Source organism: Pseudophryne corroboree, chromosome 1 (genome assembly GCF_028390025.1).
Source record: "Pseudophryne corroboree isolate aPseCor3 chromosome 1, aPseCor3.hap2, whole genome shotgun sequence".
Lineage (NCBI taxonomy): Eukaryota > Metazoa > Chordata > Amphibia > Anura > Myobatrachidae > Pseudophryne > Pseudophryne corroboree.
The window spans coordinates 39,221,678-39,343,573 of record NC_086444.1 but is presented as its reverse complement, the minus strand read 5'-3'; the positions used below and the strand labels follow the sequence as shown (position 1 = coordinate 39,343,573).

The window sequence follows — 121,896 nt, the reverse complement described above, 5'->3', positions numbered from 1 at the left end:
GGATTGTTGAATAAGGATACATCATTTATAAGAAGTCGAATGACACATAGAAGATACCCTGAGATACCGGTGACCAAAGATACCTTTATGGGAGTGTACTCACTATTGATTATGTGAGTACGGTACATCACAATATTTGAGATCATTGGTGGAAGGAGTTTGTGCGACTGATTCACTCATGTTGTCTGAGATTGGTGGCCAAAGATACCTTTTTGGGAGTCACTTCCTTTAAACGAGTGTGAGTTTTGGTACGCAGAATTATATCATCATCCTTGTCTGCACATGGGTGTCACCATTTTCATATAAACATACTACACCATATCATTTCCATTTGGTTTGTTCTGAGGTACATCCATCACTGGAAGAAATCTTATGGACTGATGATTAAGGATTGACACATCTTCTACAAGAGGTTCGGTGACCTGTAGAAGATACTTCTTCCGAAAAAGGTTTTTTTTGCATGGGACATTTATGTTGATACAGGACTGAGCGCTCAGATACATTCTTTTCTTTGCATTATTGTCTCCATTTCAGGGCATTGGTGGTCCCTTTGTTTGTATTTAGCTGTATAAGTTTGTTTTGCGCCTTGGGACAGTTCATTTTCTGTATTTTTGGTATTGGCCAATCTGGTGAGCTCCGTATGTTTGGTGGCTGTTGCTTCTGCATAGGTGGGGCATGTGATGGGCTATACTCCTTACAGCTTGTGTGTTTTTTTGCAGACTTTCAGCGGTGTGGCCGAGCTATGTGGCCCAGGTGGTCCAAAATGCCTGGTCTGAAGACTGCGTCGTGGCTATGCTTGGCCTTATGTCTTGCTCAGGTGTTTGTGGTTATGTTTGGGTTGGTAAATCTGTGGGTGTTGCGTATGGTGGTGGTATTGATGTAAGTTGAAGGGTAAATGTGTCCTCAGTTTGTTGCTGTTGTGTGTCACTTTCATGTTGACTGGTGTCTGCTGAAAATATAAAGCAGTGATTTTTTTGTTAGATATTGTGAAGTACATTTTTGATGGGTTTTTTTTGTATTTTTTAGGAACTAAACTATAATTGGACACAGTAGCGCAATATGAGCTTGTTTGCATTTGGATTTACGCATTGCATTTTTGGCGTTTTGCTTTCCGTAATTTTGTATGTGTTGGTTATGCTAATATATGCATTGTGCACATATTGTGATGATGCAATGTCTTTATGTGTTTATCTGTGCTATTATTATGTGGATAACTTGACAACTGCAGTTTAACATCTACATTTCGGAGCATTCACACTACTTAGATAATTTACTAAATTACTCCTAAACTTATAAATGATGGATTACACACATCAACTCACCTGGCAAATGTGGTGATTGTGGGGGCATGCGTGGGGGACTGTACAGCAGTTGTTGTGGGGGCACGGGTGAAACCAACGATATGCGGCGTGGGGGTGATGCCTGAAGTGGTGGCCTGCTAGTCACACCTAGGCTTTGCCTCCGCAGGGGCACAACGGCTGAGGATGTTCCTGTTGAGAGAAGTGTTTGCATAAATTAGGATGAAACATAGGGGTAAATTTACAAAGATAGGAGTTCCATTTAAAATGGTTTGTTGCCCATAGCAAACATACATATTCGAATTCTCATGTATCTAGCACCTTCTAGAACACAGGTACTCAAACTCGGTCCACAGGACCCCACACAGTGCATGTTTTGCAGGTAACCAAGCAGGTGCACAGGTGTATTAATTACTCACTGACACATTTTAAAAGGTCCACAGGTGGAGTTAATTATTTCACTTGCGATTCTGTGAGGAGACCTGCAAAACATGCACTGTGTGGGGTCCTGAGGACCGAGTTTGAGAACCTATGTTCTAGAAGAAAGAACCTGGAATCTTATTGGTTACTATGAGCAACAGACTATCTATAATAGAACTTCCATCTTAGTAAATTTACCCCATAGAGTGTGAAACATAACAAAGGGTAATGAATTTACCTCCATCAGCATCATCCTCTGCTTCAGACAATGGGGGTCATTCCGAGTTGTTCGCTCGGTAAAAATCTTCGCATCGCAGCGATTTTCCGCTTAATGCGCATGCGCAATGTCCGCACTGCGACTGCGCCAAGTAAATTTGCTATGCACTTAGGAATTTTACTCACTGCATTTTCATCGTTCTGGCGATCGTAATGTGATTGACAGGAAATGGGTGTTACTGGGCGGAAACAGGCCGTTTTATGGGCGTGTGGGAAAAAACGCTACCGTTTCCGGAAAAAACGCAGGAGTGGCCGGAGAAACGGGGGAGTGTCTGGGCGAACGCTGGGTGTGTTTGTGACGTCAAACCAGGAACGACAAGCAGTGAAATGATCGCAGATGCCGAGTAAGTCTGAAGCTACTCAGAAACTGCTACGAGGTGTGTAATCGCAATATTGCGAATACATCGTTCGCAATTTTAAGATGCTAAGATTCACTCCCAGTAGGCGGCGGCTTAGCATGAGCAAATCTGCTAAAATCCACTTGCGAGCGAACAACTCGGAATGACCCCCAATGTGCTAGCATGGCCAGAAGGTGTATGTCTTTTTTTTGTCACTGCAAACATAAAGGATTTCACATGTTACTCTTATGGGCCCTACACACTGGCCGACATCACTGCACGATATGAACAATCTCGTTCATTAATGAACGAGATAACGTTCATATCTTTCAGTGTGGAGGCACCAGCGATGAACGATGCGCGGCCCCGCGCTCGTTCATCGCTGGTGCCATGTCGACTGTGCATGCAGGCCAATATGGACAAGATCGTCCATATTTGCCTGCAAGTCTACCGAGCCGGGTGATGGGGGGAGTGAAGAAACTTCACTCCCCCTGTCACTGCCCCCCCCGCCGCCGGGTCGCCCGTCAGCCGTATTGGCGGTCGGGCAGCTCGGCGGCACATCGCCGAGTGTGTAGGACCTATAATTCTGTATTTTGTTTTGAAATGTTTTGTCAGTAAAAATCACCATTTATATTAGTTTAAATATTGTGCATGGCCAAAGTATTTATCCCGAAAAACACCTTTAGTAAAGTTTTACAGAATATATAAAAAACCATGTCTAAACTCTATTCCAGCATGCAAAAGAAAATGTCTTGACAAACTCATCCTACAAACACTACTTGATCCAATATTAAACACTCTCATAATACAAAACATACTTTAATATATATAATGATCACCTTTAGGACTGAAATATGTTTTACACTACACATCCAAATAACATACAATAGAAGTAAATACATAACTACAAGATGGGCAAAGTCCATTTTGCACACATACATCAGCATATGTGGCCTTAACAGGCCAAAAAATAACAAAAAACTATTTTTAAATTAAAAAAAAAACCCAACCCCCCCCCCATCTTATTAAAACACCGGTGGGCCCATCATGTCCCACACCGAAACTGACTAAGGATAAGGGCAAAGAATCAAGTTTAAACAAAACCGCAATTTCAATAGATAACTAATTTAACATTTAGGACAACAGAGCATACACAATTTGAGAGTTAATTGAGAGACTAGACAACACATAGGGGTATATTTACTAAGCTCCCGATTTTGACCGAGATGCCGTTTTTTCATCAAAGTGTCATCTCGGTCAATCTCGGTCATTTACTAAACACTAATCACGGCAGTGATGAGGGCATTCGTAATTTTTTGCTAGTTCAGGTAAAAAATTACGAATGAATACACCATCGGTCAAATTACGCCTGTTTAGATACGAATCTCGGTCATTTACTAAGCAAAAAAACACAAAACACTGCCGTGAAAAATTACAATTCGCAAAAAAGTCCTAAAAAAAAACAGACCTGCTTTTTTTATTCGTGATTTGAGATGCATGCAGGGATCCATGAGATCCGTGCATGTATATCAATGGGAAGGGGTGGGAAAGTGTTTTTTGTTGTTAAAAAAAATTGCGTGGGGTCCCCCCTCCTAAGCATAACCAGCCTCGGGCTCTTTGAGCCGATCCTGGTTGCAGAAATATGGGGAAAAAAATGACAGGGGTTCCCCCATATTTAAGCAACCAGCATCGGGCTCTGCGCCTGGTCCTGGTCCCAAAAATACGGGGGACAAAAAGAGTAGGGGTCCCCCGTATTTTTAAAACCAGCACCGGGCTCCACTAGCTGGACAGATAATGCCACAGCCGGGGGTCACTTTTATACTGCGCCCTGCGGCCGTGGCATCAAAAATCCAACTAGTCACCCCTGGCCGGGGTACCCTGGGGGAGTGAGGACCCCTTCAATCAAGGGGTCCCCCCCCCCCCAGCCACCCAAGGGCCAGGGGTGAAGCCCGAGGCTGTCCCCCCCAATCCAATGGGCTGCGGATGGGAGGGCTGATAGCCTTTGTTGAAAAATAAAAGATATTGTTTTTAGTAGCAGTACTACAAGTCCCAGCAAGCCTCCCCCGCATGCTGGTACATGGAGAACCACAAGTACCAGCATGCGGCGGAAAAACTGGCCCGCTGGTACCTGTAGTACTATTACTAAAAAAATACCCAAAAAAACACAAGACACACACACCGTGAAAGTATAATTTTATTACATACATACACACATACATACATACTTACCTTAAGTTCCCACGCAGGTCGGTCCTCTTCTCCAGTAGAATCCAAGGGGTACCTGTTGAAAAAATTATACTCACGAGATCCAGTGGTCCAGGCTCCTCGGCAAATCCAGGGTTAATCCACGTACTTGAATAAAATAAAAAAACGCTGTCACGACCACGAACTGAAAGGTGACCCATGTTTGCACATGGGTCACCTTCCCACGAATGCCAGAAACCCACTTTGCCTTCTGGCTAAGTGGGTTTCTTCAGCCAATCAGGGAGTGCCACGTTGTAGCACCCTCCTGATCAGCTGTGTGCTCCTGTCCTCACTGACAGGCAGCACACGGCAGTGTTACAATGTAGCGCCTATGCGCTACATTGTAACCAATGATGGGAACTTTCTGCTCAGCGGTGACGTCACTTTAGGTCAACCGCAGGGCAGAAAGTTCCCATCATTGGTTACAATGTAGCGCATAGGCGCTACATTGTAACACTGCCGTGTGCTGCCTGTCAGGGAGGACAGCAGCACACAGCTGATCAGGAGAGTGCTACAACGTGGCACTCCCTGATTGGCTGAAGAAACCCACTTAGCCAGAAGGCAAAGTGGGTTTCTGGCATTCGTGGAAAGGTGACCCATGTGCAAACATGGGTCACCTTTCAGTTCGTGGTCGGGACACCGTTTTTTTGTTTTATTCAAGTACGTGGATTATCCCTGGATTTGCCGAGGAGCCTGGACCACTGGATCTCGTGAGTATAATTTATTCAACAGGTACCCCTTGGATTCTACTGGAGAAGAGGACCGACCTGCGTGGGAACATAAGGTAAGTATGTATGTATGTATGTGTGTATGTATGTAATAAAATTATACTTTCACGGTGTGTGTGTCTTGTGTTTTTTTGGGTATTTTTTTAGTGGTAGTACTACAGGTACCAGCGGGCCCGTTTTTCCGCCGCATGCTGGTACTTGTGGTTCTCCAAGTACCAGCATGCGGGGGAGGCTTGCTGGGACTTGTAGTACTGCTACTAAAAACAATATCTTTTATTTTACAACAAAGGCTATCAGCCCTCCCATCCGCAGCCCATTGGATGGGGGGGGACAGCCTCGGGCTTCACCCCTGGCCCTTGGGTGGCTGGGGGGGGGGGGACCCCTTGATTGAAGGGGTTCCCACTCCCCCAGGGTACCCCGGCCAGGGGTGACTAGTTGGATTTTTGATGCCACGGCCGCAGGGCGCTGTATAAAAGTGACCCCCGGCTGTGGCATTATCTGTCCAGCTAGTGGAGCCCGGTGCTGGTTTTAAAAATACGGGGGACCCCTACTCTTTTTGTCCCCCGTATTTTTGGGACCAGGACCAGGCGCAGAGCCCGATGCTGGTTGCTTAAATATGGGGGAACCCCTGTCATTTTTTTCCACATATTTCTGCAACCAGGATCGGCTCAAAGAGCCCGAGGCTGGTTATGCTTAGGAGGGGGGACCCCACGCATTTTTTTTAAAAAAATTACATTGTTTACTTTAAAAAAAAAAAAAAAAAAAACCCCAGCACGGATCACACAAATCCGGCCGAGATTGATTGTAAAAAAAAACGGCAGTGTTTTGCTAATCACTGCCGTTAAATTAGGTAAAAAAACACGAATGACATCGACATCGGAAGAAAAGAAAAACACGAATACGACAGCTTAGTAAATTAGTCGTAATCCATTCAAAAAGTTGCAGTTTTACACTGCCGATGTCATTCGTGATTGAACTTTGACCTATTTTCGGAAATTACGAATCTTAGTAAATATACCCCATACTGTTTGTTTACAAAAATAAGAACACACAAAAAAAACCTTACCAGACACCCTGGGGCGATCAGAGACCCGCACATATGTGGCCCGCACTACCTCGGGGGGAATCAGCCTCTGCAGCGGCTCCTCATATTCCAAATAGGTAGCTACAAATGGGGGTCCACCTCCTGTTTTGCGTGCAGACTTGGCCTCCTTCGACATTTTGGCTTTCACACGCCGTTTAATATCATAATAGCGCTTTCTGCAGGTCTCCTCTGTTCTCCTCACAACCCCCTCACTATTCACAGCGACTACCACCTTCTGCCACATTACAGCTTTTTTCCTAGCTGACACCTTACCAGCATCCTGACCAAACAACTGACGATGATACTTCATTATCTCCCTCACCAGGGCAACATTCTCTGCATACGTAAATTTAACATTACGCCCAGACTTGGTCCTCACATGTGGCTGCGGAGCAACATCGCTCTCACTAGAGGACTCAGGCGCCTCCTCTGCCACCTCCTCCGCCTCACTTACCTCACTAACCTCCTCAACCTCACTATCCTCCTGCACCTCCCCAACCTCACTCACCTCAGACATGCTGAGAAGAAACACAGAACAGATAATAAATATAAAACACTAAACAAATACCTCCTCTACCTCCACACACACACACACACACACACACACACACACACACACACACACACACACACACACACACACCGACAAGAGACTCTAAAAAAAAAAACACAGACAGTAAATAAGACAGACTAATAGTAATAAGTAACAATACAACCACAAAAACAAGACAACTTTCAATGCACAACACTCAGAGATCACAATACAAAAACCACAACAACTCACCAAGCTCCTCTCAACACTACCTCTCTCCTCACCACCAGGCTTGGACTGGCCCACAGGGGTACAGGGGAAACCATCAGTGGGCCCCACTGCCTGGGGGCCCACCCCCTCCTCTAAGGATCAGGTTCCAGATTGAGCACTTGAGTTATACACTATACATGTGTTACATTATACTGCACAGGACTATGGTGTATTCACTACAGTACATTGCTGTTATGAATCTGGTACATTATATTGATTTATGGAATCATATTTATGAATATTAATATTTAATATATCATATATGGTATTTAATATATGGATATATTTCAATTAATATGCATTTATCATATATATCTGCAAATATATTATGTCAGGCTTACAAACTAATTGGCTGATACATATATGCAGTCCTTATACATATGACTTATGAAGTTATTAAGTTAAGATTCCTTAAAGAGAGTTCAAGCTTGAATATTACCGCTCTTTTTATATGATTCTTTATTTACAGGCAGATCAAATCGTACAGAATAAGATATACACAGTAGTGATATATATACTAATTATAATTATATATGCTTCCTTCGTTACATAACATAAAACAACATGACATAAGTTTCACAAACAGTTTCAATTGCTAACATAAAATGTATACTTGCAAGTTAAAGATTGCCATCCCAAGAATCATTCCTTCTGCATGTTCTCCATGACTTCTCCTCCTGACTGACTTCCTTCCTTCTCCTTCTTCTTCTCCCTCTCCCTCTTCCTTCTAACTCCTAACTACAAGTCTGGTCCTTTTATCTCATATTTTACCAATTCAAACTATCATATTCTCATAGTTTCCAATGGAATAGGTAATTATAGGTTTGTCAGATTCCAAGGTGTAATAAAACAAACATTGAACTGGGCTGTCGTGTCCTGTTCACGGAGGCATGGTGTCATAAAAGTGTGGTGTCCACACTGCCTTAAGCAAGTATAGTATTGTAAAATCTGGAATGTCTTTTCATCCAAAGTTCTGTTGTATTGACAAGTTTTCCTGGGGTCGGTTACACAATGTTTTATCAATGGATGTGATCTCTTTTCATAGTAGTTAATTTATACTCCCTAGCTTTTAACCTTCACTGGACAATAGACAAACCAGTAGATTCTGATCTACTGTAAGCACACCTGTGAATTCCAATGACCAACAGAGCTCTGTCACATACCTATTATCATTTATGGCCTAATACCTTTTCTCTACAATGACTCTTGATCTTACTGTAACCTCTCTGGCCTTATTTATGACTAGAGCAGAATAAACCTGTTCCCTACACTATTTTTTACCATCTTGCTGTAAAACACAAATATACAGTATATCTATATAAACACATACACAAACCTAATCTCTTAAATCAGCTAAACATTACCTCATACATTCAAACTTATTTCATATCTATTCCTTACTATATATATCCAGTATACTGTCCACTATGGTAACATCGCCTATTTATAATGAATTATATTTTGATTCAGACAATATCCATTGCCCTAATATTATACTAAGTGCAGACAATTACCTATAAGGCAACAGTCGCCCCCTTGTGGCCATGAGAAATTCTTTTGATTGGCCACACATTAAACTAGCGTAATTGCTTCCAAATACATTTCAAAATATTCCTTCAAACATAACTTTCGTTGTAACCATAATATATACCATAAGTGTAATAATAATAACCATTATGATTTTAAAAATCTCTAAAAATTCTTAGCTTACCTAACCTTATTCTACTTTTAACTAAAGCAGACAAAACTGAGGTTTTTATTCAGTATTCATGAGGAAAACTAATTTCTACAGACATTTGGAATACCATAGCCCAATTGTAGACCTTTTTTCTGTATCTGGATCAGTACGTTTGGACATTTTTGCTGTTCTTGTATGTAGCAATTTACTGGGATAAGACTGTCATCTGCGTGGTTTGCTTGCAATTGGAGATGCCTTGCGTTTGCATTATGGCCTTGCGTTTGCAACATTTGCACCATTACTAGAAGTAGAATTCTTCGTAGCAGCTGCTCCTTTGCTTGCCATTTCGCTGTTTGAGGCAGAGGGCTGTGTACGTCGAGTGCTGTGTCTTGAACATTCAGTACTTGTGACGACCCTCAGTAATAGTAATAGTCTTTATACAGTCTTTAGCAGTTCTGTTTCCTTTGCGTTTATCCAATGCCGCAGTTGTGACCAGTGTCCATATTGCTTTTGCACAAACAGGTTGTGATTTTGAATAGAACAGGCATATATGAAACAGTCTTTTTTTTTTTCTTTCTTTCTTTCTTTCCTTGCTTGTTAATAGTAGGTCTTAATTGTCTTCGGGCAATAGTACCACAAATGGCTGTGAGTAGTACACCTACTCTGTTCTGTATTTCCTCACTGAATAAATTACCATGCAGTCTTAAATCTCCTTATTCTACCTTGTACCTATTTATACATCTCAATCTTACATAAACTTATACCAGTTTAACCCATATAAAGGCGTTTTCTATCCTACCTATATTTTGACTAATAATTATTTAAAATGCTTTTGATGTGTATATAGTAACATCCTATCAATACAATAAATGAATATAATTTTGCTTCAAACAGATATTAAATATCATTTAGGAATGGCTTTAAATATATCTAATTCCATCCAATATTATTTTATATGCAGCCATGTGCATATACAGTGACCCTGTTATGCTACAAATAATTATCTTAGACTTGTGACAGTCTTTATTAAGAGAATTATTCATCCCACTTAATAATCTCGGCCCAATTTGTTATAACGCGGTATACCATCCTGTATTAGATATTTAATTACTTTTGAAGCTTTTACGAAGGAAGCATAGGTAGTATCTACTGTGTAATATTAAAAAAACATAAAATATTTACAAGGTATATAATACAATTACATAATATATATATATATATCAGACAAATGTTTACATATATGTGATTAAGGTATATGAAGGGATGAGACAGTTCTGTATAATCACAGTGATGAGATGTGCTGTACACTGTTTTGGGAGTGTACATGTAGTTTGAAAGACAAGTAATGATTACTTGTGATGAAAAGGTTAATGAAAACATTCCCCTTTCTTGTGAAACTAGAAAACTCCTTGAGGATTTGTCCATATATCAGTCTTTAGGGATGCTATGTAGATTTTGCTGGATAGCAGCGATGAAAGGGTTAATGAAGACCTTTTCCCTTGTAAATTGGAGTCTTTTTGGAGTCTTGCACCATTCTGTATACAGGTTGCCAGGATTACTATGAATCAAACAAAAATACATACAATGACTATCACAGATATTTATACAGTGATTTAACATAGCTTGCTATGCATTCTGTCCTATCTGCTGCATGTTATCAGGTACAGAATTTACAAATGTGTCTTTAAAGATTGAAGAACAAACAAACAAACAATTGTTTCTGGCCTGTGCCAATCTTTCCTGTCACATTGTGTGTCAATGACAGCACAATTGTCGCTGCAGATATGATGCTGGTTTAATTTGGAAACTGTGGCTGTTTGAACATCAAAGCAAACAATGGCTACATTGGATCTAACAAGTAAAGGAATGATACTACCGTATTCACTTGTGACCATACTCCCTTGTGATGCAGCCTGGTCCCAGACTGTCTTTAACCATAGCGTTTGCTGCTTGGTGTGGCTCCTTAGTTTGGAAGAATCTTGGAGCTTCTGAAAAAACCTACTTTTGTGGGGAGAGAAACTTGTTAAACTTTGCCAAATATGTATTGCAGGTCCCAGGGCTTTCTGTCTTTCCACACCTGTAATAAAATGGTTATGGCACCAGGGCATAAAAACATTTTCATCCTGGTGATCCTTTTTGTCATTGTTAATTGGTGTGTGGTTTGCAGAATGACACTCTGCATGTGGTCTCTCTGAGAGCATGCAAACATTTGCACCATCACTAGAAGTCTCTGAGTGCTCTGTGGGGGTTACATAAGTTTGGGAACTTTGTTTGTAAACATGCATTCCTGAATTAATTTCATGGATTTTCCCTTTAAACATGTTTCCAGGTGAATACATTTCAAGGTTTGCAACTCTGGTTGCCATGGGAGTTTTCACCATGGGGAACTTCCCCACCCCTGTGTGCACTGTACTGCTGCTATCAGTGTTTAAATCTGCTGACAATTCACCTTTGCCTAAGGGCATAACAAATTCTTCATTTACATTGGGAACTCTGAGAGTGTATTCAGCAGAATACTCATAATCTGAGTTACAATGATCTTCCCCCTTACTAGACACAGTATAGGGGACATCTCCTATTGCTGCTACCTCCTTTACATTAATGTGCTGTCTGATGATAGACACATCCGGCACATTGCTACTTTCTTCCTTTACCACAGAGGCTGTTCTGCTGGTGGTCTGTGTGACCATAGCAGACTCCATGCGCTGCACATTGATGCAGTCCTGCAACATGTAACTTTCCTTAATTTTAGGATCTTGACTGATTAAGTCATTTCTGACTCCTGTAGACTCTGTGTACAGAGTTTCACATACCTCAACACTATTCCTGTTTGGTGTTTCTATCTCAGCTTGCTTGCTGGATGTTATCTCTTCATCAGAGATCTTGACAATTTGATTACAAACTGTCAGGCTTTTCGCTTCTGCCCCAAACTTTTTCTGTTTATTTTTCTGTTTAAGGGACTTAAATAACGAATGCATTTTTGCATTAATGGTCAGGCACGCCTTACGAAGACGTGAACCTGATTCTTCTTTACATTTCTGTTTGGCTTCTAGAGCCGCAGTTCTGCGCATTTTTCTAAATGCTACAGAAAACTTTTGCATTTTTAACATTTCAATGCTAAATTTATATATTCTTTGTTTTTAGTACTGAAGGTATCCTCTCCTTAAGATTGACCGGTGTCTTAAGGTTAAACTCTAATACCTGGTACATTTATACATTTATTTGGAAATACTCTTTTCCACTGTGCACATTTTCTATTCTAGGCCTTTAAATTCTTTATTCTCATTTGTAACCTATTCCACTGTGATCTTGTATTTTGCCAGCAGGCTTATAGCCTTTGGTGCTGCTTCCTAATAGATATTATGTTAGTTAAAATAACGTATATTGCACTAACACATTTATCCTAGGTTATACAGAATACAAAATTGACATTACACAATGGTAATAAATTTTCATAGATACATCCCCACCGTGATTCTGCAGATTTGGTAGCCAGCTTATAGCATCTGCTACTCCTCATAAATATTATAGATCAGATAATCAGATTCAGTAATAACAAGTCCAATTCGTGGTCGCCAATATTGATTTATGGAATCATATTTATGAATATTAATATTTAATATATCATATATGGTATTTAATATATGGATATATTTCAATTAATATGCATTTATCATATATATCTGCAAATATATTATGTCAGGCTTACAAACTAATTGGCTGATACATATATGCAGTCCTTATACATATGACTTATGAAGTTATTAAGTTAAGATTCCTTAAAGAGAGTTCAAGCTTGAATATTACCGCTCTTTTTATATGATTCTTTATTTACAGGCAGATCAAATCGTACAGAATAAGATATACACAGTAGTGATATATATACTAATTATAATTATATATGCTTCCTTCGTTACATAACATAAAACAACATGACATAAGTTTCACAAACAGTTTCAATTGCTAACATAAAATGTATACTTGCAAGTTAAAGATTGCCATCCCAAGAATCATTCCTTCTGCATGTTCTCCATGACTTCTCCTCCTGACTGACTTCCTTCCTTCTCCTTCTTCTTCTCCCTCTCCCTCTTCCTTCTAACTCCTAACTACAAGTCTGGTCCTTTTATCTCATATTTTACCAATTCAAACTATCATATTCTCATAGTTTCCAATGGAATAGGTAATTATAGGTTTGTCAGATTCCAAGGTGTAATAAAACAAACATTGAACTGGGCTGTCGTGTCCTGTTCACGGAGGCATGGTGTCATAAAAGTGTGGTGTCCACACTGCCTTAAGCAAGTATAGTATTGTAAAATCTGGAATGTCTTTTCATCCAAAGTTCTGTTGTATTGACAAGTTTTCCTGGGGTCGGTTACACAATGTTTTATCAATGGATGTGATCTCTTTTCATAGTAGTTAATTTATACTCCCTAGCTTTTAACCTTCACTGGACAATAGACAAACCAGTAGATTCTGATCTACTGTAAGCACACCTGTGAATTCCAATGACCAACAGAGCTCTGTCACATACCTATTATCATTTATGGCCTAATACCTTTTCTCTACAATGACTCTTGATCTTACTGTAACCTCTCTGGCCTTATTTATGACTAGAGCAGAATAAACCTGTTCCCTACACTATTTTTTACCATCTTGCTGTAAAACACAAATATACAGTATATCTATATAAACACATACACAAACCTAATCTCTTAAATCAGCTAAACATTACCTCATACATTCAAACTTATTTCATATCTATTCCTTACTATATATATCCAGTATACTGTCCACTATGGTAACATCGCCTATTTATAATGAATTATATTTTGATTCAGACAATATCCATTGCCCTAATATTATACTAAGTGCAGACAATTACCTATAAGGCAACAGTTATCATGTATTCACTAGCAGTATTAACTATATATATTTATCAAGGGTCCCAGACCATACATCAGCGGTGGCCAAACAGTCGATCGCGACTGGCACATGGCACTGTGGGGGCATATCTGGCACTGTGGGGGCATATCTGTAATCTGGCACTGTGGGGGCATATCTGGCACTGTGGGGGCATATCTGGCACTGTGGGGGCATATCCGTAATCTGGCACTGTGGGGGCATATCTGGCACTGTGGGGGCATATCTGTAATCTGGCACTGTGGGGGCATATCTGGCACTGTGGGGGCAAATCTGGCACTGTGGGGGCATATCTGTAATCTGGCACTGTGGGGGCATATCTGGCACTGTGGGGGCATATCTGTAATCTGGCACTGTGGGGGCATATCTGGCACTGTGGGGGCATATCTGGCACTGTGGGCACATGGCACTGTGGGGGCATATCTGTAATCTGGCACTGTGGGGGCATATCTGGCACTGTGGGCACATGGCACTGTGGGGGCATATCTGCAGGAGTGGTGGGTTAGGCACTAGTGGCAGGTATAGGCTGCAGGAGGGGTGGGTTAGGGTTAGGCACTAGTGGCAGGGATAGGATGCAGGAGGAGAGGGTTAGGGTTAGGCACTAGTGGCAGGTATAGGCTGCAGGAGGGGTGGGTTAGGGTTAGGCACTAGTGGCAGGTATAGGCTGCAGGAGGGGTGGGTTAGGGGGTTAGGCACTAATGGCAGGGATAGGCTGCAGGAGGGGTGGGTTAGGGTTAGGCACTAATGGCAGGGATAGACTGCAGGAGGGGAGGGTTAGGCACTAGTGGCAGGGACTGGTCGATCGCGGACATGCGACCAGTCGATCGCGATCCGCCGCCCAGCCACCCGAAGCTGCACCTCTCCTGCCTGCCGCTCTGCCTCCTCAGTCTGGTCTGCGGCAGTGACGGGCGAGTGTATAGCTCAAATCAGGTGCCGGTTCGTTAGCCAATGAGAGCTCGCGGACGGGCGCCTGATTTGAGCTATACACGCTGCCGGAGATTAGACTGAGAAGCAGGGCGGCAGGCAGGAGAAGCGCACGCTGCGCTCTCCACACAGCAACAGTGAGCTCTTCTATGGGGGCATATCTGGCATTGTGGGCACATGGCTCAGTGGGGGCATATCTGGCAATGTGGGGCATATCTGGCACTGGGGGCATATCTGGCTCTGCGGGCACATGGCACTGTGGGGGCATATCTGGCACTGTGGGGGCATATCTGTAATCTGGCGCTGTGGGGGCATATCTGGCACTGTGGGCACATGGCACTGTGGGGGCATATCTGGCACTGTGGGGGCATATCTGTAATCTGGCACTGTGGGGGCATATCTGGCACTATGGGCACATGGCACTGTGGGGGCATATCTGGCACTGTGGGCACATGGCACTGTGGGGGCATATCTGTATCTGGCACTGTGGGGGCATATCTGGCACTGTGGGGGCATATCTGGCACTGTGGGCACATGGCACTGTGAGGGCATATCTGGCACTGTGGGCACATGGCACTGTGGGGGCATATCTGGCACTGTGGGGGCATATCTGGCACTGTGGGCACATGGCACTGTGGGGGCATATCTGGCACTGTGGGGGCATATCTGGCACTGTGGGCACATGGCACTGTGAGGGCATATCTGGCACTGTGGGCACATGGCACTATGGGGGCATATCTGTATCTGGCACTGTGGGGGCATATCTGCAGGAGTGGTGGGTTAGGGTTAGGCACTAGTGGCAGGGATAGGATGCAGGAGGAGAGGGTTAGGGTTAGGCACTAGTGGCAGGTATAGGCTGCAGGAGGGGTGAGTTAGGGTTAGGCACTAATGGCAGGGATAGACTGCAGGAGGGGAGGGTTAGGCACTAGTGGCAGGGATAGACTGCAGGAGGGGTGGGTTAGGCACTAGTGGCAGGGATAGACTGCAGGAGGGGTGGGTTAGGCACTAGTGGCAGGGATAGACTGCAGGAGGGGTGGGTTAGGCACTAGTGGCAGGGATAGGCTGCAGGAGAAGAGGGTTAGGCACTGGTGGCAGGGATAGGCTGCAGGAGGGGAGGGTTAGGGTTAGGCACTGGTGGCAGGGATAGGCTGCAGGAGGGGTGGGTTAGGGTTAGGCACTAGTGGCAGGGATAGATTGCAGGATGGGTGGGTTAGGGTTAGGCACTCGTGGCAGGGATAAGCTGCAGGAGGGGAGGGTTAGGGTTAGGCTCTAGTGGCAGGGATAGGCTGCAGGAGAAGAGGGTTAGGGTTAGGCACTGGTGGCAGGGATAGGCTGCAGGAGGAGAGGGTTAGGGTTAGGCACTGGTGGCAGGGATAGGCTGCAGGAGGGGTGGGTTAGGCACTAATGGCAGGGATAGGCTGCAGGAAGGGAGAGTTAGGGTTAGGCACTAGTGGCAGAGATAGGCTGCAGGAGAGGAGGGTTAGGCACTAGTGGCAGGGATAGGCTGCAGGAGGGGAGGGTTAGGCACTAGTGGCAAGGTTAGACTGCAGGAGGGGTGGGTTAGGATTAGGCACTAGTGGCAGGGATAGGCTGCAGGATGGGTGGGTTAGGGTTAGGCACTAGTGGCAGGGATAGGCTGCAGGAGGGGAGTGATAGGGTTAGGCACTAGTGGCAGGGATAGGCTGCAGGAGGGGAGGGTTAGGCACTAGTGGCAGGGATAGGCTGCAGGGTAGGTGGGTTAGGCACTCGTGGCAGGGATAGGCTGCAGGAGGGGAGGGTTAGGCTCTACTGGCAGGGATAGGCTGCAGGAGAAGAGGGTTAGGGTTAGGCACTGGTGGCAGGGATAGGCTGCAGGAGGGGAGGGTTAGAGTTAGGCACTGGTGGCAGGGATAGGCTGCAGGAGGGGTGGGTTAGGGTTAGGCACTAATGGCAGGGATAGACTGCAGGAGGGGAGAGTTAGGGTTAGGCACTAGTGGCAGAGATAGGCTGCAGGAGAGGAGGGTTAGGCACTAGTGGCAGGGATAGGCTGCAGGAGGGGAGGGTTAGGCACTAGTGGCAAGGTTAGACTGCAGGAGGGGTGGTTTAGGATTAGGCACTAGTGGCAGGGATAGGCTGCAGGATGGGTGGGTTAGGCACTAGTGGCAGGGATAGGCTGCAGGAGGGGAGTGATAGGGTTAGGCACTAGTGGCAGGGATAGGCTGCAGGAGGGGAGGGTTAGGCACTAGTGGCAGGGATAGGCTGCAGGAGTGGTGGGTTAGGCACTAGTGGCAGGGATAGGATGCAGGAGGAGAGGGTTAGGGTTAGGCACTAGTGGCAGGGATAGGCTGCAGGAGGAGAGGGTTAGGGTTAGGCACTAGTGGCAGGGATAGGCTGCAGGAGGGGTGGGTTAGGCACTAGTGGCAGGGATAGGATGCAGGATGGGTGGGTTAGGGTTAGTCACTAGTAGCAGGGATAGGCTGCAGGATGGGTGGGTTAGGGTTAGGCACTAGTGGCAGGGATAGGCTGCAGGAGGGGAGGGTTAGGGCTAGGCACTAGTGGCAGGGATAGGCTGCAGGAGTGGTAGGTTAGGGCTAGGCACTAGTGGCAGGGATAGGCTGCAGGAGGGGAGGGTTAGGGCTAGGCACTAGTGGCAGGGATAGGCTGCAGGAGGGGTGGGTTAGGGCTAGGCACTAGTGGCAGGGATAGGCTGCAGGAGTGGTAGGTTAGGGCTAGGCACTAGTGGCAGGGATAGGCTGCAGGAGGGGAGGGTTACCACTAGTGGCAGGGATAGGCTGCACGATGGGTGGGTTAGGATTAGGCACTAGTGGCAGGGATAGGCTGCAGGAGGGGAGGGTTAGGGCTAGGCACTAGTGGCAGGGATAGGCTGCAGGAGGGGTGGGTTAGGGCTAGGCACTAGTGGCAGGGATAAGGCTGCAGGAGTGGTAGGTTAGGGCTAGGCACTAGTGGCAGGGATAGGCTGCAGGAGGGGAGGGTTACCACTAGTGCCAGGGATAGGCTGCACGATGGGTGGGTTAGGATTAGGCACTAGTGGCAGGGATAGGCTGCAGGAGGGGTGGGTTAGGGTTAGGCACTAGTGGCAGGGATAGACTGCAGGAGGGGAGGGTTAGGCACTAGTGGCAGGGATAGGCTGCAGGAGGGGAGGGTTAGGGCTAGGCACTAGTGGCAGGGATAGACTGCAGGAGGGGAGAGTTAGGGTTAGGCACTAGTGGCAGGGCTAGGCTGCAGGAGGGGAGGGTTAGGCACTAGTGGCAGGGATAGATTGCAGGATGGGAGGGTTAGGGTTAGGCACTAGTGCAGGGATAGGCTGCAGGAGGGGTGGGTTAGGGTTAGGCACTAGTGGCAGGGCTAGGCTGCAGGAGGGGAGGGTTAGGCACTAGTGGCAGGGATAGATTGCAGGATGGGTGGGTTAGGGTTAGGCACTAGTGTCTGATGTAAGCATACATGTGAGCATCTTCCTGTTTCATGTACTGATATTAAGTGTTGGGAAAAGAAACCTTAATGAGAATTCTCTCCGAGTGCTTTATGTAAGAATATTGTGAGCGCACATTTGATTGCTCTCCACAAGGGTGACCCTATAAGAACTTTAAAGCGTGCACCACCCATACGGAGGAAGATTGAGGATCCTCTTCATGATAAATATACCCCATTGAGCCACAGAATAGAAACTGAGATCTTCCTTTCTTTTCTTCTTATCCTTTCTCATGATTTGAACCTACGGAGACGGCCATAGAACCTTTCCCCGGTAGAATACTTCAGGAGAACCATCCAGAATCATATGAGAACTTAATATTTATATTATCTACTGCATTGTTTATGTATGGAGCGCCACTGAAAGTGTGTACTAAAACCCTTTTTGTATGTCTTATCTCTTGGAGTGTAACTGGTGATACACTCTTGTCCACACTTACTATAGCTGCTCCTAGGGCGCAGGAATTTCCTCCATTCCCATTTTAATTTATTACATGAGGGGAGAGTTATGGTTATGCACTAGGGCGAGGGAATGCCGTGTGTGTGTGTGTGTGTGTGTATGGGGGGGGGGGGGGGCATCTGTACCCATAGAGATCAGGTTCTCGACTGTGCACTTGAATTATACATTATACATATGTTACACTATACTGCATAGGACTATGGTGTGTTTTCTACAATGCAATGTTATCAATCTGGTACATTATCATGCATGCAATAGCAATATTTACTACATTTATTTTTCAAGGGGCTCAGACCATGCACTCTTTAATGGCTAGGTAAACCAATGTGGTGGCTGGCCACACCCCTTCTGGAGACTGACCACACCCCTAAACATGGGCCTCTACCACTGCATTCTTCTGGTGGGCCATTCATACCCTAGTCCGACACTGGTTAGGGTCATGCTGCAGATGGGGAAGGTTAGGGTAAGACACTAGTGGCAGCGATAGGCTGCAGGTGGGGCAGGTTAGGGTAAGGCACTAGGGGGAGGGTTGTGCACTAGGGGGAGAGTGCATTATGTATTTAGAAGCATCAGAAGCCCCACCTGGAAGCCATCAGCAGCAGAGCTTGGGGAATCACTATGTGGCATACTGGGGGCATTGTATTAATACTGAAGATGGCACTGTGGGGCATAGTATTTATACTGGGGCACTATTAACCTGACCACTGGATCCAGAAGACTCTGCCAGAGCCCAGCTAGCAGGTAAGTGATCACTGCACCTTCAGGACTGTTTTTTCAACACTCTAATTGTGTTGACATGATGATCGTTGAAGTGGTCAAGGTCAACATGGGGTGGGGGGGCACCCGATTTTCGTGAGCCTCCCGGCCATTCCGACAGAGTAGCCAAGTATGTGCTGCACCAATGGTAGTTCTGCTTCTGAGACAAACTGATTATCTGAACAACCCCCAGTCCCAATTTATTTGAATACATGAATCCCTACTGAACGTATTTAATCAGACACAAGATACATTCTCCATTGATCTATGACCCTCCTATGACTCTCCCTCAATGCTTCGTACCCAGAGTTTATGGGTACGATGTCTTAGTAGGAATGGACATCGTTAGCCGATGCTTAGCAACCACTGATGTTCCTGATCCTATGCAAGTACTTTTTCTATCGAATTGCAGGTATTGGATGATTGCCAGTCGTCAGGTTTAGCTTTCTGATGCCCATCCGATGGCTGGCTGCTTCTGTGCAACTGCGGACCCCCCGAAGTAGTGTCCGCAGCTAAAATAATATGCGCACATGCAAAGCTCTGACTGATTCTGCACATACGCACAGTGTAACCATCGATGGTGATACCATTGAATGGTTTCTATGTGATGGCTAGTAGCAATTGCATTGTGTGATTTGATGTTGGGAGCCCATCAACCATTCAAATCCGGGCTTCCAATGTCCATACTGACTTCTTAGGAGCGGACCACATCCTTGGTTAGTTGCTGATCTTACAACACAAGCAAGGAGGTCCATTGTTACCTCTGTCTGTCTCAAGTTGATTTTTGGGGTTGTGCTTTGGGGTATCGGGGTATCAGGGTCTTCTAACAGCAAAAGACAGATTTGAGCTTTTATTATTTATTAACAGTTTCTTATATAGCGCAGCAAATTCCGTTGCGCTTTACAATTAGAAATAACAATGATATAACAAAACTGGGTAATAGAGTCATAGAGGTAGGAAGGCCCTGCTCGCAAGCTTACACTCTATAGGGAAACAGGCATGGATACACAAGGATAGGTGCTATCTATTGCATAGTTATCCACCAGATTGCAAAGGTTCTTGGTGGGCTGTATGATACGGTCACACAGCAATGATGAACCGGGGTCATGAGGAAGGGAAAGTGAAGAATGAGAAGACGTGAGGTATGTGTGGACTCTGCAGAGTGGATGCAATTTGATAGGAACATTTATGAAAGTTATGTTCTGGAATTTATGAAAGTTATGTGGGCGGTTCAGGAATTTGATACGCTTGCCTGAAGAGATGAGTTTTCAGGGAACGCTTGAAGGTTTGGAGACTAGAGGAGAGTCTTATTGTGCGTGGTAGGGCATTCCACAGAGTGGGGGCAGCCAGAAGAAAGTCCTGCAATCGTGAGTGGGAGCGAGTAATGAGTCTGGATGAGAGACGCAAGTCTTGTGAAGAGCGAAGAGGTCTTCTTTTTAACAACAAGAAAAATTAATAATAGGACGACTCTTACTAGCAAGTAAAGAAACAGGAAAATCATCTTTTAGAAAGCCTCTTCCCTGCAAGATAAACTAGATCACAAATATTTACTGCTACTGTGTCTTTAAGCAACCACACATACTGTACATGCATAGAGAAAAATAGGTTTTAGACTTTTTTTCCGGGGTATTTGAGACAGGCTCACTTTAACAAATACATACCTGAAGAATTTGTTTATGAGTGAGCCGATCAAGAAGAGCGCTCGCTGGAGGAAAAGAATGTTAATCTTTAGCTGGACAGAAAGAGGAAAGTCATGAATTCCAGTCTGATTCCCATCTCAGCTCCCTGCCCTGCCAATATCAGGTCACAGGATCCCTAGTCCAGTTATTACAGAAGACTGCAAGGTGAACCTGAGCCAAAGCACACAACACTGCCACCAAGTGGTCAATGTAGATAATACATTATCAAGCAGGAGCAGTGGCAAAGGACACAAACAGGGCAGTTCTGTGGGTACACTGATTTGCAGCTTCCTTTCCCTACCCCCCTTATTCTATTGCACATTAGCAGCTCTGAAGTAGCAATGCTCAATATCCATGTCTAAATCATCATCGTTTCTACTCACATTTCCAAACGAAACAGGCAAAGCATTGTGGGAGGAGGCTGCTGTATAATTGCAGGGTTGATGCTAGATCCAAGTGGGCTAATGGACCTTTTCCATCAGGGGGAGGAGCCACGGCACAAGGTGGAGGAGCTAGGCCAGCGGGATAGTTCCTCTACTATCCACGCCACTAACTATTACCTTTAGTAATCAGGTGGCGAGCGAAGTGAGCCCGCAAGGGTACTGTTCGGGTACCCTGTTCGGCCATAGCTCCTCCCCATGGTGATGTGTCTCCTCCCCTAGGTACGTCAGAAGGTCCCTTCTCCCACTCCGATATAGAATCAACCATAATTGCAGTGTCAGTGTGAAGTGTCAGATTCACACATTGTGCTCATGTGCATCCTAAGGGGCAGAGGCAATTAGCTGTGGCCTTTACTGCAGCATTTGCTCCCGGGTTAGGTGACTGGAGCTATTCAATTACTGTATGTTGTAGTCTACATTCCCAGATATGTAATGGGGAGCCAACTGCCATGTTGCAGCACCAACATCTATCCAGAAGCCCAGGAAACATCTTGGTGAGGGTAAGGGACATCTGTACCAACATGACAGAACCTTGAGTTATGTCTCGATTACAGAATAACTTACAGAACTAATAAACGTATTTTGAAAGAATCTTGTCCAATCACCGTCCTTCAGGTCAAGCTGTAAGTCTCGCTCCCAGTCTCTTGCATATTTAGGGGATGCAGAGGGCACAAGGGGCAGGGTCAGACTGGCCCACAGAGGTACAGGGGAAACCACCGGTGGGCCCCACTGTCTGGGGACCCACTCCTTCCTCTAGGGATCAGGTTCCAGACTGTGAAATTGTATTATACATGGTAGATATGTTGCATTACACTGCACAAGACTATTGTGTATTTTAAGCCTCTGTGGGGGTTGGCCACACCCCCTTTGTAGGCTGACCACACCCCTAAGTATGGGCCCCTATCACTGCATTCCCTCGGTGGGCCCTTCATACCCCATTCCGACACTTGGTGGCAGGGACATACAGAAGAGCGCCAGCGCAGTGACATGCATAATGATGGCAATACAGCATGGACCACAGGGACTGGACACAGTGATGGGGTAAAAGGAGGGAGGAGGGATTAGGGGGCCTGGTAATTGTACTCCTACTTAAATTGAGCAGTTGGAGCATATTTGTGTGCCTGATCCTTGGGGCCCCCCTGAACCTCGTGGCCTGCACAAGTGTCCCCTTGTCCCCCCCTGTCGCCGGGCCTGGTAGCACCTGCAGTGATTGGCTTAGGACAGACTACAATGATTTTGTGCCGACATACATGTGTAAGATCTGCATTTATTCTCGTCATTTTAAGTGAACGTACGCAATGTTACGTTTGTAGCCATGTGCGCAATAGGAGTGGCCTATATTTGTGATGGGGTTGTAGTATCTACTGTACGACATGAAGAGATCGCTCTTCCTCCACAGAACACAGCACAACGCTGGGATCACAGTGTTCAGATCTTAGTGGAATTCTGACCCCACCTGATGCTGACAGGAAGGCTTTAGGGGGCTATTCAGCGTCGGTCCCAGATTCCGCTTTCACAGTAAAATCTCTGACTGTATACTCACATGCTGAGGACCACCCAGCACAGTGCAAGCATCTCACTGGGGGGGAAGGTGTGGTGGTGAGGAGGTGTAACTGATCATACTTTCCAACTGTCCCGATTTCAGTGGGACAGTCCCGCTATTCGGACACTGTCCCACTGTCCCTCCCGCGGATCGTAGTGTCATGCGGGGGGGCAGTTGGGGGAGGCTTTGATCACCCGCTGCTCTGCAAAGCAGCCGGTGATAACTGAATAGATGCTGTGTGCACGCGCACGGCATCTATTCAATGCTGGGAGGGGAACAGGGGGCTGCCCAGCTGCTCCCAAAATGCCACCAAAATACCGAACACGGGTCCATGGCACTCAGTCACGCCCACTCGGCAGATGCCATGCCCCTTCAATGGCAAGCCACGCCCCCTTTTCAGGTCCCTCTTCCTCCCCCTTCAAAGTTGGGAGGAATGATCTGATTGCAGCGCTGCGCAATATATATACTGTAGCCAGCGTCATAGGGCCTAACACAGATCTGATGGCAGCAGCACATTTGTTAGCTGATGGGCAAAACCATGGCCCTCATTCCGAGTTGATCGGTCGCAAGGCGAATTTAGCAGAGTTACACACGCTAAGCCGCCGCCTACTGGGAGTGAATCTTCGCTTCTTAAAATTGCGACCGATGTATTCGCAATAATGCGATTACTAACTACTTAGCAGTTTCAGAGTAGCTCCAGACTTACTCTGCCTGTGCGATCATTTCAGTGCTTGTCGTTCCTGGTTGACGTCACAAACACACCCAGCGTTCGCCCAGGCACTCCCACCGTTTCCCCGGCCACTCCTGCGTTTTTTCCGGAAACGGTAGCGTTTTCAGCCACACGCCCCTGAAACGCCGTGTTTCCGCCCAGTAACACCCATTTCCTGTCAATCACATTACGATCGCCGGAGCGAAGAAAAAGCCGTGAGTAAAAATACTTTCTTCATAGTAAAGTTACTTGGCGCAGTCGCAGTGCGAACATTGCGCATGCGTACTAAGCGGATTTTCACTGCGATGCGATGAAAAATACCGAGCGAACAACTCGGAATGAGGGCCCATGTGCACTGCAGGGGGGGCAGCTGTAACATGTGCAGAGAGAGTTAAGGCCCATATACACTGGACGATTGCAGTGGCGTAAGTTCGTCCCAGTTGCCCGGAGGCAAGATAAATATTGGTGCCCCCCCTATTTCCTGTATTAAGATAAATAAATATGTGTGTGTGTGTGTATGTGTGTATATATATATATATATATATATATATATATGTGTGTGTGTGTGTTCTGAAAAAAATGTATATACTGTATTTATACATTTAATTGTCTTTTATTTTAAATGACACATTTCTTAGCAGTCATACCCAGGATTAGAACCCATGACCTGTTATGCTGACAGCAGACACTTTACTGATGGAGCAATTTGCTCCTGTAGAGGAAGCATGAGAATTCTAACTATATGAAGTTACGTGTAATTGTCAGAGAAGTAGCTTCATATAGTTAGAATTCTCATATTTCCTATACAGGAGCAACAGCTTCATCAGTAAGGTGTCTGCTTCCAGTGTAATGGGACGTAGTTTCTAATCCTGGGTGTGACACTTGTAAAATGTGTATATGCAGTATAATACAGAGGGTGTGATGTGTAAGGTGCAGGGACAAGTGAGGAAGTCGGCCACTGAAAAGACAACGGCAGCTATCAATTAACTTAATTCAATAGTGTCGCAGAATGGGAGGAGAGGTGCCCCCTTCAGAGCAGGAGCCCGGCGGCAGATGACTCCGTCGTCTCCCAGAGTTCTGCCTCTGGACGATTGTGAGCTGCTTTCACCCACCACAGGCGCAAAAAACTGAAATCCTCTCTCTTTAAAATGGGGCATATTTTGTCCAATTATTAAAAAACTGTAACGCTCTCCCACTCATCTTAGCCAAGCGGTGGCATGGTTCGCCTCCACGCAGTCCATTCGTTGGCTCCAGTTGGAAATGGCGCTTAGCTATACTCCATCTTTGTCGTCCTTACTCTTATCCCCTTCCAGTGCTAGATCTCCTCATTTGCAACGGCACCCTGTGCTGGAATTTACTTGCCAGCTCTGGGACTATTGCACTCGTCACTTTCACCTGCTGTCATCCCCCTCTGTGCTTTCCCCCTTGTGGGATAACTCTTCTTTCGCTCCGGGTCATTCTCTGGCCCGCTCCCGCCCATGGTTGGAGAGGAATATCCGCTTTGTTCTGGACGTGCTACACGAGGGTACCTGTGCACCTTTACCGGAGATCATATCAAAATATAACTTCCCGGAAGCGAATCCTTTTACCTATCTCCAATTAAGACATTTTGTCTCTTCTTTATCGAACTCGGCCCCGTTCCAACCTTTATCCACCCTGGAGTCCTATTGCTATCACAAACCGCTTGTCCGAGGGATCATTTCCCTACTGTACTCCCTTCTCCAGACATGGGCCCAGTCGGCGACCCCGGCCTTTGTGCTCCAGTGGGAACGAGATCTAGGACCGCTGCCTGATGACTATGACTGGTCGGATGTCTTCACTGCGGCCGCAAAATCCTCCATTTCAACCCCAGTAAAGGAAAACGCCTACAAAATATTATATAGGTGGTACTTTGTCCCCTCTAGACTCCACAAAATGTTTCCCTCCTCTTCGCCCATGTGCTGGAGAGGGTGCGGCGGTCATGGCTCTTTCCTCCACATCTGGTGGACGTGCCCTAAGATCATGCTATTCTGGGACTCAGTCGCACGCCTGATGAGTACAGTGCTCCAGACCCAAATATGCAAAGATCCTTGGTCTTTTCTTTAAGGCCTCCCCATTGTGATTGTCCCTCCACAAGCCGGTAAATTACTGACACAGATCTTAAACGCGGCCAGGTGCTCAATTGCCCTCCATTGGAAACAGAGAGAGCCCCCCCCCTATCAAACAGGTTATCGATAAAGTATGGTTCTTCGCAAGCATGGAAAAGATCACTGCATACCTTCATAATAGATCTTTCCAGTTTCTTCTGAACTGGGAACTATGGTTCCACTCTCAGGCTCCCGCAAATAGAATACGCTCCCCTGGGGGCTCGGAGGCTCTCCTACTATGATTTCTGTAGTCTCCTGACCTGCCGAGTAGATTGGGGTTTTACTCCTAGTGTTCCCTTTCTGTGTTCCTCAAAGGTTATCTTCCATTTTACACTAGCGCTCTGAACGGGGGTTGTGGCATCTAGGGACGCACCGGCGGTTCCCTCTGACCCTGTCTTTTCTCCCCCCACTCTATTCCTCCCCCCGTCTTTCCCTTCTTTTCCTCTCTTTCTTCTTGCTCTATATTTAGTCTTCTCTTCTCTACTGATATAGTCACGAGCTTAATGTTTGGTTCCCATTTGATTGTACTGTTTTTGTAACTCCAAATGTATATTTCACCGCTGTTTCCCGTGGTTACATTTCTGCTCTTAAGTATTATCTTGTTTAACAAAATGGCCTACCCCACGTGTGGTGGGGGGTCGTTGTAACCCTTTATAACCTGTAAAATTAAATAAACAATAAAAAAAAAAAAAACTGTAACGCTCTCAATTCCCTGAACCCCAAAGGCCCTAAACTGGTACAAGAGCTACCCCAAGGGGTAAATTTACTAAAGCTTCTAAAACAGAGAATTGGTGATGTTACTTGTAGCCAGGGCTGGATAAGGCAGGTGATGGCCCCTGGCAACAAACGTGTGGAGACCCCCACTACAAAAATTGCTGGGAGATACTCCCAACTACTAAAATTGCTGGAGGGAAATCCCCCCGTGGGTAAATGCAATGCCCCCCTGCCAGCGTGTATATACACACACACACACACACACACACACACACACACACACACATCCTGGACGCGCTTCAGCCTGGCCGGTGACAGCAGCACATGCCGGCGACTCAGTCAGTGTCTCGCGGGATAGTGAAGGGAAATCCCTGAGACACTGATTGAGCCGCCGGCGTGTGCTGAGCTCCTCAGCAGCTGCTGCCGGCGTGTGCTGTATAGCTCCTCGGCGGCTGCGGGAGACTGTTTCAATTTAGAAAGCAGGGGTCTGTTGGGGCCCTGAATGTGTGGGAGCCCCAGGACGGCCACCCATGTCGCCCCTCCCATAATCTGGCTCTGCCCGTAACAACCAATCAGATGATGTCTATCATTTCTCTATTGCCTTTTAGAAAAATGATAGACAGCATCTGATTGGTTGCTATGGGCAACCTCATCAATTTTCTGTTTTAGAAGCATTAGTAAATTTCCCCCCAAGTCATAATTAATCCTCTACCCTGTGTTATACCTTCCCACACATCCCTCATAGACTGCAGCAGGAAAGGGTCAGTTTGACCAAAGAGCAAGTGGAAGGAAAACGCTGTCATTGTCATCTTTAGATGGTTCCCAATGACTCATTTTTTATTTATGTGCCCTCAAATTCGGCATGCCGCACCAAGTGACGGGTCTCCACATTCATGCCGGATTTCATCTCAGTACGTCCAATAACTTTTGTTGCAGCCCCTCAAACACCATGACCCCTCTCAGGAATTCCCTATGGGATAATTCCATTTATTCGATTCAGCCTTAACATAGGGCATCACCGTGACTTTATAATCTCTCTCTGTCAGGTAGGTGGTGCGGCAGGTAAGTCCATCTGCCCCTGAGGGGGTGACATCCAGCTATTTACAGGAGCAAAAATTAAATTATATCTTCATATTATTCCTACGCATTATATACTGTTTGTTCCCATTGTGAAGGGCAACAGAATATACTGATGCTTTATAATTAACTGATAATAATTATAATTTATTAATCTGTGTAAAAATAAGTCTGCAGGCTTTATTTGGTTCAATAACAAATATAGGAAATTAATAAGATGTGAGCGGACCAGGCACAATATCCGTTCAATATATGGTGGCTGGGGGGAGTGTCCAGGATCGGCGATCTAATGGACTTGCGGGGCTCGAGGCCGTTCACGTTCCAGGAGGCCACTACTAAATAGCCAACTTTGCTGGCCTACTCTGTGGCCTTTCTATTGGCTCAACATTATGTTTCATCCACTATTAGATGTTTTTCACCTGGGGATTGGGACAATCCATTGGATAAAATGCTGAAACAAACCCCTAAGGTTCGGAAGGCAATTTTGACTGCATATGGGTATTTTAGAATCGTCCTAGACTACTCACAGGGACTGGGAGGTATTATGTCTTGGAAAGATTGTCTCCCAGACATTGAAATTAAAGACTTACTGGCGGCGCACGTTAAAGCCTGCAAATTATTTCCCTCTTCTAGATATAAAGAAATGTCCCTCAATATTTTACATAGGACTTATTTATCGCCCCATAGAAAACACCTAATAGGACTTGCTGACACACATGCATGTTGGAAATGTGGCACTCTTCAGGCAGATCTATTTCACTGCCTGTGGACATGTCCTATGGTCAGACAGTTTTGGACCCAGATAAGAAACTACCTGACGGACAATCTGGTGAACTATTGGAGGTTGTCTCCGGAGTGGGCGCTCTTTGGTATCCTACCACTGAATCAACGCCTCTCTTTGGACAGTAAAAAACTGCTGCTGGCAGTTAGTTTAGCGGCTAGAAAAGCCATTCTGCAGGTATGGATAGCGAGAGATCCACCTACTCTATCATTATTTAAAGCCAAACTATTCTATCTCTTTAGGATGGAATGGATAAGCGTCTTGCTGGAAAAAGACACTAAGATACATAATTTTTTTGAAGTTTGGGAGAGTTATATAACGACTTTGTCGATAACGGCTAGTAAACAGCTCCATGACTCGTTGTCAAACACAGAATGGTTTCTGACTAGATTGGCTGCTGGAGATCCGCCGATTGTGCTTTAAAGTTGACTGACAGTCAGGGTTTTGTGGGCTGATGGGTGGGGAAATCAGGTACGGCTACGGGCACTTTTTTTTCTTTTTTTTTTTTCTTTTTCTCTCATCTTCGAATGTATAAGTTTGGGTCAATCAACTGAACTGCACTTTAGATCGGTGGAGCAAATGGTCTCCGGGGACTTGTTTCATGCAGATGCGATGCTGTTGATTGCTTATAATGGAAGTGTCCCTTTATTAAAGACTCAACTGTATTCTTCCTTGCTCTATTTTCATATGACACATTTCTACCGATGTTTTGAAATATAGTGAATGTTCATGTATGTATTGCATATATTGCTTCAATAAAAAATTATGTTCAAAGATGTGAGCGGACGTTTTTCCTTAGTATTCACTATCACCTGACTCTACTAGGGAAAAAGAAACACAAAAATTGCCCCCAAAATTCTCATCCTAAAGCACCAAGTGTGTCAGGGACTTTTCTTACATAAAACCTGGTTATATTATAGGAACAGCAGGTAGCAGGCAGTGACACTGGACCTACAGCAGCTGATGATGATGTCACAATGATACTTTGTGATGTCACAAAGCTTTGTGATGTCACTGGCTGCTGGCTCAGTGGCTCATGAACATAATTTCCATTAGTGTATCTTCACCTATTCCAGTGTGAAGCTGCATTTCTTTGCCCTTGGCAAATTTGTTTATATTGTTTCTACAATATGGATCCAAAAAAGAGAAAGCGACCAAATAACAACGGGTCCGCTACAAAGGAGCTAGCGGCTCCTAGCAAGAGGAAGAAGGAGGAGGATGTATGTGAGGAGAGAGGCGATGTTTCCAAAATTGAATTGGCAGGAGACATCCAGGTGCGTGAGGAGAACCAGTCAACTGAGATAGCATCAAAGACTCTTCAAAAGAAGAGAACAAGAGAGTCATCAGATGAGTCCCCAACTATGAGGAAGATGAGAAAGACCAGCAGTGGCAGAACTGAGGTCATGCTTAAGAGAATGGCCTCTAAAAGACCCTCAGACAGGACAGGGGACAGTGGAACGTGTAAGAAAAAGAAAGAGGAGGAACATCATGATAGTCCAGGCGAGGGACCCAGCATGCCCATCATACCCCAGGCATCAGGACGGAGGGGCATAAAGAGAACTCACACAAGTGAGGAAACTGGCAACAAAAGGAGGAGATCGGCAGATGCAAGTGGGATATCCGTAGCCAGCACCCCAGAAACTACAGCTGCGTCTCACCTTCTAGCCAGTTTGACCTTCCACAGAATGCTTGGAGAGGGCGGCTTTGGGAAGGTGTTCCTAGCTTCCCATTCCATCAGCAAACAGCGTCTGGCAGTGAAAGTAATAGAAAAGAGTCAAGAAGTGAAGAGCATTAAGAAATACTCCATGTGTGTAGAGAAAGAGGTGCTGAAAATAACTGGGGAGAGTGCATTCTTCCCGCACACATATGCAGCGTTCCACACACCGGGCCATATATTCTTTGTAATGGAGTACCTGAGTGGGGGAGACCTCTTCCAATTAATACAGCGCAGAGGCCCATTTGATGTTCCTACCATCAGATTTTTTGCAGCAGAAATACTCTGTGGGCTGCAGTTCCTGCACACAAGAGGCATTGTCCACAGGGACATTAAGACAGACAATATACTTCTGGATGCAGCTGGCCATGTCAAAATCGCAGATTTTGGCCTCTCTGTGATGAATGTCCATGGTGATAAGAAAATCTCAGGACAAACTGGGACTCTGTATTACATGGCCCCAGAGATTACCTCTAACATCCCATATAACACCACGGTAGACCTCTTTTCATTCGGGGTAGTATTATTTGAAATGGCTACCGGAGTATACCCCTTTCATGCTGGCGATGATTCTGACGAGGTTATGCTGTCTATCAGGCAAGATGCTCCATGCTATCCGAGCAATCTCCATCCAGAGATTAGGGACATCCTTGAAAGACTCTTATGCAAAGACCCAGAGGAAAGGCAGAAACTCTGTAGTAACATCAAATGTCATCCATTCTTCAAGTCCATAAACTGGAAGCAACTAGAGGCCGGCAGGATAACTCCCCCATTTACCATGTATCCTACCCCAGAGACAATGGCTGAAGCTATACCGTTGGATGACCTGCTCTCACCTACAGAATCTGCAATATCTTCAGAGGATGAGCGCCTGTTCACAGGATTCTCCTTTACCAGTGACATGTGGACAACAATGACCTGCGCAAGGCAAACTACCAGCTGGTGTATCCTCCTCTAGGCAGTAGCACCACCAGCTGCCTCCTCCTCAAGGCACAAGCACCACCAGCTGCCTCCTCCTCCTGGCACAAGCACCACCAGCTGCCTCCTCATCCCGGCAGCAGCACCACCAGCTGCCTCCTGCTCCCGGTAGAAGCACCATCTGCTGCCTGCTCATCTCGGCAGTAGCACCACCAGCTGCCTCCTGCTCCCGGTAGAAGCACCACCTGCTGCCTAAATGCATATAGGCCAGGTGAGGGACTTGCAGAATATTGGGGTCCCTTGACGTGGGCTGCAAGCTTAAATGTTTTGATCAAAACATGATAAAACCCCCTCTATTTTATTTGCTACACACAGATTTGCAGTATATTATTGTTAGAGCTGACAGCAAATGTCTTTCTCTTTTATTTAAATATATGGCATTAATAGTGCCACGCAGCTGGTACCATGTACAATATGGGTAACACCAAGTGCGGGCATATTTCTTTTCTGTTATAGCACGGCATCTTACAATTAAGGCTATGACAGGCCTAGTTGGGTGCGGCTCACACGCCAGCTCTGTATAGATGTTCCCCTCTGTAGCTGGGAGTACATGTAACTGCAATGTAATGGTGTGCTGGGCATATATGTTAGATTAGGGACTAGAAGAATGTAGGGGTCCCCTGACGTGGGCTGCAACCTTATATGTTTTGATCAAAATATGACAAAATCCCCAATGTTTTATTTGCTACGTTTACACGGGTTTACAGTAGATTATTGTTAGAGCTCAAAGTAAATGTTTTTCTATCTCCTTCTAATGGCAGTAACACCACACATAGTACAGCAGCTGACACACACACACACACACACACACACACACACACACACACACACACACACACACACACACACACACACATGCACAGTCACCTGACACCCACACACACACAGCAGTTTACATACACACACACATAAACATATTGGCCTGACACCCACACACACAGCAGCTGACATATACACACGGCAGCCTGACATGCACATGGACATATGCACAGTGGCCTGACACACACACAAACAAACACACACACGCACAGCAGCCTGACACACAGGGCCGGTGCTAGGGTGTTCAGCGCCCTCCTGCAAACTCTAAATTTTGCGGCCTCCTACCCACAAGCAGCCACATTGCGCTTGCGACTAGCTGCATCCAGTTAGTGGGAGTGCACACACCATACGATCGTATGGATCACGGGTGTGTGAGAGAGAGGATAGCAGGAGAGAAAGCGTGACGGGTAGAGGGTGAGAGTAAGTGGGTAACAGGAATGTCAGTGGGTGACAGGGAGAGGGTAGCTACAGTGAGAGATAGTGGGAGACGGGCACAGAGTGAAGCTAGGGAGAGGCAATGGGCAACAGTGAGAACTGGAAGGTGACGATGAGATGGTGACAAGCAGAGGGTGACAAAAGAGAATGACGGGGAGAGGGTGAGCGTCAGTGGGTGACAGGAGAGAGAGGTGATGGGGAAAGGGTGAGAATCAGTGGGTGACAGGGATAGTTCGACAGGAGAGAGAGGTGATGCAGAGAGGGGTGGGTGACAGGGAGAGGGTGACAGGAGAGAGGGTTGGATGACAGGGAGAGAGTGACAGGAAAGAGAGGTGACGTTAAGAGGGTTGGATGACAGGGAGAGGGTGGCAGGAGATAGAGGTGACGAGGAGAGGCTTGGATGACAGGGAGAGGGTGATAGGAGAGAGAGGTGATGGGGAAGGGTTGTGACGGAGAGAGTGACTGGAGAGAGAGGTGACGGGGAGAGGATGAGAGTGAGTGGGTGACAGGAGAGAGAGGTGACGGCTGTGGAGAGGCAGCAGGTGGCAGGCAGTGGAGAAACTGCATTTAACAAAAATTGAAACATTACAAGTCCGGACTTACAGTACCATGAAGACAGAGCCGGCCCTAACCAATATGATGCCCTAGGCAAGATTTTGGCTGGTGCCCCCTAGCACCGCCGCTAGTTCTGCAGGAGATGCCTGGCATGAGTCAGCTGACAGCTCGGCTAACGTTTGGCACCTTTTGTTTATGAAAATGCATTTTATTTGCATTACTATGTGACTAGGACTCACAAGCAGCTGCTGCTGATTAAAATGATATGCAGCATGCCTATATTCTGTGTGCAACTGCGACTGTATCTGCATACGAAATGCTACATTACAGTGATTTCCAGGAATACACTGCAATGTAGCATTTCGTATGCAGATACAGCCGCAGTCACACACAGAATATAGGCATTCCGCATATCATTTTAATCCGCAGAAGCTGCTGGTGCCCCTAAGCATACCAAATGCCCTAGGCATTTGCCTAGTTTGCTTATGCCTAAGGCCGGCTCTGCATGAAGAGAAACACTTCCTATGGTACAGTAAGTCACTGCCACGGCTAGGCAGTCCCTGCAGGTGACAGATTTTACTGGGGGGATGCAGCCCTGTAGTCCATAAGTAAAATCTGTTACTCCTAGTGACCTTTACACAACATATGGAGGTATTCTATCACCCACGGTCATTGATCGCGGGTAATTGTGTCTCCGGGGGGCTATTCAATTAGCCCTGATAAGGCTGTGCGAGACATGGCTTATAAGAGATTTTTTTTTCATCTACCTCCCCACAATGACTAATTAAGCAATTAATCCCCCCTCCCCACACGCTACACCACAGCTACCCTACAGCCCACTCCCCTCTGGCGGGAAAGGGAACGCCATTAGTAACTTCTTAGAGATTACCAATCTTTTATCAGGGAAAGCCCACGCTTCTTCACACACTTCATTTAATTCTTCTGATGGGGGAAAAACCACGGGTAGTTTTTTCTCCCCAAACATAATACCCTTTTTAGTGGTACCTGGGTTTATATCAGAAATTTGTAACACCTCTTTCATTGCTTCAATCATGCAACGAATGGCCTTAGTGGACATTAGACTAGACTCATCGTCGTCGACACTGGTGTCAGTATCCGTGTCGACATCTGCATCTGCCATCTGAGGTAGCGGGCGTTTTAGAGCCCCCGATGGCCTTTGAGACGCCTGGACAGGCACGAGCTGAGAAGCCGGCTGTCCCATATTTGGCATGTCGTCAAATTTTTTGTGTAAGGAGTCGACACGTGCACGCAATTCCTTCCATAAGTCCATCCACTCAGGTGTCTGCCCCGCAGGGGGTGACATCCCTTCTATAGGCATCTGTTCCGCCTCCACATCATTATCCTCATCAAACATGTCGACACAGCCGTACCGACACACCGCACACACACAGGGAATGCTCTAACAGAGGACAGGACCTACAAAAGCCCTTTGGGGAGACAGAGTGAGAGTATGCCAGCACACACCAGAGCGCTATATAATGCAGGGACTAACTGAATTATGTCCCCTATAGCTGCTGTTATATATACTGCGCCTAAATTTAGTGCCCCCCCCCTCTCTTTTTTACCCTTTTCTGTAGTGTAGACTGCAGGGGAGAGCCAGGGAGCTTCCTTCCAGTGGAGCTGTGAGGGAAAAATGGCGCCAGTGTGCTGAAGGAGATAGCTCCGCCCCTTTTTCGCGGACTATTCTCCCGCTATTTTATGGACTCTGGCAGGGGTAATTATCACATATATAGCCTCAGGGGCTATATATTGTGATATTTTTGCCAGCCAAGGTGTTTTTATTGCTGCTCAGGGCGCCCCCCCCCCCCTAGCGCCCTGCACCTTCAGTGACCGGAGTGTGAAGTGTGTATGAGGAGCAATGGCGCACAGCTGCAGTGCTGTGCGCTACCTTGGTGAAGACTGATGTCTTCTGCCGCCGATTTTCCGGACCTCTTCTTGCTTCTGGCTCTGTAAGGGGGACGGCGGCGCGGCTCCGGGAACGAACACCAAGGCCAGTTCCATGCGGTCGATCCCTCTGGAGCTAATGGTGTCCAGTAGCCTAAGAAGCCCAAGCTAGCTGCAAGCAGGTAGGTTCGCTTCTTCTCCCCTTAGTCCCTCGCTGCAGTGAGCCTGTTGCCAGCAGGTCTCACTGAAAATAAAAAACCTAATTCTATACTTTCTTTTTAGAAGCTCAGGAGAGCCCCCTAGTGTGCATCCAACCTCGGCCGGGCACAAAATCTAACTGAGGCTTGGAGGAGGGTCATAGTGGGAGGAGCCAGTGCACACCAGGTGACCTAAAGCTTTCTTTAGTTGTGCCCAGTCTCCTGCGGAGCCGCTATTCCCCATGGTCCTTTCGGAGTTCCCAGCATCCACTAGGACGTCAGAGAAATATATTTATAACAGACTCTGTGTTATAAATATCTTCTTTTTATTATTTTAATCATTATGACAGGGGAGGCACTGCCTCCCCTGCCTCCACGTCCCTGGAAGGTACTCCTGTCATGTTGGTTTCTCCTCACAGACATTGCCAGATGCCTTCCCTCCTGTGCTAGGCAGATCAGCCTGGCTGCCAGTGCCATCTCTCAGTTGCTGAGGGAAGGATAGGAGTGATTGGGCGGGGCTTCATGCAACTCAGTGGGCAGAGCTTCGGGTGTCAGTCCTGGGCTGTACAGTGGGAGGAGCCTCATCTGACATGGGGCGGAGCTACAGACGGCACTGGGAGTAGGCTGGGCTTAGGAGAGATCGGGACCCGCTGAAGGTGTGAATGGGTAATGTTTCATCTGGGAGGAGGTGAGTGAGCTCATCTGTTGGTGGTGACAGGAAAATTATTTTTTTCCTATCACCACTGCAGTGGAGCCTGTGGGCCTATTTTCATGGGTGGCCTGGAGCTGCAGCTCCACCCGCCCCATTGTTAATCCGGCCCTGACCCCAGGGAGCCACAGCACAGTTTGAGAACCACTGGTCTAGTGTGTACCGAGCGTAATGATTGCAGCTGGTTTGTGATTACAGCTCCCAGCTCCACTTCTGCAACAATGTATTGTGAGTGACAAACTGCAGAGATTAACCCTTTCTGTGACTGCTGCACAGGGATCACACAACCTTTATTCATAGGGCGGAGTTCAATTAGGGGAGAAGTTCTCGCCCCGGCAACGAAGTGCAAGTATATACCACACTTACGGCACGCCCCCAAAATGCCGAAAACGGGTCCGTGGCGCTCGGCCACGCCCACTCGGCGGCCACACCCCATCCATGACAAGCCACTCCCCCTTTTCGGGTTGTTAACTGCTTTGCCACGCAGGGGTCCCTCTTCCTCCCCCTTCAAAGTTGGGAGGTATGATCTGATTGCAGCGCTGCACAATGTATATAGGAGGTCATTCCGAGTTGTTCGCTCGCAAGGCGATTTTAGCAGAGTTGCTCACGCTAAGCCGCCGCCTACTGGGAGTGAATCTTAGCTTCTTAAAATTGCGAACGATGTATTCGCAATATTGCGATTACAAACTTCTTAGCAGTTTCAGAGTAGCTCCAGACTTACTCGGCATCTGCGATCAGTTCAGTGCTTGTCGTTCCTGGTTTGACGTCACAAACACACCCAGCGTTCGCCCAGACACTCCCCCGTTTCTCCAGCCACTCCCGCGTTTTTTCTGGAAACGGTAGCGTTTTTTCCCACACGCCCATAAAACGGCCTGTTTCCGCCCAGTAACACCCATTTCCTGTCAATCACATTACGATCGCCGGAGCGAGGAAAAAGCAGTGAGTAAAAATACTACCTTCATAGCAAATTTACTTGGCGCAGTCGCAGTGCGAACATTGCGCATGCGCACTAAGCAGAAAAACGCTGCGATGCGAAGAAATTTACCGAGCGAACGACTCGGAATGAGGGCCATACTGTAGCCAGCGTCAAGGGACTAACTCAGATCTGATGGCAGCAGCACATTTGTTAGCTAATGGGCAAAACCATGTGCACTGAGGGGGGGCAGATGTAACATATGCAGAGAGAGTTAAGGCCCATATACACTGGACGATTTTGAGCTGATTGCAGCTCACGTTCTGTGTTTTGAGCTGCTTTCACCCACCGCAGGCGCAACAAACTGAAATCCCCTCTCTTTAGAATGGGGCATATTTTGTTTAATTGTTAAAAAACTGTAACGCTCTCAATTCCCTGAACCCCAAAGGCCCTAAACTGGTACAAGAGCTGCCCCAAATTTACTAAAGCTTCTAAAACAGAGAATTGGTGATGTTACCTGTAGCCAGGGCTGGATTAAGGCAGGTGGGGGCCCCTGGCAACAAACGTGTGGGGGCCCCCACTACTAAAATTGCTGGGAGATACCCCCCCCCACTACTAAAATTACTGGAGGCAGACCCCCCATGGGTAAATGCAATGCCCCCAGCCAGCGTGTATACACACACACATCAATTGCTGCCACAGATTACCGCCCCCCACAACACACACTCACTCTCTGTCAAAGTCAGAAAAATATCTCTATGCACACTACCATATTTGCACCTCACACAGGTCCGTGCTGCGCATGCGTACGCTCTCCCGTACGTGCGCATACTCACAGTCGCGGGCACCCGCAGGCGCACGGTATGCGTATTTACGGTAGAGTTTATGTGATCGTAGCGTGCGACTCAATCGTTACATATTTTCACTATATAATGTATTTTGTAGATCATGGTCCCTTTGATAGATTCTGAAAGTTTGGTTAATATAGAATGTTCGTGAACAGAGAAATCCCTCTTTGTTTGATACGAAGGGTCAGACAGGAGTAATACAGTGGTGTTTAGTACCCATCGGAAGAGTATTTAATTAACAATATTCCGGTGTTGGTTTGAAGCGGATTAATCGCTCGTGCGAATAGTTATGGACATAAGAAGTTTATGAACATTTACTGTATTTGCACTTACTTATCCATGCGGCGGGAAACCCAGTTTCCCTCCCACCTGAGCTGTTGGAAATAGTCACGGCCCACCTGTATGAATCAACCTATGACCTTTTGTTATAATGCGAGGAGGAATTCCTGTGTCCAATGAACAATGAGATTGTAGGGACCATTGAATTGCATTGTGTGTGGGGCATAAATAGACAGGCCGATCACATCCAGCTCTCACTCTTCAACGGTTATCATTGCTGAAAATCGGGAGCTGGATGTCCAGAGGCGCATGCGATCGTTTCCCCTTGTGCGTAAGTGTTTCTCCGCAACTATATTGATCTTCTTGTTATTGTGGGCCAATCTCTCTCTCTCTTCTCCTCTTTCTCTCTTATTTTTCTTTAAATAGTAATTGTATTATATTTCATGTGTAGTTATCTGGTTAGGTAGTCTATGTTATATTGTAGTGTATGACTTGTATTGTATTAATTCTTTTGCAAGTATAGCATTCATAATATATATATTAGGCGTTGGACCCTAAGCACGGTATCTGTGTATTTCTTATAGTGTTAAGTATTCTCAGAGCGTCGGTGACGCTCAAAGAGCTTTTAAGTTAACAAGGTTACACTGTGTTGCATCTACACCCTATCTCTACACTAAGGTTTTACAGCATATTTCATTGTTTATGGTTTAGATATAAAGGTTTAACATTGTGAGCGTCTGCGCCGCTCGTGATCTCCTCGTGGTCTCGAGCGTCCGCTACGCTGATAACGTAGCATTACGGTAGTCGCTCACCTATAAGTGTGCCCGATACCAACAGCGTATTCTCGTGAGCGTCTGTATCGCTCGAGCAGCCCGCTCCCGATACAGCGCCCGTTACGCTATAGTGAACCATTACGTTAGTCAGCAGCCAATAGCGTGCCTGCCTGTGATCTCTTGGCCGTGAGCGAACGTGACGCTTGAGCGTCTCGACCACGGCAAAGCGATTGTTACGCAACGAGCGTACCCTTACGGTACTTCATACGTAAATAGCGTACAGTGTTTTTAGACCTCATAAAGGGTTTTATATAAGATAAATATTTAGCTTTATCAATTGGCGGCTCGCCCGTCCTTCACATATCTGCACTAGGTAATTTCAGCAGACATTATCCAGCAGCAAAGGGCGGGAGGTCATATTCCTCGTAGTGCTGTTTGGATAAGCGTCTGCTTCGCTTGGTAAAGGGTGCTGAAGGAATCTGGGACCGGAGGTAAGAACAAAACAATAATGTCTTTTTAAAACTGTTTATTTCTGTCTTGCGTACACATGCACGCATATCTGCATTTCTTTTCATTTCATACGTGTATTTTCATATATCACTCTCCTGTTTGCCATTGTATAATTGAGAAACGTACTAAGAGAGATTTGCCGCTATTTCATAGTTTAAGAGTAAAGGTAATACAGTTAAAGTATAGACAAACACACAGCTCTGCCTGAGAGACAAGGCGAAGTCAGTGTGGTGCGCGGTAGATGATAAAGGATCATCTACATTGATAAAACGTGTTAGTTGTGTTGCGGTGGACAGTGGTTTGGTGTACACGTGTCTCTAACAAAGGGAGAGACTCGCGTACGCAAAGGCCGACGCACGCAGCGTAAATTACGCAACGGAGCATCTGGGTACGCCCACGTAACTCAAGTCACACGATAGTGTTGATTTTTAAGTAGCGCAACAAGCGATAAGTAGCGCAACAAGCGATAAGTAGCGCATCAGGCGATAAATAGCGAAAAATTTATTTTACATTCGAAATTTAAATTAACAGATCCTTCTCCTAATTTGTAACACATCTGGTCTAAAGAGAAATTTCTGCGCAGAAATAGAAATAGAAACAAAAGTGTATATGTGGTGAGTGAGTGTGTTTTTACAATTTTGAGGATTGAACCAAAAGAAATCACCGAGTTCTCGTGAGGTACATACGTGTAAGTGACATGCACGGTGGCTAGGGAGGCATCCTTGGTTAAACATAAAATTTGAGCATTTAGAGTATAGCGGACTAGGAGGTATAGCAGACCAGGAGGTCATACCAGGAGGTATAGAGGTCATACCAGGAGGTATAGCAGACCAGGAGGTCATACCAGGAGGTCATACCAGGAGGTCATATAACAGACCAGGAGGTCTAGGTACAAAGAAGTCCGCTATAGAGTCCACAGGCACTACACCGAAAAAAAGGTTGGTGCACACACCCATATAGGCCATACAAGCTCGCTGAAGGAATTCGCAGCCGCAATTTTCGATTCCACTGGTCGCTCCGTACATAAGATTAGTTGCTTATGTGCTGAACGATTGTACCGCACGTAATTGTGTGCATTAGTAAACCTGACCGGTACTATTTGTGTACGAAGGTCATAAACGCTATTTGTACATTCTAACGTGATTTGTGTAATTTTTTATTTTTAAAAAGGGAAGTTCGCTGGTCACTCAGGAACTATCTAACGACCACACCTTTACTGGAAAGGGTTAATGCTCTTCGGATCACACTCGCATTTTCCAGTAAACAAAGGTTAATAGGGGCCCTGGGTCGAGTACGCCAGCACCATATCGGTGTGATCAGGTCGTATTGGTTGGCGTGGGCGAGTGAGTGAGGTGCTCGGTAAACTTCACCGCCAACCTATCGTGAATATTTTGGTTTTTTGTAAGGTACCGTAACACCTGCAAATTATGGGGGCCAGTTGTTCAGGAAGGGGGCGATCAACCTCGGTTCGGGTTGATTCTATAAACCGACCAGTCGGGTCGGCAAGGTACGTAATGTGTGAAAAGTACGGAAGTCACACAGAAGCTTTATGTGATGAATGGGAGAGAATGACAGTACATGACGGGGAGAAATTCCCAAGAGTAGGTAGCTTCAGCACAGAAGTGTTAACGAATTTAAGGAGAAGGATATGTCTCATTAAATCAGCAAAGAGACGAATCAAGCATTATGATTATTTGCAGTTGTGGCAACAGGAGGGTGACATACAGAGAGGATTGGCTCAGGCGGCGGGATCTGGCTCGATCAGGAAACTGATAGCCACGGCCCCACCGCCACCATACATAACGGGAGAGAAATTGGTTGCGGAGAATGACGCACTAAGGTGTAACAAACAAACACTTAGCAACTGTGTAAATGTTAAAGATAATGTTAACCAATTAACCAATGCAAGTATTAACCCGTGCAAGTTGTACCCTGTTTTGAACTTTCCCCAGGAGTGTGATCAAGAGGACGAATCGGCAACAATATCAGCGCTCTCTCTAGCAGCCACCATATCAGAAACAACAGTAGGCACGGCCCAACCCATAAGATTAGTAACAAAGACCCCTAGCGGAGGGACAGGTGAGGTCGTATCAACGGGTAAGTACGGCACCATACACTACGCTGAAACTGTTTTACCACAAACTGCAGAATCTACACAGAATGATGTTGTTAGAATTAATCCTGTTAAGGTAATAGTAGTGCCAAATGGGAAAACGGACACTTCAGGAGTCACTCCTGTTAGGAACATCGCCATGTATAGCCCGTTTACCCGAATGGAATTAAGGACCATAGTGTCTGAATTCCCTGACCCTAGAAAAGATTTAGTTGCTAGCCAAAAATACATCAGAGACCTAGGAAACACTTTAGAGCCCAATAATAAAGATTGGCAGGTACTGCTAAGAGCTTGTTTACCCTCCAATGTCGACGCAACTCAATTTTTAGTTGACTGTGGATTAGATCAGGATGTACCTCTTACAGATGTGTACAACAAAGACAATGTAAAAAGAATAAGCTTACAGTTAAAGGAGTATTTCCCAGCGGTAGTTAAATGGAACAAGATATTCTCCATTAAACAAAAGGAGTCAGAAACAGCTGCAGAGTATTTTCACAGAGCATTATCAGAGATGGCAAAATACACAGGCATAGAGGACATTAAAACAAACTTAAACCATCGAGAAGTAGCAGTATCGGTACTGATGGATGGTTTAAAAGAGTCATTAAAGACTAGGGTACAGACCACACAACTATGTTGGCGAGGTCTGTCTGTGGCTACTTTGAGAGAGGCTGCTATTGATCACGACCGGAATAACACAGGGAGTCACAAGGTGATAAGTTAATGTCAGTAAGTATACAGGCCCTGACCACAAAACAGCCTGTGTTAACATCACCAAACCCTGTGGGTAAGTCAAATGTGGTAACATGTTATTTTTGTCACAAACAGGGACACTTTGCACGAGACTGTAGATCGAGAAATGTACAAAAATCTTATCAACCCCCTAGACAACGACACGACACACGACATTGGGAGCAGGGTCCACAGAAACGGAGTTATGAGCCACATGCAGGGGAAACAAAAAGATACCCCCCGAACAGAGACTGGCAAGCCTCTGGTAGTTCCCAGCTAACTCTCTCACAAGTAGTTGCTGCCAGCGGGATTCAGGGAGGTCACCATACCCAATAGGGGTGTGGCCATACCTGTAATCTGCAGCCAGTAAAATTGATTGCAAGCCTTGGAAGTGAACCTGAAATTGCAATCAATGTAGCTGGTAAATCATTAAACTTTCTTGTAGACACAGGGGCGGCCAAATCAGTGATAAATTCGACAGTGGGCATGAGAACCACTGGTAGGACAATTCCAGCCATGGGAGTAACAGGAGTAGTCCAGCACTACCCTGTTAGCAAACCAGCCGAGATTACAGTAGGGCCGTTACATACCAAGCATTCCTTTTTGCTGGCTGCATCGGCACCGACCAATCTCCTGGGAAGAGACTTACTGTGTAAAATGGGGTGCGTCATTTATTGTACTCCTGAAGGTGTATTCTTGGACATACCTGAGAATCACGCTCAGGAAGTGCGAGACATGTTAGACTCCCCGTCAAAATTAATGTCACATACCATTATGACAAATAGGACTCCATCCCAAGTAGAAGAAATGACATCTCAGATACCAGAGTCACTTTGGACAAAAGATGGACAGGACACTGGATTAATGGCAAACGTAGCTCCGGTAGTTGTACAAGTAAAAGATGGTAGGATAGCTCCAAAAATCCCACAGTACCCTCTGAAGCCAGAGGTGGAGTTAGGAGTTTACCCAGTAATAGAGCGCTTGCTACAACAGGGCATTCTGGTAAGAACGTCCAGCACTGCCAATAGTCCCATCTTCCCTGTTAAAAAGAGTGGGGGGAGGGGTTACAGGCTAGTGCAGGATCTAAGGGGGATTAACAAAATAGTTGAGAGTCAGTTCCCCGTAGTGCCAAATCCAGCTGTCATCCTAATGCAAATCCCTCCCACTGCGAAATTTTTCACTGTTATTGACCTCTGCTCCGCTTTCTTTTCGGTACCTCTGCACCCTGACAGCCAATATTTGTTCGCATTTACATACAGAGGAGTCCAATACACATGGACTCGATTACCACAAGGATTCATAGATAGTCCAAGTATATTTTCTCAGGCTTTGCATGATTGTTTACAGTCTGTCACGATCCGGGTATCTGGACGCCATTACTTACCCTTCAGATGCCTCCTAAGGCGGGCTCAGCGTTCCAGGACCAGATTCCGCTGTTCCTGAGTTTCCACATGCAGAGTGTCAGAGTGGTGTTTTCATCAGCCGCGGCCTCCGCTGTGCCCGCGTGGTTAAATGTGCATCTATCAGCCTGGCGTCTCCTGTCTCCGGTGGCCGGCGCCGCCATTACTGTTTCCCAGACCACATGGATTACAAACCAAACTTCCCTCCAAGTGTCTGCATGGGCGCAGCCATCTTGGATTCTGTCATCTGATCATTTCCACCAATCTGCTGTTTGTATTGTTGATTTGCATAATTGCCTAGCCAACCCCTTCCTTGCTGCAGGTATAAGTAAGCTGTGCCTGAGCAAGGAAGACGTCAGTGCTTTGGTTGTCAAACCTAGTTCCTGTTTGTCTCTCTTCTATGATTGTCTTCCAGGTTCCAGCTCCTGTCTCAAGACTTCCACCATAGAGACCCGCACCAGCATTCCACCTGCGGTGTAGCCTGACTCTCCAATCCAATGTGGATTCATCTGTTTCCAGCTACAACACTACCTGCTTCCAGCCTCAGCTTCCAGCAGAATACAGCTTCCCTTAAAGGGCCGGTGTCCTTTCTACACTTTACCACTCTCCACCGGAATTATTATTTCTCCGCTCTCAAGTTCTACATTTCAGTTCACATTTCATCGCTCCCAAAGTTCATTTATTATTTAACTGGTTCCAGCCAGTATCCACTCCGTGCTAACAACAGTCTGGTTCCAGCCAGTATCCACAGCAGCTGTTTTACCTTCAGCAACCCAGCTCTTCCTGGAACACCAGCTGGTACAATCCTGGGTTATCTCCATTGCTACAGCCGGGCCTGGTAAGGACTTTCCATCTAGAAGATCATAAGAACTATCTCACACTACCAGTGCTCTGTGGCTCCTGCCATGCTGTAGTACTCAGGAACTGTATTTATTCTTTGCTGACTTTTACGTTTTCTTTTATTTCTGCTGTGATGCGGAGTTGTCATAATAAACATCATTGACTTTTATCTAAGTTGTCGTGGTCACGCCTTCGGGCAGTTATTATTCATGTTACTTACATGTCCAGGGGTCTGATACAACCTCCCAGGTTCCGGTACATCTCAGCCCCTACAACTGAGGCTGCCTCCCGTCAGCTCAGGCCCTCAGTTGTGACAGTAAGCACTGACCTAATGAATCCAGCCGGAGGCCAGGATCAAGCGGCCAGGCCGATGCAAGAACTGGCAGCCCGACTAGAACATCAGGAGGCTGCACAGGGCCACATCATCCGCTGTCTCCAGGATCTCTCTACTCGGCTGGATGGGATTCAGACCACTCTCCGTGGATCAGGCGCGTCTGGTGCGTCAACCACAGTGACTCCAGCTATAACCCCACCCACCTTACCCATTCCTGCTCCACGTCTTCATCTTCCAACGCCAGCAAAATTTGACGGATCTCCAAGATTCTGCAGGGGATTTCTCAACCAGTGTGAGATTCAGTTTGAGCTACAACCTGGCAATTTCCCCAGTGACCGTACAAAAATTGCCTACATTATTTCTCTTCTCAGTGGCTCAGCCCTCGATTGGGCATCACCGTTATGGGAGAGGTCCGACACCCTGCTATCTTCTTACACTGCATTCGTGTCAACATTCAGGCGCATCTTCGACGAGCCAGGCCGGGTAACTTCAGCTTCGTCTGAGATTCTCCGTTTACGCCAGGGATCACGTACTGTAGGACAATATCTTATACAGTTCCAGATCCTGGCATCCGAACTGGCATGGAACGACGAGGCCCTGTATGCTGCATTCTGGCATGGTTTATCCGAGCGTATTAAAGATGAGTTAGCTACCAGAGACTTACCCTCCAAGTTAGATGAGTTAATCTCACTTTGTACGAAAGTTGACTTACGTTTCAGAGAGAGAGCAACTGAGCGTGGAAGATCATCTGCTCCAAAATCTTCTGCTCCTCCTCCTCGCCAACTGTCACCAACTAAAGATGAACCCATGCAAATTGGCCGTTCCCGTTTAACTCCTGCTGAGCGCCGAAGACGTCTCTCCGAGTTTCTCTGTTTGTACTGTGCAGCTCCGTCTCACACCATTAATGCCTGTCCCAAACGTCCGGGAAACTCCAAATCCTAGCTCGCCAAGGAGAGGGTCGGCTAGGAGTAATGATCTCCTCTCCATCTCCTCAAGATTGTAACCTCCCAGTCTCGCTTCAAGTTGCTCAACGTTATCAGAACGTCATTGCCCTCCTGGATTCCGGAGCAGCTGGGAACTTCATTACCGAAGCCTATGTTAAACGGTGGTCCCTACCCACCGAGAGACTTCCTTCGTCCTTTTCCTTAACTGCTGTGGATGGCAGTAAAATTTTTGATACAGTTATTTCTCTAAGGACTCTACCAGTTCGTCTGAGAGTGGGAGTTCTTCATTCCGAACTTATTTCACTTTTAGTGATTCCAAGAGCCACACATCCTGTGGTCCTGGGCCTTCCATGGCTCCGTCTTCACAATCCTACAATTGATTGGACGACTACGCAAATCCTGGCATGGGGTTCCTCCTGTACTAAGACATGTTTGTTTAAAGTGTTGCCTGTCTGTTCCTCCTCCCCCAGGTCGTCTGATGTTCCACCTCCTCCATATCAAGATTTCACGGATGTGTTCAGTAAAGCTTCTGCTGATATCCTTCCCCCTCATAGAGAATGGGACTGCCCGATTGATCTCGTTCCAGGGAAGGTTCCACCTCGAGGCCGAACTTATCCGTTGTCTCTCCCCGAGACGCATTCTATGGAGGAATACATAAAAGAGAACCTAGCAAAGGGGTTCATTCGACCTTCTTCTTCTCCAGCCGGCGCAGGCTTCTTTTTTGTAAAGAAGAAAGATGGTGGTCTGCGGCCGTGCATCGACTACAGAGGTTTGAACGACATTACCATCAAGAACCGTTATCCTTTACCCCTGATTACTGAGCTCTTTGACAGAGTTAGCGGAGCTACCATCTTTACAAAGCTGGACCTGAGAGGTGCATACAATCTCATCCGGATCCGTGAGGGTGACGAGTGGAAGACCGCATTTAACACCCGTGACGGACATTATGAGTACCTCGTCATGCCCTTCGGATTGAGCAATGCTCCAGCTGTCTTCCAGCATTTCGTCAATGAGATCTTCAGAGACATTCTATACCGTCATGTCGTGGTCTATCTAGATGATATCCTCATTTTTGCCAACAATTTAGAGGAACATCGTTTCTGGGTAAAGGAGGTTCTGTCCCGTCTCCGTGTCAATCGTCTCTACTGCAAATTAGAGAAATGCGTCTTTGAAGTCAAGTCCATTCCGTTTCTAGGGTACATTGTGTCCGGTTCCGGACTAGAGATGGATCCTGAAAAACTACAAGCAATCCAGAATTGGCCAGTACCCTTAACCCTCAAAGGGGTCCAGAGGTTCTTAGGGTTCGCCAATTATTACCGAAAGTTTATACGAGACTTTTCCACCATTGTGGCGCCTATTACTGCTTTCACCAAGAAGGGTGCTAACCCGTCCAAGTGGTCTGAAGAAGCCATGCAAGCTTTTCATCTTTTAAAACAGAGGTTCATCTCTGCACCTGTCCTGAAACAGCCTGACGTCGACTCTCCTTTCATCTTAGAGGTGGATGCCTCCTCCGTTGGAGTAGGAGCGGTGTTATCTCAGAGGGCTAAAGATGGTCATTTACATCCTTGCAGTTTCTTCTCACGGAAGTTCTCCCCAGCGGAGCGCAACTATGCCATTGGCGACCAGGAGTTGCTAGCCATCAAGCTCGCTCTAGAGGAGTGGAGATATCTGTTGGAGGGAGCTTCTCATTCAATCACCATCCTTACAGACCACAAGAACCTTCTATATCTAAAAGGCGCACAATGTCTCAACCCTCGTCAGGCCAGATGGGCACTTTTCTTTTCCAGGTTCGACTTTAAACTCCAGTTCTGTCCGGGCTCTCAGAATCGCAAGGCCGATGCCCTTTCCCGCTCATGGGAGCAAGAAAATGAGTCAGAGTCTTCACACAAGCATCCTATTATAAATCCGTTGGCATTCTCCACGGTAGGGATGGACTCTACGCCCCCATCAGGGAAAAGTTTTGTGAAGCCGACACTAAGGAAGAAGCTCATGCATTGGGCCCATGCTTCCCGTTTTGCCGGACATACAGGTATCCAAAAAACCCTGGAGTTTATCTCTAGGTCCTATTGGTGGCCAACTCTGAAAAAGGACGTTTTGGAGTTTATTGCATCTTGCCCAAAGTGTGCTCAACATAAAGTATCCCGCCAGTCGCCTGCGGGGCAACTGGTTCCACTATCTGTTCCCCGTCGACCATGGACCCATTTGTCGATGGATTTTATTACAGATTTGCCCATGTGCAACAAGTTCAATACCATCTGGGTGGTAGTTGACCGGTTCACCAAGATGGCACACTTCATTCCTCTCACCGGTCTTCCGTCAGCTTCCAAGTTGGCTCAAGTATTCATACAAGAGATCTTCCGACTCCACGGTCTTCCAGAAGAAATTATCTCAGATCGAGGAGTTCAATTCACAGCCAAATTCTGGCGAAGTTTATGTCAAGTCCTCCAAGTCAAGTTAAAGTTTTCCACGGCTTACCATCCTCAGACCAATGGTCAAACTGAGAGGGTGAATCAGGACTTGGAGGCCTTCCTCCGCATCTATGTGTCCTCCTCTCAAGATGACTGGGTTCAATTACTTCCCTGGGCCGAGTTCTGTCATAACAACCAGTATCATTCTTCATCTTCTTCAACACCATTCTTCACCAACTTTGGATTCCACCCTAAAGTCCCTGAGTTCCAACCGCTTCCAGCAACTTCTGTTCCCGCAGTGGATATCACCTTGCATCAGTTTGCCAATATCTGGAAGAGCGTACGATCAGCTCTGCTCAAGGCATCGTTCAGGTACAAGAAGTTTGCGGATAAGAAGCGTCGAGCAGTTCCTGCTCTCAAGGTGGGTGATCGGGTATGGTTATCCACAAAGAATTTGAGGTTAAGAGTTCCCAGTATGAAATTTGCACCTCGCTACATCGGTCCTTTTAAAATTGATCAAGTCATCAATCCTGTTGCTTACAGACTCCAGTTACCTCCCTTCTTAAAAATACCCAGGACATTCCATGTTTCCCTGTTGAAACCGCTAATCTTGAATCGGTTTCATTCCTCACTTCCACCAACTCCGAAAGTCCAAACTCAACGAGGCGTTGAGTATGAAGTGGCCAAGATCCTGGACTCACGTCACCGTTACGGTCAACTTCAGTATCTCATTGACTGGAAGGGCTATGGTCCTGAAGAACGCTCTTGGACCAATGCCTCTGACGTCCATGCTCCTGCCTTGGTCCGAAATTTCCACGCAAAGTTTCCTTTAAAGCCTAAGAAGTGTCCTGGGGCCACTCCTAAAGGGGGGGGTGCTGTCACGATCCGGGTATCTGGACGCCATTACTTACCCTTCAGATGCCTCCTAAGGCGGGCTCAGCGTTCCAGGACCAGATTCCGCTGTTCCTGAGTTTCCACATGCAGAGTGTCAGAGTGGTGTTTTCATCAGCCGCGGCCTCCGCTGTGCCCGCGTGGTTAAATGTGCATCTATCAGCCTGGCGTCTCCTGTCTCCGGTGGCCGGCGCCGCCATTACTGTTTCCCAGACCACATGGATTACAAACCAAACTTCCCTCCAAGTGTCTGCATGGGCGCAGCCATCTTGGATTCTGTCATCTGATCATTTCCACCAATCTGCTGTTTGTATTGTTGATTTGCATAATTGCCTAGCCAACCCCTTCCTTGCTGCAGGTATAAGTAAGCTGTGCCTGAGCAAGGAAGATGTCAGTGCTTTGGTTGTCAAACCTAGTTCCTGTTTGTCTCTCTTCTATGATTGTCTTCCAGGTTCCAGCTCCTGTCTCAAGACTTCCACCATAGAGACCCGCACCAGCATTCCACCTGCGGTGTAGCCTGACTCTCCAATCCAATGTGGATTCATCTGTTTCCAGCTACAACACTACCTGCTTCCAGCCTCAGCTTCCAGCAGAATACAGCTTCCCTTAAAGGGCCGGTGTCCTTTCTACACTTTACCACTCTCCACCGGAATTATTATTTCTCCGCTCTCAAGTTCTACATTTCAGTTCACATTTCATCGCTCCCAAAGTTCATTTATTATTTAACTGGTTCCAGCCAGTATCCACTCCGTGCTAACAACAGTCTGGTTCCAGCCAGTATCCACAGCAGCTGTTTTACCTTCAGCAACCCAGCTCTTCCTGGAACACCAGCTGGTACAATCCTGGGTTATCTCCATTGCTACAGCCGGGCCTGGTAAGGACTTTCCATCTAGAAGATCATAAGAACTATCTCACACTACCAGTGCTCTGTGGCTCCTGCCATGCTGTAGTACTCAGGAACTGTATTTATTCTTTGCTGACTTTTACGTTTTCTTTTATTTCTGCTGTGATGCGGAGTTGTCATAATAAACATCATTGACTTTTATCTAAGTTGTCGTGGTCACGCCTTCGGGCAGTTATTATTCATGTTACTTACATGTCCAGGGGTCTGATACAACCTCCCAGGTTCCGGTACATCTCAGCCCCTACAACTGAGGCTGCCTCCCGTCAGCTCAGGCCCTCAGTTGTGACACAGTCTTTCCAACCAGTGAGTGGATCAGTATTAATACAGTACGTGGATGATCTACTACTGTGTTCTGATTCATTGGAAGCATCCCTGAAGGATACGAAACAGCTCCTGTTTCATCTTTCAGACACAGGACACAAGGTTTCCAAAGACAAGTTGCAATTATGCCAAACTAAGGTAAAATATTTGGGACACTGTCTAACACAAGGACTGAGACACCTGACCGCTGATAGAATTCAAGCAATTAGAGACATGACTCTGCCACAAACCCAGCAACAGATCAGAACATTTTTAGGAATGTGTGGGTATTGCCGTAATTGGATCCCAGGGTTTTCCATGTTAGCGTTACCCTTGCAGGAGATGGTCTCCTCAAAAAACCTGATCGGATTTCGCATACAGACGAGTCTGAGACAGCATTTGAGAGACTTAAACAGTGCCTAACGCAGGCACCAGCATTAGGTATGCCAGACTATGGGAAACCCTTTGAACTATACAGAACAGAAAGTGCTGGTTGCGCGGCAGGCGTACTAACCCAAAAGCACGGTGATGCCAGCAGGCCAGTAGCATATTACAGCGCTCAGCTAGATACGGTAGCGCGATCCCTCCCCACATGCTTGCGAAGCGTTGCTGCGATAGCATTGCTAGTAACGAAAAGCGAAGACGTCGTGCTAGGTCACAACCTCACAATTCATACACCACATGCAGTGTCAGCCTTGTTAAATTCTGCCCAAACCAGACATGTCTCATCAGCGCGGTTTACAAGATGGGAATTGGCACTAATGGCCCCCGTAAACATCACCATAAGGAGATGCAGTGCATTAAATCCTGCAACATATCTCCCAGGTGTGCCTGGACAGGCACAAAGGGTGGAGGATGAGAGTGGTGGGGAAGGAGGATTTAATACAAAGGAAGACACACATGATTGTATGGAATATTTGACCCAAAATTTTACCGCAAGGCCTGACATCAGTGACAACCCACTGGAAGATGTAGAACTTACGTTCTACACGGACGGTAGTTGTCATAGACAGTCAGACTCGGGAGACTTGTGTACTGGATACGCAGTCGTAGATGACCAAGGCACCATAGAAGCGGAACCGCTAGGCCCACCTCACTCAGCCCAGGTTGCTGAACTGGTCGCCCTAACCAGAGCATGTGAATTGGCTAAGTGCAAATCAACCAATATCTACACCGATTCTAGATACGCATTCGGGGTAGTCCATGATTTCGGAGCCCTATGGCGCCTCAGAAATTTCATGACGGCAGCTGGTACACCGGTAGCGCATGCAGCTCACATAAAAAGGCTTCTAACAGCGATACAGGAACCCGACAGAGTGGCTGTTATCAAATGTAAAGCACACACATATAGCCAAGACCCAGTATCACTTGGTAACAGCCGAGCAGACGAAGCTGCTAAGTTAGCAGCCGGTACCCCCAGACAGACAGACACCACACAACTGATGGTATTTAATACCATCAACACACAGAAGTTGTGTGAGATGCAAAATTTGTGTTCCACACAGGAAAAGGCAGTCTGGAAGGCAAAAGGATATGGCCAGGAGTCCTCAGGACTCTGGATGGATGGACACGGTAAACCAGTGGCCCCCAGAGCATACCTTCCATGTTTAGCTGAGGCAGCTCACGGGCTGACTCATCTGGGCAAGGAAGGGATGTGCAAGTTGGTAAGAGCATATTGGTGTGCCCCAGGATTTTCACCTCATGCGAGTAAAAGAGCAATGTCATGCCTTACCTGTTTGAGAAAGAACATCGGAAAGGCAATACCTACAGAACCATCTCATATCCCACCTGCCGGCGGCCCTTTCCAGGTAATACAGATTGACTTTATTCAATTACCCCCTTGTCGAAATTTGAAATATGTACTTGTTTGTATAGATGTTTTTTCAAATTGGGTCGAAGCATTTCCTGCGGCCACAAATACCGCTATGTTTACTGCTAAGAAAATTGTGCAGGAATTTGTATGTAGATATGGTATCCCTAGAATTATCGAAAGTGATAGGGGTACCCATTTTACAGGTGATGTCTTACAAGGAATGTGTAAATTGATGGGAATTGATAGCAAGCTGCACACTCCATACCGTCCACAGGCGAGTGCGAAAGTGGAAAGAGTGAACAGCACTATTAAAAATAAACTGAGTAAAGTGATGGCAGAGACAGGATTGACATGGCCAGAAGCTTTACCCATTGTACTATACAGCATCAGAACCACTCCCAGGTCCCCTCTTAATCTGTCTCCCTTTGAAATCTTGTTTGGTCGACAACCGCATGTTATGATTAACCCTCAGGATGATTTGAAGTGTAACAATGAAGTGACTGTAAAATACTTGATTAACATGAGTAAACAGTTAAGGAATCAAAATGATAATCTGAAGTTAGTGATTCCTGATTTACCAGATAGTAATTGTCATGACATTGAACCTGGGGATTATGTAATGATACGGAATTTTCTACGCTCAGGTTGCCTTATTGACAGATGGGAAGGACCATACCAGGTCTTATTGACTAGCACTACAGCATTGAAGGTTGCTGAGAGAGAGACTTGGGTTCATTCGTCCCACTGTAAGAAGGTTGCTGATCCAGAGAGGTCCCGTGATAAGGAACAGACGGTAGAGGTTGTATCACTGGAGTGTCTGTTCCAGGAGGATTGAGGCGGCACCTGAGCATTGAAAATCACAAGACCAAAAGCAGTTGCCGATCCCCTGTTCCCTTTTATTGTTTTTCTCCAACTTCCCATCCCCTCTCCCTCAAATTATTTTTTTCCCCCTTCTCATTCTTCTCCGTTTCCTCCTACAAGATGGACTTGCCCCAAGAGACTGTGATCCGGATTTTCCTGTTGACCATGATGTTGACCAGAGCAGTCTGTTCCGGCGAGAGTATCATGGAGGTCGAGAGAGGTTCTGGAATGGGTTCTGATGACAGAGATGGAGGCGTAGTTTTCCAAGAACAACTTAACCAACAAGTAAAGGCGAGTATCAGAAAACGATCCGATAGCATTGACCATAGAAGGAATTGTGAAGGATTGTTAGCTGAAGAAAACTGTATCTGTCGGCTCTGTAACAATGTCATTGAGGATGGGTGCATAAAGAAATGCCAATCCAGTTTTAATATCCATATGGACCGGCATCCATTGAGTGACTATCACTCCTTAGTGGGTAGTGTGTTAAAAAAAACAGATTGTTGGGTATGCTCTCAAGTACCTCAAGGTCATAGCAAATCAGGGCTAGTACCATTTCCTTTAACGTTAGGGGAGGTACTTGAGTTAAGTGGTGGGAGACCGGTGGACAGGAGATTTAATATCTCCAGCCCTCCTAGTTTGAAGCTCCACCAATACCATGTGGATAGGTCCCTATTATGTTTTAACATCTCCAATCCCCGAAAGCCGGGAAATTGGGAAGTGTCATGGAGTAATCAAACCATGACCTTTTCGCATAGAGCAGATAGAATGCCTACAGATACAGAGCTTATACGCCACATAGCCAGTAGAGGAAAATCTTTCCGGTATAGGTATACCTTAGGAAATAGGATTACGAGAGTTGGAGAGGTATCACCAGGATACTGTGCACATATCGTACAACCTGATACGTGTACTAAGCAGATGGAAGAATTAGGGTTAGGAGATTTCACATGGAAGGTGTGTAATATGGTCATGTCCTACTCCGTCCCATATGTTCTCCCCGATGATGCATATTTAATATGCGGGAGAAAGGCGTATAAGTGGCTTGCCCCAAACTCTGAAGGATTGTGTTATATTGGAAAAGTACTGCCTGAAGTGATGACTGTATCACATGACAAAATGAAAGACATACACCGCGTTGCCCAAACTCCTTATACTCACACCCATTACGAGCACATAGTTAAACGGCACCTGATAGAAAGAACAGAGCATCCGGCCTCTGACATGATCCATGAATCCACCGGGATTCAGTTTCTAATCGCGTTAGACATCACTCGCACTGCCAGAGGAGTGTTGAATTATAAATACATATCTGCGCTCGCCAATTTGTTAGATAATATCACTGAAATGTATGATGACACGTTTAGGTATACTGGAAGAGAACTTCAAGCTTATAAAACAGAACTGGTACAGCATAGAATGGTTCTTAATTACCTCACAGCAGTGACAGGCGGATATTGTGTCACACTAGCAACACAATACGGCGTGAAATGTTGCACATATATTACGAATAGCACCGAGGACCCGGTCGAGGTCATAGACCAAAAGATGGACGATATTCTCCAACTGAAGTGGGAATTTCGCAGGAGACACAATCTCACTCTTGCTGCTGTAGGTAATGAGCTGACTGGTTGGGTGTCATGGTTGAACCCGCGAAATTGGTTCTCTGGTTTAGGAGACTGGGCTCAAGGAGTCATAATGGATGTTGGGAAGTTTCTCCTATGTATCTTAGGTGTTATCATAACGATTGGCTTGATATTTAGATGCGGTCAGGCTTTAATGAAGTGCAATCGTCGTACTAGGGTAATGAGTTTAAGGAGTGAGGAAACTGTAATTCCAATGGACTTGATTTATGACCCAAATGTAGAAAATAGGATTTTGGTACCTACCAGGTAAATCCTTTTCTTTGAATCCATAGGGGGCACTGGAGTACTCTTGGGATATGGACGGCTTCCACCGGAAGAAGGCACTGAATAAATTAATTTTTGAGACTACTCCTCCCCTCCATATCCTGCAGCACTTCAGTGTTTTTTACTGAGCCGAACAGGATCGATAGAGAGATTGACAAAAGGAGAATTACATATAGTCTCACAGACAACAATAAAGTTGACACAACGTAACAGACAACTAAACAGTTGACACCATAACTGATTAACCCTTGTTAAATTTAAACCAGTCGTGAAAGTGTGTTACCCTAAGAACCACTGGACTCCTAAAACAGGTAAACTGCTCTGGGTGGGCGTCCAGTGCCCCCTATGGATTCAAAGAAAAGGATTTACCTGGTAGGTACCAAAATCCTATTTTCTTTTTCATCCACTAGGGGTCACTGGAGTACTCTTGGGATGTACCAAAGTCTCCTCCGTGGCGGGAGAGCTGTTTGGCACCTGTAACACTAAACGGCCAAAGCTAGATGCTGCTGCCGCGAACGTATCAAACTTGTAAAAGCGCACAAACGTGTGCACTGACGACAAAGTAGCCGCACGGCAAAGCTGTGTCGTAGAAGCCCCACGACTCGCTGCCCATGACGTCCCCACAGAACGTGTGGAATGAGCTGTTACTGAAGTAGGTGGCTGTAACTTAGCATAAAGGTAAGCCTGACGTATAGTCAGTTTGATCCATCTGGATAAGGTCTGCTTAGAGGCTGGCCAACCCCTCTTAGCTGCGTCATAGAGAACAAACAACGTATCTGTCTTACGCACAGTAGACGTTCGGGAAACATAGATACGCAATGCGCGAACCACATCCAACGTTCCAGAGTCTCCTGTTAACACAGGAACTACTATTGGTTGATTGATGTGAAAAGACGACACTACCTTTGGTAGAAAAGCGGGATTCGTCCGAAGTTCCGCTCTGTCATCATGAAAAATTAAATACGGTGACTTGCATGACAAGGCACCCAAATCTGAAACACGCTTAGCCGAAGCTAAGGCTAAAAGAAAAATCGTTTTCCAAGTGAGAAATTTAATATCCACTTGTTGTAAGGGTTCAAAGTAATCGGACTGTAAGAAATCTAAAACCAGATTCAAGTCCCATGGTGCTGTAGGTGGAATGAAAGGAGGCTGTATCCTCTTTACACCCTGTAGAAACGTATGTATTGACTGCAACGAGGCCAATTTCCTTTGAAAATAAATTGACAACGCAGATACCTGCACCTTTAATGTGGAAAGACGTAGTCCTCCATCTAACCCCATTTGTAAAAATAACAAAAGACGGGATAATTTAAAAGACGATGTCGGAAATTTCCGAGCTTCACACCAACCTATATAAGTACGCCAAATTCTATAATAATGAGCTGCCGTAACCGGCTTCCTAGCTCGTACCATGGTTGGTATAACAGACTCAGGAATGCCCTCTTTCCTTAAGATGGCCTTTTCAACAGCCACCCCGTCAAACGCAGCCGCGCTAAATCGGGGTAAAGGAACGGACCCTGTTGTAACAGGTCCGGACGTAGTGGGAGTGGCCACGGATCGTCTGCGAGTAACCCGAGGAGATCCGAGAACCAAGCCCTCCGAGGCCAATGAGGCGCTATTAGAATGACTGTGACGAACCCTCTCTTGATCCGTTTTAGCACCAACGGGAGCAGCGGAAACGGTGGAAACAGATACACAAGGCTGTATGGCCACGTGGCTGTGAGAGCATCCACCGCCACTGCCCCTGGATCTCTTGTTCTGGACACATATCTTGACACCTGATGATTGTGGCGGGATGCCATTAGATCCACCTGAGGGTAACCCCACTTCTGGATCAACATCTGAAATACTTCTGGATTCAATGCCCACTCTCCTGGATGAAAATCCCGACGACTGAGAAAATCTGCCTCCCAGTTGTCCACTCCAGGAATGAACACTGCCGATAATATCACCTGGTGATATTCGGCCCATCTGAGGATCCGAGCTACTTCCCGCATAGCCATGCGGCTTCTCGTTCCTCCTTGTTTGTTTATATATGCGACTGCCGTCGCGTTGTCTGACTGCACCTGAACAGTCTGAAAACGAAACATGTACACCGCTTGTCTTAGAGCATTGTAAATCGCCCTGAGTTCCAGAACATTTATGGATAGCGATCTTTCGTGATCCGCCCAGAGGCCCTGGAGCCGATAACTCTGAACTACAGCTCCCCAACCTCTGAGACTTGCGTCTGTTGTCAGAATTATCCAATTCGCGACGCCGAATCGTCTCCCTGCAGATAGATTGTGTATTTTTAACCACCAGAGAAGAGACACCCTGACTTGTGGTGACAACCTCACCCTGTGGTGCAGCTGCAGATGTGATCCCGACCACTGTGCTAACACCTCCAGTTGAAACGGACGTGAGTGAAATCTTCCGAACTGAAGTGCTTCGAAAGCCGCCACCATTGTGCCTAGAAGGCGAATGCACAAATGTACTGAGACTGTGCGTGGCTTGAGCACTAATTGCACCAGATGACGAATGCCCTGTACTTTCTGTTGTGGCAGGTAAACCCTTTGTTTTACTGTATCGAGAATCATCCCTAGGAATTGAAGTCGTTGACACGGAATTAGATGTGATTTCTTTAAACTGACTATCCAACCGTGCTGAACTAGTACATTGTACGTTAGTAAGGCATGTTGGAGAAGCAATTGTTGAGACGGAGCCTTTATGAGTAGATCGTCTAAATACGGAACAATTATTACCCCTAGGGACCTGAGATGAGCTGTCATCACGGACATTACCTTGGTGAATACCCGAGGCGCTGATGAGAGGCCAAACGGTAGAGCCTGAAATTGGTAATGGTCTCGTCTTATCGCAAACCTTAAGAAACTCTGGTGAGGTGGCCAAATCGGAATGTGCAAATACGCATCCTTGAGATCTAGTGCAATCATGAATTCCTGTGGCTCTAACCCTGCAATTACTGACCTGAGAGATTCCATCTTGAATCTGTGGTAAGTGACGTAATGATTGAGACCTTTTAGGTTCAATATTGGCCTGACTGAGCCATCTGGTTTTGGTACCAGAAACAGACTGGAATAATAACCCTGCCCCTGTTCCTGCACAGGGACCGGAATTATCACTGCAGCATTCAGCAGAGACTGAATGGCAACCTGCAGAACTGCTTTCTTGTCGTCCGACACAGGCAGTCCTGTCGTGAAAAATCTTCCTGTCGGAAGATAATCGAACTCTATTTTGTAACCCTCTAATACTAAATTGCGGATCCACCCATCTGTGGACGTCTGCAGCCACGCCCCCTGAAAGCTCTGAAGGCGTGCTCCCACAATTGGAGATCCGAGATGGGCTGGGAGCCCGTCATGCCACTGGTTTGTTAGTGGTCTTGGTGTCTTGACGACGTGCATTGGATTGTCGGGCACTACGTCCCCGACCTCTTCTGCCCGGCGTGACTGCTCCTCCCTGCCCACGAAAGGGCTGAGTTCTAAAGGATTTGAACGCCGGACCAGAATATTTCCGTTTAGGTATAGTTGTAGGCGATGGAAGAAAAACAGACTTCCCTCCAGTAGCCTCAGAAATCCATTTGTCCAATTCAGGACCAAAAAGTTTCTCGCCATCATAAGGCAATGCCTCTATACCTTTTTTAACCTCCGTCTCCGCCTGCCACGAACGCAGCCAAAGTGCTCGTCGTACTGTGACTAGCGATGAGGACAGGCGAGAAGTAAGCTGACAGACGTCAGTAGAAGCTGTACATAGATATTCAGCAGCTTCCCAGATTTGATCCGCGAGAAGTATAAGATGATCATCTTGCAGAGCCGACTTGAGCTCTTTTATCCATACCATTAAAGCTTTAGTAACCCAAATGCCAACCAACCCAGGTCTTAACAGCACTCCAGTTGCTGTGTACATGGACCTTAGCCTCTGGAAACGGGTAACTCGATTTAAATCTACGAGGAATAGAAAACCGTTTGTCCGGATTTTTCCGTGACTCCAGTAACATTTTATTAAGAGATTCCGAGATAGGGAAACACATCGGAGATCTCTGTCGTTTAGTAAAGACTACCTCATCATTCGTCAGTGGCTCCTCAGTTTCCGTAAACTCCAGCGACTGACGAACTGCTCTGATGAGATTGTCAATACCTGGGCTGTCAAAGTCGTCACCTTCTGACTGTTGTTCTATTTCGCCCTCCTCGTACTCCTGTTCAGTGAGGTCTAGTATCCCAGAGACAGGAAAATTAGTAGGAAAAGGAAACTTATCTTTTCCACTCAAGGTGGACTTATGACCAGTTTGAGACTCCCCAGGTAACTCAAATGGTCTCATCTTAAACTCAGATCTTGCCGCCTCTCTTTCTTCACGAGAGGCGGCCAGTTCTGATTGTAAACCAACTAATACATCTGCAAGTAAAGCCCATGGCGGGTCCTGAGATGCCTTTACTTCTGGAATGGAAATCGTATTTATGGCTGTATTAACAACACATGCTGTACATGTGGTGGATCCATCAGGCAACACACTCTTACAGACATGACATGACAAATGTTTCTTAGATTTTGCTGGTGTCTTACTCATTATGAAGACAGACAATACAAACTCCACACAGACAGACTGCACGACTCAGTAATAACACCAAAGTTCCTGGTATATATCTAGGCAAGTGCAGTGCCTGCCAGAAATACGAAAACTGACCCCAAAATTCCTCTAGTACCACTCTTAGCCGAGATGTAAAAATAGGAAACCTGGAACAGACAGGAGAACATTTAAACATATTAAGCATTTCTTGCACTGCCAAATACTGTTAAAGTCTCCCCCCCCCCCACTCCCACGACCTCCGTGTACAGCACCGGGTCTGGGCCTGTGGAAGTTTTGCAAAGGGCCGTGTGAGCGGCCTGACTGTAGACCCCGGACAACGGAACTCCTCGGCTGCTGCGGGCGGATGGCGGAAGCAGAGAGCGTGCTGCATGGAGCCGTGGAGCGGCCCATGCACACGTGCTCCCGCCCGCCACACACAGCATAACGGCGTGTCTGTGTAGCCAAGCAGCGCTGCTGCTGCGCAGGGAGCAGCGGTCTTTTAGGATGCTGGGAGCCGGAGAGTGAGAGCGCGCCGCATGGACCGTGAAGCGGCCCATGTACACGTGCTCCGGGCAGCGGTGAGTACCCCCCCAACAGTGGAGCGGCAGCAAGCGCTGACCGCCCCAACCCAACATACCTGGACCGTGACAAAAGTCTATGACGGGGCCTTCATCCAAGCTCCGTCCAGCTTTCCTGCAGGCAGCCTGCAAGTGGAGTGAGGGAGCTCTTTACAGAGAGGTCCGACACTCACGGCTACTCAGCCGCTTCCACTGTCCCTGACCCACGCCTGTTAGAAGGGGGGAAAGGACGTGGAAATTGAAGAAAAAAAAAAAACTTAGAAAAAAATTCCAATACTTTGTGGATGAGCTCCACTATGCCTTCTAACTGTGTCGAGCACAGAAAAAACACTGAAGTGCTGCAGGATATGGAGGGGAGGAGTAGTCTCAAAAATTAATTTATTCAGTGCCTTCTTCCGGTGGAAGCCGTCCATATCCCAAGAGTACTCCAGTGACCCCTAGTGGATGAAAAAGAAACAATGATGTGATGAAAATGCGATTTCTACGGTCCGTTTCTTTCACCTGTTTTTCCGTTTTCTCCAAGGTAAAAAGACCCACTTGGACGAGGAATTTCATGAGCCGATATACAGACAACAGATGGATTAAAGAAGAAGTTTTGACAACCTGATACACAGATTTTTGATGAACTATGCCATGGATCCCCAGTTTCCCTAGAAATTTTAAAATTACGCTAGCCCAACACTTTTGTAAATCTATGGACATTGACAGCTTTTGCTCGCACCTTATGGGCAAAAGCACAAAGAAGACTGCATTCAACAGACACCAAACAAGACCTCAATCGACGAATGTACATTTACCTGACATAGAATACCACCGCATTTACCGTAATTATGTCTTTTCTTCATTTCTACAACCCTCAGGTAATGACACACATAGTCGATAGGGAATATAGGCACAGATATCAGCAATCACATATCTCCCCCATTCATGTATCATCAACTAAAATGTGCTCCCCCATTTTGTTACAACCAAAGCCGAAAAGAGCTCGGTAAAGTTTGACAGCCCATCCACAGACCCGTACCACGGGATAAGAAGGAATTCGAATGTATACTTCGCAATACCTCGAAGCTTGATTTAAAACACGTACGGCACGATGATACATGACCCCCAAGCACGGATTCATACACACATGCTTCTGCTATCTCACTAGGTCATACCCTTTTCCTACCTTCTCCTCTCCTCCCCTACCCAACCATGTAAATGTATTAACCCCTGACATATATTTTTCTCTTTTTGAAATGTTTTAGAAGGTGGCAGTTATTGTTGACTGCCAAAGGGTGGACTGTCAAAGTCAGAAAAATATCTCTATGCACACTACCATATTTGCACCTCACACAGGTCCGTGCTGCGCATGCGTACGCTCTCCCGTACGTGCGCATACTCACAGTCGCGGGCACCCGCAGGCGCACGGTATGCGTATTTACGGTAGAGTTTATGTGATCGTAGCGTGCGACTCAATCGTTACATATTTTCACTATATAATGTATTTTGTAGATCATGGTCCCTTTGATAGATTCTGAAAGTTTGGTTAATATAGAATGTTCGTGAACAGAGAAATCCCTCTTTGTTTGATACGAAGGGTCAGACAGGAGTAATACAGTGGTGTTTAGTACCCATCGGAAGAGTATTTAATTAGCAATATTCCGGTGTTGGTTTGAAGCGGATTAATCGCTCGTGCGAATAGTTATGGACATAAGAAGTTTATGAACATTTACTGTATTTGCACTTACTTATCCATGCGGCGGGAAACCCAGTTTCCCTCCCACCTGAGCTGTTGGAAATAGTCACGGCCCACCTGTATGAATCAACCTATGACCTTTTGTTATAATGCGAGGAGGAATTCCTGTGTCCAATGAACAATGAGATTGTAGGGACCATTGAATTGCATTGTGTGTGGGGCATAAATAGACAGGCCGATCACATCCAGCTCTCACTCTTCAACGGTTATCATTGCTGAAAATCGGGAGCTGGATGTCCAGAGGCGCATGCGATCGTTTCCCCTTGTGCGTAAGTGTTTCTCCGCAACTATATTGATCTTCTTGTTATTGTGGGCCAATCTCTCTCTCTCTCTCTCTTCTCCTCTTTCTCTCTTATTTTTCTTTAAATAGTAATTGTATTATATTTCCTGTGTAGTTATCTGGTTAGGTAGTCTATGTTATATTGTAGTGTATGACTTGTATTGTATTAATTCTTTTGCAAGTATAGCATTCATAATATATATATTAGACGTTGGACCCTAAGCACAGTATCTGTGTATTTCTTATAGTGTTAAGTATTCTCAGAGCGTCGGTGACGCTCAAACAGCTTTTAAGTTAACAAGGTTACACTGTGTTGCATCTACACCCTATCTCTACACTAAGGTTTTACAGCATATTTCATTGTTTATGGTTTAGATATAAAGGTTTAACATTGTGAGCGTCTGCGCCGCTCGTGATCTCCTCGTGGTCTCGAGCGTCCGCTACGCTGATAACGTAGCATTACGGTAGTCGCTCACCTATAAGTGTGCCCGATACCAACAGCGTATTCTCGTGAGCGTCTGTATCGCTCGAGCAGCCCGCTCCCGATACAGCGCCCGTTACGCTATAGTGAACCATTACGTTAGTCAGCAGCCAATAGCGTGCCTGCCTGTGATCTCTTGGCCGTGAGCGAACGTGACGCTTGAGCGTCTCGACCACGGCAAAGCGATTGTTACGCAACGAGCGTACCCTTACGGTACTTCATACGTAAATAGCGTACAGTGGCCCTCATTCCGAGTTGTTCGCTCGTTCTTTTTCATCGCATCGCAGTGAAAATCCGCTTAGTACGCATGCGCAATGTTCGCACTGCGACTGCGCCAAGTAACTTTACTATGAAGAAAGTATTTTTACTCACGGCTTTTTCTTCGCTCCGGCGATCGTAATGTGATTGACAGGAAATGGGTGTTACTGGGCGGAAACACGGCGTTTCAGGGGCGTGTGGCTGAAAACGCTACCGTTTCCGGAAAAAACGCAGGAGTGGCCGGAGAAACGGTGGGAGTGCCTGGGCGAACGCTGGGTGTGTTTGTGACGTCAACCAGGAACGACAAGCACTGAAATGATCGCACAGGCAGAGTAAGTCTGGAGCTACTCTGAAACTGCTAAGTAGTTAGTAATCGCATTATTGCGAATACATCGGTCGCAATTTTAAGAAGCTAAGATTCACTCCCAGTAGGCGGCGGCTTAGCGTGTGTAACTCTGCTAAATTCGCCTTGCGACCGATCAACTCGGAATGAGGGCCAGTGTTCTTAGACCTCATAAAGGGTTTTATATAAGATAAATATTTAGCTTTATCATCTCCATGGACGCGCCTCAGCCTGGCCGGTAACAGCAGCACACGCCGGCGACTCAGTCAGTGTCTCGCGGGATAGCGAAGGGAAATCCCCGAGACACTGATTGAGCCGCCGGCATGTGCTGAAATTAGAGCTCCTCAGCGGCCGCTGCCGGCGTGTGCTGTATAGCTCCTCGGCGGCTGCGGGAGACTGTTTCAATTTAGAAAGCAGGGGTCTTGGGGGCCCTTAATGTGTGGGAGCCCCAGGATGGCCGCCGATGTCGCCCCTCTCATAATCCGGCTCTGCTCGAGACAACCAATCAGATGCTATCATTTCTCTATTGCCTTTTAGAAAAATTATAGACAGCATCTGATTGGTTGCTATGGGCAACCTCACCAATTTTCTGTTTTAGAAGCGTTAGTAAATTTCCCCCCAAGTCATAATTCATCCTCTACCCTGAGTTATACCTTCCCAAATATCCCTCATAGACTGCAGCAGGAAAGGGTCAGTTTGACCAAAGAGGAAGTGGAAGGAAAACGCTGTCATTGTCATCTTTAGATGGTTCCCAATGACTCATTTTGTATTTATGTGCCCTCAAATTTGGCATGCCGCACCAAGTGACGGGTCTCCACATTCATGCCGGATTTCATCTCAGTACGTCCAATAACTTTAGTTGCAGCCCCTCAAACACCATGACCCCTCTCAGGAATTCCCTATGGAATAATTCCATTTTATTCTATTCAGCCTTAACATAAGGGCATCACCGTGACCTTATAATCTCTCTCTGTCAGGTAGGTGGTGCGGCAGGTAAGTCCATCTGCCCCTGAGGTGACATCCAGCTATTTACAGGAGCAAAAATGAAATTATATCTTGGCACTCCCAACCTAAAAACATATTATTCCTACATATTATATACTGTTTGTTCCCATTGTGAAGGGCAACAGAATATATTGATGCTTTATAATTAACTGATAATAATTATAATTTATTAATCTGTGTAAAAATAAGTCTGCAGACCTTATTTGGTTCAATAACAAATATAGGAAAGTAATAAGATGTGTGCGGAAGTTTTTCCTTAGTATTTACTATCACCTGACTCTACTAGGGAAAAAGAAACACAAAAATTGCCCCCAAAATTCTCATCCTAGAGCACCAAGTGTGTCAGGGACTTTTCTTACATAAAACCTGGTTATATTATAGGGACAGCAGGTAGCAGGCAGTGACACTGGACCTACAGCAGCTGCTGATGATGTCACAATGCTGCTTTGTGATGTCACCAAGCTTTGTGATGTCACTGGCTGCTGGCTCAGTGGCTCATGAACATAATTTCCATTAGTGTATCTTCACCTATTCCAGTGTGAAGCTGCTTTTCTTTGCCCTTGGCAAATTTGTTTATATTGTTTCTACAATATGGATCCAAAAAAGAGAAAGCGACCAAATAACAACGGGTCTGCTATAAAGGAGCTAGCGGCTCCTAGCAAGAGGAAGAAGGAGGAGGATATATGTGAGGAGAGAGGCGATGTTTCCAAAATTGAATTGGCAGGAGACATCCAGGTGCGTGAGGAGAACCAGTCAACTGAGATAGCATCAAAGACTCTTCAAAAGAAGAGAACAAGAGAGTCATCAGATGAGTCCCCAACTATGAGGAAGATGAGAAAGACCAGCAGTGGCAGAACTGAGGTCATGCTTAAGAGAATGGCCTCTAAAAGACCCTCAGACAGGACAGGGGACAGTGGAACGTGTAAGAAAAAGAAAGAGGAGGAACATCATGATAGTCCAGGCGAGGGACCCAGCATGCCCATCATACCCCAGGCATCAGGACGGAGGGGCATAAAGAGAACTCACATAAGTGAGGAAACTGGCAACAAAAGGAGGAGATCGGCAGATGCAAGTGGGATATCCGTAGCCAGCACCCCAGAAACTACAGCTGCGTCTCACCTTCTAGACAGTTTGACCTTCCACAGAATGCTTGGAGAGGGCGGCTTTGGGAAGGTGTTCCTAGCTTCCCATTCCATCAGCAAACAGCGTCTGGCAGTGAAAGTAATAGAAAAGAGTCAAGAAGTGAAGAGCATTAAGAAATACTCCATGTGTGTAGAGAAAGAGGTGCTGAAAATAACTGGGGAGAGTGCATTCTTCCCGCACACATATGCAGCGTTCCACACACCGGGCCATATATTCTTTGTAATGGAGTACCTGAGTGGGGGAAACCTCTTCCAATTAATACAGCGCAGAGGCCCATTTGATGTTCCTACCATCAGATTTTTTGCAGCAGAAATACTCTGTGGGCTGCAGTTCCTGCACACAAGAGGCATTGTCCACAGGGACATTAAGACAGACAATATACTTCTGGATGCAGCTGGCCATGTCAAAATCGCAGATTTTGGCCTCTCTGTGATGAATGTCCATGGTGATAAGAAAATCTCAGGACAAACTGGGACTCTGTATTACATGGCCCCAGAGATTACCTCTAACATCCCATATAACACCACGGTAGACCTCTTTTCATTCGGGGTAGTATTATTTGAAATGGCTACCGGAGTATACCCCTTTCATGCTGGCGATGATTCTGACGAGGTTATGCTGTCTATTAGGCAAGATGCTCCACGCTATCCGAGCAATCTCCATCCAGAGATTAGGGACATCCTTGAAAGACTCTTATGCAAAGACCCAGAGGAAAGGCAGAAACTCTGTAGTAACATCAAATGTCATCCATTCTTCAAGTCCATAAACTGGAAGCAACTAGAGGCCGGCAGGATAACTCCCCCATTTACCATGTATCCTACCCCAGAGACAATGGCTGAAGCTATACCGTTGGATGACCTGCTCTCACCTACAGAATCTGCAATATCTTCAGAGGATGAGCGCCTGTTCACAGGATTCTCCTTTACCAGTGACATGTGGACAACAATGACCTGCGCAAGGCAAACTACCAGCTGGTGTATCCTCCTCTAGGCAGTAGCACCACCAGCTGCCTCCTCCTCAAGGCACAAGCACCACCAGCTGCCTCCTCCTCCTGGCACAAGCACCACCAGCTGCCTCCTCATCCCGGCAGCAGCACCACCAGCTGCCTCCTGCTCCCGGTAGAAGCACCATCTGCTGCCTGCTCATCCCGGCAGTAGCACCACCAGCTGCCTCCTGCTCCCGGTAGAAGCACCACCTGCTGCCTAAATGCATATAGACCAGGTGAGGGACTTGCAGAATATTGGGGTCCCTTGACGTGGGCTGCAAGCTTAAATGTTTTGATCAAAACATGATAAAACCCCATTTTATTTGCTACACACAGATTTGCAGTATATTATTGTTAGAGCTGACAGCAAATGTCTTTCTCTTTTATATAAATATATGGCATGAATAGTGCCACACAGCTGGTACCATGTACAATATGGGTAACACCGAGTGCGGGCATATTTATTTTCTGTTATAGCACGGCATCTTACAATTAAGGCTATGACAGGCCTAGTTGGGTGCGGCTCACACGCCAGCTCTGTATAGATGTTCCCCTCTGTAGCTGGGAGTACATGTAACTGCAATGTAATGGTGTGCTGGGCATACAGTATATGTTAGATTAGGGACTAGAAGAATGTAGGGGTCCCCTGACGTGGGCTGCAACCTTATATGTTTTGATCAAAATATGACAAAATCCCCAATGTTTTAGTGGTACGTTTACACAGGTTTACAGTAGATTATTGTTAGAGCTCAAAGTAAATGTTTTTCTATCTCCTACTAATGGCAGTAACACCACACATAGTACAGCAGCTGACACACACACACACACACACACACACACACACACACACACACACACACACACACACACACACACGCACAGCAGCCTGACACACACACACACACACACACACACACACACACACACACACACACACACACATATATGCACAGTCACCTGACACCCACACACACACACAGCAGTTTACATACACACACACATAAACATATTGGCCTGACACCCACACACACACACACACACATATATATGCACAGTCACCTGACACACACACACACACACACACACACACACACACACACACACACACACACACACAGCAGTTGACATACACACACATAAACACATTGGCCTGACACCCACACACACAGCAGCTGACATATACACACGGCAGCCTGACATGCACATGGACATATGCACAGTGGCCTGACACACACACAAACAAACACACACACGCACAGCAGCCTGACACACAGGGCCGGTGCTAGGGTGTTCAGCGCCCACCTGCAAACTCTAAATTTTGCGGCCTCCTACCCACAAGCAGCCACATTGCGCTTGCGACTAGCTGCATCCAGTTAGTGGGAGTGCACACACCATACGATCGTATGGATCACGGGTGTGTGAGAGAGAGGATAGCAGGAGAGAAAGGGTGACGGGTAGAGGGTGAGAGTAAGTGGGTAACAGGAATGTCAGTGGGTGACAGGGAGAGGGTAGCTACAGTGAGAGATAGTGGGAGACGGGCACAGAGTGAAGCTAGGGAGAGGCAATGGGCAACAGTGAGAACTGGAAGGTGACGATGAGATGGTGACAAGCAGAGGGTGACAAAAGAGAATGATGGGGAGAGGGTGAGCGTCAGTGGGTGACAGGAGAGAGAGGTGATGGGGAAAGGGTGAGAATCAGTGGGTGACAGGGATAGTTCGACAGGAGAGAGAGGTGATGCAGAGAGGGGTGGGTGACAGGGAGAGGGTGACAGGAGAGAGGGTTGGATGACTGGGAGAGAGTGACAGGAAAGAGAGGTGACGTTAAGAGGGTTGGATGACAGGGAGAGGGTGGCAGGAGATAGAGGTGACAAGGAGAGGGTTGGATGACAGGGAGAGGGTGATAGGAGAGAGAGGTGATGGGGAAGGGTTGTGACGGAGAGAGTGACTGGAGAGAGAGGTGACGGGGAGAGGATGAGAGTGAGTGGGTGACAGGAGAGAGAGGTGACGGCTGTGGAGAGGCAGCAGGTGGCAGGCAGTGGAGAAACTGCATTTAACAAAAATTGAAACATTACAAGTCCGGACTTACAGTACCATGAAGACAGAGCCGGCCCTAACCAATATGATGCCCTAGGCAAGATTTTGGCAGGTGCCCCCTAGCACCGCCGCTAGTTCTGCAGGAGATGTCTGGCATGAGTCAGCTGACAGCTCGGCTAACGTTTGGCACCTTTTGTTTATGAAAATGCATTTTATTTGCATTACTATGTGACTAGGACTCACAAGCAGCTGCTGCTGATTAAAATGATATGCAGCATGCCTATATTCTGTGTGCAACTGCGACTGTATCTGCATACGAAATGCTACATTACAGTGATTTCCAGGAATACACTGCAATGTAGCATTTCGTATGCAGATACAGCCGCAGTCACACACAGAATATAGGCATTCCGCATATCATTTTAATCCGCAGAAGCTGCTGGTGCCCCTAAGCATACCAAATGCCCTAGGCATTTGCCTAGTTTGCTTATGCCTAAGGCCGGCTCTGCATGAAGAGAAACACTTCCTATGGTACAGTAAGTCACTGCCACTGCTAGGCAGTCCCTGCGGGTGACAGATTTTACTGGGGGGATGCAGCCCTGTAGTCCATAAGTAAAATCTGTCACTCCTAGTGACCTTTACACAACATATGGAGGTATTCTATTACCCACGGTCATTGATCGCGGGTAATTGTGTCTCCGGGGGGCTATTCAATTAGCCCTGATAAGGCTGTGCGAGACATGGCTTATAAGAGATTTTTTTTTCATCTACCTCGCCACAATGACTAATTAAGCAATTAATCCCCCCTCCCCACACGCTACACCACAGCTACCCTGCAGCCCACTCCCCGCACACACTACACTATCACCACCATCCATTATATGACACTTTATCCACCCCCCACCCCAGCACACACTAATATTCCACTTTATCCCCCCAACCCAGCACACAGTAACATACCAGTTTATCCCCCCAACCCCAGTGCATAGTAATATTCCACTTTATACCCCCCACCCCAGCACACAGTAACATACCAGTTTATCCCCCCCCCGACCCCTGTACACAGTAATATTTCAGTTTATCCCCCCTACCCTAGCACACAGTAACATACCAGACCCAACCTCCCCATCCCCAGTATACAGTAATATTTCACTGTATCTCCCCCCCACCCCAGCACACAGTAACATACCAGTTCTCCCCCCCCCCACCCCATTACACAGTAATATTTTACTTTTTCTCCCCCCCGACCCCAGCACATAGTAACATACCAGTCCCCCCAGCACACAGTAACATACCAGTTCTCCCCCCCCCACCCCAGTACACAGTAACATTTCACTTTATCTCCCCCCCACCCCAGCACACAGTAACATACCAGCCCCCCCCAGTACACAGTAACATACCAGTATATCCCCCCTGACCCCAGTACACAGTAACATACCAGCCCCCCCAGTACACAGTAACATACCAGTATATCCCCCCCGACCCCAGTACACAATAACATACCAGCCCCCCCAGTACACAGTAATATTTCACTTTATCTCCCCCCACCCCAGCACACAGTAACATACCAGTATATCCCTCTCCGACCCCAGTACACAGTAACATACCAGCCCCCCCAGCACACAGTCACACAGTAACATACCAGTATATCCCCCCCGACCCCAGTACACAATAACATACCAGCCCCCCCCCCCCAGTACACAGTAACATACCAGTCCCCCCCGACCCCAGTACACAGTAATATTTCACTTTATCTCCCCCCCACCCCAGCACACAGTAACATACCAGTATATCCTCCCCCGACCCCAGTATACAGTAACATTTCACTTTATCTTCCCCCCACCCCAGAACACAGTAACATACCAGCCCCCCAGTACACAGTTATATTTCACTTTATCTCCCCCCCCACCCCAGCACACAGTAACATACCAGCCCCCCAGTACACAGTTATATTTCACTATCTTCCCCCCCACCCCAGCACACAGTAACATACCAGCCCCCCAGTACAGTTATATTTCACTTTATCTCCCCACCAGCACACAGTAACATACCAGCCCCCCCCCCAGTACACAGTAACATACCAGTCCCCCCCCGACCCCAGTACACAGTAATATTTCACTTTATCTCCCCCCCACCCCAGCACACAGTAACATACCAGTATATCCTCCCCCGACCCCAGTATACAGTAACATTTCACTTTATCTTCCCCACACCCCAGAACACAGTAACATACCAGCCCCCCAGTACACAGTTATATTTCACTTTATCTTCCCCCCCACCCCAGCACACAGTAACATACCAGCCCCCCAGTACACAGTTATATTTCACTTTATCTCCCCCCCACCCCAGCACACAGTAACATACCAGCCCCCCAGTACACAGTTATATTTCACTTTATCTTCCCCCCCCCCACCCCAGAACACAGTAACATACCAGCCCCCCAGTACACAGTTATATTTCACTTTATCTCCCCCCCACCCCAGCACACAGTAACATACCAGCCCCCCAGTACACAGTTATATTTCACTTTATCTCCCCACCAGCACACAGTAACATACCAGCCCCCCCCCCCCAGTACACAGTAACATACCAGTCCCCCCCGACCCCAGTACACAGTAATATTTCACTTTATCTCCCCCCCACCCCAGCACACAGTAACATACCAGTATATCCTCCCCCGACCCCAGTATACAGTAACATTTCACTTTATCTTCCCCCCCCCACCCCAGCACACAGTAACATACCAGCCCCCCAGTACAGTTATATTTCACTTTATCTCCCCCCCCACCCCAGCACACAGTAACATACCAGCCCCCCAGTACACAGTTATATTTCACTTTATCTCCCCACCAGCACACAGTAACATACCAGTGTCCCCCCCCCACCCCAGCACACAGTAACATACCAGCCCCCCAGTACACAGTTATATTTCACTTTATCTCCCCACCAGCACACAGTAACATACCAGTGTCCCCCCACCCCAGCACACAGTAACATACCAGTGTCCCCCCCCCACCCCAGCACACAGTAACATACCAGCCCCCCAGTACAGTTATATTTCACTTTATCTCCCCACCAGCACACAGTAACATACCAGTGTCCCCCCCCCACCCCAGCACACAGTAACATACCAGCCCCCCAGTACACAGTTATATTTCACTTTATCTCCCCACCAGCACACAGTAACATACCAGTGTCCCCCCACCCCAGTACACAGTAACATACCAGTGTCCCCCCCACCACACAGTAACATACCAGTCCCCACCCCAGTACACAGTAACATACCAGTCCCCACCCCAGTACACAGTAACATACCAGTGTCACCCTTCCCCTCCCCCACCCCCCCCCCCCCCCCCACCACCACCACCACCACCTACCCCAGTACACAGTAACATACCACTTTACACACACACTAGTATGCCCTTTCTCCCTACCTGGTCTTGAATCCAGCATTGATGAGAGGGGACTCAGGGGAGGGGCGGTGCTGAAGACTGCTGTGAGAGGGGAGGGAAGAGAGGAGGTGGGGACGATGCTGCTGCCTCCCAGCTTGACATGTGCAGCGGGGAGAAGCAAGACGGACAGGGAAGGGGGAGGGCTCTGACACAGGAGGAGACCGAGGATCCTGTGTTCATGCTGCCGGCACCGCTTCTGCTGGTCACACGGTGTGACAGGTGAAGGCTGCGGCAGCTGGCACCAACACTGCGCATCAGCAAGGTACGGTAGCAGAGCAGGGAGAGCGCCTTTAGTGCCAGATGCCTCCCTGCTTTGCAGACCTTGCTGAGCGGCTAGCGCCGGCACTGCTGACACACACACGACCTGTAAAAGGCAGCACCAGGCTCTCTCACCTCTATAATTCTGTCCTCCTGTTGCCGGACTATGGGGTCATTGCTCCTACGGGCTCTTTAAATGTCTGTGGAGGGAGTCTGCTCGTGAAAGTGCCCCTGCCCTGAGCCGCCAGCCTCTCCGCTGCATGGGACTGGAGGAGGGGAGGATTAGACCAGAGAGAGACAGGAGGAGGCGGGGATTAGACTAGAGAGGGACGGGAGGAGGGGGAGATTAGACCAGAGAGAGACAGGAGGAGGCGGGGATTAGACCAGAGAGAGACAGGAAGAGACGGAGATTAGACAATAGAGAGACAGGAGGAGGCGGGGATTAGACCAGAGAGGGACGGGAGGAGGGGGAGATTAGACCAGAGAGAGACAGGAGGAGGCGGGGATTAGACCAGAGAGAGACAGGAAGAGGGGGAGATTAGACAATAGAGAAACAGGAGGAGGCGGGGATTAGACCAGAGAGGGACGGGAGGAGGGGGAAATTAGGCCAGAGAGGGACGGGAGGAGGCGGGGATTAGACCAGAGAGGGACGGGAGGAGGGGGAGATTAGGGCAGAGAGAGATGAGAGAAGGGGGGATTAGGCCAGAGCTGGGAGGAGAACGGGGGCATTAGGCCTGACAGAGATAGGTGGGGGGATTAGGCGAGAGAGAGACGGGAGGAGGGGTGAGCAGCGGCTGGTGAAGGATAACAGAGCATGGGCTGGCAGATCTGATTGGGAAGGGGCAGGAGGAGCTGGTCGGGGGAGACTGGCAAAGGTGATTAGAGCAGGGACTAGCAGATCTGATCAGGGTGGGAGTGGGGCAGTGCCAGATTAAGGGGGGGGGGGCCTCCGGGGGTAAGTAACCTTGGGCCCCCCTGTTTAAAAGGCCCCCCCGCAACCCACCACAGTGGCACAGATTGGATCTCTTCTAGATCTGATCTGCGGTGCACTGCTGCGCTCCCGTGTCCGGCTCCTCACTGCACACTGGCAGTACGGCGCCAAAGCTGTAAATCCGTATAGGGCAGCTGAGCGACGGCTCAGCTATCCAACAACATTTGAAGCAGCAGCAGCCTGTGGAGAGGGAGGATGAAGGATCCCTGGCAGCAGCGTCAGCACGTGGAGCCGCCCGGCACCCAGAGGATGTGTGCTGCTAGTTGGAGCTCTCCTGCTGTGTCTGTGGTCACAGCTCCCTGTCTGCTAGCCAGCCACAGAGCATAAAGTAAGGCTGGCTGTATTGCAACTTACCATCCAACTGCTATAAATTACATTAGATGTTAGGCTGTTAGGTATATATATATATATATATATATACACAGTATATATATATATTTCTCTTACGTCCTAGAGGATGCTGGGGACTCTTTCTTAATGTGCCCTATCTCCTGCGGAGCCCATCTATTCCCCATGGTCCTTACGGAGTCCCCAGCATCCTCTAGGACGTTAGAGAAAACTGTATTTAATCTGCCAGCCAACACCTTAGCCAAAATTTTAATATCAGTGGGTAAGAGGGATATAAGGCGATAGGACTCAACTTTCCTAAGATCCTTGTCAGGTTTAGGGAGAACTACAATCATTGCCTCCGCCATAGACGGGGGGAGAGACTCCTGTGCAAAGATCTGGCCATACAACTCAAGTAGGCGCGGGACAAAGAAATCCAGATGTTGCTTATAGACCTCAGAAGGTATGCCAGCCAAGCCCGAGGCTTTGCCACTAGGGGAGGCCCTAACAGCTGCCATAATTTCATCGGAGGAAATAGGCGCCTCCAAAAGGTCACAAGCCTCACTGGATAAGGTGGGGAAAGAAACACCGTCTAAATAATCGTTCAGTTGCGACGAGGTGCAATCTAGTTTGGATTCATACAAGTGGCTATAATAGGGTACAAATTCAGCCGCCATTTGTGGAGTCTGAGTCAGGGGAACACCATCAGAGTTCACAATCTCAACCAAAACAGTAGTAGGTCTATCACCCCAGGCCAAAGAGGCCAGGTACGTCCCCGGCCTATCACCAGTAGCGTAAAAGGTATGGGATGAGAAAAGGATTCTATGCTGAGTCTTTTCCATTAGGTAATCTCTCCATTCCCTCTGAGCCGATAACCAGGCTAGCCTAGAACTGTTCAAAGAATCTTGTAAGTATTGTAATTCTGCAGCGACACTCTGGGCCTCCAACTCAGCCTCCCGTCGCCTATAGAAGGACTTCAAACTAGACACCCGTTTAATCAAACTCCCCCGCAGAAAGGCCTAAAAAACGTGTCCCATAAATTAGAGATAGCTTGGTCGGCACTATTCAATTCAAAGAACTCCCGCCATGCAGCCACCAGGTCAGAGCCGTCCTCCATGTGAACAAGCCAAAAATAAGAATTTACTTACCGATAATTCTATTTCTCATAGTCCGTAGTGGATGCTGGGGACTCCGTAAGGACCATGGGGAATAGCGGCTCCGCAGGAGTCTGGGCACATCTAAAGAAAGCTTTAGGATCACCTGGTGTGCACTGGCTCCTCCCCCTATGACCCTCCTCCAAGCCTCAGTTAGGATACTGTGCCCGGACGAGCGTACACAATAAGGAAGGATTTTGAATCCCGGGTAAGACTCATACCAGCCACACCAATCACACCGTATAACCTGTGATCTGAACCCAGTTAACAGCATGATAACAGAGGAGCCTCTGAAAGATGGCTCACAACAATAATAACCCGATTTTTGTAACAATAACTATGTACAAGTATTGCAGACAATCCGCACTTGGGATGGGCGCCCAGCATCCACTACGGACTATGAGAAATAGAATTATCGGTAAGTAAATTCTTATTTTCTCTAACGTCCTAAGTGGATGCTGGGGACTCCGTAAGGACCATGGGGATTATACCAAAGCTCCCAAACGGGCGGGAGAGTGCGGATGACTCTGCAGCACCAAATGAGAGAACTCCAGGTCCTCCTCAGCCAGGATATCAATTTTGTAGAATTTTACAAACGTATTTGCTCCTGACCAAGTAGCTGCTCGGCAAAGTTGTAAAGCCGAGACCCCTCGGGCAGCCACCCAAGATGAGCCCACCTTCCTTGTGGAGTGGGCATTTACAGATTTTTGGCTGTGGCAGGCCTGCCACAGAATGTGCAAGCTGAATTGTACTACAAATCCAACGAGCAATAGTCTGCTTAGAAGCAGGAGCACCCAGCTTGTTGGGTGCACACAGGATAAACAGCGAGTCAGATTTCCTGACTCCAGCCGTCCTGGAAACATATATTTTCAGGGCACTGACAACGTCTAGCAACTTGGAGGCCTCCAAGTCCCTAGTAGCCGCAGGCACCACCAATAGGTTGGTTCAGGTGAGACGCTGAAACCACCTTGGGGAGAAACTGAGGACGAGTCCTCAATTCCGCCCTGTCCAAATGGAAAATCAGATAAGGGCTTTTTGAGGATAAAACCGCCAATTCTGACACGCGCCTGGCCCAGGCCAGGGCCAACAGCATGACCACTTTCCATGTGAGATATTTTAACTCCACAGATTTAAGTGGTTCAAACCAATGTGACTTTTGGAACCCAAAACTACATTGAGATCCCAAAGTGCCACTGGAGGCACAAAAGGAGGCTGTATATGCAGTACCCCTTTTACAAACGTCTGAACTTCAGGTACTGAAGCTAGTTCTTTTTGGAAGAAAATTGACAGGGCCGAAATTTGAACCTTAATGGACCCCAATTTCAGGCCCATAGACAGTCCTGTTTGCAGGAAATGTAGGAATCGACCCAGTTGAATTTCCTCCGTCGGGCCTTACTGGCCTCGCACCACGCAACATATTTTCGCCAATTGCGGTGATAATGTTTTTGCGGTTACATCCTTCCTGGCTTTGATCAGGATAGGGATGACTTCATCCGGAATGCCTTTTTTTTCTTCAGGATCCGGCGTTCAACCGCCATGCCGTCAAACGCAGCCGCGGTAAGTCTTGGAACAGACAGGGTCCTTGCTGGAGCAGGTCCCTTCTTAGAGGTAGAGGCCACGGATCCTCCGTGAGCATCTCTTGAAGTTCCGGTTACCAAGTCCTTCTTGGCCAATCCGGAACCACGAATATAGTGCTTACTCCTCTCCATCTTATCAATCTCAGTACCTTGGGTATGAGAGGCAGAGGAGGGAACACATACCCTGACTGGTACACCCACGGTGTTACCAGAGCGTCTACAGCTTATTGCCTGAGGGTCCCTGGACCTGGCGCAATACCTGTCGAGTTTTAATCATGTGGAAGACTTCTGGGTGAAGTCCCCACTCTCCCGGGTGGAGGTCGTGCTGAGGAAGTCTGCTTCCCAGTTGTCCACTCCCGGAATGAATACTGCTGACAGTGCTATCACATGATTTTCCGCCCAGCGAAGAATCCTTGCAGCTTCTGCCATTGCCCTCCTGCTTCTTGTGTCACCCTGTCTGTTTACGTGGGTGACTGCCGTGATGTTGTCCGACTGGATCAACACCGGCTGACCTTGAAGCAGAGGTCTTGCTAAGCTTAGAGCATTGTAAATGTCCCTTAGCTTCAGGATATTTATGTGAAGTGATGTCTCCAGGCTTGACCATAAGCCCTGGATATTCCTTCCCTGTGTGACTGCTCCCCAGCCTCGCAGGCTGGCATCCGTGGTCACCAGGACCCAGTCCTGAATGCCTAATCTGCGGCCCTCTAGAAGATGAGCACTCTGCAACCACCACAGGAGGGACACCCTTGTCCTTGGTGACAGGGTTATCCGCTGATGCATCTGAAGATGCGATCCGGACCATTTGTCCAGCAGGTCCCACTGGAAAGTTCTTGCGTGGAATCTGCCGAATGGGATTGCTTCGTAGGAAGCCACCATTTTACCCAGAACCCTTGTGCATTGATGCACTGAGACTTGGCTCGGTTTTAGGAGGTTCCTGACTAGCTCGGATAACTCCCTGGCTTTCTCCTCCGGGAGAAACACCTTTTTCTGGACTGTGTCCAGGATCATCCCTAGGAACAGAAGACACGTCGTCGGAACCAGGTGCGATTTTGGAATATTGAGAATCCAATCGTGCTGCCGCAACACTACCTGAGATAGTGCTACACCGACCTCCAACTGTTCCCTGGATCTTACCCTTATCAGGGAATCGTCCAAGTAAGGGATAACTAAAATTTCCTTCCTTCGAAGGAATATCATCATTTCGGCCAATACCTTGGTAAAGACCCGGGGTGCCGTGGACCATCCCTACGGCAGCGTCTTAACTGATAGTGACAGTTCTGTACCATAACCTGAGGTACCCTTGGTGAGAAGGGTAAATTTTGACCTGAAGGTAAGCATCCTTGATGTCCCGAGACATCATGTAGTCCCCTTCTTCCAGGTTCGCAATCACTGCTCTGAGTGACTCAATCTTGAATTTGAACCTCTGTATGTAAGTGTTCAAAGATTTTAGATTTTAGATTTAGAAACGGTCTCACCGAGCCGTCTGGCTTCGGTACCACAATAGTGTGGGATAATACCCCGTTCCCTGTTGCAGGAGGGGTACCTTGATTATCACCTGCTGGGAATACAGCTTGTGAATGGCTTCCAAAACTGCCTCCCTGTCAGAGGGAGACGTCGGTAAAACCGACTTTTGGAAACGGCGAGGGGGAGACGTCTCGAATTCCAATTTGTACCCCTGAGATATTACCTGAAGGATCCAGGGGTCTACTTGCGAGTGAGCCCACTGCGCACTGAAATTTATTGAGAACGGGCCTCCACCGTGCCTGAGCTTGTAAAGCCCTAGCGTCATACTGAGGGCTTGGCAGAGGCGGGAAAGGGTTTCTGTTCCTGTGAACTGGCTGATCTCAGCAGCCTTTTTCCTCTCCCTCTGTCACGAGCAGAAAAGAGGCACCTTTTGTCCGCTTGCCAACAAAGGACTGCGCCTGATAATACGGCGTCTTATTTTGAGAGGCGACCTGGGGTACAAACGTGGATATCCCAGCTGTTGCCGTGGCCACCAGGTCTGAAAGACCAACCCCAAATGTCCCCTTTTTAAGGCAATACTTCCAAATGCCGTTTGGAGTCTGCATCACCTGACCACTTTACTGGTGGAATTGGACAACGCCCTTATACTTGATGCCAGTCGGCAAATATTCCGCTGTGCATCATGCATATATAGAAATGCATCTTTTAAATGCTCTATAGGCAATAATATACTGTCCTTTTCTAGGATATCAATATTTCCAGTCAGGGAATCCGACCACGCCAACCCAGCACTGCACATCCAGGCTGAGGCGATTGCTGGTCGCAGTATAACACCATTATGTGTGTAAATACATTTTAGGATACCCTCCTGCTTTTATCAGCAGGATCCTTAAGGGCGGCCATCTCAGGAGAGGGTAGAGCCCTTGTTCTTACAAGCGTGTGAGCGCCTTAACCCCCCTAGGGGGTGTTTCCCAACGCACCCTAACCTCTGGCGGGAAAAGGTATACTGCCAATAACTTTTTAGAAATTATTATCGGGGGAAACCCACGCATCATCATCACACACCTCATTTTATTTCTCAGATTCAGGAAAACTACAGGTAGTTTTTCCTCACCAAACATAATACCCCTTTTTGGTGGTACTCATATTATCAGAAATGTGTAAACATTTTCCATTACCTCAATCAAGTAACGTGTGGCCCTATTGGAAATCACGGTTGTCTCTTCACCGTCGACACAGGAGTCAGTATCCGTGTCGGCGTCTGTATCTGCCATCTGAGGTAACGGGCGCTTTAGAGCCCCTGACGGCCTATGAGACGTCTGGACATGCACAAGCTGAGTAGCCGGCTGTCTCATGTCAACCACTGTCTTTTATACAGAGCTGACACTGTCACGTAATTTTCAACAGTACATTCACTCAGGTGTCGACCCCCTAGGGGGTGACATCACTATTACAGACAATCTGCTCCGTCTCCACATCATTTTTCTCCTCATACATGTCGACACAAACGTACCGACACACACACACACACAGGGAATGCTCTGATAGAGGACAGGACCCCACTAGCCCTTTGGGGAGACAGAGGGAGAGTTTGCCAGCACACACCAGAGCGCTATATATATATACAGGGATAACCTTATATAAGTGTTTTTCCCTTTATAGCTGCTGTATGTTTTAATACTGCGCCTAATTAGTGCCCCCCTCTCTTTTTTTAACCCTTTCTGTAGTGTAGTGACTGCAGGGGAGAGCCAGGGAGCTTCCCTCCAACTGAGCTGTGAGGGAAAATGGCGCCAGTGTGCTGAGGAGATAGGCTCCGCCCCTTTTCCGGCGGCCTTATCTCCCGTTTTTCTGTATATTCTGGCAGGGGTTAAATGCATCCATATAGCCCAGGAGCTATATGTGATGTATTTTTTTTGCCATGTAAGGTATTTTTATTGTGTTTTATTGCGTCTCAGGGCGCCCCCCCCAGCGCCCTGCACCCTCAGTGACCGGAGTATGAAGTGTGCTGAGAGCAATGGCGCACAGCTGCGGTGCTGTGCGCTACCTTATTGAAGACAGGAACGTCTTCTGCCGCCGATTTTTCCGGACCTCTTCGCTCTTCTGGCTCTGTAAGGGGGCCGGCGGCGCGGCTCCGGTACCCATCCAGGCTGAACCTGTGATCGTCCCTCTGGAGCTAATGTCCAGTAGCCAAGAAGCCCAATCCACTCTGCACGCAGGTGAGTTCGCTTTTTCTCCCCTTAGTCCCTCGATGCAGTGAGCCTGTTGCCAGCAGGTCTCACTGAAAATAACAAACCTAATCTAAAACTTTCACCAAGAAGCTCAGGAGAGCCCCTAGTGTGCACCCTTCTCGTTCGGGCACAGAGATCTAACTGAGGCTTGGAGGAGGGTCATAGGGGGAGGAGCCAGTGCACACCAGGTGATCCTAAAGCTTTCTTTAGATGTGCCCAGACTCCTGCGGAGCCGCTATTCCCCATGGTCCTTACGGAGTCCCCAGCATCCACTTAGGACGTTAGAGAAATGGGTTAAATTTCCATACAGCTTGGCCCCTAGAACAGTTAAAGTCTAAAGTAAAGGTCAAAGGGGAGTGACGCGTGGAGCTGCCCGGCACCCAGAGGATGTGTGCTGCTAGTTGGAGCTCTCCTGCTGTGTCTGTGGTCACAGCTCCCTGTCTGCTAGCCAGCCAGAGAGCATAAAGTAAGGCTGGCTGTATTGCAAGTTACCATCCAACTGCTATAAATTACATTAGATGTTAGGCTGTTAGGTATATATATATATATATATATATATATATATACAGTATATATATATTTCTCTTACGTCCTAGAGGATGCTGGGGACTCTTTCTTAATGTGCCCTATCTCCTGCGGAGCCCATCTATTCCCCATGGTCCTTACGGAGTCCCCAGCATCCTCTAGGACGTTAGAGAAAACTGTATTTAATCTGCCAGCCAACACCTTAGCCAAAATTTTAATATCAGTGGGTAAGAGGGATATAAGGCGATAGGACTCAACTTTCCTAAGATCCTTGTCAGGTTTAGGGAGAACTACAATCATTGCCTCCGCCATAGACGGGGGGAGAGACTCCTGTGCAAAGATCTGGCCATACAACTCAAGTAGGCGCGGGACAAAGAAATCCAGGTGTTGCTTATAGACCTCAGAAGGTACGCCAGCCAAGCCCGAGGCTTTGCCACTAGGGGAGGCCCTAACAGCTGCCAAAATTTCATCGGAGGAAATAGGCGCCTCCAAAAGGTCACAAGCCTCACTGGATAAGGTGGGGAAAGAAACACCGTCTAAATAATCGTTCAGTTGCGACGAGGTGCAATCTAGTTTGGATTCATACAAGTGGCTATAATAGGGTACAAATTCAGCCGCCATTTGTGGAGTCTGAGTCAGGGGAACACCATCAGAGTTCACAATCTCAACCAAAACAGTAGTAGGTCTATCACCCCAGGCCAAAGAGGCCAGGTACGTCCCCGGCCTATCACCAGTAGCGTAAAAGGTATGGGATGAGAAAAGGATTCTATGCTGAGTCTTTTCCATTAGGTAATCTCTCCATTCCCTCTGAGCCGATAACCAGGCTAGCCTAGAACTGTTCAAAGAATCTTGTAAGTATTGTAATTCTGCAGCGACACTCTGGGCCTCCAACTCAGCCTCCCGTCGCCTATAGAAGGACTTCAAACTAGACACCCGTTTAATCAAACTCCCCCGCAGAAAGGCCTAAAAAACGTGTCCCATAAATTAGAGATAGCTTGGTCGGCACTATTCAATTCAAAGAACTCCCGCCATGCAGCCACCAGGTCAGAGCCGTCCTCCATGTGAACAAGCCAAAATGGGTTAAATTTCCATACAGCTTGGCCCCTAGAACAGTTAAAGTCTAAAGTAAAGGTCAAAGGGGAGTGATCTGGTCTCATATCTGATACTACCATCCCGGTGAACCATGTCGCTCGAGAGGAGGGCCAGCTCAATCCTGGAGAACGAAGAATGAGAGTGAGAGAAACAGGAGTATTGTTTAAGAGACGTGTGTCTCAATCTCCAAGGATCGACCAGGCCCAACCCCGACACCACATTTGCAAAAGTGGATCTCCCAGGACACGCAGCAGATGAAGATATAGAGAGCCTGTCCTTCGCCACATCTAGCACATTATTGAAATCCCCGAGGCAAATAACAGATATCCCGGGATATGAGGCCATGAACCCAGCAACCTTCTTAAGAACATCAGGAGAATAGGGAGGGGGCACGTAAACAGCTAGAAGTAGGACAGGGACATAAAATAGTCTACATTTCAAAAACACATATCTCCCCCAGGGATCCATTTGTATAGATTCCAGCACGAAGGGGATGGTCCACCTAATAAGGACTGAAACTCCACGGGAGGCAGAAGTATGCATGGAGTGGTACGCCCATCCCACCCAGGGTCTTTTCAATGAGAGAATCTTACTCCCCACCAAGTGCGTTTCCATAAGGCAGACAATATCAGCGGCATAATGTTTAATCTGTCGGAGTACCAGGGACCTCTTAACTTTATCATTGAGCCCTCTCACATTCCACGATAACACTTTAAGCCCCGCCATAGTACAGCAAAAGTACAATAAGTGCAACACCCCGCGGCCAGCCAATTCCGCCATGCATAAATTCAGTAACCGGACACCATTGCTTAATTAGCACAGCAGCAAACCATGTACATTCACAACATACACAAAAAGTAAATACAACCTAAAACCGTCCCCCACCCCCCTCCCTGTATACCACCCCCAACATGCAGCATACTTGGATCCCAAAACTAAGTGCTAAAAAAACCTAAAAATAAAAATAAACAAAACTTTGTAGCACCATTGACTAGTGCAAATACTCCTTAATCGGGGCCAAGAATTTAATGACTCTCAAAAAAAAAAAAAAAAAAAAAAAAAAGAGGTAGCCCCCAGCCACCAACTACTACCCCCCCCCCCCCCCGAAAAAATTGAGGGGAGATCATAGAGATCCACCCCCTAGGTCTATCCAATACCCAAAATGAAACATCTACGGATATCAGAGATCCAAACATATCAGGCCAAATATACAACCCCCCTCCACCCCCCCAAAAGGGAGAAGTAAAAGCAAAACAAAAACAAAAAACAGAAATAAAAAAATCAAAGGAATACCAGAGATATCAGAGCAGACAAGTGAGTAATCATATAACCTGTCTAAACCGCGAGAGCAGAATAGCGGGGGATAAAGTGAACAATGACAACTACCAAACATTTCCGCATCCTAGCGCCTCGCAGTAAATAGCACATATAAACTAGAGATGAGCGCCTGAAATTTTTCGGGTTTTGTGTTTTGGTTTTGGGTTCGGTTCCGCGGCCGTGTTTTGGGTTCGAACGCGTTTTGGCAAAACCTCACCGAATTTTTTTTGTCGGATTCGGGTGTGTTTTGGATTCGGGTGTTTTTTTCAAAAAACACTAAAAAGCAGCTTAAATCATAGAATTTGGGGGTCATTTTGATCCCAAAGTATTATTAACCTCAAAAACCATAATTTACACTCATTTTCAGTCTATTCTGAATACCTCACACCTCACAATATTATTTTTAGTCCTAAAATTTGCACCGAGGTCGCTGTGTGAGTAAGATAAGCGACCCTAGTGGCCGACACAAACACCGGGCCCATCTAGGAGTGGCACTGCAGTGTCACGCAGGATGTCCCTTCCAAAAAACCCTCCCCAAACAGCACATGACGCAAAGAAAAAAAGAGGCGCAATGAGGTAGCTGTGTGAGTAAGATTAGCGACCCTAGTGGCCGACACAAACACCGGGCCCATCTAGGAGTGGCACTGCAGTGTCACGCAGGATGTCCCTTCCAAAAAACCTGAACCACTAGCCATGAACATAGGCCAGGGCCTCAGCCGTTCCTTGCCACTCAGTGTGGTAAATGGCATATTGGCAAGTTTACGCTTCTCCTCCGACAATTTTATTTTAGGTTTTGGAGTCCTTTTTTTACTGATATTTGGTGTTTTGGATTTGACATGCTCTGTACTATGACATTGGGCATCGGCCTTGGCAGACGACGTTGCTGGCATTTCATCGTCTCGGCCATGACTAGTGGCAGCAGCTTCAGCACGAGGTGGAAGTGGATCTTGATCTTTCCCTAATTTTGGAACCTCAACATTTTTGTTCTCCATATTTTAATAGGCACAACTAAAAGGCACCTCAGGTAAACAATGGAGATGGATGGATTGGATACTAGTATACAATTATGGACGGGCTGCCGAGTGCCGACACAGAGGTAGCCACAGCCGTGAACTACCGCACTGTACTGTGTCTGCTGCTAATATATAGACTGGTTGATAAAGAGATAGTATACTCGTAACTAGTATGTATGTATAAAGAAAGAAAAAAAAACCACGGTTAGGTGGTATATACAATTATGGACGGGCTGCCGAGTGCCGACACAGAGGTAGCCACAGCCGTGAACTACCGCACTGTACTGTGTCTGCTGCTAATATATAGACTGGTTGATAAAGAGATAGTATACTCGTAACTAGTATGTATGTATAAAGAAAGAAAAAAAAACCACGGTTAGGTGGTATATACAATTATGGACGGGCTGCCGAGTGCCGACACAGAGGTAGCCACAGCCGTGAACTACCGCACTGTACTGTGTCTGCTGCTAATATAGACTGGTTGATAAAGAGATAGTATACTCGTAACTAGTATGTATGTATAAAGAAAGAAAAAAAAACCACGGTTAGGTGGTATATACAATTATGGACGGGCTGCCGAGTGCCGACACAGAGGTAGCCACAGCCGTGAACTACCGCACTGTACTGTGTCTGCTGCTAATATATAGACTGGTTGATAAAGAGATAGTATACTCGTAACTAGTATGTATGTATAAAGAAAGAAAAAAAAACCACGGTTAGGTGGTATATACAATTATGGACGGGCTGCCGAGTGCCGACACAGAGGTAGCCACAGCCGTGAACTACCGCACTGTACTGTGTCTGCTGCTAATATAGACTGGTTGATAAAGAGATAGTATACTCGTAACTAGTATGTATGTATAAAGAAAGAAAAAAAAACCACGGTTAGGTGGTATATACAATTATGGACGGGCTGCCGAGTGCCGACACAGAGGTAGCCACAGCCGTGAACTACCGCACTGTACTGTGTCTGCTGCTAATATAGACTGGTTGATAAAGAGATAGTATACTCGTAACTAGTATGTATGTATAAAGAAAGAAAAAAAAACCACGGTTAGGTGGTATATACAATTATGGACGGGCTGCCGAGTGCCGACACAGAGGTAGCCACAGCCGTGAACTACCGCACTGTACTGTGTCTGCTGCTAATATAGACTGGTTGATAAAGAGATAGTATACTCGTAACTAGTATGTATGTATAAAGAAAGAAAAAAAAACCACGGTTAGGTGGTATATACAATTATGGACGGGCTGCCGAGTGCCGACACAGAGGTAGCCACAGCCGTGAACTACCGCACTGTACTGTGTCTGCTGCTAATATATAGACTGGTTGATAAAGAGATAGTATACTCGTAACTAGTATGTATGTATAAAGAAAGAAAAAAAAACCACGGTTAGGTGGTATATACAATTATGGACGGGCTGCCGAGTGCCGACACAGAGGTAGCCACAGCCGTGAACTACCGCACTGTACTGTGTCTGCTGCTAATATAGACTGGTTGATAAAGAGATAGTATACTCGTAACTAGTATGTATGTATAAAGAAAGAAAAAAAAACCACGGTTAGGTGGTATATACAATTATGGACGGGCTGCCGAGTGCCGACACAGAGGTAGCCACAGCCGTGAACTACCGCACTGTACTGTGTCTGCTGCTAATATATAGACTGGTTGATAAAGAGATAGTATACTACTAATATTATATATACTGGTGGTCAGGTCACTGGTCACTAGTCACACTGGCAGTGGCACTCCTGCAGCAAAAGTGTGCACTGTTTAATTTTAATATAATATTATGTACTCCTGGCTCCTGCTATAACCTATAACTGGCACTGCAGTAGTGCTCCCCAGTCTCCCCCACAATTATAAGCTGTGTGAGCTGAGCAGTCAGACAGATATATAATATATATAGATGATGCAGCACACTGGCCTGAGCCTGAGCAGTGCACACAGATATGGTATCTATGTGACTGACTGAGTCACTGTGTGTATCGCTTTTTTCAGGCAGAGAACGGATATATTAAATAAACTGCACTGTGTGTCTGGTGGTCACTCACTATATAATATATTATGTTTTCCTGGCTCCTGCTATAACCTATAACTGGCACTGCAGTAGTGCTCCCCAGTCTCCCCCACAATTATAAGCTGTGTGAGCTGAGCAGTCAGACAGATATATATAATATTATATATAGATAATAGATGATGCAGCACACTGGCCTGAGCCTGAGCAGTGCACACAGATATGGTATGTGACTGAGTCACTGTGTGCTGTGTATCGCTTTTTTCAGGCAGAGAACGGATTATAAATAAAACTGGTGGTCACTGGTCACTATCAGCAAAACTCTGCACTGTACTGAGTACTCCTAATGCTCCCCAAAATTAGTAAATCAAGTGTCTCTCTAATCTATTCTAAACGGAGAGGACGCCAGCCACGTCCTCTCCCTATCAATCTCAATGCACGTGTGAAAATGGCGGCGACGCGCGGCTCCTTATATAGAATCCGAGTCTCGCGATAGAATCCGAGCCTCGCGAGAATCCGACAGCGTCATGATGACGTTCGGGCGCGCTCGGGTTAACCGAGCAAGGCGGGAAGATCCGAGTCGCTCGGACCCGTGAAAAAAAACATGAAGTTCTGGCGGGTTCGGATTCAGAGAAACCGAACCCGCTCATCTCTAATATAAACAAAACAAAAAGGATGAATAACTAGAAAAAAAAACAAAAAACAGGAGAAAGTCAGCTTCCAAAGTCAGCCGGAGATTCATGGATCTGCAAGGGCACGCCTCGCCGGGAATCGTCAGTCCAGCCACACCATGGCCTCACGAGTTGTGAAAAACTTTGTTTCCCCATCAGCCACCACCCGCAGCCGAGATGGGAAGAGCATGGCATATGGTAAGTCAAGTTCACGGAGCCTCCTCTTAACAGGTAGGAACTGAGCCCTATCTTTTTGTACATCCACCGCAAAATCCGGAAATACCGATATAGGCGACCCATTCCATTTAAAGGGCCCTTGGTACAAGCCAGCCTCAAAACTGTGTCCCGGTCATGGAAGTGGAGGAACTTAGCAATAAAGGTGCGGGGTGGAGCCCCCGGAGGCAGCGGGCGCATCGGAACTCTATGGGCCCGTTCAACAGTGAAGTAAGGCGAAAATTCCTCAGATCCAACGGCATCCCGGAGCCATTTTACGAGAAACTCTTCGGGAGCTGAGCCCTCTTCCTTCTCGGGCTGGCCAATGAAACGGACGTTATTGCGTCGCAGACGCCCCTCCATTTCCGTCAGCTTTTTGCGCACATCAGTCATCTGAGATTCCAAAGCATCAGTGCGACGACCCAGCGGGCCGACAGAATCTTCAACATTGGATATACGGGTCTCCGCTTCTCCCACTCTCTCTCTCACCCGCTGAAGGTCCTGATGAATTATGGAGAGATCACAATGCACTTGCCCGATTTTATCAGACAGACGCGCCTCGCTGGCAGTCACCGCATCCAAAACTCTCTGCAGTGCGGCATCCGGAGGGTCAGCAGAGGCGGAACTATACGCAGGAGATGGGGGTGATGCCTCAGATCTTGCAGTCTCCCCCTCCGTTGCTGAGGGCCATGGTCACGAACAAATGTATCCATCGCTCCCGCCGCCGCGCCAGTCTGGCGACCCTTCACCATTTTGGACAACACGGTGTCGTTCCCTCCGGTCAGGATATATCAAAGCAAATACAGGCAAAGGGGGGCGCCCACCCCAACACCCCACAGACCGGCTAGCGGGTGTGAGAAAATATATAGATATGTATAGATAGCCAGCAGGGCCAAAGTCTCCAGTTATAATGCAAAGTGTCCACCTAATGCAGCAGGGATGCAGGGACTGTCACCCCCAAACAGAGCCGTGGGACGCAGAGGATCAATCCCCCAGCACCAACCTCCAGGCACAGCAGGGAAGCTCGCGCCACCGATAATGAGAGCAGGGACAGCGAGCCAGAGGATTAAAACAGGAGGGGGGAAAGGTTATATGCAGCCCAATAGCCACCCAGCCAGCACAGTTGAGGCTCCAAGGATTAATCCCCCGCACGGTATAGAAAGTGCACCACTTGTACCTGGGTCCCAATGTGGAAGGGGACATACAGCAGCAGGAATCCAGAAAATGGCCGCCAAGGCAGGCAGCCAGCAATATGCAGGGTGGCCACGCTCCCCTCCAGGCTTCCCCCACGAGTAGAGGGACAAACAGTGCAGTCCCGCGGGCCGTGTATGTGTGCCCCATCTGGCTGCTGCGGGCGGTGGCGGACAGCGGGAGCCGCACTTCCGGTGTCCCGGGCAGCGCGAGTCCGCGGCAGATGAGATGATGCAAGGAGCCCCACACCGGACTCCCCCCGGATACCACAGGAGGCTGACGGGGCGGCAGAGGAGAGCCCGGCGCTCTCGTCGTCCAGGTGCTCTGGCTGGCCGCAGCGGGTGGCGGCGGGGAACAGGAGCCGAACTTCCGGACAAAGCACGAGGCAGCAGTCCCCCACTCCGGCCCAGCACAGATCAGGGCCCACAGGTACACAGGACTCCCGGACCTCCGGAGACAGCGGCAGGATACTCAAACCCGTTCCAGGGGGACAGGGGGTGCTCACACACCGATGGCCCCAGTATTAGACCCAGGGGGGGAGTACAGGATATAGCTGCAGGATTAAGTGGCTGGAGAGCTGCACAATGCAAGTGCTACTCCATGCCCGTCCAGGCCACGCCCCCAAACAAGCACACATTAAAAAAAAAAAATACACACACACATACTTACCACTCCTGCAGCGCTGCCTCCGTTTCCGGCTCCTCTCTACTACGGGAGAGACGTCATGACTCATGACGTCTCTCCCATAGTAACGCAGCTCAGACACCAGGGGTCAATTATGACCTCTAGTCTCAGTCAGCGGCGCCCACACAGCTCACGGCGTCTGCTGCAGCCGGGAAGGGGGCTCGCTACTGATTGGACAGCGGATCCAGCACTGGATCCGCTGGGCCAATCACATCTGGGGGTCTGACAGGCGCGTGCATTCATCGGGGCTGAATGCACGCCCCTGTCATTGAGGCACCAGTAAAGGTGCCGCTTCCCCATTCTATTTCAATGGGCTCTCACAGCCCATTGCTGCGCCCCGCCCCTTGCCCGCCCCCCGCTGCCCGGACTTTAATGTTAGCAGCAGGAGGCACCTCTCCCGCTGCCTCACACCCTAACATGCAGCCACATACACAGGGGGGAAATGATTAAAATAATAAAAATATATATTTATAACAGACTCTGTGTTATAAATATCTTCTTTTTATTATTTTAATCATTATGACAGGGGAGGCACTGCCTCCTCTGCCTCCACGTCCCTGGAAGGTACTCCTGTCATGTTGGTTTCCCCTCAGCCATTGCCAGATGCCTTCCCTCCTGTGCTAGGCAGATCAGCCTGGCTGCCAGTGCCATCTCTCAGTTGCTGAGGGAAGGATAGGAGTGATTGGGCGGGGCTTCATGCAACTCAGTGGGCAGAGCTTCGGGTGTCAGTCCTGGGCTGTACAGTGGGAGGAGCCTCATCTGACATGGGGCGGAGCTACAGACGGCACTGGGAGTAGGCTGGGCTTAGGAGAGATCGGGACCCGCTGAAGGTGTGAATGAGCGATGTTTCATCTGGGAGAAGGTGAGTGAGCTCATCTGTTGGTGGTGACAGGAAAATTATTTTTTTCCTATCACCACTGCAGTGGAGCCTGTGGGCCTATTTTCATGGGTGGCCTGGAGCTGCAGCTCCCCACGCCCCATTGTTAATCCGGCCCTGACCCCAGGGAGCCACAGCACAGTTTGAGAACCACTGGTCTAGTGTGTACCGAGCGTAATGATTGCAGCTGGTTTGTGATTACAGCTCCCAGCTCCACTTCTGCAACAATGTAATGTGAGTGACAAACTGCAGAGATTAACCCTTTCTGTGACTGCTGCACAGGGATCACACAACCTTTATTCATAGGGCGGAGTTCAATTAGGGGAGAAGTTCTCGCCCCGGCAACGAAGTGCAAGTATATACCACACTTACGGCACGCCCCCAAAATGCCGAAAACGGGTCCGTGGCGCTCGGCCACGCCCACTCGGCGGCCACACCCCATCCATGACAAGCCACTCCCCCTTTTCGGGTTGCGAACGGCTTTGCCACGCAGGGGTCCCTCTTCCTCCCCCTTCAAAGTTGGGAGGTATGATCTGATTGCAGCGCTGCACAATGTATATACTGTAGCCAGCGTCATAGGGACTAACTCAGATCTGATGGCAGCAGCACATTTGTTAGCTAATGGGCAAAACCATGTGCACTGAGGGGGGGCAGATGTAACATATGCAGAGAGAGTTAAGGCCCATATACACTGGACGATTTTGAGCTGATTGCAGCTCACGTTCTGTGTTTTGAGCTGCTTTTACCCACCGCAGGCGCAACAAACTGAAATCCCCTCTCTTTAGAATGGGGCATATTTTGTTCAATTGTTAAAAAACTGTAACGCTCTCAATTCCCTGAACCCCAAAGGCCCTAAACTGGTACAAGAGCTGCCCCAAATTTACTAAAGCTTCTAAAACAGAGAATTGGTGATGTTACCTGTAGCCAGGGCTTGATTAAGGCAGGTGGGGGCCCCTGGTAACAAACGTGTGGGGGCCCCCACTACTAAAATTGCTGGGAGATACCCCCCCACTACTAAAATTACTGGAGGCAGACCCCCCATGGGTAAATGCAATGCCCCCAGCCAGCGTGTATACACACACACACATCAATTGCTGCCACAGATTACCGCCCCCCACAACACACACACACACTCACCCTGGACGCGCCTCAGCCTGGCCGGTGACAGCAGCACACGCCGGCGACTCAGTCAGTGTCTCGCGGGATAGCGAAGGGAAATCCCTGAGACACTGATTGAGCCGCCGGCATGTGCTGAAATCAGAGCTCCTCAACGGCCGCTGCCGGCGTGTGCTGTATAGCTCCTCGGCGGCTGCGGGAGACTGTTTCAATTTAGAAAGCAGGGGTCTTGGGGGCCCTTAATGTGTGGGAGCCCCAGGATGGCCGCCCATGTCGCCCCTCTCATAATCCGGCTCTGCTCGAGACAACCAATCAGATGCTATCATTTCTCTATTGCCTTTTAGAAAAATGATAGACAGCATCTGATTGGTTGCTATGGGCAACCTCACCAATTTTCTGTTTTAGAAGCGTTAGTAAATTTCCCCCCAAGTCATAATTCATCCTCTACCCTGAGTTATACCTTCCCAAACATCCCTCATAGACTGCAGCAGGAAAGGGTCAGTTTGACCAAAGAGGAAGTGGAAGGAAAACGCTGTCATTGTCATCTTTAGATGGTTCCCAATGACTCCTTTTGTATTTATGTGCCCTCAAATTTGGCATGCCACACCAAGTGACGGGTCTCCACATTCATGCCGGATTTCATCTCAGTACGTCCAATAACTTTAGTTGCAGCCCCTCAAACACCATGACCCCTCTCAGGAATTCCCTATGGAATAATTCCATTTTATTCTATTCAGCCTTAACATAAGGGCATCACCGTGACCTTATAATCTCTCTCTGTCAGGTAGGTGGTGCAGCAGGTAAGTCCATCTGCCCCTGAGGAGGTGACATCCAGCTATTTACAGGAGCAAAAATGAAATTATATCTTGGCACTCCCAACCTAAAAACATATTATTCCTACATATTATATACTGTTTGTTCCCATTGTGAAGGGCAACAGAATATATTGATGCTTTATAATTAACTGATAATAATTATAATTTATTAATCTGTGTAAAAATAAGTCTGCAGACCTTATTTGGTTCAATAACAAATATAGGAAAGTAATAAGATGTGTGCGGAAGTTTTTCCTTAGTATTTACTATCACCTGACTCTACTAGGGAAAAAGAAACACAAAAATTGCCCCCAAATTCTCATCCTAGAGCACCAAGTGTGTCAGGGACTTTTCTTACATAAAACCTGGTTATATTATAGGGACAGCAGGTAGCAGGCAGTGACACTGGACCTACAGCAGCTGCTGATGATGTCACAATGCTGCTTTGTGATGTCACCAAGCTTTGTGATGTCACCAAGCTTTGTGATGTCACTGGCTGCTGGCTCAGTGGCTCATGAACATAATTTCCATTAGTGTATCTTCACCTATTCCAGTGTGAAGCTGCTTTTCTTTGCCCTTGGCAAATTTGTTTATATTGTTTCTACAATATGGATCCAAAAAAGAGAAAGCGACCAAATAACAACGGGTCTGCTATAAAGGAGCTAGCGGCTCCTAGCAAGAGGAAGAAGGAGGAGGATATATGTGAGGAGAGAGGCGATGTTTCCAAAATTGAATTGGCAGGAGACATCCAGGTGCGTGAGGAGAACCAGTCAACTGAGATAGCATCAAAGACTCTTCAAAAGAAGAGAACAAGAGAGTCATCAGATGAGTCCCCAACTATGAGGAAGATGAGAAAGACCAGCAGTGGCAGAACTGAGGTCATGCTTAAGAGAATGGCCTCTAAAAGACCCTCAGACAGGACAGGGGACAGTGGAACGTGTAAGAAAAAGAAAGAGGAGGAACATCATGATAGTCCAGGCGAGGGACCCAGCATGCCCATCATACCCCAGGCATCAGGACGGAGGGGCATAAAGAGAACTCACATAAGTGAGGAAACTGTCAACAAAAGGAGGAGATCGGCAGATGCAAGTGGGATATCCGTAGCCAGCACCCCAGAAACTACAGCTGCGTCTCACCTTCTAGCCAGTTTGACCTTCCACAGAATGCTTGGAGAGGGCGGCTTTGGGAAGGTGTTCCTAGCTTCCCATTACATCAGTAAACAGCGTCTGGCAGTGAAAGTAATAGAAAAGAGTCAAGAAGTGAAGAGCATTAAGAAATACTCCATGTGTGTAGAGAAAGAGGTGCTGAAAATAACTGGGGAGAGTGCATTCTTCCCGCACACATATGCAGCGTTCCACACACCGGGCCATATATTCTTTGTAATGGAGTACCTGAGTGGGGGAGACCTCTTCCAATTAATACAGCGCAGAGGCCCATTTGATGTTCCTACCATCAGATTTTTTGCAGCAGAAATACTCTGTGGGCTGCAGTTCCTGCACACAAGAGGCATTGTCCACAGGGACATTAAGACAGACAATATACTTCTGGATGCAGCTGGCCATGTCAAAATCGCAGATTTTGGCCTCTCTGTGATGAATGTCCATGGTGATAAGAAAATCTCAGGACAAACTGGGACTCTGTATTACATGGCCCCAGAGATTACCTCTAACATCCCATATAACACCACGGTAGACCTCTTTTCATTCGGGCTAGTATTATTTGAAATGGCTACCGGAGTATACCCCTTTCATGCTGGCGATGATTCTGACGAGGTTATGCTGTCTATTAGGCAAGATGCTCCACGCTATCCGAGCAATCTCCATCCAGAGATTAGGGACATCCTTGAAAGACTCTTATGCAAAGACCCAGAGGAAAGGCAGAAACTCTGTAGTAACATCAAATGTCATCCATTCTTCAAGTCCATAAACTGGAAGCAACTAGAGGCCGGCAGGATAACTCCCCCACTTACCATGTATCCTACCCCAGAGACAATGGCTGAAGCTATACCGTTGGATGACCTGCTCTCACCTACAGAATCTGCAATATCTTCAGAGGATGAGCGCCTGTTCACAGGATTCTCCTTTACCAGTGACATGTGGACAACAATGACCTGCGCAAGGCAAACTACCAGCTGGTGTATCCTCCTCTAGGCAGTAGCACCACCAGCTGCCTCCTCCTCAAGGCACAAGCACCACCAGCTGCCTCCTCCTCCTGGCACAAGCACCACCAGCTGCCTCCTCATCCCGGCAGCAGCACCACCAGCTGCCTCCTGCTCCCGGTAGAAGCACCATCTGCTGCCTGCTCATCCCGGCAGTAGCACCACCAGCTGCCTCCTGCTCCCGGTAGAAGCACCACCTGCTGCCTAAATGCATATAGACCAGGTGAGGGACTTGCAGAATATTGGGGTCCCTTGACGTGGGCTGCAAGCTTAAATGTTTTGATCAAAACATGATAAAACCCCCTCTATTTTATTTGCTACACACAGATTTGCAGTATATTATTGTTAGAGCTGACAGCAAATGTCTTTCTCTTTTATATAAATATATGGCATGAATAGTGCCACGCAGCTGGTACCATGTACAATATGGGTAACACCGAGTGCGGGCATATTTCTTTTCTGTTATAGCACGGCATCTTACAATTAAGGCTATGACAGGCCTAGTTGGGTGCGGCTCACACGCCAGCTCTGTATAGATGTTCCCCTCTGTAGCTGGGAGTACATGTAACTGCAATGTAATGGTGTGCTGGGCATATATGTTAGATTAGGGACTAGAAGAATGTAGGGGTCCCCTGACGTGGGCTGCAACCTTATATGTTTTGATCAAAATATGACAAAATCCCCAATGTTTTATTTGCTACGTTTACACAGGTTTACAGTAGATTATTGTTAGAGCTCAAAGTAAATGTTTTTCTATCTCCTACTAATGGCAGTAACACCACACATAGGAGGTCATTCCGAGTTGTTCGCTCGCAAGGCGATTTTAGCAGAGTTGCTTACGATAAGCCGCCGCCTACTGGGAGTGAATCTTAGCATCTTAAAATTGCGAACGAAAGATTCGCAATATTGCGATTACAAACTTCTTAGCAGTTTCAGAGTAGCTTCAGACTTACTCGGCATCTGCGATCAGTTCAGTTCTTGTCGTTCCTGGCTTGACGTCACAAACACACCCAGCGTTCGCCCAGACACTCCCCCGTTTCTCCAGCCACTCCCGCGTTTTTTCCAGAAACAGTAGCGTTTTTTCCCACACGCCCATAAAACGGCCTGTTTCCGCCCAGAAACACCCATTTCCTGTCAATCACACTACGATCGCCTGAGCGATGAAAAAGCCGTGAGTAAAAATACTACCTTCATAGCAAATTTACTTGGCGCAGTCGCAGTGCGAACATTGCGCATGCGCACTAAGCAGAAAAACGCTGCGATGCGAAGAAATTTACCGAGCGAACGACTCGGAATGAGGGCCATACTGTAGCCAGCGTCATAGGGACTAACTCAGATCTGATGGCAGCAGCACATTTGTTAGCTAATGGGCAAAACCATGTGCACTGAGGGGGGGCAGATGTAACATATGCAGAGAGAGTTAAGGCCCATATACACTGGACGATTTTGAGCTGATTGCAGCTCACGTTCTGTGTTTTGAGCTGCTTTCACCCACCGCAGGCGCAACAAACTGAAATCCCCTCTCTTTAGAATGGGGCATATTTTGTTTAATTGTTAAAAAACTGTAACGCTCTCAATTCCCTGAACCCCAAAGGCCCTAAACTGGTACAAGAGCTGCCCCAAATTTACTAAAGCTTCTAAAACAGAGAATTGGTGATGTTACCTGTAGCCAGGGCTGGATTAAGGCAGGTGGGGGCCCCTGGCAACAAACGTGTGGGGGCCCCCACTACTAAAATTGCTGGGAGATACCCCCCCCACTACTAAAATTACTGGAGGCAGACCCCCCATGGGTAAATGCAATGCCCCCAGCCAGCGTGTATACACACACACACACATCAATTGCTGCCACAGATTACCGCCCCCCACAACACACACTCACTCTCTGTCAAAGTCAGAAAAATATCTCTATGCACACTACCATATTTGCACCTCACACAGGTCCGTGCTGCGCATGCGTACGCTCTCCCGTACGTGCGCATACTCACAATCGCGGGCACCCGCAGGCGCACGGTATGCGTATTTACGGTAGAGTTTATGTGATCGTAGCGTGCGACTCAATCGTTACATATTTTCACTATATAATGTATTTTGTAGATCATGGTCCCTTTGATAGATTCTGAAAGTTTGGTTAATATAGAATGTTCGTGAACAGAGAAATCCCTCTTTGTTTGATACGAAGGGTCAGACAGGAGTAATACAGTGGTGTTTAGTACCCATCGGAAGAGTATTTAATTAGCAATATTCCGGTGTTGGTTTGAAGCGGATTAATCGCTCGTGCGAATAGTTATGGACATAAGAAGTTTATGAACATTTACTGTATTTGCACTTACTTATCCATGCGGCGGGAAACCCAGTTTCCCTCCCACCTGAGCTGTTGGAAATAGTCACGGCCCACCTGTATGAATCAACCTATGACCTTTTGTTATAATGCGAGGAGGAATTCCTGTGTCCAATGAACAATGAGATTGTAGGGACCATTGAATTGCATTGTGTGTGGGGCATAAATAGACAGGCCGATCACATCCAGCTCTCACTCTTCAACGGTTATCATTGCTGAAAATCGGGAGCTGGATGTCCAGAGGCGCATGCGATCGTTTCCCCTTGTGCGTAAGTGTTTCTCCGCAACTATATTGATCTTCTTGTTATTGTGGGCCAATCTCTCTCTCTCTCTCTCTCTTCTCCTCTTTCTCTCTTATTTTTCTTTAAATAGTAATTGTATTATATTTCCTGTGTAGTTATCTGGTTAGGTAGTCTATGTTATATTGTAGTGTATGACTTGTATTGTATTAATTCTTTTGCAAGTATAGCATTCATAATATATATATTAGGCGTTGGACCCTAAGCACGGTATCTGTGTATTTCTTATAGTGTTAAGTATTCTCAGAGCGTCGGTGACGCTCAAACAGCTTTTAAGTTAACAAGGTTACACTGTGTTGCATCTACACCCTATCTCTACACTAAGGTTTTACAGCATATTTCATTGTTTATGGTTTAGATATAAAGGTTTAACATTGTGAGCGTCTGCGCCGCTCGTGATCTCCTCGTGGTCTCGAGCGTCCGCTACGCTGATAACGTAGCATTACGGTAGTCGCTCACCTATAAGTGTGCCCGATACCAACAGCGTATTCTCGTGAGCGTCTGTATCGCTCGAGCAGCCCGCTCCCGATACAGCGCCCGTTACGCTATAGTGAACCATTACGTTAGTCAGCAGCCAATAGCGTGCCTGCCTGTGATCTCTTGGCCGTGAGCGAACGTGACGCTTGAGCGTCTCGACCACGGCAAAGCGATTGTTACGCAACGAGCGTACCCTTACGGTACTTCATACGTAAATAGCGTACAGTGTTCTTAGACCTCATAAAGGGTTTTATATAAGATAAATATTTAGCTTTATCAATTGGCGGCTCGCCCGTCCTTCACATATCTGCACTAGGTAATTTCAGCAGACATTATCCAGCAGCAAAGGGCGGGAGGTCATATTCCTCGTAGTGCTGTTTGGATAAGCGTCTGCTTCGCTTAGTAAAGGGTGCTGAAGGAATCTGGGACCGGAGGTAAGAACAAAACAATAGTGTCTTTTTAAAACTGTTTATTTCTGTCTTGCGTACACACGCACGCATATCTGCATTTCTTTTCATTTCATTCGTGTATTTTCATATATCACTCTCCTGTTTGCCATTGTATAATTGAGAAACGTACTAAGAGAGATTTGCCGCTATTTCATAGTTTAAGAGTAAAGGTAATACAGTTAAAGTATAGACAAACACACAGCTCTGCCTGAGAGACAAGGCGAAGTCAGTGTGGTGCGCGGTAGATGATAAAGGATCATCTACATTGATAAAACGTGTTAGTTGTGTTGCGGTGGACAGTGGTTTGGTGTACACGTGTCTCTAACAAAGGGAGAGACTCGCGTACGCAAAGGCCGACGCACGCAGCGTAAATTACGCAACGGAGCGTCTGGGTACGCCCACGTAACTCAAGTCACACGATAGTGTTGATTTTTAAGTAGCGCAACAAGCGATAAGTAGCGCAACAAGCGATAAGTAGCGCATCAGACGATAAATAGCGAAAAATTTATTTTAAATTCGAAATTTAAATTAACAGATCCTTCTCCTAATTTGTAACACATCTGGTCTAAAGAGAAATTTCTGCGCAGAAATAGAAATAGAAACAAAAGTGTATATGTGGTGAGTGAGTGTGTTTTTACAATTTTGAGGATTGAACCAAAAGAAATCACCGAGTTCTCGTGAGGTACATACGTGTAAGTGACATGCACGGTGGCTAGGGAGGCATCCTTGGTTAAACATAAAATTTGAGCATTTAGAGTATAGCGGACTAGGAGGTATAGCAGACCAGGAGGTCATACCAGGAGGTATAGAGGTCATACCAGGAGGTATAGCAGACCAGGAGGTCATACCAGGAGGTCATACCAGGAGGTCATACCAGGAGGTCATATAACAGACCAGGAGGTCTAGGTACAAAGAAGTCCGCTATAGAGTCCACAGGCACTACACCGAAAAAAAGGTTGGTGCACACACCCATATAGGCCATACAAGCTCGCTGAAGGAATTCGCAGCCGCAATTTTCGATTCCACTGGTCGCTCCGTACATAAGATTAGTTGCTTATGTGCTGAACGATTGTACCGCACGTAATTGTGTGCATTAGTAAACCTGACCGGTACTATTTGTGTACGAAGGTCATAAACGCTATTTGTACATTCTAACGTGATTTGTGTAATTTTTTATTTTTAAAAAGGGAAGTTCGCTGGTCACTCAGGAACTATCTAACGACCACACCTTTACTGGAAAGGGTTAATGCTCTTCGGATCACACTCGCATTTTCCAGTAAACAAAGGTTAATAGGGGCCCTGGGTCGAGTACGCCAGCACCATATCGGTGTGATCAGGTCGTATTGGTCGGCGTGGGCGAGTGAGTGAGGTGCTCGGTAAACTTCACCGCCAACCTATCGTGAATATTTTGTTTTTTTGTAAGGTTCCGTAACACCTGCAAATTATGGGGGCCAGTTGTCAGGAAGGGGGCGATCAACCTCGGTTCGGGTTGATTCTATAAACCGACCAGTCGGGTCGGCAAGGTACGTAATGTGTGAAAAGTACGGAAGTCACACAGAAGCTTTATGTGATGAATGGGAGAGAATGACAGTACATGACGGGGAGAAATTCCCAAGAGTAGGTAGCTTCAGCACAGAAGTGTTAACGAATTTAAGGAGAAGGATATGTCTCATTAAATCAGCAAAGAGACGAATCAAGCATTATGATTATTTGCAGTTGTGGCAACAGGAGGGTGACATACAGAGAGGATTGGCTCAGGCGGCGGGATCTGGCTCGATCAGGAAACTGATAGCCACGGCCCCACCGCCACCATACATAACGGGAGAGAAATTGGTTGCGGAGAATGACGCACTAAGGTGTAACAAACAAACACTTAGCAACTGTGTAAATGTTAAAGATAATGTTAACCAATTAACCAATGCAAGTATTAACCCGTGCAAGTTGTACCCTGTTTTGAACTTTCCCCAGGAGTGTGATCAAGAGGACGAATCGGCAACAATATCAGCGCTCTCTCTAGCAGCCACCATATCAGAAACAACAGTAGGCACGGCCCAACCCATAAGATTAGTAACAAAGACCCCTAGCGGAGGGACAGGTGAGGTCGTATCAACGGGTAAGTACGGCACCATACACTACGCTGAAACTGTTTTACCACAAACTGCAGAATCTACACAGAATGATGTTGTTAGAATTAATCCTGTTAAGGTAATAGTAGTGCCAAATGGGAAAACGGACACTTCAGGAGTCACTCCTGTTAGGAACATCGCCATGTATAGCCCGTTTACCCGAATGGAATTAAGGACCATAGTGTCTGAATTCCCTGACCCTAGAAAAGATTTAGTTGCTAGCCAAAAATACATCAGAGACCTAGGAAACACTTTAGAGCCCAATAATAAAGATTGGCAGGTACTGCTAAGAGCTTGTTTACCCTCCAATGTCGACGCAACTCAATTTTTAGTTGACTGTGGATTAGATCAGGATGTACCTCTTACAGATGTGTACAACAAAGACAATGTAAAAAGAATAAGCTTACAGTTAAAGGAGTATTTCCCAGCGGTAGTTAAATGGAACAAGATATTCTCCATTAAACAAAAGGAGTCAGAAACAGCTGCAGAGTATTTTCACAGAGCATTATCAGAGATGGCAAAATACACAGGCATAGAGGACATTAAAACAAACTTAAACCATCGAGAAGTAGCAGTATCGGTACTGATGGATGGTTTAAAAGAGTCATTAAAGACTAGGGTACAGACCACACAACCATGTTGGCGAGGTCTGTCTGTGGCTACTTTGAGAGAGGCTGCTATTGATCACGACCGGAATATCACCAGACACAGGGAGTCACAAGGTGATAAGTTAATGTCAGTAAGTATACAGGCCCTGACCACAAAACAGCCTGTGTTAACATCACCAAACCCTGTGGGTAAGTCAAATGTGGTAACATGTTATTTTTGTCACAAACAGGGACACTTTGCACGAGACTGTAGATCGAGAAATGCACAAAAATCTTATCAACCCCCTAGACAATGACACGACACACGACATTGGGAGCAGGGTCCACAGAAACGGAGTTATGAGCCACATGCAGGGGAAACAAAAAGATACCCCCCGAACAGAGACTGGCAAGCCTCTGGTAGTTCCCAGCTAACTCCCTCACAAGTAGTTGCTGCCAGCGGGATTCAGGGAGGTCACCATACCCAATAGGGGTGTGGCCATACCTGTAATCTGCAGCCAGTAAAATTGATTGCAAGCCTTGGAAGTGAACCTGAAATTGCAATCAATGTAGCTGGTAAATCATTAAACTTTCTTGTAGACACAGGGGCGGCCAAATCAGTGATAAATTCGACAGTGGGCATGAGAACCACTGGTAGGACAATTCCAGCCATGGGAGTAACAGGAGTAGTCCAGCACTACCCTGTTAGCAAACCAGCCGAGATTACAGTAGGGCCGTTACATACCAAGCATTCCTTTTTGCTGGCTGCATCGGCACCGACCAATCTCCTGGGAAGAGACTTACTGTGCAAAATGGGGTGCGTCATTTATTGTACTCCTGAAGGTGTATTCTTGGACATACCTGAGAATCACGCTCAGGAAGTGCGAGACATGTTAGACTCCCCGTCAAAATTAATGTCACATACCATTATGACAAATAGGACTCCATCCCAAGTAGAAGAAATGACATCTCAGATACCAGAGTCACTTTGGACAAAAGATGGACAGGACACTGGATTAATGGCAAACGTAGCTCCGGTAGTTGTACAAGTAAAAGATGGTAGGATAGCTCCAAAAATCCCACAGTACCCTCTGAAGCCAGAGGTGGAGTTAGGAGTTTACCCAGTAATAGAGCGCTTGCTACAACAGGGCATTCTGGTAAGAACGTCCAGCACTGCCAATAGTCCCATCTTCCCTGTTAAAAAGAGTGGGGGGAGGGGTTACAGGCTAGTGCAGGATCTAAGGGGGATTAACAAAATAGTTGAGAGTCAGTTCCCCGTAGTGCCAAATCCAGCTGTCATCCTAATGCAAATCCCTCCCACTGCGAAATTTTTCACTGTTATTGACCTCTGCTCCGCTTTCTTTTCGGTACCTCTGCACCCTGACAGCCAATATTTGTTCGCATTTACATACAGAGGAGTCCAATACACATGGACTCGATTACCACAAGGATTCATAGATAGTCCAAGTATATTTTCTCAGGCTTTGCATGATTGTTTACAGTCTTTCCAACCAGTGAGTGGATCAGTATTAATACAGTACGTGGATGATCTACTACTGTGTTCTGATTCATTGGAAGCATCCCTGAAGGATACGAAACAGCTCCTGTTTCATCTTTCAGACACAGGACACAAGGTTTCCAAAGACAAGTTGCAATTATGCCAAACTAAGGTAAAATATTTGGGACACTGTCTAACACAAGGACTGAGACACCTGACCGCTGATAGAATTCAAGCAATTAGAGACATGACTCTGCCACAAACCCAGCAACAGATCAGAACATTTTTAGGAATGTGTGGGTATTGCCGTAATTGGATCCCAGGGTTTTCCATGTTAGCGTTACCCTTGCAGGAGATGGTCTCCTCAAACAAACCTGATCGGATTTCGCATACAGACGAGTCTGAGACAGCATTTGAGAGACTTAAACAGTGCCTAACGCAGGCACCAGCATTAGGTATGCCAGACTATGGGAAACCCTTTGAACTATACAGAACAGAAAGTGCTGGTTGCGCGGCAGGCGTACTAACCCAAAAGCACGGTGATGCCAGCAGGCCAGTAGCATATTACAGCGCTCAGCTAGATACGGTAGCGCGATCCCTCCCCACATGCTTGCGAAGCGTTGCTGCGATAGCATTGCTAGTAACGAAAAGCGAAGACGTCGTGCTAGGTCACAACCTCACAATTCATACACCACATGCAGTGTCAGCCTTGTTAAATTCTGCCCAAACCAGACATGTCTCATCAGCGCGGTTTACAAGATGGGAATTGGCACTAATGGCCCCCGTAAACATCACCATAAGGAGATGCAGTGCATTAAATCCTGCAACATATCTCCCAGGTGTGCCTGGACAGGCACAAAGGGTGGAGGATGAGAGTGGTGGGGAAGGAGGATTTAATACAAAGGAAGACACACATGATTGTATGGAATATTTGACCCAAAATTTTACCGCAAGGCCTGACATCAGTGACAACCCACTGGAAGATGTAGAACTTACGTTCTACACGGACGGTAGTTGTCATAGACAGTCAGACTCGGGAGACTTGTGTACTGGATACGCAGTCGTAGATGACCAAGGCACCATAGAAGCGGAACCGCTAGGCCCACCTCACTCAGCCCAGGTTGCTGAACTGGTCGCCCTAACCAGAGCATGTGAATTGGCTAAGGGCAAATCAGCCAATATCTACACCGATTCTAGATACGCATTCGGGGTAGTCCATGATTTCGGAGCCCTATGGCGCCTCAGAAATTTCATGACGGCAGCTGGTACACCGGTAGCGCATGCAGCTCACATAAAAAGGCTTCTAACAGCGATACAGGAACCCGACAGAGTGGCTGTTATCAAATGTAAAGCACACACATATAGCCAAGACCCAGTATCACTTGGTAACAGCCGAGCAGACGAAGCTGCTAAGTTAGCAGCCGGTACCCCCAGACAGACAGACACCACACAACTGATGGTATTTAATACCATCAACACACAGAAGTTGTGTGAGATGCAAAATTTGTGTTCCACACAGGAAAAGGCAGTCTGGAAGGCAAAAGGATATGGCCAGGAGTCCTCAGGACTCTGGACGGATGGACACGGTAAACCAGTGGCCCCCAGAGCATACCTTCCATGTTTAGCTGAGGCAGCTCACGGGCTGACTCATCTGGGCAAGGAAGGGATATGCAAGTTGGTAAGAGCATATTGGTGTGCCCCAGGATTTTCACCTCATGCGAGTAAAAGAGCAATGTCATGCCTTACCTGTTTGAGAAAGAACATCGGAAAGGCAATACCTACAGAACCATCTCATATCCCACCAGCCGGCGGCCCTTTCCAGGTAATACAGATTGACTTTATTCAATTACCCCCTTGTCGAAATTTGAAATATGTACTTGTTTGTATAGATGTTTTTTCAAATTGGGTCGAAGCATTTCCTGCGGCCACAAATACCGCTATGTTTACTGCTAAGAAAATTGTGCAGGAATTTGTATGTAGATATGGTATCCCTAGAATTATCGAAAGTGATAGGGGTACCCATTTTACAGGTGATGTCTTACAAGGAATGTGTAAATTGATGGGAATTGATAGCAAGCTGCACACTCCATACCGTCCACAGGCGAGTGCGAAAGTGGAAAGAGTGAACAGCACTATTAAAAATAAACTGAGTAAAGTGATGGCAGAGACAGGATTGACATGGCCAGAAGCTTTACCCATTGTACTATACAGCATCAGAACCACTCCCAGGTCCCCTCTTAATCTGTCTCCCTTTGAAATCTTGTTTGGTCGACAACCGCATGTTATGATTAACCCTCAGGATGATTTGAAGTGTAACAATGAAGTGACTGTAAAATACTTGATTAACATGAGTAAACAGTTAAGGAATCAAAATGATAATCTGAAGTTAGTGATTCCTGATTTACCAGATAGTAATTGTCATGACATTGAACCTGGGGATTATGTAATGATACGGAATTTTCTACGCTCAGGTTGCCTTAGTGACAGATGGGAAGGACCATACCAGGTCTTATTGACTAGCACTACAGCATTGAAGGTTGCTGAGAGAGAGACTTGGGTTCATTCGTCCCACTGTAAGAAGGTTGCTGATCCAGAGAGGTCCCGTGATAAGGAACAGACGGTAGAGGTTGTATCACTGGAGTGTCTGTTCCAGGAGGATTGAGGCGGCACCTGAGCATTGAAAATCACAAGACCAAAAGCAGTTGTCGATCCCCTGTTCCCTTTTATTGTTTTTCTCCAACTTCCCATCCCCTCTCCCTCAAATTATTTTTTTCCCCCTTCTCATTCTTCTCCGTTTCCTCCTACAAGATGGACTTGCCCCAAGAGACTGTGATCCGGATTTTCCTGTTGACCATGATGTTGACCAGAGCAGTCTGTTCCGGCGAGAGTATCATGGAGGTCGAGAGAGGTTCTGGAATGGGTTCTGATGACAGAGATGGAGGCGTAGTTTTCCAAGAACAACTTAACCAACAAGTAAAGGCGAGTATCAGAAAACGATCCGATAGCATTGACCATAGAAGGAATTGTGAAGGATTGTTAGCTGAAGAAAACTGTATCTGTCGGCTCTGTAACAATGTCATTGAGGATGGGTGCATAAAGAAATGCCAATCCAGTTTTAATATCCATATGGACCGGCATCTATTGAGTGACTATCACTCCTTAGTGGGTAGTGTGTTAAATAAAACAGATTGTTGGGTATGCTCTCAAGTACCTCAAGGTCATAGCAAATCAGGGCTAGTACCATTTCCTTTAACGTTAGGGGAGGTACTTGAGTTAAGTGGTGGGAGACCGGTGGACAGGAGATTTAATATCTCCAGCCCTCCTAGTTTGAAGCTCCACCAATACCATGTGGATAGGTCCCTATTATGTTTTAACATCTCCAATCCCCGAAAGCCGGGAAATTGGAAAGTGTCATGGAGTAATCAAACCATGACCTTTTCGCATAGAGCAGATAGAATGCCTACAGATACAGAGCTTATACGCCACATAGCCAGTAGAGGAAAATCTTTCCGGTATAGGTATACCTTAGGAAATAGGATTACGAGAGTTGGAGAGGTATCACCAGGATACTGTGCACATATCGTACAACCTGATACGTGTACTAAGCAGATGGAAGAATTAGGGTTAGGAGATTTCACATGGAAGGTGTGTAATATGGTCATGTCCTACTCCGTCCCATATGTTCTCCCCGATGATGCATATTTCATATGCGGGAGAAAGGCGTATAAGTGGCTTGCCCCAAACTCTGAAGGATTGTGTTATATTGGAAAAGTACTGCCTGAAGTGATGACTGTATCACATGACAAAATGAAAGACATACACCGTGTTGCCCAAACTCCTTATACTCACACCCATTACGAGCACATAGTTAAACGGCACCTGATAGAAAGAACAGAGCATCCGGCCTCTGACATGATCCATGAATCCACCGGGATTCAGTTTCTAATCGCGTTAGACATCACTCGCACCGCCAGAGGAGTGTTGAATTATAAATACATATCTGCGCTCGCCAATTTGTTAGATAATATCACTGAAATGTATGATGACACGTTTAGGTATACTGGAAGAGAACTTCAAGCTTATAAAACAGAACTGGTACAGCATAGAATGGTTCTTAATTACCTCACAGCAGTGACAGGCGGATATTGTGTCACACTAGCAACACAATACGGCGTGAAATGTTGCACATATATTACGAATAGCACCGAGGACCCGGTCGAGGTCATAGACCAAAAGATGGACGATATTCTCCAACTGAAGTGGGAATTTCGCAGGAGACACAATCTCACTCTTGCTGCTGTAGGTAATGAGCTGACTGGTTGGGTGTCATGGTTGAACCCGCGAAATTGGTTCTCTGGTTTAGGAGACTGGGCTCAAGGAGTCATAATGGATGTTGGGAAGTTTCTCCTATGTATCTTAGGTGTTATCATAACGATTGGCTTGATATTTAGATGCGGTCAGGCTTTAATGAAGTGCAATCGTCGTACTAGGGTAATGAGTTTAAGGAGTGAGGAAACTGTAATTCCAATGGACTTGATTTATGACCCAAATGTAGAAACAATGATGTGATGAAAATGCGATTTCTACGGTCCGTTTCTTTCACCTGTTTTTCCGTTTTCTCCAAGGTAAAAAGACCCACTTGGACGAGGAATTTGATGAGCCGATATACAGACAACAGATGGATTAAAGAAGAAGTTTTGACAACCTGATACACAGATTTTTGATGAACTATGCCATGGATCCCCAGTTTCCCTAGAAATTTTAAAATTACGCTAGCCCAACACTTTTGTAAATCTATGGACATTGACAGCTTTTGCTCGCACCTTATGGGCAAAAGCACAAAGAAGACTGCATTCAACAGACACCAAACAAGACCTCAATCGACGAATGTACATTTACCTTACATAGAATACCACCGCATTTACCGTAATTATGTCTTTTCTTCATTTCTACAACCCTCAGGTAATGACACACATAGTCGATAGGGAATATAGGCACAGATATCAGCAATCACATATCTCCCCCATTCATGTATCATCAACTAAAATGTGCTCCCCCATTTTGTTACAACCAAAGCCGAAAAGAGCTCGGTAAAGTTTGACAGCCCATCCACAGACCCGTACCACGGGATAAGAAGGAATTCGAATGTATACTTCGCAATACCTCGAAGCTTGATTTAAAACACGTACGGCACGATGATACATGACCCCCAAGCACGGATTCATACACACATGCTTCTGCTATCTCACTAGGTCATACCCTTTTCCTACCTTCTCCTCTCCTCCCCTACCCAACCATGTAAATGTATTAACCCCTGACATATATTTTTCTCTTTTTGAAATGTTTTAGAAGGTGGCAGTTATTGTTGACTGCCAAAGGGTGGACTGTCAAAGTCAGAAAAATATCTCTATGCACACTACCATATTTGCACCTCACACAGGTCCGTGCTGCGCATGCGTACGCTCTCCCGTACGTGCGCATACTCACAGTCGCGGGCACCCGCAGGCGCACGGTATGCGTATTTACGGTAGAGTTTATGTGATCGTAGCGTGCGACTCAATCGTTACATATTTTCACTATATAATGTATTTTGTAGATCATGGTCCCTTTGATAGATTCTGAAAGTTTGGTTAATATAGAATGTTCGTGAACAGAGAAATCCCTCTTTGTTTGATACGAAGGGTCAGACAGGAGTAATACAGTGGTGTTTAGTACCCATCGGAAGAGTATTTAATTAGCAATATTCCGGTGTTGGTTTGAAGCGGATTAATCGCTCGTGCGAATAGTTATGGACATAAGAAGTTTATGAACATTTACTGTATTTGCACTTACTTATCCATGCGGCGGGAAACCCAGTTTCCCTCCCACCTGAGCTGTTGGAAATAGTCACGGCCCACCTGTATGAATCAACCTATGACCTTTTGTTATAATGCGAGGAGGAATTCCTGTGTCCAATGAACAATGAGATTGTAGGGACCATTGAATTGCATTGTGTGTGGGGCATAAATAGACAGGCCGATCACATCCAGCTCTCACTCTTCAACGGTTATCATTGCTGAAAATCGGGAGCTGGATGTCCAGAGGCGCATGCGATCGTTTCCCCTTGTGCGTAAGTGTTTCTCCGCAACTATATTGATCTTCTTGTTATTGTGGGCCAATCTCTCTCTGTCTCTCTCTTCTCCTCTTTCTCTCTTATTTTTCTTTAAATAGTAATTGTATTATATTTCCTGTGTAGTTATCTGGTTAGGTAGTCTATGTTATATTGTAGTGTATGACTTGTATTGTATTAATTCTTTTGCAAGTATAGCATTCATAATATATATATTAGACGTTGGACCCTAAGCACGGTATCTGTGTATTTCTTATAGTGTTAAGTATTCTCAGAGCGTCGGTGACGCTCAAACAGCTTTTAAGTTAACAAGGTTACACTGTGTTGCATCTACACCCTATCTCTACACTAAGGTTTTACAGCATATTTCATTGTTTATGGTTTAGATATAAAGGTTTAACATTGTGAGCGTCTGCGCCGCTCGTGATCTCCTCGTGGTCTCGAGCGTCCGCTACGCTGATAACGTAGCATTACGGTAGTCGCTCACCTATAAGTGTGCCCGATACCAACAGCGTATTCTCGTGAGCGTCTGTATCGCTCGAGCAGCCCGCTCCCGATACAGCGCCCGTTACGCTATAGTGAACCATTACGTTAGTCAGCAGCCAATAGCGTGCCTGCCTGTGATCTCTTGGCCGTGAGCGAATGTGACGCTTGAGCGTCTCGACCACGGTAAAGCGATTGTTACGCAACGAGCGTACCCTTACGGTACTTCATACGTAAATAGCGTACAGTGTTCTTAGACCTCATAAAGGGTTTTATATAAGATAAATATTTAGCTTTATCATCTCCATGGACGCGCCTCAGCCTGGCCGGTGACAGCAGCACACGCCGGCGACTCAGTCAGTGTCTCGCGGGATAGCGAAGGGAAATCCCCGAGACACTGATTGAGCCGCCGGCATGTGCTGAAATCAGAGCTCCTCAGCGGCCGCTGCCGGCGTGTGCTGTATAGCTCCTCGGCGGCTGCGGGAGACTGTTTCAATTTAGAAAGCAGGGGTCTTGGGGGCCCTTAATGTGTGGGAGCCCCAGGATGGCCGCCCATGTCGTCCCTCTCATAATCCGGCTCTGCTCGAGACAACCAATCAGATGCTATCATTTCTCTATTGCCTTTTAGAAAAATTATAGACAGCATCTGATTGGTTGCTATGGGCAACCTCACCAATTTTCTGTTTTAGAAGCGTTAGTAAATTTCCCCCCAAGTCATAATTCATCCTCTACCCTGAGTTATACCTTCCCAAATATCCCTCATAGACTGCAGCAGGAAAGGGTCAGTTTGACCAAAGAGGAAGTGGAAGGAAAACGCTGTCATTGTCATCTTTAGATGGTTCCCAATGACTCATTTTGTATTTATGTGCCCTCAAATTTGGCATGCCGCACCAAGTGACGGGTCTCCACATTCATGCCGGATTTCATCTCAGTACGTCCAATAACTTTAGTTGCAGCCCCTCAAACACCATGACCCCTCTCAGGAATTCCCTATGGAATAATTCCATTTTATTCTATTCAGCCTTAACATAAGGGCATCACCGTGACCTTATAATCTCTCTCTGTCAGGTAGGTGGTGCGGCAGGTAAGTCCATCTGCCCCTGAGGTGACATCCAGCTATTTACAGGAGCAAAAATGAAATTATATCTTGGCACTCCCAACCTAAAAACATATTATTCCTACATATTATATACTGTTTGTTCCCATTGTGAAGGGCAACAGAATATATTGATGCTTTATAATTAACTGATAATAATTATAATTTATTAATCTGTGTAAAAATAAGTCTGCAGACCTTATTTGGTTCAATAACAAATATAGGAAAGTAATAAGATGTGTGCGGAAGTTTTTCCTTAGTATTTACTATCACCTGACTCTACTAGGGAAAAAGAAACACAAAAATTGCCCCCAAAATTCTCATCCTAGAGCACCAAGTGTGTCAGGGACTTTTCTTACATAAAACCTGGTTATATTATAGGGACAGCAGGTAGCAGGCAGTGACACTGGACCTACAGCAGCTGCTGATGATGTCACAATGCTGCTTTGTGATGTCACCAAGCTTTGTGATGTCACTGGCTGCTGGCTCAGTGGCTCATGAACATAATTTCCATTAGTGTATCTTCACCTATTCCAGTGTGAAGCTGCTTTTCTTTGCCCTTGGCAAATTTGTTTATATTGTTTCTACAATATGGATCCAAAAAAGAGAAAGCGACCAAATAACAACGGGTCTGCTATAAAGGAGCTAGCGGCTCCTAGCAAGAGGAAGAAGGAGGAGGATATATGTGAGGAGAGAGGCGATGTTTCCAAAATTGAATTGGCAGGAGACATCCAGGTGCGTGAGGAGAACCAGTCAACTGAGATAGCATCAAAGACTCTTCAAAAGAAGAGAACAAGAGAGTCATCAGATGAGTCCCCAACTATGAGGAAGATGAGAAAGACCAGCAGTGGCAGAACTGAGGTCATGCTTAAGAGAATGGCCTCTAAAAGACCCTCAGACAGGACAGGGGACAGTGGAACGTGTAAGAAAAAGAAAGAGGAGGAACATCATGATAGTCCAGGCGAGGGACCCAGCATGCCCATCATACCCCAGGCATCAGGACGGAGGGGCATAAAGAGAACTCACATAAGTGAGGAAACTGGCAACAAAAGGAGGAGATCGGCAGATGCAAGTGGGATATCCGTAGCCAGCACCCCAGAAACTACAGCTGCGTCTCACCTTCTAGCCAGTTTGACCTTCCACAGAATGCTTGGAGAGGGCGGCTTTGGGAAGGTGTTCCTAGCTTCCCATTCCATCAGCAAACAGCGTCTGGCAGTGAAAGTAATAGAAAAGAGTCAAGAAGTGAAGAGCATTAAGAAATACTCCATGTGTGTAGAGAAAGAGGTGCTGAAAATAACTGGGGAGAGTGCATTCTTCCCGCACACATATGCAGCGTTCCACACACCGGGCCATATATTCTTTGTAATGGAGTACCTGAGTGGGGGAGACCTCTTCCAATTAATACAGCGCAGAGGCCCATTTGATGTTCCTACCATCAGATTTTTTGCAGCAGAAATACTCTGTGGGCTGCAGTTCCTGCACACAAGAGGCATTGTCCACAGGGACATTAAGACAGACAATATACTTCTGGATGCAGCTGGCCATGTCAAAATCGCAGATTTTGGCCTCTCTGTGATGAATGTCCATGGTGATAAGAAAATCTCAGGACAAACTGGGACTCTGTATTACATGGCCCCAGAGATTACCTCTAACATCCCATATAACACCACGGTAGACCTCTTTTCATTCGGGGTAGTATTATTTGAAATGGCTACCGGAGTATACCCCTTTCATGCTGGCGATGATTCTGACGAGGTTATGCTGTCTATTAGGCAAGATGCTCCACGCTATCCGAGCAATCTCCATCCAGAGATTAGGGACATCCTTGAAAGACTCTTATGCAAAGACCCAGAGGAAAGGCAGAAACTCTGTAGTAACATCAAATGTCATCCATTCTTCAAGTCCATAAACTGGAAGCAACTAGAGGCCGGCAGGATAACTCCCCCATTTACCATGTATCCTACCCCAGAGACAATGGCTGAAGCTATACCGTTGGATGACCTGCTCTCACCTACAGAATCTGCAATATCTTCAGAGGATGAGCGCCTGTTCACAGGATTCTCCTTTACCAGTGACATGTGGACAACAATGACCTGCGCAAGGCAAACTACCAGCTGGTGTATCCTCCTCTAGGCAGTAGCACCACCAGCTGCCTCCTCCTCAAGGCACAAGCACCACCAGCTGCCTCCTCCTCCTGGCACAAGCACCACCAGCTGCCTCCTCATCCCGGCAGCAGCACCACCAGCTGCCTCCTGCTCCCGGTAGAAGCACCATCTGCTGCCTGCTCATCCCGGCAGTAGCACCACCAGCTGCCTCCTGCTCCCGGTAGAAGCACCACCTGCTGCCTAAATGCATATAGACCAGGTGAGGGACTTGCAGAATATTGGGGTCCCTTGACGTGGGCTGCAAGCTTAAATGTTTTGATCAAAACATGATAAAACCCCATTTTATTTGCTACACACAGATTTGCAGTATATTATTGTTAGAGCTGACAGCAAATGTCTTTCTCTTTTATATAAATATATGGCATGAATAGTGCCACGCAGCTGGTACCATGTACAATATGGGTAACACCGAGTGCGGGCATATTTCTTTTCTGTTATAGCACGGCATCTTACAATTAAGGCTATGACAGGCCTAGTTGGGTGCGGCTCACACGCCAGCTCTGTATAGATGTTCCCCTCTGTAGCTGGGAGTACATGTAACTGCAATGTAATGGTGTGCTGGGCATATATGTTTGATTAGGGACTAGAAGAATGTAGGGGTCCCCTGACGTGGGCTGCAACCTTATATGTTTTGATCAAAATATGACAAAATCCCCAATGTTTTATTTGCTACGTTTACACAGGTTTACAGTAGATTATTGTTAGAGCTCAAAGTAAATGTTTTTCTATCTCCTACTAATGGCAGTAACACCACACATAGTACAGCAGCTGACACACACACACACACACACACACACACACACACACACACACACACACACACACACACACACACACACACACGCACAGCAGCCTGACACACACACACACACACATATATGCACAGTCACCTGACACCCACACACACACAGCAGTTTACATACACACACACATAAACATATTGGCCTGACACCCACACACACACATATATATGCACAGTCACCTGACACACACACACACACACACACACACACACACACACACACACACACACACACACACACACACACACAGCAGTTGACATACACTCACATAAACACATTGGCCTGACACCCACACACACAGCAGCTGACATATACACACGGCAGCCTGACATGCACATGGACATATGCACAGTGGCCTGACACACACACAAACAAACACACACACGCACAGCAGCCTGACACACAGGGCCGGTGCTAGGGTGTTCAGCGCCCTCCTGCAAACTCTAAATTTTGCGGCCTCCTACCCACAAGCAGCCACATTGCGCTTGCGACTAGCTGCATCCAGTTAGTGGGAGTGCACACACCATACGATCGTATGGATCACGGGTGTGTGAGAGAGAGGATAGCAGGAGAGAAAGGGTGACGGGTAGAGGGTGAGAGTAAGTGGGTAACAGGAATGTCAGTGGGTGACAGGGAGAGGGTAGCTACAGTGAGAGATAGTGGGAGACGGGCACAGAGTGAAGCTAGGGAGAGGCAATGGGCAACAGTGAGAACTGGAAGGTGACGATGAGATGGTGACAAGCAGAGGGTGACAAAAGAGAATGATGGGGAGAGGGTGAGCGTCAGTGGGTAACAGGAGAGAGAGGTGATGGGGAAAGGGTGAGAATCAGTGGGTGACAGGGATAGTTCGACAGGAGAGAGAGGTGATGCAGAGAGGGGTGGGTGACAGGGAGAGGGTGACAGGAGAGAGGGTTGGATGACAGGGAGAGAGTGACAGGAAAGAGAGGCGACGTTAAGAGGGTTGGATGACAGGGAGAGGGTGGCAGGAGATAGAGGTGACAAGGAGAGGGTTGGATGACAGGGAGAGGGTGATAGGAGAGAGAGGTGATGGGGAAGGGTTGTGACGGAGAGAGTGACTGGAGAGAGAGGTGACGGGGAGAGGATGAGAGAGAGTGGGTGACAGGAGAGAGAGGTGACGGCTGTGGAGAGGCAGCAGGTGGCAGGCAGTGGAGAAACTGCATTTAACAAAAATTGAAACATTACATGTCCGGACTTACAGTACCATGAAGACAGAGCCGGCCCTAACCAATATGATGCCCTAGGCAAGATTTTGGCAGGTGCCCCCTAGCACCGCCGCTAGTTCTGCAGGAGATGCCTGGCATGAGTCAGCTGACAGCTCGGCTAACGTTTGGCACCTTTTGTTTATGAAAATGCATTTTATTTGCATTACTATGTGACTAGGACTCACAAGCAGCTGCTGCTGATTAAAATGATATGCAGCATGCCTATATTCTGTGTGCAACTGCGACTGTATCTGCATACGAAATGCTACATTACAGTGATTTCCAGGAATACACTGCAATGTAGCATTTCGTATGCAGATACAGCCGCAGTCACACACAGAATATAGGCATTCCGCATATCATTTTAATCCGCAGAAGCTGCTGGTGCCCCTAAGCATACCAAATGCCCTAGGCATTTGCCTAGTTTGCTTATGCCTAAGGCCGGCTCTGCATGAAGAGAAACACTTCCTATGGTACAGTAAGTCACTGCCACTGCTAGGCAGTCCCTGCGGGTGACAGATTTTACTGGGGGGATGCAGCCCTGTAGTCCATAAGTAAAATCTGTCACTCCTAGTGACCTTTACACAACATATGGAGGTATTCTATTACCCACGGTCATTGATCGCGGGTAATTGTGTCTCCGGGGGGCTATTCAATTAGCCCTGATAAGGCTGTGCGAGACATGGCTTATAAGAGATTTTTTTTTCATCTACCTCCCCACAATGACTAATTAAGCAATTAATCCCCCCTCCCCACACGCTACACCACAGCTACCCTGCAGCCCACTCCCCGCACACACTACACTATCACCACCATCCATTATATGACACTTTATCCACCCCCCACCCCAGCACACACTAATATTCCACTTTATCCCCCCAACCCAGCACACAGTAACATACCAGTTTATCCCCCCAACCCCAGTGCATAGTAATATTCCACTTTATACCCCCCACCCCAGCACACAGTAACATACCAGTTTATCCCCCCCCCGACCCCTGTACACAGTAATATTTCAGTTTATCCCCCCTACCCTAGCACACAGTAACATACCAGTCCCAACCCCCCCATCCCCAGTATACAGTAATATTTCACTGTATCTCCCCCCCACCCCAGCACACAGTAACATACCAGTTCTCCCCCCCCCCCCACCCCAGTACACAGTAATATTTTACTTTTTCTCCCCCCCGACCCCAGCACATAGTAACATACCAGTCCCCCCAGCACACAGTAACATACCAGTTCTCCCCCCCCACCCCAGTACACAGTAACATTTCACTTTATCTCCCCCCCACCCCAGCACACAGTAACATACCAGCCCCCCCCAGTACACAGTAACATACCAGTATATCCCCCCTGACCCCAGTACACTAACATACCAGCCCCCCCAGTACACAGTAACATACCAGTATATCCCCCCCGACCCCAGTACACAATAACATACCAGCCCCCCCAGTACACAGTAATATTTCACTTTATCTCCCCCCACCCCAGCACACAGTAACATACCAGTATATCCCTCTCCGACCCCAGTACACAGTAACATACCAGCCCCCCCAGCACACAGTAACATACCAGTATATCCCCCCCGACCCCAGTACACAATAACATACCAGCCCCCCCCCCCCCCAGTACACAGTAACATACCAGTCCCCCCCGACCCCAGTACACAGTAATATTTCACTTTATCTCCCCCCCACCCCAGCACACAGTAACATACCAGTATATCCTCCCCCGACCCCAGTATACAGTAACATTTCACTTTATCTTCCCCCCACCCCAGAACACAGCAACATACCAGCCCCCCAGTACACAGTTATATTTCACTTTATCTCCCCCCCCACCCCAGCACACAGTAACATACCAGCCCCCCAGTACACAGTTATATTTCACTATATTTCCCCCCCCACCCCAGCACACAGTAACATACCAGCCCCCCAGTACAGTTATATTTCACTTTATCTCCCCACCAGCACACAGTAACATACCAGCCCCCCCCCCAGTACACAGTAACATACCAGTGTCCCCCCCCCCCCACCCCAGCACACAGTAATATTTCACTTTATCTCCCCCCCACCCCAGCACACAGTAACATACCAGTATATCCTCCCCCGACCCCAGTATACAGTAACATTTCACTTTATCTTCCCCACACCCCAGAACACAGTAACATACCAGCCCCCCAGTACACAGTTATATTTCACTTTATCTCCCCCCCACCCCAGCACACAGTAACATACCAGCCCCCCAGTACACAGTTATATTTCACTTTATCTTCCCCCCCCCACCCCAGAACACAGTAACATACCAGCCCCCCAGTACACAGTTATATTTCACTTTATCTCCCCCCCACCCCAGCACACAGTAACATACCAGCCCCCCAGTACACAGTTATATTTCACTTTATCTCCCCACCAGCACACAGTAACATACCAGCCCCCCCCCAGTACACAGTAACATACCAGTCCCCCCCGACCCCAGTACACAGTAATATTTCACTTTATCTCCCCCCCACCCCAGCACACAGTAACATACCAGTATATCCTCCCCCGACCCCAGTATACAGTAACATTTCACTTTATCTTCTCCCCACCCCAGAACACAGTAACATACCAGCCCCCCAGTACACAGTTATATTTCACTTTATCTTCCCCCCCACCCTGAAAGGGTTAAAGCTCGTCTCTGCTTCAATGTCATAGAATTGCTTGTGTTATAGAACTTAATGTTCCAGCACATTCCTTGCTACTGTCCTTGTCTCTTATCTTTTTTATACCGTGTGAACAACCTCCCTATTTGAAATACAAACTTGCCCATATATGCATATCCTTCCACTGCGGCAGTTCCTAGCCAATCATGTTATGTTAGCCCCTTTTTGTGTTCTGTCCAATTAGTTATTGACTTGGGATATACACGCCCTAAATCCTTTCTTTTATATACTTTTGTTAAACGAACAATAAACAGTGTGAATCTTTACTGCTTGTGTTGTGCATGTAACTTGTGGCTAAAGGTTTACACTCACAGACGTCTGAGAGGCCATCACATCGAGGGTTAAAGAATATAGGGGCAATCCTTTCAAGTGGGGGCTCCGTCCGCGATTCAGTGATCGTCCCTGGATGGTAAGATAGAGAATTTATTGTCTGTCTTTGCCATACGGGATTGCGGTCATACACTGAAGCTGAATCCGTGTCAGTGTTCTGGGAACACGTGACCAAACATCTTTAATGTCTGGGACTTAAAGATACGTCTGAGAAGGGACCAGGGGTCCAAGCGCAACTCTCCAAAGACGTTAGTATCTGGGATACTTAAAATAGACCTGGGAGTCTATACATAACGTGACGTTAGTATCTGGGATACTTAAAATAGACCTGGGAGTCTATACGTAACGTAGAGAATACCTCGATTTGATCGTCTATATATTCTTGTATGTTTGTAGTGAGATAAGTTCTTATATTTGATCAGACGGCTGGTAAGTTTTCGTCTGCCAGATATCTTTACTCAAACACTTTTCCTGCTTCCTGTTTAAAACGCTGTATTTTTCTGACATCTTGTACGAATGGTAAGTATCGTACACGTCAAAAGATTTCATGTTCTCACTATACAGATAATATTGTGATATTGTCAATGACTAATTAACTGGTTAGCTGATGCATGTATAGTAGAGTGTTGTAAATTTTAGATATTTTCTTTTAAAGTTGTACTGTTGATTTATATTACTGTCTGACAATGGGCTCTAGTCAGAGTAAAAAAAACTACATATCCCCCGCCCCTCCCTGGTGAGACATGCAAGATGTATGTCGCCCGCAACTCTACCTCAGAGTATTACTTAGTTAACCCCTGGGTGGATAATTTAGCAGGGTAGACAGAGAAAGCAGGACAGGACCCATTCCTACGGGAAGGCAGTAATTACCCTTTCTATATGGAGGATTAAAAAAAAATGTCAGTTCCCAACAGCACAGAAGCGAAGCAGTGAGAAACTGTAAGTCTTTGAAATCCCTCTCGCCTCCCCCTTGCATTCCAATGTATCCTGCGCTCGGAGACACAGATCTCTTGGCAGCAGTAACCCTTTCACACCAGATGGGATCGCCTCCAACTCCACTGCTGGAGGGTGCGTCCACTAGCTCTATCCCTAACGCACCAGTAACCCAGAGTTTAGATAATAGTAAAACACTGTCCCAAGCCCACTATTACCCTCGATGGCTGTATATCTTATTTGCGCAAAGCTTGCAAAGGACGCAGCGATACACATATGAAGGAAGTCTTTAAAACCCGTGCTCCTTTGCCTGTGCTTTTTTGCCTGTCGCTGTAGCTTGTAAACAGAAACCTTCGGAGTCTGTTACTGAGTTTTGGAAAAGGTTTAAGGACTGCTGGACAGATGACGCTGGCTTACCTTTGCTTAACTCAGAAAGCTTACTCATTTCCACCTTCATTAACAACCTTCTACCTTCTGTCATAGTTTCTGTTAAGCAAAATGTCTCTTCCTGGACTTCTGATAGTACGATAGATTTTGAAAAAAAACATCTGTATGAGAAAGAGGCTGCAGGGTGTTTTGATGTAAAGAAACCTGCACCCACTCATAACTATCAGAACTCCGGACGCTTTGACAGACAGAACCAACCCCGCAGTCAGGGAAGATTCCAAAGACCCCGCGCACTGACGGGGCCCGGAGGAGGGTATCCCAGCCTTTATTCAACTCACCCGTCATAGTAAAGATTCACCTCTGCTGCCACTTATTATAAATGGAAGTAAAATTCCCTTTTTAGTGGACAGCGGTGCAACAACCAGTGTTTTGTGTTCTGACCTATGCAGTATCCCCTCTCACCAGAAAAGATATAAAGGGCTCCGCCCCATGATACAGCAATTCTTACAACAGGGTATTCTCAGACATATTGTATCACCATACTGTACTCCTGTGAACCCTGTTGCCAAAGCTGATGGCAGTATAAGATTTGTACAGGATCTCAGAGCGATCAATCAGCTAATTGTCCCAATTGCACCAATTGTCCCAGATGTAAACTCACTCATTTCTGCAATCCCTGCAGATGCTGCGTTCTTCTCTGTAATTGATTTGAAGAATGCCTTTTTTCAGCATACCTGTAGATTCACAGACACAATTACTTTTTGCCTTTTCTTTTAAGGGTAAACAACTTACCTGGTGCAGATTATTGACGCACCTGTTGTCTCCAGGCCACATTGGGGCCCTGGCAACCTCACCATGGTTCAGTCCTGCTACAGTATGCAGATGATCTGCTGCTCTGTAGTCAAACTGAGGAGGCCTGCCGAGAGGATGGTGTTTCATTACTAAACTGGCTTTGTGAATGTGGACACAAGGTGTCCAAAACAAAAATGCAATGATGTAAAAAGCATGTTGATTACTTAGGTTTTGTGCTCACTCAGGGAGAGAGGAAAATCAGTCCACAACGCATACAGTCTGTATTGGGCCTGGTCACCCCAACTACCCAGAAGGAACTACTGTCCTTCCTGGGTATGGTAAATTACTGCAGACAGTGGATTTCTGATTGCTCTTATTATGATAACATTTTGAGACAAGCCACACTGAAGGACAAACCTAAAACTGTACAATGGTCACAAGAAATGTTAACTGCATATGAAAGTTTAAAATGTATGTTGATGAAAAGTCCGGCACTTGGCCTCCCCAATTATGTACTACCTTTCCATCTATATGCAAGGGACAATTGTAAAACCATGGCGGGGGTGCTCACACAGTTTCATGGAGGGAAGTTGCGCCCCGTGGCATTTTTTTTCAAAGTCATGCCAGTGTCTGTGCAAGGTATGCCTGCCTGCCTCAGGGCTTTGGCAGCCTGTGCAATGGTTGCAGAAATGGCCACTACCCTCACTTTAGGCCACATCACAGTACTCCACACCACACATGATGTCCTGGCAATACTTAAAGGCTTGCACACACAGCACATGTCAGCACAACGCCTTAGTGGATATGAAGTACTCCTTTTGAGTAACCCTACCCTTACCATCAAGTACACTGCTAGTTCTTCTGGCCCTGCACCCATTCTCAATGCCCTTTTAGGCTTGAAAGGTCCCGAGGATGAACCACCCGACCTACATGACTGTGCTGCTTCCATTGAAGCTGAAACTTCTCCCAGACTTGACATGTCTCCCGTTCCCATACCAGGCGCAGACATAGTTTTTGTTGACGGCTCCTGTAGTAGGCCCAATGACAATACATACCAGGCTGGCTATGCCATTGTCACCCTCCCTGACACTGTGTTGGAAACCCTGCCAATACCTTATCAGTCCGCGCAAGCTGCAGAACTCATTGCACTCACTAGAGCATGTCCCTCCCTTGACAACGTCCATCTGCTCACTCAACTTCAAGCTGCTGCGACTAATACTGATCTCTCCGACTGGACTTACCCAATTCTGCAGAAAAAATCCTAAATCAGGATTAATCTGCAAAGAGGGGAAACCCTGTATACCCCAGTCCAGTGCCCCTTTGCTCGTTGCCCAGTGCCGTGGTGTTGGTCACCGTGGTGAAGCCACAACACTCCTCCTACTAACCAATGATTTTTATGTTACAAATGCCAAATCACTTGTGGACCAGTATGTTAGCAGATGCATCACTTGCCTCAGGAACAACCCTAACAACCCTAATAAAGCTAAACACCAGCATCTTGAATACCCCACCACCCCTTTTACACACTTACAAATTGATTTTACCCATATCCCTGGTACAGGTAAACAAGAATATGCCCTGGTCATTGTAGATATGTTCTCCCGCTGGCCAGAAGTATTCCTAACTAAGTCAGAGGATGCCAAGACAGTAGCAAGAATCCTAACACAGAAAATCATCCCTAGATGGGGGTGCCCCCTGCAAATAAATAGTGATAAAGGCTCAGCCTTTACAGCCAAAATCACACAGGCCTTAGTAAAAGCTCTGCAGGTGGAGTGGAAGTTTCACATCCCGTACCACCTGCAGAGTTCAGGGGTCGTAGGAAGAATGAATAGGACCCTCAAAGACAAACTAAGGAAGGCCACAGGAGGTACCTTCCACAAATGGAAGCAGGTCCTTCCCATTGTCCTAGCAGAAATCAGAATGACCCCACAGAAAACTCTAGGATACTCACCCTTTGAACCCTTTGAAATACTAATGGGTAGACCCTTCCCCACACCCTGGGCTAAGAAACCGTTGATGATACAGGAAGGAGATCTAGAATTTATAAGGGAAGAGTATGTCAGGGCCCTCATAACCAAACTTGATGAAATTGAACATGAGGTTGTTTGTAAAAACCCTTTGAATCCACAGGAACCTACACACCCTTTTAAGGTCGGAGACAGAGTAGTGGTGAAGATCCTCCCCCGCAGCAAGAGCCCAGGAGACTTCACCTATGGCCCAGAGGCGGAAGTCGTAGCAGTTACCCGAACAGCAGTCCTGACAGAGGAAAGTCCTACCTGGATCCATGCATCCCGAGTAAAAAAGGTTCCTAGACCAGACCTAGAGAGGGAAGCAAGTGATTCCAGTGAGGTACGAACCGGGGCAGACAGCCCTGACCTCCCACCTAGCGAAGACAGAAGAACAGAAAACGATGAAGAACCTGCCCCCTATCTTTACCCTGGGGACTATCTTGATAGCCCTACTGGCCCATTTTTCCCCTCTCAATGACTGAGGTTGATATAACTCAGAATAAGGGAAACTGACACTATGGTATAACTCTTCCACCACATACACCGCAACCTACATACTAGATTATTTCTAATTCCCCCAACTAGCTGCTGTCCAAAAGTCTGTTGACTACCAGATCCGCGCTGACACCACAGACAACCTAAGCCCCGAGGTACCCTATATTTGCGTTACAGGCCATAACTGGGGAAATGATTGCAGCTCATGGTCCGCGGCTGCCTGGAACACAGGTACCCCATGGGGCTATAAGCCCGCTGAAGCCTTAGATGAAAAGGATGAACACGGAACATCATTAACTCAACGATTAACCCTTCTTAAAATGCCCAACAATTACTGCAACTCCCGCTCAGGCTAAAAATTGCGCCATTGGCGCGCAGAAAGACGTAAGCTTTGCAAGAATCATATAGTATAACAATAATGATTCTAAGAGGGGATTGAAAGGGTTAAAGCTCGTCTCTGCTTCAATGTCATAGAATTGCTTGTGTTATAGAACTTAATGTTCCAGCACATTCCTTGCTACTGTCCTTGTCTCTTATCTTTTTTATACCGTGTGAACAACCTCCCTATTTGAAATACAAACTTGCCCATATATGCATATCCTTCCACTGCGGCAGTTCCTAGCCAATCATGTTATGTTAGCCCCTTTTTGTGTTCTGTCCAATTAGTTATTGACTTGGGATATACACGCCCTAAATCCTTTCTTTTATATACTTTTGTTAAACGAACAATAAACAGTGTGAATCTTTACTGCTTGTGTTGTGCATGTAACTTGTGGCTAAAGGTTTACACTCACGGACGTCTGAGAGGCCATCACATCGAGGGTTAAAGAATATAGGGGCAATCCTTTCACACCCCAGCACAGTAACATACCAGCCCCCCAGTACAGTTATATTTCACTTTATCTCCCCACCAGCACACAGTAACATACCAGTGTCCCCCCACCCCAGCACACAGTAACATACCAGTGCCCCCCCCCCACCCCAGCACACAGTAACATACCAGCCCCCCAGTACACAGTTATATTTCACTTTATCTCCCCACCAGCACACAGTAACATACCAGTGTCCCCCCACCCCAGTACACAGTAACATACCAGTGTCCCCCCCACCACCCCAGCACACAGTAACATACCAGTCCCCACCCCAGTACACAGTAACATACCAGTCCCCACCCCAGTACACAGTAACATACCAGTGTCACCCTTCCCCTCCCCCCCCCCCCCCCCACCACCTACCCCAGTACACAGTAACATACCACTTTACACACACACTAGTATGCCCTTTCTCCCTACCTGGTCTTGAATCCAGCATTGATGAGAGGGGACTCAGGGGAGGGGCGGTGCTGAAGACTGCTGTGAGAGGGGAGGGAAGAGAGGAGGTGGGGACGACACTCCTGCCTCCCAGAATGACATGTGCAGCGGGGAGAAGCAAGACGGACAGGGAAGGGGGAGGGCTCTGACACAGGAGGAGACCGAGGATCCTGTGTTCATGCTGCC

The 121,896-nt window shown here is 46.9% G+C and overlaps 2 protein-coding genes and 1 long non-coding RNA gene across 3 annotated transcripts; 2 read left to right on the top strand and 1 right to left on the bottom strand.

Annotated features, from left to right (window-relative positions):
• Positions 1 to 519: 519 nt before the first annotated feature.
• Positions 520 to 71,473, bottom strand: LOC134884752 (uncharacterized). Its single transcript, XR_010169391.1, has 3 exons — positions 71,387 to 71,473; positions 1,323 to 1,490; positions 520 to 949 (listed from the first exon to the last, which is right to left on the bottom strand). It is a non-coding gene; the product is annotated as an uncharacterized LOC134884752 (long non-coding RNA).
• On the top strand, positions 64,288 to 66,163 carry LOC135070015 (protein kinase C delta type-like). The gene has a single exon (XM_063964771.1). It carries the CDS (start codon positions 64,383 to 64,385, stop codon positions 65,922 to 65,924), a length of 1,542 nt encoding a protein of 513 aa, XP_063820841.1. The 5' UTR covers positions 64,288 to 64,382; the 3' UTR covers positions 65,925 to 66,163.
• A 20,071-nt stretch (positions 71,474 to 91,544) lies between the features above and the next one.
• Positions 91,545 to 93,086, top strand: LOC135054641 (protein kinase C delta type-like). The gene has a single exon (XM_063957908.1). The coding sequence runs from the start codon at positions 91,545 to 91,547 to the stop codon at positions 93,084 to 93,086; it is 1,542 nt and encodes a 513-aa protein (XP_063813978.1).
• Positions 93,087 to 121,896: the final 28,810 nt, after the last annotated feature.

What these genes read in the sequence shown, in the direction of transcription:
- LOC135054641 (XM_063957908.1), top strand. Translation starts at nt 91,545, where the DNA reads ATGGATCCAAAAAAGAGAAAGCGACCAAATAACAACGGGTCTGCTATA.
- LOC135070015 (XM_063964771.1), top strand. Translation starts at nt 64,383, where the DNA reads ATGGATCCAAAAAAGAGAAAGCGACCAAATAACAACGGGTCTGCTATA.